Consider the following 135,221-nt stretch of genomic DNA (forward strand, 5'->3'; position numbering starts at 1 on the left):
GGGTAATTTCTCCATGATTGTGGCTAATTGGCAGGTGAAGTTTCCACTCTGATGCATGGCTAGCAGGTTTGGCTCTGCCTCCTCAGCAGTTAGTCCTTCTCAGCTGTCAGCTCTGTCTCCCCGCTACACCCCGCCCTACCCATTCCAGCGATCTGGTTAAGTCAAGTGGGAACCAGGCACATGCTATTTGACACTAACGAGGCTTTTCTGATGAATCTCCGTCCTTCAGAAGCATCTGAGACGCATGCTCCTCTAGGGACTGTAGTTGTGCTTTGATTCTGCAGGACGTGCTCAGAGCACCTGTTCTAGTCACACTGTTGCCCACAACTGCACAGATATAAAGGAGTCAGACTCTCAGCACTGTGAAACGGCACCCAAAGGGTCACTGATCATAATGCTGCTGTATCGCTCACTCAAATGGACAAACCTCACAATTTTTCAGGAGGGAAAGTCTTAAAAACGATAAAAAAATGCAGGCAAGCTGCATCGGCGTCGGCGGTCAGGAACACTGGGCGAGACTCATCGACAGGAACAAATGCGGGATAGTCGCTAAACACCCAAAAAGTACGGTGTCAGAAACCACCAGGGCTCCTATCTGACCAAAAGCAGTATGTCGTGAGCTTCACAAAGAGGTCATTCATGGCAGGACCGTCATTCAGAGAGCCTCATACCCGAGGGCATAGCATAACTCGTATGCACTGTGCGCAGAATTATTAGGCAAGTACTATTTCCGGACATATTTTTTTTAGCAAAAGTTGGGCAGACTTATAAAAATAAATTCTGAAGTTTTCTTTTGCTCCAAGTAAATGTATTTAGAGAGAAAATGTTACATTAGACTTCCACAAACAAAAATAAAAGAAAATCACTTGATTTTCAGTGTGCAGAATTATTAGGAAAATCGGAAACTAAGTGTATTTTTCTCACTTCACCATCAACAAAAGTGTTGAAGGGTAAAGTGTCAAGAGGCCTCAGGATCGGGCAAAAGACAACAAAAACATTCAAAAAATTTGGGATCGGTGATTTATTTTCACATCATCTCATGTTCTGGCTCCTCCCATTAAGCACACCAAAACAAGAGGAAAAATAAAGAAAACAACAACAACAAAAAACTCAAAAGAGAACTAATACAAATAACTATCAAACAAAAGAAAGCACGTGCAACAGACTTAACTGTGGCCTCTAGTCCTCACACATCTGAAGATCTCCAACTCCTAGAGCACCCAAGTAGATGGGTCCAAAAAAAAGAACTAACCCTACCACCACATTATAAACCTTTGTCCCCACCCCTCTAATTGGAAACTACCATTCCCCTCTGGCTACAGGGGTAACATCCTACCACAAGGGACAAAAGGAAAATAAGATGAGGCTACAGAAATAAACACCTAGTCTCTTGCCCATGCCACCCATCCAAACAAACACCCAACAACCCCATTTACCCCTATTAATCCCCCCCAGGATAACATTCCTACCCTTACATACCCCCCCCCCACCTCCCTGTAGCCATCCGGGAATAGAGGCACCCTTTTCCTGTCAACCAGAACACTACCACAGAGGCAGGAACTAACAATTCAGAAAAAGGGCAGTAAATATAAATAAAGGCTCTGCGTAGTTTCCACATGTGTGCGCCCATCTGCTTCCACTCTTGCCGATCCTGCAAACGGAATATCTTGGGAGAAAGATACCAAAACAATAATTCACCATCGAGGTAAAAGGATGCTTCTGTCCCCTTAAGATAGTGAGGATGCTTCCATACGCCGCAACCTCACAAGAAACTTAATTAGTGACTGGGCTGACACCTGGCAGATGAAATTTAACATAGACAAATGTAAGGTACTCCATGTAGGGAGCAGAAATATAAAGTACAGGTATTTTATGGGACCTACTGAAATAAAGGTAGCTGATTATGAGAAAGACCTTGGTGTGTATGTTGATGCTTCCATGTCTCATTCTCGCCAGTGCAGGGAAGCAATAAAAAAGGCCAATAGGATGTTGGGGTATATCTCCAGGTGTGTGGAGTTTAAGTCAAGGGAGGTAATGCTAAGATTATACAATTCCTTGGTGAGACCTCACCTAGAATATTGTGTACAGGTTTGGTCACCATATCTTAAAAAGGACATAGCGGCCTTAGAAAAGGTGCAGCGTAGGGCCACAAGAATGATTCCTGGTCTTAGAGGAATGTCATACGAGGAAAGGTTATTTGAGCTAAATCTGTTCAGCCTCAAGCAAAGGAGACTGAGGGGGGACATGATCCAGGTCTATAAGATTCTAACAGGTTTGGATGCTGTTCAACCGAATAGTTACTTCAGCATTAGTTCCAATACAAGAACTCGTGGCCATAGGTGGAAATTAGCGGGAGAACATTTCAAACTGGATTTAAGGAAGCACTTCTTTACACAGCGTGTAGTCAGAGTATGGAATAGTCTTCCTGATAACGTAGTGCAAGCTGAATCCTTGGGTTCCTTTAAATCAGAGCTAGATAAGATTTTAACAACTCTGAGCTATTAGTTAAGATGGGCCGAATGGCCTCCTCTCGTTTGTATAGTTCTTATGTTCTTAAGAAGTAATAATAAAATAGTCTTATTCAGTCTATATAAGGAATAACAAACTTTACCAAGTTTATTGTCTTGTATAGCCACCTTTCTTCTGAATGACCATCATGAGCCTGTTCACCATTGAACCAGTCAAGTCTTTGCTTTTATCCTATCCTATATTAGCTATGTCAGCTAGAACCGCCTACCAGACGCTGCTCTGAGAAGTGTACTGCTTATCATCTTGGTAAATCTCATACTTTATTCTGGCCCTGTAGCTCTCAGTGGGCATTATGTCAGGTGATGCTGGTCACAATTCACTCACCTTTCTTAGCCAATCTATGGAATACTTTGATGCATAGGAAGGGGCACCGTTCTGCATGAATATCATGGGATGGGACACATGCATGCACATTTTTAAAGCTGCTGACTTCTTCCTGTACCAGTGTTTGAAGAAGGTATCATCTAGAAATTGGCATTAGATCTTGTGGTTAATTTTTATACCATCTGGAACCGTCTGAAAGATCCAACAAGTTCACTGATAACTGCAGCCCACACCGTCACTCCTCCACCACTCTGTTGGTGCTAGAAGAAGGTGACCATCCTTGGGCCCATCCATCTGCTCCATCAAGAGTCACTCTCATCTCATCTGTTCACTAAACCTTTATGAAATTACTCTTGAGGTGTGTCTGTGCGCATTCTTGACATTTTAGCTTGCATGCCTTATTAAGTGGAGGTTATGTTTCAGCCTTTGTGATCCTAGCAATGTCATGTAACACACTGCACATAGTGCTTCCAGAGATTCCATTCAGAATGCTGTTTCTTAAAATGGTGGCATTTGATTCTAAAGAGTTTCTATAAATCTCCCCTTTAAATACATAGCAGTTAATTTGTGTCTCGCTGCATGCTTCTTCTGTCCTCTTTGTCAGTTGGCCACAAAACACTAGATTGTACAGTAATCATGTTTTAAAGGTTTAGGAATTTTGATTGTTTTGCATCCCTCTGACTGGCACTTTTCAATTTTGTTTTTTCTGCTGTCTGCAAGGTCCTTTTCTGGCCCATTTTAATAGTCATAAAAATTTGCCTCAAACCTTGTACAAAGTATGTAATTGGTCATCTAAACTTTCTGTCATTTACCCAATGTGAAGACGTTCGGTCTGTTTAATCTGACGCTTAATTTGTCACAAGTTAAAGCCACCACTTTGCAAACTGATTTATTTATTTTTCTTGAGTATTACTTCTTCTCAAATTGGATATTGATTACAGACATTTCATGTTTTCTTTGTGTAATGGGTATATACTCTTTTCTTTCTAAATGAATCCTTGCTTGTCTTTTTGATTATTCTAATTTGAAATGTGTACCTTAAGGAATTGATGTCACAAAATTGATGCTGCTTATTGACATTCTGCTGAAAGAGGTGAATCGCAGTGTTGTCTGTAATCTAGGGCTGGGAGATATGGCAAAACCTTTTATCATGATCTTTATTTTCATATCAGTCGATATTGATAATTACATCGATATCATTTCTTTATTTCACGGCTCTGTTTTTGCTATTCCCTTTGGATTCAGAACATGAAAAATTACCACAATTTGAATGGACTACAAACTGAAATCTAGTTTTAATAAGCAAAACATACAAAAATAAACGTTTTTTTGTCGTAGGGCGTAACATTTGAAAACTATGACAGTACAGTTTGTTGCACGGTTTTCTCTCTGACTGCCTCACCGTTCGTTCCAGGAGACGGGTTTGACATTGCTGGTGTTTGTGACTGTAAGCTCTTCTGTATGTTCTACTGAATGGTAATGCTTCAGGTGGTGAAATAAGTTTGCAGTATTTCCAGTTTTAGTTGGCAGCCGTTTTCAACAGTTTTACAACTACTATACACTGCACTAGTCTGCTGCATGTCGGACATTAAATTGCCAAAGTACCGATACACCACTGAGGTATTAACCTCTCATTTTTAAAAAGATGTTGTGGCTGCTAAGCTGTGATCATTTTCTTCATTGACACTTTAAGTTTCCTCTTATTTTTTCCATGATATTACGAAACAGTAGCATGCGGCATGCTGCACTATCACAATCTACCTTGCTATATGTTTAATGTACGTATGTTGTACGTTCTTAAAAGACTACTATATTATTGATTTCTATGATGTGATAGGCTGGTGTTTATTTATTAAGCGATGTTCCTATCAACAGTTTATAGAAGTATGTCATTTTCTTATTGTTTACATTTCATGGGCATGAAGCAACTGGGAGAGTATTTTTTGGGGGAAGCAGATTTACTGCTTACCGCCATTGTTGAATCTGGTCTGCCTGTGTGCGCTGTTTCAGTAATTACTTACTGTGCATGGTGAAGCCGCGAATCAGGACCATGTGCAGGGCAGCATGGTCATAATACAGAAGCGAATTAGGTGCCAATTAGTAGAATAATTCTCCTTGTGTTTACCATTTAATCAGCAGCTGGTCAGACAGCTAAGTAACCTGCTAGCATACTGCCGTAGTGAGGTTTAATCAGCAGCTGCTACGGTGATATCTGATAGCAGAGTAACCTGCTAGCATACCAGGCTAGCGAGGTTTAATCAGCAGCTGCTACTGTGCTATCAGACAGCTAAGTAACCTGCTAGCATACTGCTATAGTGAGGTTTAATCAGCCGCCGCTACAGTGATATCTGATAGTAGAGTAACCTGCTAGCACACCACGCTAGCGAGGTTTAATCAGCAGCTGCTACTGTGCTATCAGAGATCAGAGTAACTTGCTAGCGTACCGCCATAGCAAGGTTTAATCAGTGGCCGCTATGCCGCTATCCAATAGCAGAGCAACCTGCTAGCATACCGCCATAGCAAGGTTTAATCAGCAGCCACTATGGCACTATCAGAGAGCAGAGTAACCTGCTGGTGTACCATGGTAACGAGGTTCTGGAGCACAGAGCAGGAAATCTAGGCCATTTTCAAACAATTACCCCAGATTTATGAGGCCCTCAGACTGTAAGCAGTTTGAGTCTGCTGTTTTGGAGGGCCATAAAAAGTACCATTAACTGAAAATATAAACAAAGCAAGATATCTCACAAGCTTTAAGATTGTATCACTTTAATTTATTTATATTAACGCTGTGAATCAATTAAAAATGAACTGATTGCATTTTTATTTGCCTTATTTATGCCTCCGAAATGAACCAAGTAACAGCGTTTCTTCACCCTTTCCCTTCATCAGCTTCCCCATGAGACACTAACTCAAGGGTCTCCAATGACAGTTAAAGGTGTCAGCCTCTTTTATCCCCTGCAAGAATGGAAGAGCGTAAGCTAACTTTTCTCTTCTAATTGCGAGTAACCATTCTGATTTTTCTTGTTCTTTTCCAAAAATTTCTTTGAATCACTTGCATCTTGCTACCAAGTTACTTTTCTGCAACCTCACCTATCAGGATATGAACAAAATAGTGCAGTTGAGTTAAGTAAAATCAGCGGGGTAATAATTAATAAAGTAATTACTCTTTATGTGACAGAGACTGGCTGTCCCAGGCAGCTGGGCGAATTGTGGTGAGATGCCCGAAATGATAAAGACAGGACGGCTAAGGGACGGGCCGGGTGCTTCATGTAGTGAGCGCTGACGCATGTTACTGGGGCTCTGGACCTCTGCGCCATAGCAGCCCGACACGTTTAATCCCCAGCAAGGTTAGAACAGACTCTGCTGGCATATACAACTCTCACTGCTCTTGTCCTCGAGTCCATGTTCAGCAGCTAGCTGGAAGCCGTTCACTGCACACTGCAAACAAGGTCGTCTTCTACATTTCTAAGTCCATCGTCCACATGTCAGAGTTCCTGTGATGCAGGGTTGGGGCCATTCCGGAATGCATTCATCAATTCCAGTCCAAATCAGGTAATGGAACTGGAGTTGGGATTGGAAAAAAAACTATGGAGAACAGAATTGGAATTGAATTCGAATTTCAGGGAGATTTAAATTCCAACTCCAGTTCCATTTTCTGATTTGGATTGTAATTGACTAATGCATTCCAGAATGGCCCCAACCCTGCTGTGATGCAAAGGCTGGTGAATGGTCTTCCCAAGCTGGGGAATTATGCAAATCCGAGACCTTGTTTGCAATTACGCAGCAGAGTTCTGGATCTGTGAGCAAGTTATGAGGTTTTTGAGAACGGATGCAACACCAAACAGGAACTAGTAGTGGAAACTTGTCTTGCAGACCAAGATTTATTTTTTCTGAGATGTTTTCATGGCTCATATCCACTGATGGATGGACTTAATTTCTCTCTTCAATTTTTTCCACTCAGCTCAGTAATATCTGTGATATAGGGAATGTTCTCTTTATGGCATTAGCTCCTGCTGTTCAGCTTGCATTTGATTTCCCTATTTTTGATCTCCTGTAATCTCCTTGCACACGTCATGTGAAAGATCTGGCTTTTAATGGTTTTGTTTGTTCCTCCTGTCAGATATCATCTATACTGGAACCCAACCCTGGAGATTTCAGTGAACATTTTAGGTAAAATGAAAACCAGACTCCTCAGTCCCTATTCAATAGAGAGCGAGCATCACAAAAGGGCACTTTTCTAAGTTTCTGTGAAACCCGGTTGCAATTCTGCCCTGGCACCATCTACTTATGGAAATTATGGAAGCTGAGAAAGGCCACGAAATATCATATTTTTTTTGTACTGTTTCCTCATGATAACAGAATAATTTTCATGAGAAAACATCGTAGCCGTATGATTTTCTTGATCAAGAGAAATCGAACGTTGTTTTCTCGTGACAGGCTACGTTTTTTAAAAGGAGTGTAGTCTCTATACCATCAGATAAATTTACATTGAAGAAGTAAAGTTAACATTTGATATCAGAGCCATTATTTCATTTCAGATACAAATTGCTGGAGTGCAGTGCATAAATATTAGGCTATATATTTATCCTTCCATTCCATTATCACAATAAAAAAATGTTCTCGAGATATAGAGAAAATTATTCTATTATCACAAGAAAAACAGCTTCATAATCTGAATGTTCTCTGTGGAGCAGTGTAGTGAAGTATATTAGTTTTTTTTGTATTTCAGGTCTTTGGTGAATTATGCTCTCTATCATAATTATCTCAATTTGTGGTTAAGAAGATTCGCCAGAAGAATGAAGTGCTTTAGCTCACTGGAACATCAGCAAAAAATACTTTCATAAATGAGATTTTTATAATGCTAGATACTGTTCCTTCAAAACAGATTGGAAGCTTCCCTTTCTGTTTTTTAAAGAGAAGCGATTACTCACATCCGGTACGTTAATCAATGAAGATTAACCACGTAGATAAACAGGAGGTTTTAGGAAGGGCAGCAGCTTAGCGTTGGCATGGTCTGACCTCAAATCGCTGCATCTCCTCCCCAGCAAACCACAGAGAGGCTCTGCCTGTAATCAGTGGGAAAATCACTGCTGTTTTGTCTTTCATGGGTTTTTTTCGCATCTCAAAATAGTCAAAGATAAAACCATAGCAAACAGGAAAATGAAGGAGTGCACTGTAGCACCCCATGTGGTGCAGTATGTCACAGCCAATGTGTAACACAGTGTACAGCTAATACAGTGCACTGTTAATACAGCGCACAGCTAATACAGTGCACGGTTAATACAGCGCACAGCCAATACAGTGCACAGTCAATGTTTTACTTTATTTTTCAAAGCGGACTCATCATTCCAGGCTTTTTCCTGGATTTAAATGTACAACCATAAAAACACAAGTTTAATGAAAATGTCTGAAGCACTGCTTCCCCAGTCTTGCACTGCTTGTAATTGTAAGTGTGAAAGTAGCTGGCTTTGCTGCACATGTACATGTTTGTGGTTCCTCTGTAGGGCACTGCAGAGTGTCCTGAAGACCTTAGAGCGGCCTGGGGATCTTAGAGTGGCCTGGGGGCCCCAGCAAACTTTCAAAGACCCATAATTAAACCTTTCAGACCTCCACAGTGTGCGCGTTAATGATTTTGTATCACCTTAGCATTAAATTACCCTGAATTAACAATCATGTATAAAATAGAAGTCATACAGCTTTGTACTCAGCAGATGTTATCGAGGCCCCTGGAGGCAAGAGGACATCCATTCTACACTGGCAACACAATGCAGCCTGGCCCCCACACAGCTGGCTGATAAGACGGGGCCCTGGCACAAAGTGAGGGCCCTCTATGGATCCCCTGCCAGGGAGGGCCCAGCCAGCTGGCCACCCCGTTGGGGTGTGACGCGTCACGCCCATTATTGCTGAGAGGCACTGGGTCTGCCTTCTGTATTCTCCCCTATTAGCACATGTAGCTCATCCACCTCTGATTATAATGTAAGGGCTATAGATTTGTCAAAAGCACAGAACCTTTTGGCTGTAAAAAAAAAACTGCCAATGCATTGAAGCTATGAGAAGCCATTTAGGGCAAAATTGAATACTTCACTTGCACATACATATATACTGGCACTAAGCTCTTGCACATACATGCATACTGTCATGCATATACATATATAGAGTCATGCATGTACCTACATACACACATGCACATACATATATATGCATACATAACATATATATGCTACATAACTTATGAGAGGTAAGCTGATGTCTTAAAATTACCGTTTGATTTTAAAAATATGAAGCGGAAACACATCCTAAAGGCCAATCTAATCCTTTCACGCTAGGCAAACCAGCCACTATTTATGAAAGAGGCAACAATAACTGGGCACCAACAGTGAACACAGGACACAGCAGGCTGTCATCATCACAGGCATTAAGAGAGGAAAGCAAATACAAACTAATGCTCAAACAGCCCCTTCTGCCAAATGAAAGCCACACAGATTCCACTGACAAATCAAACAAATACTTTAACAACGATGTCATCTACACTCCGGAGGATCCTGAAACAGGGGTGGATGCCAGACTGATCTGATGCTGCATGATTTGTTAGTAATGGAATCATGTACGGTGCTGTACCTTCTGAAATGCTGAATGTAAACAAGGAAGACGCAGAGGCTCAAGTAGACAAAATAGCAGGAATATGCTGTGCCGTAACAAATCTGTCACTTTGTTGTTCCATCTGAGTGAGAATTTCTGGAATTTGAAACATAAAGCAGCAAGTACTGACAAAGCAAATAATGACTTTTGTTCTTGCTTAAATCACAATCACTTTATTCACATGCATCATAGGACTCAGTTAAACAGTGAGGACAAAGGTGTCTGGGGGGGACAATGGGACAAAAAGAGTGCAATCAGGACAAAGTGCAATAAGAACAGGACAGTGCAACAAGAGACGAGAGTGCAATATGGGGAGTGGAACAAAAAACATGCAATAAATACAGTATATTCAGGGCAAATAAGTTTGTGTAGCTTCGGCAAAATGCTAAAAGAGCAAACACATATGTAAACAGTACACACAATTGTGTGAACTCCATTTTTTGGGAAGCAATCATGCAGGTACTTATGGGAATAATGAAGGCTCTCTGGGAGTGATTGACCAAATAAGTAGTTATAACTTATGTGCGATCAAACCAAATTTGCTGTAATAATGATGAAAACAGGCACAGCACTATAATGTCAACATTAAAACATAAAACAAAGTAATGGCTTAACGGTACTGTTACATAATGAAATCAAGATAACGATAAAATCCAATAATAAATGATGAATAATATGCAATCAGTTTATACTTGTGTTTACCCATGAATACAGACAAATATTTTGTCCATACCTTTTCCTCTTCAGTTCTTGCACCCAGCCAGAAATTACGAAATATATGTCTCCAGGCTTATAGTCGCTTTCATTTGCTTCAGTCAGGTCACCCAGTTTTCTCTTTGTGTCTTTTGCTTGCATCTGGTAGTAGCTGATTCGTGTACGCAGAGTACTCCATTACTATGACTAAGAAGTGCACCAAGATGGCGACAGGAGGCAGAGCTAAGCGATTGCACAATAAATTGAACACACATATGCTGTTTTCCACTTACCTCAGAGGTCAAAGCTGGGAATAATGTCACACTAGAGTTAATTAACTGCATTCCAGTACAAATTGGAAGGCTATTTATTAATACCAGGGACCTGTTTCAAAAAGCAGGATTTCTTGCTTAGCCGGTTAACTTGCTGGATTTAAGGTACCCCAGTTTAAATGAATTCCGACTTCAGTGGGTATACCAGTTGAAAATTACAACTAGGAACTTGGAAATTCCAACTTCCTTGTTCAAATGGGATGCACATGTACTGTAGCAATACATTCATACATGTATACACACATACATGCATTCTCACACTCATACACATAGATGCTGACATACACATGTGCAGGTATGCATTTTCACACTCATATACACTCATAGTCATACACACATATTCTCATGTTATGCATACATATGTATGCATGTGCATGTTTGTATGCATGTGCATGTTTGTATGCACACGCTGTTGTTTTTGTAGAGGCTGTTGTCTTCTGAAGCACAAGAGATAGCTGACTTTGCCCAGAGACACTGAATAAATTACAAAAAGAAAACTATCGCTGCTGAAAACTAAAGTTAAATATGGACTTGCTGTGCAATTGGCAATTTGTCAAGCTTTTCCCTTTGGGAAAATAATAACTAGTTTTCTAATTAAAATATATATGCTGAAATATATATAATTTGGCAACTTATTGATTTTTGAAACTGAAATTTTACAGCTACTGCTGCTTACTGCAGTGTCTGGAAGAGGCAGTAAGATGTAAAGACTGGAGAGTCCCGACTTTTATCAGGAAGGAGGATGTTCTGATCTGACAGATCAATACGGAGGTGAGAGTTATGTAGAGGGCAGCCTGCAGATGGGATTTGTGGGGCTGTTTAGGATATACAGTTCTGGGTGAGCCAGCGTTTGGGCCACTCCCTTGAGGCTTATGGAGGCTGGCTGAGAAATCTCCACCGACCACCGACCCACCTGATAAGGAAATGAATCAAGTGCAAAAGTGCTGATTGCGGCAGCGCTGCCATGGCAGGCTGCTCTGCTGGCATCGTGCCGCTGGGTCCCGTTTCGTCTTAATGGAAGAGAACGGGGGGGGGGGGTGGTGGCTCACATATGGCCTTTATTGGCTTCAGTTGGCTCGTTTCCATAAAGACTACCCCCACTAGCCCTGCACATTAGCACCCAGCAATGTAAACATTAATCATCTCCCCCCCCTCCACCCTCCGCTATGTACTGTAATGTGCTTGGTAAGTGCAGACTCTCTGGCCTTGATTGTTGTAGACCACTGGAGGAAGAGGGTCAGTAGCGTGGTCTACAGCGATCAAGGCCAGAGTCACCAGGGGCCAGAGGAAGAGAGCCAGCAGTGTGGACTACAACAGAGGTAGAGAACCTGTTCCATGGAGGGCCAGTGTGGGTGCAGGTTTTTGGGATGACCTACCAATCAGCCAATGACAGTGGGTCCCCAGGAATGGGGTTGAAAACCACTGTTTTATTATTGGGTGATTGAGAGATATCATATCAAAAACCCGCACTTTCACCAGTCCTCCATGGAACAGGTTCCACACCCTTGGTCTACAACAAAGAGCAGAGAGGCACCAAAGGAAGAGGGTCAGCATTCAGCGTGGTCTACAACGATCGAGGCCTGATAGTCACCAGGGGCTGGGGGAAGAGGGTCGGCAGTGACGTCTACAACAATCAAGGCCAAAGAGTCACCAGGGGTTGGACGAAGAGAGTCAGCAGCACGGCGTTCAACGATCACCACCAGAGAAGCACCAGGGGCCGAAGGAAGAGAGTCAGCAGTGAGGTCTACAACAATCAAGGCCAGAGAGTCGCCAGGGGCTGAAGGAAGAGAGTCAGTAGTGTGTTCTACAACAATCAAGACCAAAGAGTCACCAGGGACCAGAAGAAGAGAGTCAGCACTCAGCATGGTCTACAACGATCAAGGCCTGAGAATGGCCTGGAGCCAGTGTAATAGAGTCAGCAACGTGGTCTGCAATGCTCAGAGGAGATACACAAGGGGCTGGAGGAAGAGATTCAGCAGAATAATCTGCAAGAGTCAAGGTCAGAGAGTCACCAGGGCTCGGAATGATGTGCCCAGACGCATCACCGAGAAGGAACTACAGAGTACACAGCCATGGTCCGCAGAGCATGTAGCATGTCACACAGTGGAGAGCCATATTCACAGGCATGTTCAGTGGTGCTCAGGTGAGAGGTCATGGGAGTTCATTATGATTTCACACTGCGCAATAATGGAGATATCATGGCGGTACACTTGATATACAGGTGTGGTGGGATGGAGGAGTTACTAAGGTTTCAGCATATTTAATAGGCTGCCGAGGGGGATCCCTACCATTTGAGTTGGACGTGATGGTATAAATGACAGAATCTTATTACAGTACCGTGCAAAGGCTGAAAGGTGTTCAGCACCCTTATTTTGTTCCAAACTTCATTTTAAATTTGAAATAAAACCATCACATAGATGGAAAGTAGCACGCTTTGATAAGATTGTAGCAGCGTTATCCAGTTCCTCAATGGTGGCATCATTTGTGTCATTTGTGTATCTTTGTGTAGGAAATGAGTGGCAAGCCCAGATCTTAGTTCCCACATTGTTACTCTGAGTTAAACAGAGGACAGCTGCTGTGTGCTTTTGTTTATGGTCAGTGAAAAGTCAGATAAACTGATTCAAAGCTTAAAGGATGCTGGGCCTCCACGCATTGTGAGATCTTCATCTGCATGGCGCTGGCCTCTTCCGCTTCTCCCCAAATGACTGATCCCAGACACCCAAACTTCCAGAAGAAGAAAACCAGGGTGACAGGCCCAGCAGATGATGGAGTGGGTTCAGCAGATCTCCTGAACCCTGGACCATCCGAACTTACCAGCTGAAAGTTCATCCATTACAAGGGATTCTGTGTGTGCTGTTCAGCTTTATTATGGAGAAATATGAAAGATGAACAATGGTGCTGGGAAGAGGATCCCTGTACAACAGGAGCAGATAGATGTGTACTCAGTGACATCATCGAGGGACCTGCTTGAGTTTAGTAACAAAAGACAATAATCTCTTCAATCCATCTTCCTCTAGGTGACTTAAAACAAATATCAGCTGTGGACTTAACTCGGTGTGGTATTCTTTGCTTTCCCCTGAAAAATACCCATTAAAAATCTTCTGCGATTCAGTAATCATCCATGCATATTTCTCATTACTCTTATTTAATAGTGAATTCCCCCCAAAGGTGTTCTGCTCTCTCTGAGGATTGAAACTCTCCCTGTAAAACAAAGAGGAGCAGCCAGGAAGCTATCAAATGAACAGCTATTAACTAATGATAGAGTAGGAATATTAAAAAGCCTTTATAGACTGTTATGGGTAAGAAAAAGAACTGTATGGAGTGTGACCAGGTCTCAAAGCATAGGAGGATGATGCACACTCAGTCTGTACTTTGGAGGGTCCTTGCCTTGGGAAATCTGTGCTTCATGGGGTCTGTGCTTCCGGGAGTCTGTGATTTAGGGGATCTGTGCTTCAGGGAGTCTGTGATTTAGGGGATCTGTGTTTCAGGGAGTCTGTGATTTAGGGGATATGTGCTTTATGGGATCTGTGCTTCAGGGGATCTGTGCTTTGGGGAATCTATGCTTCATGGGGTCTGTGATTCAGGGAGTCTGTGCTTTATGGGATCTGTGCTTCAGGGGATCTGTGCTTTGGGGAATCTGTGCTTTATGGGATCTGTGCTTCAGGGAGTCTGTGCTTCATGGGGTCTGTGCTTCAGAGAGTCTGTGATTTAGGGGATATGTGCTTTATGGTATCTGTGCTTCAGGGGATCTGTGTTTCCGGGAGTCTGTGATTTAGGGGATCTGTGCTTCAGGGAGTCTGTGATTTAGGGGATCTGTGCTTCAGGGAGTCTGTGATTTAGGGGATCTGTGCTTCAGGGAGTCTGTGATTTAGGGGATATGTGCTTTATGGGATCTGTGCTTCAGGGGATCTGTGCTTTGGGGAATCTATGCTTCATGGGGTCTGTGCTTCAGGGAGTCTGTGCTTTATGGGATCTGTGCTTCAGGGGATCTGTGCTTTGGGGAATCTGTGCTTTATGGGATCTGTGCTTCAGGGAGTCTGTGCTTCATGGGGTCTGTGCTTCAGGGAGTCTGTGATTTAGGGGATATGTGCTTTATGGGATCTGTGCTTTGGGGAATCTGTGCTTCATGGGGTCTGTGCTTCATGGGATCTGTGCTACAGGGGGTCTGTGCTTTGGGGAATCTATGCTTCATGGGGTCTGTGCTTCCTGTTTCAGGATCCCATTCCCAAGAGCAGGCATGATGCTGAGTCCCCACAACCCCAGCCCTTTGTACCATCTTCTGGCCTTCCCAAATGTTCTGGCTTCTTCCCACTTCCTTCCAGACATCCAGGAATGGTGACAGAGCAAAGCTGACAGAACAGTACTAACAGGCCAAGGTCTGGAGAGTTCCTCATCACAGAAGACTTGCCTGGGCTGTTTAGGCCTTTAATGTAAACCCCCAGCCTCCCCTCCCCCCCACCAAGGGATATCTGCAGATGATTACATTGCTGAATGCTGCCCTGTGTCCCCCAACGGCGGGCGAGAGGTCAGGCAGTGAGACCCATCTGGGCCCGAGGCCTTGGGTCTGGATAGGCCTCTTAGCAGCTAGACGCCGCACAGCAGAGTTTGAGCTGCTCTCAGAGTTGATGGCAGCTTAGATTGTTATGTATGTTTCTCTGAGGCTGATCAAAATTCACTTCATGCATGAAACTGACACTATAGACTAATTTGGGGACATTGAAAATTTTGCATAGTTTACAAGTTCTGCTTTATTATTGTGTATTATGCACCATGCAGCTTACATTGGTAATAGTAATGCCCCAAGTTGTTTCTATCTCTAAGCACAACACTGGACACTTTAATACCAGCTAGAAGGGCTGTTTGTGCACCATTAAATGCCTCTTACTCATCCCTGAATTATGCCTGCAGTCTGTACCATACTTGCATATTAAAATATCTTTATATACGTCATATTCTCTCCTCTCATGTGTTACGGCCTCATTCTGTCAACTTGCCAGATTTCTGTGGACTTTTATTTGTGTCAATGAAGTGAGATACCCAAAAGAATGCTGATGACAGTGCTGAGTACCGGTTTATAATTAGAAGGGAAATATGAACATGTTCAAAGTTTACATTTTGAGCGTATAACAAAGGTCAGCCATCGAGCAGAAATGTAGCAGCCTGGAAAGATCTGACGTGCTGCGTTATGTTTTGTGATCTTTGTAAATTTCCCTCCTGTAAAGGCAAAGACGCTCCAGTAGCACACTCTGCTTCAGATACTTATGTAAATATGATGATGTGGTGGCTATTAAAGTATCAGCAGTGAAGGAACAGATTCTCATCCTGAAAATATGAGTAAGTAAGAGGCAAGCAGTGACTGGGTTCTAAGTATCACAAGGCATCTTTTCAGGAACAGAGCTCAGTCAGCCATGAAGAATCTGGAAAATATAAAACTCCACCTTGGGAATTCCACCATAAAACTTGTGTTATATTGGAGTTTTATAATAGAAAAAGGCTCTACTTACAGCTACATTTAAAGCTAATGTTCAGTAGAAAGGTGAAGCCATTGATCGGTCACAGTGCAGGGCAGTCAGGCTGCTCTTGCCAGGCGTCACACTACACCAGTAGTCAGAATGATAACTCAAACCACTTCAAAAAAATCTATCAAATATTTGAAAGTTGAAAGCTGCATGTGTAATTTTGTGCAATTTTTCTTTTTAAACACATGCTTGGACTGCCGGAACTGGCATGTTAAAATTGGGTCTAAATATTTATTTATACATTAGGGGCAATTAGGAAAATACCTTACCAGAAGATTACTGCATCTACTACTCTTATAAATTGGCTTAGGGCAAAGGTCAGTGTTTACTTCTATGTATATGTTTCTATGCATGCAGGTTGAGAGAGACCACATCAGCAGAGCGACTTAGCAGTCAGTGTCTCAAAAGATTTCTCCAATGTATTCTGACTTTTTCAGACTCTCTTGAAACGAGAGAAAAAAAAAAAAACTTCTCACTTTCTTCTCCCCTGAGCCATCTGGCAAATGGCAGACTCGACACTGTGAAGCATCACGTCTAATGGCTCACGGACAGAGCTCCAACCTCACATTTCCTCAAGCAGTATTATTTCTGGAGTCTTTCCACTGTGGTGTGGATGACTGAATCTGCAAAGATGACAGAACGGCGCTGCTTTTTAAATACATTTTGTAAAAACAACCCGGAATCCATGAATATCTTTTCACCACTTCTTTTATGAGAGAAAATGTAACTTCAACTCAATCATCCTCAGTTGCAGAAAAAACACTGCATTTCAATTGAATGGATTCAGAGCTCTTAGAAAAACAAAAATGCAAACTTATAAAAACAAGGAAGGATGTATGTGCATTTTTGCAAAAATACCCCCAAATAAGCATCGCATCTTCAGTTAAAACGGCATCTGCAGGCTCTTTGCACGCCATGTTTGCATTTAAGAGAGAATGAAACATGGTTTAGGTTAGTATAAACAGGCCTTGGGTTTATTTGATTTAAAAAGTATGGCAAGCAGAAACTAATGCACTTCTTAAACAGACGTCCATCAGCAGGAGGTCCAAAGGAAGCAGGAAGTCATGAGCACATCAGCCATGATGATCACTCACGCTAGATGTTCTGCTCCACACTTTTCCACCATGAGGGTGCTGGCTTAGGGTTCATGGCCATGCATGAGGAATGCAGCCTTTTTCCGCTGAGATACGCGAGATCCTTAATGGTCATTGTATTCTGTTCCTTGTTGCTGGGATGAAGAATGTGAATAGCCTGAACATTGTATGGGACCCTCCGCACCATGGCTTCAGACCCATTGGAGGCCCTTCAGGAATGTGGCCTCCCACTTGCTCACCATGTTCTTACATCACCATCACGGAGCCTCCTTGGTCCTTGATGTGTTGGATTATCTTTAGAGACATTTATGTAATGTCTTCATAGCTCAGAATCACTCTGTGATTACACACAAAACAAAACTCAATTACTGCAATGAGAAATCCATATGTCTATAGTTAATAGAGAAATTGAATTTTTGTCATTGAATGTAGGCTTTGTGTTGAGAATGAATGTTAGTGGGTAGCACTTTTCTTGAGTGGGGCACACATAATGTAGTAGTACACCCTTACTTAATGTATTAATTAACCAAAAAGTAAGTGTTCGTTGCGTACTGTTCCCATGTTCGTCCATCATTAATCAGTTCATCAACATCGGTTCATGTATTTCATGTAGTTACTATATTTGTTCATGATTTGTACTTCTGTAGTAAGTGATTTACTAAGTTCCTTGTGCCCCCTCAAGTAAAGTGTTGCTTTCAAGTGTTTCCCTCAAACATGACAGCCTAATCTGAGGGAAAGACATCAAAACCCTCTCCGTACTACTGACACCCATGTAAATGAGATTTATCTACAGAAGCTGACAATGATTGGCTCAGATTGTGTCTGTAAAACACGGAGGGGGGGAATCCAGATTCAGAGTGTTTAAATGGGTGTCAGAGCACATTACGCAAAAGTGTGATCGAGTTTATAAGCTGCAGCTAAAACAGTGTCTCTGGCCAGAGAAGGGAAACGCTAATGCTGTCTGCTGAATAATTGCTTCTGAACACCTTTGTGGTTAGAGCTTGTATTTGTATTTATTCACCAGAGCACAGTGAACTGTAGGAAACAGTGAGAGACAAATACACGGGCAGGCTTACCCATCATGCTTTCTTGAAAAAACAAATGAAATATCAAAACAGAAAAGAAGAAGCGAAAAGGAAATATATGATAATGGAACTGAAAACAAAAACTGACATGAAAATGAAAACAAACAGCTGTGAGAAATCCATGGATGAATGCATCAAATCTGGGTGTATATATCAAAGATATCAAATGTGTTCATATAATGAATACAAAGGAAAGTCAACGGTGGACTTTTAATTAGGTGGAAACAAAGAAAAGGGAAGCTAGAGGGAGTGAGATTAGGAATACTAGCATACTGTAGTGGTTAAGGACACTTACATGTTCAACAACATGGTACAGCAGTTAGTGCCTTGAATGAGACAAGAAAGCTGGCATGATGTAATAATTAAGGCCAATTAAGAAGACGGTCTGAACAGAGCAATGTGTGTAGTAAATGTGCATAAATACAGTGATGTAAATAAGCTGGGTGGATGGGTGGCATAAAAACACGTATCCCTGGAATGTGTTCAGGTTGCTCATGGACCAGTGAACATCATGAACCTCATGCACATGACGAAAACCGGGAACATCACACACATCCTGAACATCATGAACTCTGTGAACATCATGCATATCATGAACATCATGAACACTGTGAACATCATGCACATCCCGGACATAATTAACATCCTGAATATAATGAATACGTGAACGTCATGAACACAGTGAACATTGTGCACATCCGGAACACCATGTACAGCGTGAACATCATGAACATATGCATATATGATGCCTGCAAACAAGACTTATTCCCTAGCATTAAAAAATGAACCCCAGAACAACAGCCCCCAAAATTAAATAAATAACAAGAAGGTGACTAGGAAAAGGAGTCAAAAATAGGGACGGGGGATAATGTGGGGCAGTGATTAGGTTAAGATTGTCCAGATAGTTAGAGATGCAGGGAGCAGCAGCAGCATGGGGTACAACAAGATGGAGGACAGCAGAACAGAGAACAAGTGTGTGGGAACAGCAGCATGGGGAACAGCAGCATGGGGAACAGCAGCATGGGGGACAGTAACATGGGGGACAAGCAGGACAGCAAAATGTAGGATAGCAGCATAGGAGACAGCAGGACAGAGGACGGCGGCATGGGGGACAACAACATGGGGGACAAGCAGGACAGAGGACGGCAGAATGGGAGCAGATTGGAGGACAATATCGGTCCCTTGCAGCACTCCCATGACAGCGCCAGTGTTCCTCTAAAGTTTGTTCAACCTAGCAGCCCACTGCTGCATGCCAAGGAATTTTCAGGAGTAGCAGCTTCCTCTGTAGCCTCCATGTTGTCACACACGCCCAATCAGACCCTCAGGGAGACACTGAGGTACAACGCTGAAGCCTCTTCTCTCTTTGTCCTCAGACGTGACACCGGTCAGTGTCTGCCTGGTCCACCTGAAGTTCTCCACCAGCTCCTGTGTCTTTCCAGCAGTGAACTGCAGGTGGTCCTTTTTACACCACTCAGCAGGCCTCTCCACCAGACTTCCACACTCCCCCTCTCTTCCTCTCCACCAGACTTCCACACTCCCCCTCTCTTCCTCTCCACCAGTCTTCCACACTCCCCCTCTCTTCCTCTCCACCAGACTTCCACACTCCTCCTCTCCACCAGACTTCCACACTCCCCCTCTCTTCCTCTCCACCAGACTTCCACACTCCCCCTCTCTTCCTCTCCACCAAACTTCCACATTCCCCCTCTCTTCCTCTCCACCAGACTTCCACACTCCCCCTCTCTTCCTCTCCACCAGACTTCCACACTCCCCCTCTCTTCCTCTCCACCAGATTTCCATACTCCCCCTCTCTTCCTCTCCACCAGATTTCCATAACCCCCCCCCCCCCCATTGCTTCACAGATGTATCTCTGTCCACATAGTACTTTTTGGTCAATCAGAACTGACCACCATATACTTTACTCAACAGTTCCTTAAGCATTAAGGCATATATTCAGATTTGCTGAGTTTTAAGGCTGTATGATTGCTTCCTCACAAACCTAGAAAGGGCAAACTAAGTCCGGCCATAATTCCTCTCCTCCGAGCAAAGAGGTAGCAATTGCGACTTCAAAGTACAGTACAGTCAGTAACTCCGTGTTATTTGCAGTAAACTACCAAGTCAACATCTAGATCAGAGATATTTTTGCTTGTTGCGAAACAGCAGGATGCCAGATGTGTTCCTTCAAAACGCGTCATGGCTGGTAGAATATAACCACTTCCAGTCTGAGATGCCCATTTCCTGTGTGCAGCTGCCAAACGGTCCCAGTTCCCACTAAATCACAGTCTGGCTCCCAGAACAGCCGTGAGACACCCAGCAGTGTTTATGTCATTCTTACTGAGTCTTAGTGCTTTTAGTAATGAATAGGTCTCATTTCTACAGTAACAACTGCAACAAACTCTTCCTACATGTGAAACTCATAAGCTAAAATTGTAAACACAACCTCATTAAGTAATAAATTACATTTTATGTGCATTTTTTGGCTTTACTCTTGTGGGCCAGGGATTTAAGTAAGTGTGACAAAAAATGAAGTTTAATTCTGGGAAATTCCTTGAAGATTAACAAAGAATGTGAACAACGTAAAATTCATTGGCAGTTGTTTTAGTATTATCCCTTTATAATCCCCACCCCTCGCGTTATGAAATGACACTGTGAAAATGAACAGCAATGCTCACATGAGCCATCACTAACCAACCAGAAGGACGTCAGTAGCACCTTTAATGGGGAAAAAAAAGATAAATATGGAAAACAGAGAAAGAAAGATCTGGGAAGCAACAAGCAGCAGGAACGGCCGAGCAGAGAGGCGAGCGGGTTGCTGCGAGCCCAGCCGGGCTGCCCTTCTTCTTGAGCGTTCGCACCCTCATCCCCGCCTGTCAGGGGCCCCAGCTCTCCGCGCTCATCCTCCCCTCCTCATTGCCCGTGTATTTATTCATGTGCAGCCAGAAATAAATTGGAAATATGTGCCCAAAGTCACGGCAGAAGCACCATGCTGCAGATCGGATGCAGAGGTAATAATACGTGAGATTACAGCAACACTTCAGTGTTTATCGATTTGTTCTCGTCTCTTTCCTGTGTATTAGTAGGACCAGGGGCTTTACATGACATCGTGTCAGGTACCCCGTTTCCCAAATCTACAATTCTGAAGTGGAGACTCTATATATTGCTAAAAATTAGGTTCTGTAAAAATCTTAAGAAAGCATTTCTTGTCAGTGCATGTAAGGAAAAGACATTTTCATCATGTCATAAAAACTACTGGTATTACAGCTGTTTCCTGGCCATCTGGTATATCAGGCATTTTCCTGGTGGGCTGATGGGTTTCTGGGCCAGTGAAATGTGTAGCTTGGCAAACCTTATCATGGGGACCCCCCAGGTCAGCAAAATTTACCATGAAGCCGTAGGGGACCCTTAAATCCAGGGCCGAATTTTAATCCTGCCCTGGATTGTATCCATTATGTTTCATAATAAGATTCATACATGTTCAATTTTATATGGCCCTTTTTATGTTGAAGAGCAATTGCACTTAATTTACTTTCATGTACCCGCTTCCTTTCAAGCAAGCACCTGTTACTTTATAACAAACTATTGGAACAGTGAAATGAGAAACATTAAATGTCTGTTTTTGCTATAAGGTGTAACTGTTACTTAAAATATTTTTTTTGAATGTTTATAACTTAAAAAGTATTTCAGGGAGTGGAAGAATTAGTGAAGACCCAATGCAGACTGCAGAAGAGATGTGTTTGACTGCCAGGAAAGTGTAGTGTCACATGCCCTCATGACCCAGTGCAAGCAGATGCTGGGGATTACTCAGGCAGGCTGAAATGAGGACAGATGGGAAAAAGACTGTGAAAGATCAACAGGCGGACCAGTAACAAATACTATATCTGCTTCTGTGGGTGTGTATGTGTGTGTAATTATTATGTTGTGGGGTCCAGATTTCCCCACAATGTGATTAAAACTGGATACTTTTTACCTCGTGGGGACATTTTTCCAGTCCCCGCAAGGGGAAACTCAATTCTATAAAAATCTGCGACTGCAATCAAAACACTAAAAATGCCAAAAGTCTTGTATTTTGTTTGGTTACTTATGGTTAACATTAGGGCTGGGTAGGGCTTAAGGTTGTCATAGTTGGGACTAGGGTTATGCTCATAGGAATGAATGGAGAGTTCTTATAAAGATATTAATACATGGACCCTGTGTCTGTGTGTGTGTGTGTGTGTGTGAGAGAGAGAGAGAGAGAGACAGAGAGAGAGAGCAAGAGAGTGAGAAAGAGAGATGCATTCTGGGAATGGACCATTGATGTGAGTGTCAGAATGAAAGATCCCACCTGCTGTGCTGACACAACCGGGCTTCGTGGTGTAGCCAGAAAAATAACCAAGGCAAAAACCTGGAAATGTCAGGAGAAGGCAAAAAAACAGCAATTCATGGTGAATCTACCTTTCAGTGGTCTGTATTTCCAAAACTGTCCTAATGAAAACAGTCCTGATCGTGAATCAGAAGTGCAATTTCAGTCATTTTTGCAAATGATAAATATCCCTAAATGAAACCCCCTACAACAGAGAAGCCAGTACAATGAATTACATCTAGCATATCAAAACACTGTCCAATAATAAACTACAAAACCTTTCACCATTAAGGTAATGGAAGTGTAGGTATATATGAGGTCACCATGACCCTGTACAGGACAAGCTGTATGGAAAATGAAGAGATGTTGTTGTGTTAAATTACTGTGATGTTGCCAATGAGGGGAAGCAGGCAAAGCGCATGTCCAGATGAACAATGTGTTCCCGTTAATAAGCATAAGGTGGCGAAACGCTTACGTAAGTGGGATGCCTGACCAAATCCACCCTCCTACTGTGATAGCCTAGTCATCAGCAACCACACGCATAAAATCACATCAGTTTCTTTTCACGGTTAAATCTAACGTGGCCCTTCAGGTAAACAAAACTGCCACATAAAAGATTTTCAACAAGCAACATTATGCTTCTAGTTAATTAGTAAGTTTTAAGGACAAAACCTAAAATTTGCGGCTTCATACCAATGGGTTAATGTTTCGTTATTTCATAGACCGTTAATTCAACAAAGCTGGGATAGGCCTACAAATATCTAAAATTACATTGAAGAGAAAATAAATCCCTTAAATGGTAAAGTTAAAATAAAGCACAAGATAAAGATAAACCGACTAATTAGCTTTAGTCACGTAAAATAAGATTAGCTGAATTACATGCTTATTGCCAGCGAGCGACTGCTCTTTGAGGAAATTTTAATACCGCACTTATATTTAAATATTGCATAAGTTGTAAGGTCAACCAAGGCGTTTTTAAACAATTTAATTCAAAAGGAGCTTACTTTATATATGTATGCCAGTCAAACGGAACAGATTTAGACTTATTTATTTTTGTCATTATTATTATTATTATGTATTGATTCGCTTGCTCCGTCGATCGGTACTCCGTAATAAGCCCATGCTGGTCGTTTGGACACCCTGAAAGCTGCCTCAGTATCTAGGCATCGTAAGTATATCCGTTGCTGGTGGACCAGCAAGCAAAGGCTGATAGATGTAGGCTATTTAAAACCACGAGAAAACTTAACTGGACACTAACTTATATCGGTTTGTGTAGATCATGATGTAGTAAGTACAATATTTAGAATGGTTCATTTTAAAGAAGTCTACGAATATATAGCTCACACGTCGCAACTCCCATATCCTTGTATGAGAGTGCTCAAAAGCAGACAGGGAAAGTTTGAACACAAACGTGGGATTTAACTGAAAATATTGCTAGGTAGTATATATGACTGTCGGCGTTAAGTTAGTGTTTCGTATATAAAGCCGAACTAGACAATTTCTAGAGAAGTATTGAAATATACCGAAGTAGTGAGCATCCTATAGTCATAAATGAAAACGGAGCAGTAGCCTAAGTTGCGAACAACGAAGCGATATGCATGTTTTAATAAACGAGGTCCGTAGTATTATAACCAAGATCCATATAGCATTATTAACCAGGATCAACAAGGGTATTATAATTATAGCCAAGATCCGGAGTATTATTAATCAAGATATGAAGTAGTATTATTAAACCGATATCCATGGTAATAGGCTATTAATCGAGATCCGTGGTATCATTAACTAAGATTAATAGTATTATTAACCTAGTTAAAGAGTATTGTTAACCAAGGTCTGTGGTATTATTAAATGAGATCAACAGCATTAGCCTATTAACCAAGATCCGTAGTATTATTAACCAAGATCCGTATGTTTCTCTGAGCAACTGTTAGGAATCAGGGCTGTGCAAACATCTGAGTCTAAAGCAAGACTCGGCAATCACGGCAGCTCCTGGTGGGAATGTCCACGCTTTGTTAAAGTCTGTTGGCACATTTCAGCCAGTATAGTTCAGCCCCTGCCTGGATGTCTGGGAGACAGACAACGGCGTTTCCCTCCCCTATCTTTCCCTGTGAATTGCTCTGTTAAGTAAACATCATCAGAGCCGTGCGATCCTCCGGGCTGGGAGTGCTGGGTCTCACATCCGCATGGCTTTATGTTCTCGGTAGATGAGACCGTCTTTTCACAAGCAAAGGGAGGGCGCTCCGAGAAATTGACAAGTTTGGTCAATTTCTGGAGTTGTGGGAAGGATTTCCCTGCTCCGTTCGTCCGTTTTCTCTTTCTCTCGCATTGACTGCCTGGATAGATCTGCCGATATACATTGCCCAGGATGGGAATACAGCCGCACGTACTGCTGCTGCAGTGTCTCATCTCCACTTTTGCATGCAATGTCTTCGCTTATTCCGAGGAAGGTGCAGATAAAACGGCCAAATCGGACGGATATTGCAGCAGGATCTTAAGGGCTCAAGGCACCAGGAGAGAGGGCTATAATGAGTTTCGGCTCAGAGTGGAGGGGGACCCCGAAAATTACCAGCCTGGGAGCACTTATAGAGGTACAGTATGTCATTATACCGCTTATTCATTTGATACGGCATCTATTATATACGTACCTGTGGTCGTGTTATCTCTTACCCAGACCATGATGTCATTGCTAGATTAGGTTAGAGTGTATGAAGTGTGGGACACATACAGTACAAAATGTCGCAGCATTTCGGTAGCTTCCAGCTTGGCAGCATGTGAAACTTTTGCCATGTGCTTTAATGTTTCACTGTTAGGTGGTATGCCGCAATCTTAACCGAAATACACATGTCAGTTTTGAGGCTGCCGGGCCATTACGGGTAAAACTTATTTACATCGACCTAAAACGGTTTGCGTTAATCTTTGCCAAGCTAAAAATATTATCAGTGCAGAAAAAAAACAATAAAGCATGTTCTTCATGCTCGTTATAACGACATGAACTTTATACGTTGCATTTTGATTGTAACACAAACTGGTAATGCCTTTTGGTGAAAAAATCATAAAATGAACAGCCAAAGAGCGAATGTCCTTAACAATGCAATTTTTAAATAGACCCAGTTCTTATTTAAAGCTTCGTTACCTTTGTTTATTAACAGGAATTATTCGGTATTTTAATCTAGAATTTTAATTATACGCTATTAATAATTAAAAGATCGCACAACAGTAATAAAAAAGCAGCTTCAACATCATCAACAACAACAATAATAACGATAATGATCTTAATGGATTAATTACAGGCATTTTTTTCGCGTTCTAATATTTGTCAATAAGGTTTATAATGAAATTCAGAAATTAAGATGAAAGCATCTTTACCAGATAGGGGCCGCAGTTCCAAACGGAAAGCCTTTAATAGTGCTTGTTTTGAATGTCGCTGTTATGTCAGTAAATTATGCAGGCGAGTTCACAGGCACCGGCTCAATGTGTGAGCTTCATACGGAGCTCGCGATAATCACTGCTTAAAAACCTTTTTATTAATTACACAGTTACTGCGAATGACCCGAATTTTACCATAATCCACCTTTCTTATGGTTTTCAACGGAAAATATGAATAATTTATTAGATTGCCGTTAACCTGAAAGGTATTCTTCTCAACTGTCCCTGCTGATGAGTCAAAGTTTTGGTTGTAAATATTTTTTTTTTCTGGAATATCTAAGTTAAAGCCTGTTTTCTCAGACATTGCAGACAGATTTGCATCCTGTTCTTCATTTCAGGAGTATCACTATACCTCATTGTATTCTCTCTTGATCTGCAGTAATTGCCATTTTGATTTGTTTTCAATTATTATAACATACCTTACAGTAAGGATTGGGCAAATACAATCATCCAGAAAACGTGGTCGTATTCTGTATTCAGGAAAACATTGTGTAAGAAAATTAAAACCAAACGACGCTGTATGTCTGACATTGTCCACTTTCTATTTTCAGTGACTCTGTACGCGTCCAGCCCTTCCTATTTCCGAGGCTTTACACTCATCGCTTTGAAGGAGGGAAAGGATGGCGACAAAGATGAAGATTATGCTGGAAATTTTCAGGTAAGACTCAGGAAATCAAGCATAAATGGACAATGCTGTAGCGATATGAACTGGAATTGTACTCGATGTGGTGACACACAGACGGATAACATCTTCAGGATCCTCACATAAACTTCACTTACTGGAACTTTTTTTTAAATCATCATCTGTGGTATTTGGAACATCACCGGTCGCTCCTGACCCTTATGGCGGTCATGTAGGTACCTAGAGGGTATGTCGGTGGCGACTGGGGCAAGCAGGTCAGTGGTGATGCCGCAATTCTCACGGCGGCCTGCGGGCATGCATTTCCACCTGCCACTGTTTACAATAACACTATATGCGCTGCTGCAAAGGGCTCCTTTACTGCCCTGCCCCCCCCCCCCCCATCCCTCTGCCCCCACCCTCCACCAAGGAGTGAATGCAGAAACATCTTCACAAGCTGTAATCCTGCGTCCTCTTCAGCTGAAGGCTGCTGACGGCTGTGGTGTGCTCACGCTGCTTCCCATCCCTGGTTCTGCATGGCGTGGTGCTGGCTAGACTTGGCTTCAGCTGATTCAGAAAGTGAACTGCAGCGTTTCGGAGACACTCGAAAAATTCATCCAGCAAAATGCGTCGTGGCTGTGCTGAAGGCCTCATACTTTTACACGAGGAACCTTCAAAACGTTTTGACGGTCCATTTTTCATTTTTAAGGAGATACAGTGCATAAAGTGATATTTATAAATGTGCTTGCATTCTAAAATACACGTAATATTTTTATTTTGAATGGCCTATATACCGATAGATGAGTAGGAAACTCTGACTCCACTTTCACACTCCTAACTGACAGGCTCCCTGTCTGGCACCAAAGCCCCATTTATAAGCATTTATAAATCTGCTACATCACCGCTTTTTCTGCCTCTTCCTCTGGAGACATAAAGGCGCGAATCAGTCTGAGCCAAAACAAGCGCACTGACTCTGATTTCGCTATAAAATGTGGAATATTAACAATATCACTGAAGCCACATGCACCTCTCAGCCAAACATGTTGATCTTTAATGGGTTGATTAGTTTGTTTTTTTATATGCATGAATTGTGAGGCGCATTAGTCTTTAATGCAGATTACAGAATCCCTTGTAGACATTCCATGGTGTGCAGCACCATTCCGCCAGTTACACAGAATAATAGTTTCCAGGTGTCTTCAAGTTGAGACAAGTGAAAAGTGGATGAGGGCTGGTTCCCAGGGCAAGCTGCTATGTGGCTGATGTCACCTCAGAGAAGCTCTCTCAGCAGATCTGCTGCGGTGGCAGCCTAGCTGTTAACCTGTGTCTGACTCCACAAATTACTGCGCCGTGCTAAAGCCGAGTGATTCTATTAACAGACAACCTCTAAACCTTATGCTCTTTCACATTTGAAAGTTTGCACCTTTTGCTGAGGCCGGCAAAATGACATCCTAATGATTTTCTGCCGGCTTTATTTTACGAAAGCATAGCATTTATGAGAATTTGTAGGAACGGTGCAGCTGAGCTTAAATAATTCACGTAGCACAACTCTGTGGGGGTTTATTTCTAATGCTAATGAAAAATAATACACAGAAACCAATTTCTGTACACAATGGAACCCTGAGCAGCCCTTTTAAAGATCAATAGCTGACTTCAGAATTACATGGGAGTTAATTAAAAAGTATGTTGTAGACTCAGGCACTAATAAACCCATCAAAAATTGGATCAGAAATGTGCTCTTATCCACAACGAAAAATCTAAACAATCTCTTTGTCTAATTATGTTCAGACTTTGCAACAGAAATGCATTGTAACCCTGTAACAGTTATATAAATACACGTGCAACCTCGGAACATACTGAACTATATCTAACAGCGTTACTCTTACTTATTTGTGGGTTTACATATCAAAGTGAATTCAGAGTAAAATGTGTTTTTAATTTACTGAAGCATTTTTCGAGTCTTTAGAAAAGGGCAAGTGCAGCAAGTCATAATCAGTTTAGATGGGACACCTGATAGCAAATGATGAAGTCAGTCATTTTTATTGGTGTAGCTCCGTCAGCTGACCACAGGAAGTCTAATCAAGTGACCACAGGATGCCTGGTCAGCTGACCACAGGAAGTGAGAACGGGATTGTTGCTCTTTTCCATAGCTGCCCCTCTCCCATGAAATAGAAGATGGTTATCTTTATTCTTTTGGCTATTTCCTGGCTCTCATCAGCTTCCTATGCCGAGTGCGGTCCGCTGACATTCTGTATTTCCCTGCTGTTGCGAGCTGTTGATATTTAGCAGAAGGCTTGGGCGCCCATCTCAGAGTGACTCGCCGCTTCATGACAGACCAAATTAAATGTCAGGGGTGAAGAAGGGAAACCTCTTTGTGAAGCAGGTCATGTGAAGCATCACCTCACCCAGCATTATTATTATTAATATTATTATTATTATTATTATTATTATTCTGTAGGAAGCCTGCACCTTAAGCGGTTCTGAGTGCTGTTCTCAGCTTGAGGGCTTCATTTTAGTGGATGCATTGGTGCTGTAGAAAAATGGAAGCGGCTGTTCCTTCTTCCTTTGCGGCCTGTGACTGATCTGTGCCCCACGGCTTCGCCTGTGTAGTTGAGGTGTTGTGGCTTCAGTCTCCTCCCTATAATACAGGCAGACGGCTCGTCAAATTGGAGCCCAGTCCACAGGCAGTGACAGCGACAGGTCACTGCTGCCAGGTTGTGTGTAGCTGACAGCAGAGCAGGCCTCTTGTCTCCCACACGCTGACTCCTGAAGTGTGGGCTGGGTGTGCAGGATTGCGGAAGACGTCCTCTGTCCTGCAGGCCTCGCTCAGACACGCCAAGCTCCACACGGGGTACTCAGCAGGTCCCCCAAGCCTCTGCCTGATCGCATCTCCTGGGTCCGCTCCAGTACTCCCGAGTCATGCTCCCAGGGAGGATAACTGGCAGTGAGGCTTCCCCCAAGGTGTAGCCCAGTGCTGCTGGGCAGAAAAATACCTCTGGCAGAGCAATAGATGAAGTGCATTTTTTTTTTGCAGGTCTGCTGGGAAAGTCTCGTGGCTGCAACAAATTTTCTTTGCCTCTCGATGTCTCTTGGTGTACTTTTTCTGAACCCTTGGTTGTTCACGCACGTTAAGCGATTCAGAATACATAAAGAAAACATCCCCACTGGATTGGCTTGCAGCATTCGATGGACAGGACTTTTGGAACAGTGTGAACACACTGCCACAGAAACTCGGAGGCGACGGCGGCCTGGGGAGTGTGGGCTCTGCTGAAGTGCAATGCTGAAGTATTCTCCCCTTTGTACAACTAGGCACGGAGGCACACCTTCTATTTCCGTAGCCTGGATAGCAGTGTTACAGTGCGGCTAGTTCTGCCCCTGCAAGCTGCTGTTCATCACAGCTGGATGCCATTGTGCTCCCATGGCACTGTCATGGAGGAGAGGAGGACTGGACATGTGAGAAATCCAGAAGCTATTATTAGATGCCTTGGGAACCCGGACTGCTGCTTTATGACGTTTGTGCTGCTGCGCGTTGGACCTTAGATTGAGAAGTGGATTCCATGGTGGACTTGACTGCGATTTAAATCCAATTTATACTTCACTCTGAATGCAGAGCTGAAAAATTAAACACATGTTTTTATTATGTCTGGAGCACTTAGAAGTATATGACACATGAGTGCAATGTTTCTGAGGAAAGGACAGACTGTCGACTGGTAATAAATAACTGACGGTTGTCCCTCCTTCGGCTGGCAGAGCTGCAGTAGGAGCGATCAGCAGTTCCTGTGGTCACTCGTGCCAGGGCACGTTTGACACGGCAGCAGGGCTTTGGGCGTCGGGAAGCTCGCCGTCGTTCTGCTCTCGGGAGGAGCTCACATGGCAGCAGGGGCATTAGCGGGGAACAGCGGGCACAGATGTAGGTCTCATCCCTGACATAGGGCCTGCTTTTCCTCATACGGCGCAAAGATAAACGGGAAAATAATGTAGAGAAACACAGCAGATCTCACATAGCCATTTGCGAATGATCCACTGCGTGGCTTACAGCAAGCTGTCCCCTGAGGAAAAGACAGGAACGATTATGGAGGATGTATTCTGGCAAGGGGGCGGGGCTCAGCAAGCCTTTAGAAGCCCAGAGGATGCTGGGATTTCAGGCGACAGCTTCCAATGGCCTCCCCTTTTGCGGGGAGATTACCAGCATCCCCTGTAGGCCCCTCTTGATACAAACATCTTCTGCCTTCGCTACGAGCTGCAGTGCCTCATGATGCGGGCCTGATACGTGGCGTGATGTGTCATCGCTTAGGCTGCTCAATGATCTCCTTAGTTTTTGTTAAAATCCAGCACAGATTCTGCATCCGTTAATAGTTGGGTGGCGTCACACTTTTTATTATAATAGAATGTTGTCAGCTGAGACGTAAAGCTGTCGGTTTTCGGTTCAGTTCCTGAATCATGCCTGTAATTATATCGAAGTGTGTGTGCGTGACCGTAAATATCACACACTCTGTAAACATTGTAAATATTCAAACAGTTTCACTGCGCTCGTAATTAACATATTGAAGTGAAGTGATACATGTTTGCATTTATTTCATTGAAATGGCAGAAATGTAGCTGTCAATTTGTCTTAATTCTTTTAGATCATAGATGAAGAGGACACTCAGTTCATGACAAACTGTCCACCCGCTGTGACAGAGAGCACCCCGAGGAGAAGGACGAGAATACAAGTGTTCTGGATGGCGCCCCCCGCTGGCAGTGGCTGTGTCATCCTGAAGTGAGTATTGTCTCTGTTTGTTTTCCCAGGAGATGGGAAAGGGTGCGGAAGACATTAGTCTGACATCCAGCTGGAAAGGGGAGATAGCGATGAGGGAGGGAGGTGTGATCCTTTACTTACCCCACTAAGCCATTAAAGGGACAGTTCTTGTCCTGAGGTGAGTGACATAGTAATAGTAACACTAAGTATAGTATAATCTGTCCGCCATAGGCAGTGTTTCTGATGTGGTCCGAACCCAGGCCTGGCTGGATGGGCAGTTTGCAGGAAGTTGGGAACAGCGCTTAACCAAAGCTGGTATTTCAATGCAGTAGGATCTGTGCCCACCATCTCGCCCTGGCAGGACCCTTGGGGCCAGTTGGTGGGGCCCTAGGTGCTGGCAAGGTCCTCAGGGCCGACGCTGTCCTAGGGCCCAGCTGATTGGGGCCGTTGGTGCTGGAGGGGACTTTGGGAACACTGGGGTCCCAGGGGCCACCTTGCGACCCCCTTGGTGTTGGCAGGGTCCTAGGGGCAGCCAGCAGGGACCTCAGTGTTGGTGGGGTCCTCGGGGCCAAGAGGACCCTCGATGTCAGTGGGGGAGAACATTGGGGTGTGTCAGGGATATCAGAGATCTTCCTTGGTGTGATTAGGGCCATCATTTCATGGAGTTTATTATCTCAACTTGGCCCTTGGTGTTGGTGGGGCCCTTGGGGCCAACTGGGCCCTCAGTGTCTGCAGTGCCCTAGGGCCAACAGGATACTTGGGGCCATTGATGCCCACGGAGCTGATGTTTAGATACGGTGTCCATCACGTATGGATACAGAGGTCTGGTCTTGCATGTCATTGCCACGACTGCATTACTACATACCTTAATTCAGACATCAGCGCACACTGGCCATTTCAGATCATAAATGCATATATATTTCACAGTAACACACTTTACTATATGCTCGTCAAGTCGAGTGACAGCTGTCCAGAGAAACCGAACTTCCCGTCTCTTCCTCCGCATTTTCTGCATCACCGCAGTGTCCAGTTCCTCAAGCCAGAATCTCGTGCTGCTCCATGGACCATCATTCCCAGATTGCCCACGATGAGTCAGACGTGAATCTCTGTGCTCTGCCTCTGTGCCGCTGGCATCGTAGACTTTGGGATACTCTCCCCAGCAGGAGAATGCAGAGGGTAAATGGAGGAGAGAAAAGGGAGGAGATCCGGGGAGTGGGGGGGGTGGAGGGGGGGTGGGGGCACCAGAGTTTGCAACGTAAAGTTGAGGGACTCAATTAAATTGCTGTTAGATGGTGCCACTGGAGCAGAGCGGGTCCATTTTCAGGATGGTACTTGATTGCATGGAACTGGATGGCAAAGAGAGACCCTCTCATGAAGAGGCACATCACAGTGCTCCTTATAAAAGCCGCTGAGGAGACCTGGCCAGCGAAGTCTGGAGCTGGAGCTGGTTTGCTTGAAAATGCCTTACAGACACCGTGGTCTGTCAGGGATATCAGAACTACCTCAGGATTGTTCTTGGTGTGATTAGGGCCATCCTCACTTACAGGTTAGCATGGACCAGTCATGAGTGCCACAGCAGTACAGTAGACTGGCTTCTCCAGAGATTTTAGCGTTACGTACAGCACACGGAATCACACACTAGCTTGAGGGCTCCGAAGGCCTTGAAGCAGTTTTATGGCTACTTAAATTACACTTCCCAAGTGGAAAACGTAACAGGACTGTAATTAATACAAATGAGCATTTATATGTGCAGTGTTCGCTTTTATTATTCAGCTTGCGAAGGAGAGCAACATGAAGTGAGGCTGAATGGCTTTATAAATGCTATATTACAAACATTAAGCCCCCTTAGCTATGGTAGGGAACTCCGTGAAGACACATCATCTACCTGAATTATAATAGATAGACACTGCATCACCCCGGGCATTTTAGTATGAGAAATAATAATACCATCTAAGCAGGATGTTCTGTTAAACGAAGACTATGACCATCTCTCTGGTATGGACACTTCACGCTTCATGTGGCTTTCCTGGGGGACACAGCTCCACGCTTGTGATGGCGACTAATTAGCGTTTAATGTGCTGTTTCCCTGAGATCTCCAAGGCAAAGTTCCTCTGTAAATTCCAACAACGAATACAATTCACCTAATTCTTTATACATATGGAGATGTTTTGAATGATCGGTCTTTATTAGGCAACAACAAAACTGATGTAAAAGTTGCGCACCTGTCGTACATACACACACACACACACGCACACACACACACACACACAGACTCGCTTTAAATGGCAGGCATTAAGCACTGAGGCAGAGAAGTGAGTGTGGCCGTAATAATGCCTCGTTGATAGGATTTAGATTGGATGTTAAGTAACCATCAGCACGACTGACTGCCTGAAGTGCCTGCAGGCCATCCTGTGCTAAGAAATGTGAAACTGAGGTGCGACTGGATTAAATCATGAACAATTAAAGGTCTGCTGCTGCTGCTGTTGCCGCTGCTGCTGCGGTCGGTGAGGCCTTTCAGAGTCACTCGTATCTGCTCACCTGTAAGGATGATTCTGCCCCACAGTTGTCACAACCACCTCACGAAACAAAATACACCACAGTGCAAAAGGCTGCCACGCGAAAATGAAGATTAAAAGATTTTCACGTCAGTGTAAAACCATGATAGTGCTAGTTTAGCCATTTCAAAGCCTCTCCTAAAGTCAATCCAGTATTTGCAGTAACCATGTAAAATCCCAGCTAACAGGGAACGTTATCTGAGATTCTTCTCAAAGCAGGCAGAGAACGTCCTTACTGTTACATTAATGGAACGTTATTTTCACAATTTACATTTTAACAGCACGATAACCCACACACCTGGGCATCGTTTTAACACAATTAATGTTGGAACATATAAAAAAATATTGCGTTATAATAGTGCTGAATTTGTATACAATAAACACGCTGCCCAACCTTGAACCCATGACCTTTGAGGTGCAACACAGCCAGGTTGGGACAATTCCGGAATGCATTCATCAATTCCAAACCTTAAGAAATGGAACTGGGGTTCGGACTGGAAAAAAAGCTATGGGGAACAGATCTGGAATTGAATGTGAATTTCAGGGAGATTTAAATTCCAACCCCAGATCTATTTCCTGATTTGGATTGGAATTGTTGAATGCATCCCGGAATGGCCCCAACTCTGCACAACAATGTATTTCACTGCTCTGCTGTGCCATTCAACTGGCTGCATTATTAGTCACAGTTGTAGCAGTGGTATAGCGTTCTAGGAACCCTGGGAAAACTGGACACTTTGAACGTTTCCATTCCATAATCAATGTTTAGTAAACGTTCCTAAAAGGAAAAATTGTTAGCGGGGAATATACTGAGGTGCCGTATTATGGGTGTTCTAGTCATCCAAAAAGATATCACTGGGAAGACAATTTTTTATTGTTACTGCTCATTTGCATATATACTAATGTGAAGTTTTTTTGAGCTTATACACACTTTAAATATTTCCTTTGACAGCCTACGACTTTTGTGCAGTTCTGTATGTGCCAGTTACTTTATTACTCACTAAGAACACAGATATTTTGTTGCACTCATCCCTCTCCCATAATCAGGCAGGGCAGAGTCACACCCTGGGTTATACATACCATGCATAATAAAGGCCATACAGGGACAGCAATTCACCTTAAACTCATGCGTGTGGGGAGGCCATAACCTACATCATCTAACCATGCTCTCGTACACATTGCACGCTGTGGAGCATTTTACTATTCATGTGTGCATTTGAGATTGACTTTTCCTACTTTGATAATAACATTTGGTCTGGCAGTGCAGGATTGCTGCTTCTTCTGCATGCTGTCTGTCTGCTTGCACCCCTGCTCTCCGGTCTTGGGTTTGCATGTGTCGGCTGCAGTGGTACCATGTCAGCACGGCCCTCGGGAGTCCGGCATGTTCCGCTGGGCTGCCCGCCGCCACAGGCTCGGGTTTCCCCCCCGGGGGCCCTCTGGATGATGCCCATTCTCACTGGACTCCCAGGGCCCAGGCTACTGTACAGAACCTGATTCATGAGCAGCTCTGAATGGTTGTCCTCAAGTGACTTCATCAGCCAGATAATTCCGGGTCAGTGGAACCACTGTAGCTTTCGAAGTTTTACTTTTACAAAGTGTGCCACAATGAAGAACAAGGCTGTCTGCTCTCAGCAATGTAATTCTGTTTATAGAAAACATATCGTCCATCATCCATGGCTTTCAGTTGTTAAATACCCCTTAATATACATGCATCCGTTCATCTTCCAAATGCTTATGCTGCTCAGGGGTTTGGGCAGAGCAGAGTTACAGCCGGAAAGGATGCACACACACACACACACACACACAACAATGCGTGTACACAGAAATACGCACACGCTCTGATAAACATACTCTTTGGCCAATTTAGACATGCCAATTAGCGGAGATCAGAGTACCAGACAGCGCAACTGAATAGAAATATGAGAATATGTACACAGTATGCTTCCCAAGAGATGTGGATGCACCAAATGGCATGTGACTGATTTGATGATTGCACAAAGGAATTCTCCTTTACTACAAATTTCCAGCGATACTGAAAATGCACTTGGCTAAAACACATTTCATGTATTGTGTTTGGCAGAAATTTCTGTCTGTATTTTACGGTACTTGAGTGCCAAAAAGGCAAGTGAAACACAATTGATGAAACAAACACCATATGCAAAACTGTGAGAACAGCAATATGGCAGAGATGTGTGCTGGTGCCGACGGACACGGACTGCTGGAGAGGCTCTTTACCGTCCTGCAGCGTGCAGAGAACGTCTCGCCCATGCCAACTCCCCCTGCAGAAGAGAGAGCTGCCATTTACACACTTCACCAGCAGACTGTTTTCTGTGCTGGAAATGGGCCGCTGTTATCTCAGAATCTCAACAGGAAAATGGGTCTAGCTCTTACTGCAGTGAATTGTGGTGTGTAGCTGAGGGACCCATCGCCCGTACGTACATATGTGGGCCCTGTGATGTTAATTGTCTGGCGTGGAGGGCGGGTGACGCCACCTGCCTGATAATGGTGGTGTGACTGGCTGCGGCCCCCACGCGTGTGCGGGAAGCTGGCTGGCCACTTCCTTTTAGTATGAGGGTGTGATAGGAGCCACTCGTTTACAGATTTAGATTTAGATTGCTTGATTCGACTGGTGTGTAAGAGCTGTGTTTTATTTTAAGCTGTATTTCTTTGATAGCAGTAGGGTAAGGAGGAATTGATTTTTAAAAATTGAGTCAGGTTGAGCACAGAGTTACAGATGATCTGTCTGGCCTGGTGGAGGCTGAGCATTTATTCCATATTTTTATTTATGTTGTTTTCCCATATGCTTTCGATTTGTGTTGAATAACAGGAACCCAAAAATACATGCAGATCACCACAATTGAAGTTCATGGTAAAGACTGATGGATGGAGGAGCCAATTAGCATGATCGGGCCTGATCATATGACAGCAGCCCCATCCGAAGAGCCAGGCTGCCCCCCCTCTCCACAATCGCATTGTTTTGCACATGCAGACAGCTAGAAATCTGACATAGCGTGACGGTCTGTGGGCTGCATGGCGCCTTCAGGGGACATGCAGAGATATCTATGTGTAATCGGTGCTTCACCTGTCAGAAGGTCACACTGTAAAGACTTTATGGCACTGCAGATGACTTTGCTGCTGTTTTGTCTTATGGACTTTAATAATGCTGCAAATTGCAATCACTGCCAACCCCAGTGTTGCACATGGCTTATAAAATAACAAAGCTGACGTTATGGGAGCTGATTGGCTGATGTGGTTCACACCATTTCTCCATCCTGCCTTTCCGTCTATGGCCTCATTGACGGCTCCCAAGCGAGATGGTGCTGGAGATCTCCTTGCAGTGGTGACCTTTGATTGTTTCCTGAACTCTGATTCCTGCTTTACAGGGCCAGCATTGTGCAGAAGAGGATTATCTACTTCCAGGATGAAGGTTCTCTCACAAAGAGGATGTGTGAGAAAGGTACGCCGCTCATTACCACTGCAGAATTGAGCCAACCCCAGACTCAGTTTAGTTTCAATCCAGTTTAAACACGTAATTACAGGAGGAGCCGCCGAAGGGCGACTCCACAAGATTTCAAAGCCTGACGAATTCCGTCACCCGGGCCGCCGTTTGCCCGTTAATATCCACACTGCCTGCGGAGTGAGCATCCTCTCCCGCCCGCCTGCCCGCCTACTCACCAGGCACCGTTGTGTCACTTTGCAGAGTCGCTCCTTGGCGAGGCGACGGAAAAGCCCATCCTGGAGTGCTGTGCCTGTGGCACGGCCAAGTACAGGCTGACATTCTACGGGAACTGGTCCGAGAAGATGCACCCCAAGGACTACCCCCGTGAGTAACATCCTCGTCCTGCCTGCTATTCACATAACCTTGAAGCTGATTTAACGAGTGTAGATTAATCCCGGGTATTAGTGCTGAAGAGCTGCTTCCCCACTGTGATCAATAACGATTGGAGGACAGTACTGGGAAAAACCAGACTAAGACCCAGAAGCCTTAAACGGTATAGTCGTCATAGTCTCTATTCCCCCTCCAGCCGCTCCCTCAATGCCCCCCCCCCCCCATCATAACCTCCCTCCTCATGGCCCCCCTGTCATGGAACACTTTCCTCATGGCCCCCCATCTACACCCTCCCCTCATGCCCCCACCCCCCGTCATGGAACCACTTCCTCATGCCCTCCCTCCCATCACGACCAACTCCCCCATTTCGCAGCATAAAAATCCATAAAAAATTTCCTTTATTGTTTCTTGCCAAATGGTGCATAGGGGATGAGAGTCCAAATAAAGACCTAAAGCATCATTTGTGTGCGATAAAGAGCAAAAGCATCAATTGTGTGGAAGCACTTCACATTAAAAGCGAATAAAAATACAGTCGTCTGTCAGTATTTAAAGCAGAACTTAAATATCTGCAATGCAAATACATCTTAAAAGAAGACAGGTTTGACAGACTCATCCAGTAATGCATGATTAGCCATAGATATGTGACATTTAGCCTTTAGCCTAATTTACTTTCTACGATTCCTGTATGTCAAAATAATTGCTGCTAAAACGAAGGTTAGCCTGTCACTTATCCACATCATCTTACATAATACAGTACATAATAACCATATTATTTTTTAAAAACATATTGTGTGTGTTATGGCTGAACGATACTGGAAAAAGTTCACATTGTGACATTTGAAGTTTTTGCGATATTTAGGAGTAGAAAACCAACTATACAGTACAGCTATATAGAACTTATTTACCAAGAGTTTGTCAAATAAGTTGATGGTGTTGCCGTGAGTTGTGTCAGCAGACACAAAGCAGTGCTGACAAATCACTTGCTCAGTATCGACTCCAAGGAATATAAAATATTTCCATTCAGAGAAAGACGAATATCTTTTCGTGAGCAGTTCTTGTTCACTTTTCTCCTCTTTTCTTATTTTTGTTTAATTTCTCACAAACAGGCCACACGTTCTGTGACTGAATCACTTAGCAAGGACCAGAAAAATTATGACTGTCTCAGAGTGCGCATGCAGAGATCATGCTAAAGCAACACCGGTAAATTGTAGACTGATTTTTTTAAAACTAGATAACGTTGAGAAGAATCCATCATTAAAACTGCAAAACTTTTAAACTTTTTGCCAAGTTTAGCTTCTTGTGACTGAGTAAAAATGTTTTAGCACTTATTGATGGTTTCAACCCAGCAGACTATTGTGGTCCTTGCAGTGTGACAATTGCATGAGTACGGTTATCAGAGTATAATCGCACTTGGACATTTGACATCAGCTGTATCACTCCGCTTTACAGGTGTATCTAAAGACCGTTACATACGTCTCATCTCCACCAACACAGAGCCAGTGCTGGGCTGGTTCTTGCTTGGTGCCTTTTGAGAACCTGCCCGCGTTTCCACCTGTTCCAAAATGAATGTAGGCAGAAGTGAGAGTAAAGTAAGGGTTCATATATATTCCGTTTTGTTGGATTTATTTTGATCTATTTTGGATCTTAAATTTTTATAAGCTGTTGAACCGAAAAAAAAAAGTTTTCAGAGTATGACTCCTTGTGCCCTGTCTCTATTGCCTGTATGCACTTTTGTCTCTTTAAAGGCTCCCCATCTGTGTGAGTAAGTGAGTTTATTTTTTACTCACTTGTTGTTTTGTCTTTTTTAATAAAAGAGTGCTAAAAACCAAACTTTGCTGTCCGCCTTATGATCTCTTCACCATTCGAGCGCCACAGTATTTTATTTATTAGACCTACGGCATGGTTTTAATTTACAATACAAAGTGATTCCGCTAATAAGCTGGCTAGTTGTTTCACTGCTGGCATCGGCGATATTAGACAACACGATGCTGGTTACAGACTGAATTTTCCGGGTATGCAGAAGGTTAGGAGCGATAGCCCTCCCCACTTTCGCTGACGTTACAGGAACTATTTTTCTTTGCAGAGGCCTGTAAATGTTAAAGTAAATAAACAAAGTGTTGTATCTTATTACTGTTGCCTTATAAATGCTACTCAATGAACTGTTGTATAAAAGCAATAACATACTCGATGTCGAGCGGTTGCACTCCAATATATCACAGCCTGCAGCCTCGTGCCTACGACTGATTCACAGCTGTGATATATTGGAGTACAACCACATTCCTTCTCGTATATTATTGCTTAATTATATTATATTGGTTCTCTGCTATGGGCTGGCACCCCGTCCTGGGCCGTTCCCTTCTCTGTGCCTGTAGCATCCGGAATAGGCCCCCCCACCCTCGTCAAAGTCCCCCTCATCATGGCCGTCTCTTTTTGTTTAAGTGGAGTTGTACGATGTCACTGACGCTGGACGCGGCTGTAACTCACCACCGTCAGCGCAGCCATCAGCGTGTTCAGGCTTTCATTATTACCTTTGTGATGGTATAATTTAGTCCTCTCCACAGAACATTGTGCAGCTTGAGTAATTATTTAGCTTTGAATCTATGACATTTATAGTTAATTGGTGGAAAATCTCCTGATTTCCCCCTAACTAGCATGTAATCATCATCTACTCACAATCACACTTGTCCTGTTTGGTTTCAGCTGGTCGTTGCTCCGTTCAGCCCTGGAAGGCAGGATGTTGGATTCATTGATGGAGGATTGAAGGTTTTTTAAAAAGCATGGGATTGGCCTTAATGACCCCTCCCCAGGGAATTTTAGATTGTGATGTGTTGTGGTAGCGTCCTGTGTTCCTGGGACCTGTTCTTGGGGAACACATGGACGCACAAGTGGAACGTATTGTGATCAGGAGTGACGCTCTGCGGTGTTCATATGTACAGCAATGGCCAGTCGACCCCTGTGCTGCCATCTACTGGCCGCCACTCAGCGCCATGGGCGTGTGCTAAATAGGCTTTGTTGGGATGGTGATGACCTGATCACATGACAGGTTGCAAAGCTGCCCCTCCATGGGGACTTCAGCTGTAAACCCACACAGCTAAGTATCAAATGACACAATTAGGACTTGACAGGAGGTCTACTCTAATACTGAAAAGCAGGAAGCGGGCGATCAGCACTGGTACAACAGGGCTGAGCCTCAATGCAGGCCTGCTGGATGTAGAGGGATTGACCTTACATTGTGTGCGGTAAGCATTCCTGTGACGATGTGCATATGGTTTGTCACGCTGTAAATTGCACAGGAAAATGGAATGCTGAGGTGTTGTGGTAGCCCAGTGCACTGGAAAGCCTCCTGTTACTGTTCTCATATGCATTACATTTGTTTTGTTTTCAAAGGGAAGGCAGTGCATCGATTTCTTAGAACGCCTGAATGTCTGCGTCGCTGCTTTCCGTCTCTTATAAGCAGAGCTATGGATTTTGCACAGATGGAAACAACATTACATCATTCGACTGGCAAATTTATTTGCTATTATGCATAATAGCAGTGGGCATTTTCATGGAATAATTTCCAAGATTAAAGTAGCTGTATCAAAGGGAGATTTTGTACAGCACAAAGCGCAGGCTGGTTATCATGGTTGTATCTCCTTCTCCTTTGGGTACGAGATACACTCCCATCGTTAGATTTGATCTCCTTCAAAGACCACGCTTAGGTGAAGAGGGGAACTCTCTCCCACACAAAAGGTTTTTCCATAGGGTGCAGTTTCTGATGTTGTACTGAGGGTCAGAAGAAAACGGATCAGAGAAGGAAGACAAATAAGCTAGAACCAGTTATATGTGTATATACTGACGCATTTTATATATTAATTTCTATGAAGAAATTGCAAAGTGCTATAGAGTTCTTGGTGGGTGTCTGCATTTATACCCATATCAGTTGATGGAGCTGTTCATGGGATGCATTTTACAGTGAAATGCTGGTCAAACTGAAGAACACAGAGACTTTATGGAGGTGACCGCTGGTCAAGGCAGGCTGTTCCCCAAAGACTTTACAGGACAGGACACCAGCCTTTCCAGGCCAGCAACATCTGGGGATGTTATTTAGCTGTATAAGATTACATGAGGGGGTAAATTAGCCTGCCAGCACTCTGTGGCTAATATCAATGGCTTTTATCATTGCTTGTTGCTGCAAGGGTACTTTAGTGTACAGGTACAGTAGGTTGTGCTGGCTTTCGGGGCATTTATCTTCCAGAACCAAAGCTGGGTGAGATGAATGCAGTCAAGGTTTGTCTGTTGAAACGTACCAGGAATGTGAATGAGGTTCCAAAATATTTATAGGGAAGAAAAATATAAATACAACACTCTTAATTTTGCTCCCATTTTGCAGCAGTTTGGAAACAAGAAATCTGGGATTTTTGTAGGCACACAAAACCTATTTCTTTGGCAAATAAAAAAGGCTTTTGTTACTATTTAATGTATTGTGTTTCAAGGCACAAAGACATGGACAGAGAGCTGGGTTGAGGTCTCAAAGTGGCATGATTATTTTAAAATGCGAAACTACAGCAAGCCAGAGGGGAACAAATATGGAACCAAAAAACAAAACCCAGTAACAGTGGCACAGAGGGTCGGCACAAAGAAACTTGCAAGGGAGCAGGTGTCCAGTGGCGACGGTGTCCTCATGTGTTAGCGGTCTTTCCTGGACTGAGAGAATGGAGGAGAGAGAGAGTGTGAGTGGGTGGCTGGGGGGGTGACCGGTGAGGTAGGAGAAAAGCAAAAACCTCAACCCAGCGATACAGGCAAGGGTGGGCGAGGAAAAGCTCCACCCAGGACCCAGAAAACAAGTCATGGGGCAAGTCCAGGATTGGGTTCAGTCTGCTATTGTCAGGCAACGGCATGCAGTCGGACCCCCGGCACTCTGGATCAGCACACCGATGTCAGGCAGCATCACGCAGAAGCTGAAGAGTGGATGATTCCACAGGCCACAGTCAACCGGCTGATGGGCTCTATGGAGACGAATGGTGCTCGCCCCAGATACAAATACAGGAATTCTTTGCCATGAGCTGCCTTGTGTTTTGGGGTGTCTGCAACAAAGAGAGCCATGAATCCATTTCCCTTCTCAGATTTCCATTGATTAATTTACTTTCAATAAAATCTTTGAGTTTAAGTTGGGTGTTGTGTTAATTTTTTTGTTCAGTATATACACTCACTGGCCACTTAATTTGGTAGGCCTGTTCAACTGCTTGTTGAATCAAATATCTAATCAGCCAATCATTGGACAATGAAAGATTGGAAAAATGTTGCCTGGTCAGATGAATCTTGATTTCTGCTGCTATATTCAGGTGATAGGATCAGAATTTTCAGTAAACAACATGAAAGCATGGATCCATCCTGCATTGTAACAGCAATTTATACTGCTGCTGCAGTGTGATGGGGTGGGGGGGGGGTATTTTCGTAGTGCACTATGGCCTTTTAGTACCAACTGAGCATCAGTGCCACAGCTTACCGGAGTCTTGTTGCTGACCATGTCCATCCCTTTATGACCACACTGTACCCAGCCTGTAATGACTACTTCCAGCAAGATGATGCTCCATGCCACAAAGCTCATATCATCCCAGACTTTTGAACAATGAGTTCATGTACTCCACTGGCCTCCACAGTCACCAGATCTCAATCCAATAGAGAACCTATGGGATGTGGTTTAATGGGAGATTCACATCATGAAGGTGCAGATGACAAAACTGATGCTGTCATGGCAGCATGGACCAAAGTCTCTGAGGAATGTTTCAAGCACCTTGCTGAATGTATGCTGGCCAGAATTAAAGCGGTTCCGAAAGCAAAAGGGGGGTCCAACCTGGTACTAGCAAGAGAACCTAATAACATGGCCAGTCAGTGTTTGTGTGTGTGTGTGTGAGTGGGGCCAGCTTACCTTATGGGGACACAATGTGATGAATACCCGTTTTTTTCCCTTATGAGGACCAGTTTCCAGGACCCAGAAAGTCACGGGGCACAAAAAATATATAAATATATATAAATAATAAAAAATGATATATATATATATATGTCACGCCCCGCTCCGTCCGCTCCCGATGTGTGCCACGCCCACCTCGTTACCTCGTGTTCAGCCCTAATTGTGATCGCCTGTGTCCTGTTAAGTCTAGCTTGTCTTGTGTATTTAGTCCTCGTCTGAGTCAGTCTTCCCCAGACTTGTCATTGTATTGTCCGTCGATGTCCGTACCTGTCAGTCCGTTCGTGCAATTAAACCCAGTTTCCCTGACTTCCTGGCTCCGATCGCCTATTTCCCTGCTCGCCCGAGCCCGAACGTGACAATATATATATATATATATATATATATATATATATATTTATATATTTATATATTTTGTTAACATTCCATACAAATCAACTTCATGTTCCTTCAGGAATATGTAAAGCAGACTAAAATGTATTGTTCTCCATTAATTCTTTAAAAATAAGGTTTAATTTTGTTTGTTTGTTTGTTTTTACAAGGACTACAAGTGTGAAAGTTTTTGTCTCTTCCTCATGCTAAATATGAAGTCTTTCATATCACTGTATTTCCTTGGTATTTATTTCCTATGTTTGTTCTTATAGCGTTCTTAGCATATTTATACATGATTATTCCAGAGTAACTTGTGAGAAAAACAAGTAATATATGACCTTCAAAAACGAGAGCTACATTTTTTTCCAGCTTTGTACCCAGTTATCGAAAGTAGTGGTGTTGAAGTAAACACAGTTTGGTAGATATTTATGCTTTGTTGGGATTAACTCCAATATTCAACAACAATGCATGGTGTGGGCTGTTCTCAATTGATTTCTGCAGCATTAAAAGATAAACAGACATCAGCTTGTCCACACTTGCTGCTTATTTCAGGCAGTATTTAGCTGCGTGTTCTGTAGATTCTCCCGCGGCTCCAGTCATGCTGTTACGATGTGTCACTCAGAGAGTACGAGATGCGCAAGATCAGGTATCCATGCTGTGTCCTCATGTTTACAGGACGTGCCAACCACTGGTCAGCCATAATCGGGGCATCCCACTCGAAGAATTATGTCCTTTGGGAGTACGGGGGCTACGCCAGCGAGGGGGTCAAGCAGGTGGCCGAATTGGGCTCACCCGTCAAGATGGAGGAGGAGATCCGCCAGAAGGTAAGATTTCGAGGATGTGACCCGTCGGTGATAATGAGCTGCGTACTGTATGAGTGTGTGACTGTTTTTCACTGTCAGACTTTCACCGGGAAAAAGCAAGCAATGTCAGACAAACTCATGCTGGTCATAAAGACTTAGGCCTGGTTATCTGTTTTCTTTTAAAACTAATCTTCATGATTTCTTTTGGGTTGTTCCTCCGGTGCCTCAGCCTTGATTTAGTAGGATGTGCGTGTCAAAGGCTGATCAGTTAATGGAGGGGCTTCTGGCATCTTAATTAGACACATTAGTCAGTATCGGCTCATCTCAGCTCTGCTGCAATTTAATGTTCATTTTCTGTGTTTGAATGGGAGGGGATGACAATGTGCAAAGTGGCAGAGAGGCACAGACCAGACAGACACAAGCAGGAGGTCATCAGTGTGCAGAGTGCAGGAGGCACAGTCCAGGTAGACCGACAAGCAGGAGGTCATCGGTGTGCAGAGTGCAGGAGGCACAGACCAGGCAGATGATGAGCAGGAGGTCATCGGTGTGCAGAGTGCAGGAAGGACAGACCAGACAGATGATGAGCAGGAGGTCATCGGTGTGCAGAGTGCAGGAGGGACAGACCAGGCAGATGATGAGCAGGAGGTCATCGGTGTGCAGAGTGCAGGAGGCACAGTCCAGGTAGACCGACAAGCAGGAGGTCATCGGTGTGCAGAGTGCAGGAGGCACAGACCAGGCAGATGATGAGCAGGAGGTCATCGGTGTGCAGAGTGCAGGAGGGACAGACCAGACAGATGATGAGCAGGAGGTCATCGGTGTGCAGAGTGCAGGAAGCACAGACCAGGCAGACCACAGAGCGCAGAGGTCTTAAGTGCGGCAGTGTCACAGGTCAGGGAAGGTGGTGCCAGACGGCTATGTTATGCAAGTATCTGTTCGTGTTTCCCACAGTGCTACGAGCAACAGCTGCTAATCGAGGCATGTTTCAGCCCACGGGCAGATCCGTCCTGCGACATGGCCTCACCTTTGTGGTCAGCCAGAATATTAACGGCAAATATGAATGTCAGACAGCAGCAACGTGGGTAGCACCACAGGCTCATACCCGGGGTTGGAGGTTTTGAATTGTACCTCCGCGCTGTGTGTGTGTGTGTGTGTGTGTGTGGTCCAGGTATACATTACATTGTGGAGACACTTGGTCCTTGTATTTTGTTTGGATACTTATTGTTAAGGTTAGGGCTGGGTAGTGGTAAGGTCATCGTTTTTGAGATTAGGGTTTTACCCATAGAAATGAATAGACGGTCCCCACAAAGACATAAGTACAGGTCTGTATGTATGTCTGTGTGTGTGTGCATGAGTACCGGTCTGTGTGTGTGTGGTTGTGTGTGTGTGCATGCTGGGGGTGGGTTGCATGTTCTCCATTTCCCTCATCCAGCTATACAGAGACCTGTGGTTAGGTGAAGCTGTCTTCGTGTGGCCATGTGAGCATGTGCCCTGTGAAGGCCTGCACTATCCTGTGATGGCCTATGCTGCCCTGTCCTGTGATGGCCTATCCTGCCCTGTCCTGTGATGGCCTATCCTGCCCTGTCCTGTGATGGCCTATCCTGCCCTGTCCTGTGATGGCCTATCTTGCCCTGTCCTGTGAGGGCCTGCCCTATGCAGTCCTGCCCTGTGCTGCCAGTGTCATGGTGACCCTGCTGCTATTCTAAAAGGCCCAGTAGCATGACACACAGAACCTGCTCTGTCAGGCAGGGGCCAGTGTGCTGTGGATGAGAAGTCGGCCAGCTGCATTCTCTCTCACGCCTGTGACATGGCATCAGAGTCATGGACGTGCCTCATGTCCATCCTCCATCAGCATGGCTGCCTGTTAGTCAGATGCACTCATACTCTCTTTGGTCATAGCCCCCATATTGTTTCGTAACCCTCTCAGTAACTTTGTAAGGATTTACCCTCTCACATTGTGACAGTCCGTGGTTCTCTCCTGCACTCCTGCAGGGTGTGACTGTCACCTTTTTGTCCTCCCAGAGTCAGCCTGTCCAGTCACTCATGCAGATGTTCAGCACTTAGTAGTTCATGGTCACTGCTAATGTGGAGCAGAATGATGTGTGTGATGTGTAAAAATACGAAGCGAAAGGTATAATATATCCACTCTGGCAGTGCAGTAGTTAGGAGTGTTATCTCACACCTCTAGGACTAGGGTTCGAGTCTCTGCTGTGGCTCTGTGAGTTTGCATGTTCTCCTCATGTCGTCGGGGGTTTCATCCTGCTCCTGTTTACCCACACAGTCCAAAAACATGCCGAGGCTAATTGGAATTGCCAAATTGTCTATAGTTGTGAATGGTGCGTGAGAGTGGCCTGCATTGGGTTGAAGCCCCATCCTGGGTTGTTCCCTGCCTTGCGCTTGTAGGCTCAACACCCCTCCAATGACCCTGAATAGGACAAGTGGCTTCAGAAAATAGGTGGTAGCTTGTGTGTTTCAATGAGCTAGCTGTTAGTGTGACTCAGTTGTGTCTCTGTGCTATCATATGCAGCGCAAACGTGCTTGTGGGCCAAGCGTGATCACGGTCTCCTTACACGTTTCACCAGAACCTCGGCACCTCCCGCCTTTCCAAATGGCACGCTGACTCAGTTGTTCGGCACAAATGAAGCTATGATTTATCCCAGCGACCTCTGTAAAAAGGCTAACTTCCCCGTTTCCTGCAGAAAGTAAGCATTTTTGAATTCCGTGCATGGTTTCAGACGAAGAGGGTTCAGGGTAGCTTTCTGTAGCTGAGGTTCAAATTAGCAGCTTGGGAATTCTTCGTGTTGGGGGGGGGGGGGTGTGGTCTGATAAAATAACACATGTTAGAAATGAGATAGAAATAGTCACCTCACAGTGCAGGAGCGATGTACTGCGGTGGTAACCAGTGGTGGATATTGCTCTCTCAGCTTGTTTAATGATATTGTGAGGTGACGTCACGACAGTGATGAAATCTCAGTGCCTGAATAGCTCCGTTACTATCGGATCAATAAGAGCCCAGATTACCTCACTGGAAATAAAGCAGTACATCCGTTATAAATGTCCAGGAGACTTGCAGCTAAAAGAGGATTAAGAGTGTGCAGGGGTGTGTGTGCAGAAGGCACAATAGATGTGCATGTATGTGCGATAGAGACGTGTGTGGGGGTGTGTGTGAGAGGCTCGGGGGGACGTGCAGAAGGCGTGTGCGGGAGGCTTGTGTGGGAAGTGTTTGCAGGTGTGTGTGGGGGATGTGTGTGCTGGAGGCGTGTGTGTGGTGGGTGTGTGTGGTGGGTGTGCACGGGAGATGCATGTCACCAGGGTGTGTGTGATAACCAGTTCTTTCATTCACTGTTAATTAAGTTGTTGGGCTATCCGGTGCTTTCATAGTGTGCTCTTAGCCTTCTGCTATGTTTTAGAAGTTTTAGAAGTCTTCGGACTGCCGTGATAACAGAGATTCAGATGCCCTCAGTCTGCTGTGATAACAGACATTCAAACGCCCTCTGTCTACTGTGATATCAAAGATTCAAATACCCTCAGTCTGCTGTGGTAATAGAGATTCAGATGTCTTCAGTCTGCTGTGATAAAAGAGATTCAAACGCCCTTGGTCTGCTGTGGTAACAAAGGTTCAGCTGCCCTCTGTCTACTGTGATATCAAAGATTCAAATACCCTCAGTCTGCTGTGATAACAGACTCATATGACCTCAGTCTGCTGTGATTGCAGAGATTCAAATGCCCTCAGTCTCCTGTGATAACAGAGACTTAGACACATTTTGTCTGCTGTGATAGTTTCAGATGTCCTTAGTCTGCTGTGATAACAGATTCAGACACCATTTGTCTGCTGTCATAACAGAGTTTTAGAGGCCCTTGGTCTGCTGTGATAACAGAGATTCAGACACCCTCAGTCTGTTGAGAAAACAGAGATTCAGACACCCTCAGTCTGCAATGATAACAGAGATTCAGATGCCCTTGCTCTGCCATGATAGCAGAGACTCAGATGCATTCAGTCTGCTGTGATAACAGAGATTCAGATGCCCTCAGTCTGCTGTGATAATAGAGAACCAGACAACCTCAGTCTGCAGTGATAAGAGAGATTGAGATGCCCTTAGTCTGCGGTGATAACAGAGATTCACATGCCCTTGCTCTGCCATGATAGCAGAGACTCAGATGCCCTCAGTCTTTTGTGATAACAGAGATTTAGATGCCCTGCCCGTTTGCAACCTCCCATTCTGGGTAATTCTGAATCTGACCTTGGCTAAATCCACATAAAGGTGAAGACAGCAGTATGGATTCAAGGGCTGCCTGAAGACGCTCCGTGACTTTTTAAAGACACAAAGAGGTCTTTCCTCAGGGCAGGGTAGGAGAGCTGATTCATGAACAGAGTACCATCAACTGCAGGAACTGTGAAAACATTTCCAATATCGCTGTTCACACTTCTCCTCTCTGCTGATTGTAGAATATCTTTTTATAGGTTATTCAACTATATAAAGGGTTTATTCTCAAACACACCAAAACTAGGGTGACCAGATAATCCATGTCAGGGAGGACACTTTGAGCTACTTCAGGTTTTACAAACTACTTTCAAATTGAAAGGCTCCTGTGCTCGCCGAAATAGTTCAACTTTTCTTGTGCTTTGACTAGTTTGTTTCCTTGACTGAAAGACTCATCCAGCTGTTTCACATTAGCATTAGTGACACATGCATGATTATAGGAGACTGACCAATCAGCACACAGCAAGAACTCAGTGCTCAACCGAAATCGAGGTCCGTTTAATTGAAATGCTAATTTACAATTCCTGTCCTAGCTCAGAGTGTCCTCCCTGACATGGATTATCTGGTCATCCTACCAAAACTCATGAATACTATCTAATATTATGCCACTATAAATGATGTGCAGTTATTGACAATCTTACTTGCCAATAGCTGGATTATTTTATTGAAATGATTATTATCTAACTATTATTATTATTATTTTACTTCCTTAACATCCACCACAAGTGGAAGTATCTGTAACAAAATGATGGCCTTGGAATGTGTTATGTCTCTCTGGGTGCAGATAGAGAAGGCAGGGCAAGTAGCCATGTTTATCGTCATGCTGAGAAGTCAGAGAGCCCTGGAAAGACTGAGAAAAAGGGGCTTTGGCTCCAATTGAATCCACAAAAACTGTAATATCCCACAATGGTAGCGTCAATTATTAAGTACTTTACCACCACCGAGACACAGAAAACTTCTACCAAGAGCAGAATGGAAGCTACCAGAGCTACTGTAACATGAGCGTTGACAGTGGAGATGGCAGCAGCAAGGCTCACTTCAGGTGCCATGTTTCACACACCAAGTCCAGAAGCTGCAACACATGGCATCAGTTGCATATGTGTGACACCATTGCCTGATATAAGGTGACAAAGTACAAAGCTGGTAGACCAGATTTGGCAAAATATACAGGAACATGCGGAAGGGAGTGCTGTGGTTTGGGATTACAGCCATTGTGAGATATACCAAATGGCCCATTTCGTATTTAGTATGTGGCTGTAATGACCTATGGACCCTGAAGTCTGTGTGAAGGAGTCATTAACTTAATTATCCGCTGAAACATTTTGACTAAAGCTAAAACTTTCTGGACAGAGAAGAAAAGAGGTATTTTTTATTCTCACTCTTCCCATACTTTTTGAAGACCTCTATTAAAGTTTCATTTGATTTTTCCCATTTGAAAAGAAGCGTTCTGACATTATTAGTTCTGTGCTGAGAATTATTCCGTCAAAGTAGGGGTGGGTGATTTTCACGATTACATCATTTAATTCAAGCTTGAGTTTTAACGTGATGTGCAAAATATCAAAATCAGGGTATTACATTAAAATGTGAGTGAATGTTGCAGTTTAACACGTTTTTCAAGCAATAAAGAACTCACCATTTGGCCTGACTAATGCCTCCACCCCAGAGCTCCACTGCACCCTCTGTCAGCTTCTCTGTGAACTTGCAGGCTGAAGTTCTTGTCTTAATGAGTTTGTAACATAACATGACTGTAATTCCACTACATCTCTGTGGAACTGGATTGGAGTGGCTTAACGCTCAGCACACCGATGTGCAGCATAAAGGTAGCAGATAAAAGTTGATCATGACAAAGTGGAACCACGATAAATTCATTGTCAGGGGCAGTGGGATAGGAGCCTTGTATGAGAGGGTGCAGGAAGCACAAATCGGGGCCCCACAAGAAAAAACACCCGGTGGGACAGGGGCCACGTGAAATTCCGCAGGAAGCCTATATCAGGATCCCCCCCCCGTAAGAAAAAACACCCAGTGGGACGGGAGCCACGTGTGGAATACTGCAGGAAGTCCAAATAGGGGACCCCCTTACGGCAATCAAAATAATAAAAATGTAGTCTCTTTTATCACATTGCCCTGTCCCATCTCAGAGTCCAAAAAATGAAAAAAAATTGAACCTCCCCCCCTTGGTGCCCTAAAGAACCTATATCACTCATTTACCATATTTAGACTACACTACTGGAATGCGTGTTCCACGACGCAATAAGGTGCCTTATTTATAAAGAGGTCAGGAGGGCTGATCTGTCCCAAGGGAGACCTAGTACTCGGTTTCTCTTTCTTTAAGGGAAGTTCTTAACCAGGTCCAGAATAGACCTCAGCCCACGAAGAACATGGATAACTCTGTTGTGAAAACAGAGATTCAGATGCCCTCGGTTGGGCTGAGCTGAGTCTGACTCACTAAGTGAAGCAATTTTGTTTTGTTTCTGCAGACATTTCAAAGGCTTGGTTCCTTGCTTCCTGCCTCCTGGTGATATATTATACTTTACACTTCACTTACTTTGGCCAGTATTGCCCTGATAATGAAGAACCTCAGTGTGGTATTCGTCTGCAGTGCTACTCGTTTTGCCTGGTAATTTGTATGTTTGGATAGCTAACAAAGGGCACAGTATGAACTTAATGAGAAACGTCCTGAAAGGCTGTCTGCAGAACTCGCTCGCCTGCATGAAGATGCGCAGCAAATTCACAGAGAGTCTTCCGGCTGATGCTGAAATCTCCATTTGCTCTAACTCTATGCGTCAGTTTTTATTTGGGTGCAGTCAATATCCCAAAGGTTTTGTCATACAGCAAAGACCATGCTGCCAGAGTTAGCAGTGAGAGAAAATAATCTTGCACAAATATTTACAGAAAAATGCTATGCATATTAATCTAAATGATGTTTCCATTTAAAATATAAGGATATCATTTTTCTCAGTAGGAATGGATGCACTGCCCCCTCCACGCAGGGTTCCCCTTACCATGTGCCCTGCACATCCTGGCACGACCTCCAGGTTCACCGTGCTTGCACGTGGTCACTTTGTGGTGACACACTCTGCCTGCGGTCACCCTGCCCAGTGAGACTCTAGTTACCAACTGAACCACAGAGACCTCAGATCTGTGCTCACCGCTTCGTTCTTTCCCTCCAGCGGCTCCTTTTGATGTCAAACATCTGCGGGCTCAGGGATGCTCAGCTTCTTTTAAGTGGTTTGTCTCCCACGGCAAAGTGCACCTTTTCTCCTCTGCTGGTTCCCCGCAAATCAAGCCTCAGCCTGGACGGGTTTTTAGTAACAAACGTTGCATTCTACCCCTCCTGATGCCATCCTGACAGCCTGGATCATCCGGAGTTTTAAGCTCTTTCACAAAGAATGACAAAAGGAAGGAGGCAAATGCTCCAGCAGACAGTAACTCCCCCTCCCCCCGGTTTTTTAAGCAGCTCCTACAGAACCAGAATCTATCTCTGCTGGCAGGCCGCATTGTAGCTGTTTGCCTGTCATTTAATGCAATAGCACAAGACATGATGACAGCATGTATATTGATTGGCCTCTGATGTTTCTGAAGCCTTAATTCTGGCTCTGACATGCAGAGGCAGACAGCAGCATTATTAATGTATTTGAGAACTTCATTAAAAACCACACAGTTCCATCTGCTCCGCGATGCTCCCCACACCATCACCTCATTTTGTTGTCGTGAGTCGCCCTGATTAGCCATCAAAAAAAGAAGCCTTAAAAGTATTAGCGGTGGACCTACCCTAGCTGCTAAATCTGCAGAGATGCTGCGAGAAAGGATGTAATATTGTGGCACCAGGGAGACATCATACACTGTTCCCACTCTTCAACGTGGGTGAAGTTCAGTGAGTAGGTCTAGTTGAAAATAAAATGATTTCTCTCACTAAAAATGGACGTGAGCTTTCTAGCGTAGAGAGTGAGTATGATTGCATCTTATCATGTCAGGCTGTAGCACTTAGGGAACAAATGTGTTTAAACAGCATCATTCAGTGTTGATTGGAATCAAACGCCTGCCCTGTGAGCTGGACTCTGGGAAATGCAATGAATATCAATCGGCCAACCTACTGTGAGCCTTTACTGCTGCGGCCTATAACCTGACAGATAGGCTCTCATTGGCCCTGGAGCCTGTCAGAAGGCTCTGATTAGCCCCGGAGCCTGTTGTGGAGGCTTTCATTGGCCCTGAAGCCTGTTGGGGAGGTTATCATTGGCCCTAGAGCCTTTTGAGGAGGCTCTCATTGGCTCTGGAGCCTGTTAGGGAGGTTGTCATTGGTCCCCGAGCCTGTCATAGGCACATCATTGGCCCCCAGAGGCTGATAGGGAGGCTCCCATTGGCCCCAGAGCCTGTCAGGGGGGCTCTCATTGGACACTGAGCCTGTTAGTGTGGATTATGCATCTGCTCCACTGGATAAGTGTGGGCTAGAATACAAGAGCATCAGGAAGAATCCCCACCTGTGCCTAGAGCTTTTGCTTACTGCAGCCAGGATGGTGAATTATTAGGATGTGTATGAGACGTAAGCCATTGTAGAAGCAGCAGATAGGATGTCTGTACCACCCCTTTTTCTGCCTTAAAGTGGTTTTTAATAGCTTGACCTGGGAGGAATTAAATAGGCAGCCATGGAGTAATTAATCAATTTAAAAAGCCATCAAAAGAGCTTGGCTCAGCTTAAAGGTCTTTCACGCTTGTCTTTTTGAAAAGACATGAACAGAGAAACAAATAAAGATGTGAAAATTCCCTGCTGTGGTGCATAGTACAGCAGTGAAACGTCAATAGATTATGACACAGACCACCGAAACCTCTAGCTGCGGCCCATGAGCATTGCAGAGTATTGGATTGTTTTTTGGAGGTTGGAGCCTTTCAGGTCACCTTTGAAACCAACCTTCAAGCCTACACACTTCTGGGGAGTGAGTTTATTAATAGACTTATGTGCTGTGTTATTGTTAGGTAATGTGCTGTCCCTGTACTTCAACTTCAAGACAATGCTATGTTTGGCAGATGGTATTTAGGTCGGTATTGGAAGTAGTGGCTGAAGAAAATCCCACATAGGCAGCTTCGGATAATTAAGATACTGCTTCAGTCCTAAGCCATACAACCTCCAGCTAAACACCTTCATGAAATGAGCCACACGTCACTGTGCATCTTGCGTAATTAATGCAATAGTTCTTTAATGAACGGCAAAGACTAGAAGATTTCTGCACCACTAATTACAAGGCTTCGAGTGTTTATCAGCGTTAAATAAATCATAATGTTTCTGCAGAAGCGGTCTCAGATTGTGGGAAAGTGGGGACATTATTTTGCATAAATTGCATGAGAACCTGGGAGTAAACATCATGCGGCTAATGCTGTCGGTTCAGTGATTGTTTTGTTTATTCGATGGTACCTCGATGCAATCAGTGAGAAAAGGTGGTCATGACTGGTTAAAGTGGTCTGCAAATGGATTTCTATGGTCAGAGGAGCACAGATGGTCTGGAAGGGAAGGAGGAATCTAATTTCAGATTTGTTCTGAGCCCTTAGATTTGCCTTAACTAGCTCTTATTTGCTTAAACAATTTTATCTCTCAGCCCAATTAGGAGCAATTAAAAAGACAGCCAGCATAAGAGGAATTTTTCCTACAATAGATGTGAGTGACATCTGTGCATTTTTTCCCATTGCTTCTTCCACTTTCTATAACACCCGTGCATGGAATTCATTTAGAAATAATTTTCTTGAAAAAGATGACATTATATATTTATAAATATTAGTAATGATAATTAGCCGTATTTCAAGCCTTGCTTTCCGTTATACAGATATAGGTACTAATGGGTAATAATAGGTGTTATGTTCTAATCACAGTATTATTTTGCATCGTTGTTACGTCCTGTGCTGTGATGAGGCCTGTGTAAGCAGAGTGTCAGGCGGCAGCTGTTGAGCTGTGGAGGTCACTGAGAGTACAGATGTTTGGAGAAGATGAGGCCCGGCATGTCGGAGCCCACAGTAACATGGTCTGCTGAGTACCTGCTGACACACTGCGACACGCTTCATGGTCTTCTACACGATCATGTACGCGGAAATGCATGACCTGTGATTTATCCATCCGACTTCCAAGCTTTTATGTGGGACAGAGTCGTGGGGGGCCTGGTGCCGTGCCAAGCAGCACAGGGCATATAGCTGGACTGAGCCTCGGCTGGGATTTCAGTCCATTACAGGGCTTACACACGGATATGTGCACACACACACACACGGATAAACGCACACAAACACACACACATGCACACACACATGCACACACACTTAGCCTTATTCCTATGGACATAATCCTAATCCCAACAATGACAAATCTTAACCCCTACCCAGCCCTAACTGTAACCATAAACAGCCAAACAAAATACAAAATATTTGGCACTTTTAGTTTTTTTAGACACAGATTTTTATAAAATTGAGTTACCCCTTATGGGAGCAGAAAATATGGTCCCCACAATGTCAAAATAACAGGATGCAATGTACATATAAGCCCACTCCCCCGATGATGGCCCCACGATGTAGGAGGACATGCAGCTTACACATGGGCTGCACAGATGCATTTAATGAACAGTGTCTGTTCACTGTGCGAGCATCCGGCCAGTGGAACACACTCCCCCCTCCTTTGGATGGGTAGACGTTGCTCTGGTCTGTAAAACTCCAGTTCCTGGACCAGCCAGTCTCCAGTTCCTCTCATTATCTAACCCCAGAAATGTTATCAGAATAGCTCCATTTTGCCATTGCTAAAGCTTAACTGTCTCCTTCATGCTTTTGTCACCAGTAATATCAGGGTATATTAAGAAAGGGGGGTATGGACATTCACAGCTCAGTGTGCTGGGGTCGGCAAGCAGGGGGAGGGATTAGCACGATGCCAAAATGGAAATGCATTAGAGAACATGGTGGTGGGAGGAGAGAAATGTTTCCAGGCTCTGTGTGACAAAGATGTAAAGGCCAGAGGCATCAGTTTCATATGAAGCCTATATCAGGGCAGTCGGTGTACTCTGCAGAGCACGGCCACACTCGATCACTCCAAATTAAGCAGTGCTGCTTCTGTACACAGCGGAAAAACACAATAATAAAAAAGGCATTAAGAGCAATATCAATCACACGCTTTCCTGTAGGCCAAGTGCTTTTTTAACAATGAAATTGCCATCCGGTGAAGTGTCATTGCAGGCTTTTCCCAATAAAACACTGTAACACTTGACGAAAGTAACACCTCACTGATTCTATGCAGAACATGTTTGTTGCCAGAAGTGAATTACTTGGGATTTGGATTTGGATTTGATGTAAAAGTTCGCCTTGTTGAAAAAAAGAGAATGTTTTCCCTATAGACCAGTACTTCCCAATCTGGTCCTCGGGGACCCACAGACAGTCCATGGTTTTTCTCCCTGGAGCTGGGAGGGAGCAAAAATGTGGGTTGTCTTGTAGGGAGCTGGGAGGGAGCAAAAATGTGAACCGACTGTGAGATCCGAGGAAATACTGCCTTAGACAATACTCCATGCACCATTTGGAGAGGATTTTTGCATAGGTTTGGACACTAGGTACATACATATCACTGATATCAGATTTTGTTTTGAAATAAGATCAAGATAAGCCATGTTAGAAAAGACAAATATGTTTCAGAGTTTTTCTCATAGCCTTATAGGCATTTTGTGAAAACTGATTTTTCCTTTGGCAGCCTTGATAAGTTCCAGTGTGTACTTACTGTAGGAAGATAGTATCTTTATTTTAGGTACCATCAAAAAGGCAAGAAAGTAAATGTGTGAGGTCGCGCCCAAAAGACTGAGCAGCAAACCTTGCAAAATGGCAAAATCGAATTGTTTCTAATTACAAAATGCAGGCTTTCCTGGAGCTTTGTGTTTTGGTTTAAGAATAAATGCAGCTGCATACTTCAGCACTAGGAAAGCTTTGGGTAAAACAGAAGAGCAAAGCACTATATTCTGAAGAAGCAGATGACAGCAGTCATACGAAGGAAATGTCCCCATGTCTGTCTTCAGGGAAGTCCGATCCATCATATCGTCTCTTTAAAGTTGTCACTTTCAGGTTCCACATCTCCGGCACATGATGAATGAGAACCAGACATGTTGTGGAGTCATCTAAGGTGGCTTTGCTGCCAGTTATACTGTACGTTCATCATAACATGCTGTTACTGTCCGCTATGAATGGCCTTCAGACGATCTCCAAATAAGCATATCCTCCTGGCCTTTCATGCATCATAGTCATAATTATCATATGCATATGTGCATTGAAGCGTTTACCTTGACTTGGCTGTACGTCTGAATTACCAAAAAACACGTTAATTTCTGCAATTTTTTTCATTCTACTATCGTACACCGCTGTTTTGGCCACAACGCAGATCTGCAACCTTGCAGAGAAGATTATTTATAACATAAAATAGTATTTACCTTATCTATGTAACATGCACCCAAAAAAGGCCAGATTTAGTGGCTGAGGAGCCAGGAAACCCAGCAGCTATAAACTGGTAGCTGCAACGAGAAACAGCATCTCTCTCCCCACCTGCGATTCTCATCAGTTCCCAGGGGAAAGCAGGGCTCCCTTCGTACGCCGTGGCAGCTGCAGGGGGGCCGGGAACAACAAGACGACAGGGGAAATATTTTGTAATTCCTGTTACAGGCAGTCCTAAGCTATGGGGACTTTGGAAAGCCTCCACCACACCCCCCTCCCCCCCCCGAGCCCCTACAAATCTCCGGCTCGTTTGGCCCTTTGTTCCGCCAGGAATCAGCCAGCCGCTGGATTGTTTGATAATCTGTTCCACTAGTTTCCTCAGGACAATTGTCTAATTTCAACTAACTGGCAGCTTTTTGGTTGCCTGTCAAGTCAGCTTTGGAAGCTGTGCTGAGATGTTTCGGTGTTTAAAAACAAGCTTAATGGCGCTTTTGTTTCCCAGGCCGCTTCTACCGTAGCCAGAGCAGAAAAGAACAGTTGAGCAGAGCGACAGTGGAGGCTGAAGGCAATGCATCCCTCTACTGGCCTGATAACCCCCAATTAAAATTAGCGTAGCCCACATTGTAATGTGCAGCCTCAAAATGAGGTACATTTTGGAAATAAATGTGACATACTGTATAAGCTCATGGGAGTTCTGCTTACACAAAAAAATGTTCAGAGGGCAGAAAGAAAAATGATTGGTTCCGAGAAATAACCAATCAGATTGTATATGACGTGGGTCCAAGCAACTAGAGGAGGTGGAACTAACCAATCAGATGTCTTAGTCCCTCCTCCTCTAGTTGCTTGGACCCACCTCCTCTACAATCAAATTTGTTCTGCCCTCAGAACATTTTGTTTAAGTAAAACTCCAGTGAGTGACATTTAAGTGCAAAACATCTTAATGTTAGTAAATGTGTTTCAATGTAGTTAATTGCACACAGTGAGCTAATTAGCCTTCACCTGTGTTCAGTAAAAGTGAATAAAACTGACCTGTGCAGGTCTCTTCTGCTGGAAAGTGCAGCTCCGAGCTGGCAAATGGCTGCCAACACAGTGCTGTGAAAGTCTGTGCTTTTGGAGTGTAGTCTGAAAGCTCACTTGGCCAGTGGTCAGGGCTATTATTAAACAGAGCTCAGGTTCTGACAGGTGATACGCAGGTGATGATACGCAGGGCAACTATTTGAGCAATGTTGCTGGGCAACTTCCAGCCAAGGAGACAAGGGGCAACTCATCTGGATCTAGATGATACAAAGTTGGCCACTGCCGATCAAAGAAACCAATAGAAATTTGTGGTCCGATATCAATGGGAAAGTGCCCGAGTAACATTAGTCAGCATGATTGCCCACCGGCATTGCTCTAAAAGTTGCCCCATGTATTGTCACCCTGACTATTACCCATACAAAATGAATGAGTGAGCGAAGGGGCAGAGCTCAGGCACTTGCGGGTCTGCAGGATGTACGTCTGCTGCTTCACTATAGGTAAGTGTGGGTGCAGTTATGGGTGAGGTTACAGACAACACTGCTTCCATCAGAAAAAGCATTTTCCATCAACAAAAGCATCCAGCTTTTTTCCTGGTTGTGTTTTACCAATCTCTGCTTTAGTATGTCTGTTAATCCACAAAATTGTAATGTTTGAATGAGGGCGTAGACTTTGTATAGACATCCTATAGGTTGGATAAACTCGGAATGCTGATTATGGAAGGTAATAGGCTTTTTATGGCACACTGTGATGATTTTAGTAACAACATATCAAATCTTTTTTTTTCTGAAATCTCTTTTGTTTGTTGTGTGACTATGTCCCCAGTTTTGGAGCTTGTTGCTTTGCATTTAGAAACAGTCTGTAGGAAATTACAGTGCTTGGGAACTGGCAGCCATTTTTAAACCTAGAAACCTTAATACTGCTGGTGAGTAATCTCAGGGCTGATACTTTCCAAGGTCAGTGCAGAATGTCTGGCAGAAAGTCCGATATTTCCAGCTACTATGAATGAAATCAGGAGCCTCCAGCACTGCATGGAGGTGGACATGTAATGGAAATATGGAAATGTCAAGCCCTTTAATGGCTGGAAATATTTAAAATCATATTTGAAATGAATATAGCTTTGACTTACAAATGCTGTAAAATACGTCCTGCTAGGTTCCCTGCCATAAAAGATACTTTGGGGAGAATAGTGTAGGAATTAATAGCTCAAATAAATTTTAATATTCTCCACCAATATGTTTGAATTAATTAAAGTTTAATTAATTATTATTTAATGCTGATTATTAATCAATTGTTATGCCGAATGGTCGGCTCCTCCAAACTCAATTGCGGTATCCCTGTGAGTCTGTTAATGTGAGACCTAAATGGGATTCACTAATTACCAGTATCGCTTAGTAACCTGGGTTAGAAGGCTCGTCCAGCGAGCTGCATCACCAGGTAATGTACACGATTGGTAGCGAAGCTCCCCTCACGGCCAATGAGAGAGAGAATCGCGATGTTTCAGGCGAGTTTGAGGTTCAGAGCGTGTAGCAAGATCGCACAATGGCAGGAACTTATTATGAGACACACAATGACGGAGGCTAAAGTTGTGTAAAAGACATGCATTTATTCCTAGCTAACACTACAACTGACATAAGACAGACATTACACCTAACACAAACAACAAACACGAAATAACGGAATAAACAAACAATGTAATTATGAAAATGCAATGACCGGATTTAAATGAGTAACCTGAAATGGGAAATACTGTTCTGCAAAGCAAGCATAGTTTGTGGAAACACGACCCTAAAGTCTTATAGCAGGTTAAACAGAACAGCTTAAGTTGTTAGAATGAAAGGAAGTTGGTTTACTTGGTTGAAGAGTGGGGGGGGGGGGTCTTGGCAGTTGATGGCAGAGCTGCTGAGCTGATGGCACTCAGGAAGGCGCGGCGTTTGGAGCAGTGGAGTGGAGTCCCTTTAGATTCTCTCTCCTGGTGAAGCTTTGTCTTGGGTGCTGTTCTCTGTTCAGCTGGGCCTTCACCGGAGGGCTTCTTGTGGGTTTCTCTTCTCCCGGGCTGATGTTCTCCTTCGGGCGGATGGTTTTCTCTGCGCCGGCTGGCGGTTGTTCTGCTCTGGTTGGCGGTTGTTCTGCTCCCCTTTGTTCTGAGGTGCTAGATTTTTATGGTCTAAAGTTCATGAATAGGGATGACCAGGAATTCGACTCCTGGCCCAATGGCTGGCCATCCATTTGGCGGGCTTTCGGAAGGGGGTCTGTATCAGTCCTTTTGTGATTTATGGCCCGCCTGATTCTACCTTTACTGATGATTTTCATTAAGCTGTTATAACTTTTGATACATCCACTTTTATGGTAATCACTGACCAGATTTGGAATCAGGGGTGATTAACAATCAGATTGATACCAAACATGCCATACCAGCTTCACAGGTACATACCTCATACCATCTGCATTAATTGATTAAACAATTAATTATTGTATCTATGTGACTGATTCACATCAGTATAGGATACAGGTGTTTTGGGTTGCACCTCAACAGATGTTACACTTTGTGCGGATATTACATCAAATATTCATATTACAAACAGCACATCTTATCCATAGATAGGCGTGGCCGTTAGTTTGTGGTAATATCAATATAAGTTGCACATCTGGAAAGAACATATTTTGTTTGGTGTGGCTTATGCCAATTCATCTTCTCCAGAATGGATAAAATACACCTTAATTCAGTTCTTTTAACATAGCATGGTAGAAACAAAGAAACTTGGTGAGGTCCACCAAGATCAGATAAGGACCACAAAGGAATGTTGGAAGAGAAGGGGGGGTTTTAACACAGAAGACTCTCTAAAAGTTAGGACACATACAAACATAACGTATCTGTATATTGAGACTAGTAGTCGTGAGTAAATCAATATACAGGGTATACAAAAGCCAAACTTAAATGAAATTTCCTTTAGGGTGTTTGTCTGTTGGGTGAGTGAAATGTAAGGCAGAGTGTATGTGGAGGGGGTTGGGTGCCAAGTCGAGGGACCCCTGTCCGTGAAGTCCACTCTGCTTGTCTGTAGGTCCCTAAATCTTTGGGCAATAAAAGTTGGAGTGCTAGCCTCCCTGGTTATCTGTGTGTGTGTGTTTGTGTGTGTAACCCCCCTTTGGTGCCTCTCGTACCAGGCTCGGCCTTGTCTCAGGCCACCTGGAATTTAAGCCCTGTGATATGTGCATGTGTGATCCTACATATCCCCCCTTTCGGCTGATGATGGCATTGCCATCATTCAGGCGACGGAAGTTGAAACAGGATCACCACCATGCAACGAGGCATTGTTGACATCCCATTGTTTGGCACTCTGGGTGGCACAGTGACAGGATGGACAGGGAGGAGGCGCAGGGGCTGGCGCCTGGCTTCTGGGACCGCGAGGAGTGGTGAATCTTATGTCGAACAGGTTGCCAACGGCTGCTGCAGCTCCCAGCAGGGTGCTCAGGAGCCTCTTGGGCCGTCGATTGGACTCAGCTTGGGTCACGGTCGTTGGGTTACTGCTCCAACCTGTGGGTAGTGTCAGCGGCAGCATGATGCAGGGCATCCTGAGTCCATCTGACACCTGTCCCACTAGTTTGGGGTCTCTCGTGCAGGTAATGGCTCAGTTGACATCGTCCGACGAATACTCTCTGTGTGGGTACAACAGTTGGTAATCAAGAGACCGGGCTGTTCCCGGAAGACGATGCTGGGCGGAGGTCCAGGGAACGCCGTGTCAGACTGGAGCCTCAGCCTCCTAGGCAGAGTAATGCTAATAGCGGGGGCAGCATCACCCTAGTAATAGGGGGTAGAAAATAAAGACCAGATTAGGATTGAGGGGGTGAGTCGAGACTCTGAATGTTGTGCACACCGGTGCAAAGGGAAAGGGAGAAAGAAATAGTGGGCAACAATTCTCGGCCAGAGAACGATTGCAAAGAAACAAACGGGACAAAGAAAATTGCAAAACCGGATCCTCTTCAGTAATTTCCCGGGCACGCGTGAGCCACCCCAGGTCCTTACCAAAAACAACAACCAAAATAAAATGAAAAGCTATCAAAAGAAAGAAACAGATAAGTACGGCAAAAACTGAAAAGGTCACCCAGATATCAGTAGTCAGGCCCACCACCTTAATCTACCCTATCTGTGACCATCTTTCCTCCCCTTTCTCTTTGGTCTTTCTCCTTGGGAGTTTGGGGAGATTTCAGACTGAAAAGATGTCTTTCTTTTGGTTGGAATGTGGTTTATTCCAAGCTGCTGGCTTCGTCTTGAGAAGACTGGTTGGTGGGTGTTTCAGGCTTTCTCTGGGCTTGGTGTTTCTTGATTTGATTCCGATGAACCCACTTGAGGCATGTTTCGTGGGTGCCTTTGTCGGTTCGGATTCAGTAAGCCACAGGTGACAGTTTGTCCACGATCTCATGTGGTCCCGACCAGCGTGGTAGAAGCTTCCTGGAAAGTCTTTGTGCTGAGTTTGGTTGCACAAACCTATAGTACCAGATTTTGTCTCCCACTTGGAGTTCATCTTGTGAGGTTTTCTGGTCATAGTAGGCTTTCCTGCCCTCTGCGGTTCTTTGCAGGTTTTGTTGGGCGAATGCAAAGGAAGCTCTCAAATGCTGGTGCAGGCTGTCCAGATATTGTTGTGTGGTGTAGGCTGTGACGAGATTGTTGTCACCAGGTTGGTAGAGCAGGTGGAGAGGGAGTGTCATTTGTCGTCCTGTCATCAGTTCGAAGGGGGACACTCCTGTGGACTTGTGGGGTGTGGCTCTGATTGCCATGAGCACCAGAGGCAATTTCACATCCCAATCTTTCTGATTGGATGCCACATATTTCTTGAGCATACCGACGACGGTTCGGTTGGTCCGTTCTACTTGGCCGGATGCCATAGGATGGTGGCTGATGTGGAACTGGGCTTTGATCCCCAACAGTTTCCAAATGTCCTGCATCACTTCGGCTGTGAAGTGGGTGCCTCGGTCTGAGTTGACTTTCAGTGGGAGGCCAAACCTGGAAAACACATGGTTCGTGAGCAGATATGCCGTTGTCCGGGCTGTGTCGTCGGGTGCCGGGAGGCATTCTACCCACTTAGTGAACTGACAGGTGACTGTGAGGAAGTATTTGTTTCCGCGAGCTGATCTCGTCAGGGGTCCTACCCAGTCAATCTGTAGATCTGACCATGGGAAATTGATACCCCGTCGCTGCAGAGGTGCCTTGTAGGTTGTTTTGGCATTGCGGTGTCCTGCACAGGGTGCGTCGTGGGCGTACAGTAGCATGACCCCCCTTTGTGCCTGAGGGACCACGAGCTGTGGTGAAGTGTGGGCATCAGGGACACCAAGAGGTACGCCCTCGGCAAAATGAAGAAAAGGTAAAGCCATGATCAGGTGATGGATGTCAGGAAGGGATGCCTGATCAGTTGTGGAGATCGAGTTAGCAGAGAGGTCGCGGAGGTGATCACAGACCTTGCCGAGCACAGCATCAGTGGGCTGGAGGGAGACGATGTCAGAGTTGGAGACCTGAAGGGAAAGTTCCAGAAGTGAGGCCTCTGGCATCGAGGTAGGTGCTCGGCTGTGGCTGCAGGTGACGACCTGGACAGCATGGGTGGGTGGGAGGAGACAGTCACCATGCAGTGCTCCTGCTTTAGCGAGTGCATCCGTGTGGTCATTGTATGTCTTGTCCAGTCCTGGGAGTCTGGAATGACCACAAACCTTCTTCCAGTAAATCTGCGTGTTTCGTGCGGTAATCAGAGCATCGCACGTGTGCAGGAGGTCTTGGTGTTTGACTGGCTTGTTCCCTGATGTCTTGAAGCCATTCCGTGTCCAGTGAGGGAGATGGCACATGAAGTTGAGATGTGCATAGCTGAAGTCTTTGCAGATCAGCAGGTTCTTTACTTCACGTTCGGAGGCCATCTCCAGGGTGACTAAGATTGCTGCCAGCTCTGCGTACTGCGATGTGTGAGGACCAAGCACAGGGTCGTCATTGAGCCACAGAATGCTAGTTCTAGCTTTCAGGGTCCTCTGATGGTTGAATACGCACCCATCTACATAAATGGTGATCATGTCTTGACAGACATTTTCCTCAAAGTAGTGGTGTCGCGACAGTTCCATTGGTGTGGGCGTGTCCACAATGTTGGGTGCTGCTGGTCCCTCCTGAGAATAGCTGTGGCAGCTGGGTGCCTGTACTGCGTCAGGCTGGGCAGTTATGGCATGGATTGTCAGGTGCTGGTCGTCAGCAAGCTCCACGTGACATACAGTTCCTTTTGTCACTGGTGACTCTTCTACTTCCATGGTCATTACCACATCTGTGACTTCCATGCCTTGGAGCCACATGCATTTCCCGATCTTGGGGCAGAAGGATCCCAGGGTAGGGTCCTGCCTGCACAGGAAGGAGTCATGATGCTGGCATGGGTCTCTTGCGTCAAGACACTGATCTCCAGCTGCGTTCTCTCCATGGTGTGGAGTGAGGTCTGAGGAGACAGCCAGGTTTTGACATTCCCATGTGGCTGTGTCAGGTGTCCACAGTGGCAGCGGTTCTCTAACTTGAGCCCAAATTTTCTGACGTTGGAAGTCTAACAATGGCTCGAACCGGTTCAGCAAATCTTTCCCAATGAGGAATGGAATGGACTCAAGTTGGGAAATGTATACAGGGTGCATTACATTCATGGGGCCGATGGACAAATTGAAGGGGATCATGTGATCCATCCTGGTGCCCACTGGTGAATATGCCTGCACGTCCAAAGAGCATTTCCTCGGCTGGAGGGTTTTGTTCTTCTGGGCGGCTAGGTGCTGCACCTGGTAGAAGAGACTGGCTGACATGAGGGTGATGTCTGCTGCAGTGTCCATGAGGGCCTCGAGGGTGAGAACATCTTCCAGGGTGATGGAGAGGTAGAATTTCTTGGCTACCCCCCTTTCCATCAGGTCACCCAGAAGCTGTGGCACAGGGGCCTGGCCAGGAAATGGTGAGGCGTCGCCACAGTCAGATTGGTGCTCTGAGTCAAGGCACACAACCAGGACAGTGCTGCCGGGCACCAGCGGGGGCTCATCCCCTTGATCAAGCTCTGTGTTGGTGACGGCAACATCAGGTGCTCTTACTGGGCATGAGTCAGTAGCACTTTCTAATTGAGGTGGGACTTCTTCAGTTGTTCCAATATCTCTGGTAGGGAAGGTCAATGACTGTTGAGTGTCATTTGGGGCTGACCTCTGAGGGAGTTTGTAGGCATTGTCTGGCGTGGGTTCAGGTGAGGGTTGTGGGGTCCTGCGTGATTTGTGCATCCGTCCTAGTCATTTTGGATCTTTCTTCCAAAAGTCCTCTTGACCCTTGAGGGGATGCTGAGTAAAGAAATCACGCAGCAACTGTAGTAGATTAGACTCCTCTTCTTCCTTGGTTTGTCCAGGCCTCGAGTCTGGATCGTAACCTCTCCTTCTGTCTTGCCAGTTCCGTGGTGGATTCCGTCGGGAACTTGGGGGAGAGCTTAGCTTAGGAAACTGGTTTCCCTGTCGGTCTCTCCACTTGTTCCATGGCTCCATTGGTCTTAGCTTACCCTTGTTAGGATAGCGCCGTGTCTCCCACCAGTCTGGCTGAGTCTTTGACTGCTGTGGGGGCGCACCAGAGTAATGCTCACCGTGGCTTGCTGCTCTTTGTTTGTGGTACGCCTTGATCACCAGGTCTCGCAGTTGTTGACTTGTCATGGTACGGGGACAAGCCATGAGCCCCAGGTAGTGGTTAATGGTTGGGTGGAGGTTCCGAAGGAAGAGAGCCTTGAAGTTCGCATCTTCTTCCATGTCTGGCTCATTTCTGGACCCAAAATATGCCCGACGAAGGCGATTGTAGTAGGCTTGGGGAGCTTCTTGTCTGCTCTGTTTAACATCGAAGGCGACGGCGATACCTTGTTCTGACTCAGGATCAGCAAACTCCCGAGTCAGTGCTTCGTGTAGCAGCGTGGCGTTGGCTTTGATTCGATTAGGTTGTCGATCCAAGAAGCTGCGGACCTCCAGGCTAGATGTGATCCTGATGAGGTAGACTCTGTCCTCATTGGTCACATTGTCCAGTCTTTGGAGGTGGAAGTCAATGTCTTGGAGGTAGGCATGAATGTCGTGGCCTCCTCTGGGATTTGGGGTGAACGTGTTGATATTCCGAGCTACTTTGTCAAGCTCCTTTGTGGTAGCACGGTGCTGGTGTAACGTTCGCTTTGGTAGGCCTGTTCCATCCGTGGTGTCTTCTCCGAGAGGGACCTTCTGGGTTCTTTGTTCCTCAAGGTCTGGTGAGGGGCAGGGAGTTACCTCGTCCCGATGAGAGATCCCCGTGTGCCTTGGGAGCGACCGCACTGTTAGAGATGACGTCGGTCCCATTGCTGATTCGTAGGGTGCCTCGAATTCCAACTTCATCTCATATGCTTGCTTCAATTCCTGTCTCAGCTGGTCAATCTCTTCTGCGTCAGCCCAATGTTTCGTTCTGGCCTCGGTGAGCTGTTCTTGGGAGCTGATCAGTTGGTGATTCATCTTGTGCAGACGTCTCTGTGCCTCGTCCAGATGGTTTTCCAGGGCCTGGATCCGACCATCCTTTTTCTTGAGCTCCGCGTGGGCTCTGTCCAGCAGGGTGTCGGCCTGGTCCAGTCTGGCTTTGAGGTTTTCTCTGGTGGCTCTGGCTTGCTGTTCTTGCTGGTCAGCTTCAGCTCTGAGCTCTTCCAGGGCGTGTTGAAGCTTTTTGCTGGTGTGAGGCATTTCGCCTTCTTCTGTCTCCTCCTCCTCATGGGGTGGAGAGCTTCTCTTTTGGAGTTCTTGCTCCAGGTTCCCAATGTGATGTTGGGCCTGGGCGGCATCTCTCTGTGTCTCTGCCAGTAGTCGTTGGGTGTTTTCCTCCTGCTGTTGGAGTGCTTGCACCCTTTGCTGGAGACGGGACGTTCCCTCTTCATTCATCTTCAGCCTGGCTAGTAGTTTGTGTGCGAGGGAGCCGAGAATTTTGGTTAGCTCTTTACTGCCGCATTTCTGAGTGGGTGGCATGTCCATAAGTTCGGCAATGTCGTCCTCAATTTGGTCAGCTTCTTTGGACCATGTGAGATCGACATGACCAGGCGGCAAGTTGGGAGTCACATCTTCAGGCCAGATACCAAAGTCTTTCCACTGGTCCAGTGGGCTTTCGATGTGGGTCATTGTGACTCGGTCAACAGGAGGGTGGCTGCAGAAATCTGTTACTCAGGTTGGGTGTTGCCTAGGTGGGAGGCCTAACACCTAAATCTGGGCGAACAAATTAAACCAACAAAATAAAATAAAGTAGAACTGGGGCCTGTCAATGGGTAACTGGAAGGGTGTAGTGAACCACGGGAATAGTTACCCACGACAAAATAAACAAACAAAAATTGTTCCCTGGGAGAAGTTGTTGCAGGTTAGAACAGTGTGAGTTACTCTAGGGCCTGAGAGATGCCCTAGTGAGGGGGAAAGGATAAAGCCTTATCCTGGAAATTGCAGATCTGTGGCTATTGACAGTGTCAGAAGACCACAGGAGAAGTTGGGAACAGGAAATGAGAAATAACAGCTTCAAACCAATGGGACTGCATTCAAACGTAGCTTGCTGTTGCAGATCAGATTACCCCTGGGTTGGGCTCTGTTGTACAACTCCGCTTTGACCAGACGGGGGACCACTAGCAGGTTCTGCTTTATTTGTCCCTATATGAGGTGTTGCGGTGTTAAGCTAGTCATGCAGTTAGAGAGGCTTGAACGCTGTCAGGTGTCCCTCCTGAGTAGGGCACGTCCCACAAGCTCAATCCCAGCCAAGCAGGCCCAAGTCCAGCTCCCACTCCCCCGATCCCCAGCACTGTCAACTTGGAAGGGGATGTTCTGTACGCACAACTGAAACAACCCAGGTGGGGCTCAGCTTATCGGGCGCACTTTTGGCCCTGACTCGAACAAGAGACGGCGCAACGGCACTCGGGTGTCACCCAACCGATTGAGAGTCCAAGCTAGGGCTGTTCTCCTGAACTTCGCCCTAGACGAGGTCCTGCTCAAACTTGTAATGACCTCCCGAGATACCTGCCAACCTTGCCCTTAATGAGTCAGCGGGTGCAGCCCAGCTGGCGCGCTTTTGGGCGTCCAATTGCTGAGAACTTCCCTTCGGTTCTGACAAACTGTACGATCGTAAGCAGTGACAGCAGAGCCACAGGCAAAGCTCAACCAACAGAGAGCGAATGGTAAGCACCCAGCACAGGAAAAGCTCAACTGATCACGTCCAAAACCTCAATGCCTCCCTGATGTGTAACTGGTTTACTGTTATTAATAATGGTTGAACTTCTATGCAAGTCTCCTTGTTGGGGGAGAGAGAGTGAATGAAAGCATAAATTGAAATAAAACCTAAAATAAATCAAAAAGGTAAAACAGAAATCAAACCAAATTAATTGTTTCTTATTGTTTAATTGTAAACATCAATTAGTTATGCAGCAATAACCTAATTAGATGTTAATGTGTTGTGATCTAATCGATTTGGTCTGTGAAGTTGATTCCTGCTTTCAGGCAAGAACCTGTGTGTCCAATTATGTGTGTTGGTATTACCGGTGTTGACCACTAGAGACCCAACTCAGATGTTGTTACACTACTATGGCTGACCACTAGAGACGCAATTTCGAAATGGAGTGGTAGTTCTATGCCTAACCACTAGAGGCGCAATTTCGAAATGGAGTGGTAGTCCAACGCCTGACCACTAGAGGCGCAATTTCGAAATGGAGTGGTAGTTCAATGCCTGACCACTAGAGGCTCAATGGGACGTTGCTCCCTTTGGGGGGGGGGGGGTCCCAGGTACGTAAGCCTAAGGGGTGGGGTCACTGGTGACCCAGGAGAAAAAAAACAAATGGCGTCAGGCAGGCCTTCAGGGCTCTGACCTTTAAGTGGTTAGAGTGGCGTTCGCTGACTGCACTCGTAACCAAGACGGTTGCTAGGCGATTGCCGACGCTAGATGAGTGACATGCACTTTTAACGTATGCACACGCCGCTTGCGGCTAACTTCTGTGTCTTGCGCAGTTTAAAACCCCTTAAAACAATTGCTGAAGCGAGACAGCGCTCGCGTTACGGCGACAGATCTAAATAGCGAGTGCACTATATCTCGTCGCAAATGGTGCTTAACCACGGCGGGTCTCAAGCACTGGAGACTCCCAAATTCTAAATAACACACACACTTGGCTCACAGTGCAAAGTGTTGTTAAACTTGCTTTGTCTAAAGCAGGCACACACATACGAGAAAGATCCTGATAGGTAGCTAAGCTATCGGTCTTATCTCAGGGAGTACAAACGCAACAGAATTCAGGTTAGATCCTCTTAACAAGAATTGCTGTTCGCCAATAGAAAGAGAGATCTCTGCCAGGATTTATAGAAACGGAGAAACTCGTCCGAATCGTCCTGGAAACAACGCGCTATACCTGAGAATCTCGTCAGATATAGGGTTTAAATTTACTGCAGTTTAAAACGAATGAAACCTAAAATAAAATAACCGAAAATAAAACAAAAGAAAATAACTACTAATAATAGAAATAAAAATAATAAGCCCGTATAATCCCGCTTAAATGCCTTCGGACTGCCGTGAGTGCAATTAATCCTCAACTTTGGAACCCGTTCACAGTAGCGCTTATTCAACTGCACGTTCGGTCATAAAAAGTTTAAATTGTGTGCTCACAAAAAGTTTGAACCTTGTGCCCGCGTTCTTCCACCATTAATGTAGGAATTAATAGCTCAAATAAATTTTAATATTCTCCACCAATATGTTTGAATTAATTAAAGTTTAATTAATTATTATTTAATGCTGATTATTAATCAATTGTTATGCCGAATGGTCGGCTCCTCCAAACTCAATTGCGGTATCCCTGTGAGTCTGTTAATGTGAGACCTAAATGGGATTCACTAATTACCAGTATCGCTTAGTAACCTGGGTTAAAAGGCTCGTCCAGCGAGCTGCATCACCAGGTAATGTACACGATTGGTAGCGAAGCTCCCCTCACGGCCAATGAGAGAGAGAATCGCGATGTTTCAGGCGAGTTTGAGGTTCAGAGCGTGTAGCAAGATCGCACAATGGCAGGAACTTATTATGAGACACACAATGACGGAGGCTAAAGTTGTGTAAAAGACATGCATTTATTCCTAGCTAACACTACAACTGACATAAGACAGACATTACACCTAACACAAACAACAAACACGAAATAACGGAATAAACAAACAATGTAATTATGAAAATGCAATGACCGGATTTAAATGAGTAACCTGAAATGGGAAATACTGTTCTGCAAAGCAAGCATAGTTTGTGGAAACACGACCCTAAAGTCTTATAGCAGGTTAAACAGAACAGCTTAAGTTGTTAGAATGAAAGGAAGTTGGTTTACTTGGTTGAAGAGTGGGGGGGGGGGTCTTGGCAGTTGATGGCAGAGCTGCTGAGCTGATGGCACTCAGGAAGGCGCGGCGTTTGGAGCAGTGGAGTGGAGTCCCTTTAGATTCTCTCTCCTGGTGAAGCTTTGTCTTGGGTGCTGTTCTCTGTTCAGCTGGGCCTTCACCGGAGGGCTTCTTGTGGGTTTCTCTTCTCCCGGGCTGATGTTCTCCTTCGGGCGGATGGTTTTCTCTGCGCCGGCTGGCGGTTGTTCTGCTCTGGTTGGCGGTTGTTCTGCTCCCCTTTGTTCTGAGGTGCTAGATTTTTATGGTCTAAAGTTCATGAATAGGGATGACCAGGAATTCGACTCCTGGCCCAATGGCTGGCCATCCATTTGGCGGGCTTTCGGAAGGGGGTCTGTATCAGTCCTTTTGTGATTTATGGCCCGCCTGATTCTACCTTTACTGATGATTTTCATTAAGCTGTTATAACTTTTGATACATCCACTTTTATGGTAATCACTGACCAGATTTGGAATCAGGGGTGATTAACAATCAGATTGATACCAAACATGCCATACCAGCTTCACAGGTACATACCTCATACCATCTGCATTAATTGATTAAACAATTAATTATTGTATCTATGTGACTGATTCACATCAGTATAGGATACAGGTGTTTTGGGTTGCACCTCAACAGATGTTACACTTTGTGCGGATATTACATCAAATATTCATATTACAAACAGCACATCTTATCCATAGATAGGCGTGGCCGTTAGTTTGTGGTAATATCAATATAAGTTGCACATCTGGAAAGAACATATTTTGTTTGGTGTGGCTTATGCCAATTCATCTTCTCCAGAATGGATAAAATACACCTTAATTCAGTTCTTTTAACATAGCATGGTAGAAACAAAGAAACTTGGTGAGGTCCACCAAGATCAGATAAGGACCACAAAGGAATGTTGGAAGAGAAGGGGGGGTTTTAACACAGAAGACTCTCTAAAAGTTAGGACACATACAAACATAACGTATCTGTATATTGAGACTAGTAGTCGTGAGTAAATCAATATACAGGGTATACAAAAGCCAAACTTAAATGAAATTTCCTTTAGGGTGTTTGTCTGTTGGGTGAGTGAAATGTAAGGCAGAGTGTATGTGGAGGGGGTTGGGTGCCAAGTCGAGGGACCCCTGTCCGTGAAGTCCACTCTGCTTGTCTGTAGGTCCCTAAATCTTTGGGCAATAAAAGTTGGAGTGCTAGCCTCCCTGGTTATCTGTGTGTGTGTGTTTGTGTGTGTAACCCCCCTTTGGTGCCTCTCGTACCAGGCTCGGCCTTGTCTCAGGCCACCTGGAATTTAAGCCCTGTGATATGTGCATGTGTGATCCTACAATAGATACACATGATGAAATTTAAATATCTAAATGTGGAAAAGTCAGTATTCTTTCCATGAATTGCAGTTAGTAACAGTGATTGTCCTCGACGCACAGAGAGAGCGAGCACATGGTTTCCTGTATGCAGCCTGAAGAATCATCTCTGGATCAATTCTTTCTGGAGTGTCCTCTCTGGATTGTCCTCTCTGGAGTGTCCTCTCTGGATTGTCCTCTCTGGAGTGTCCTCTCTGGATTGTCCTCTCTGGATTGTCCTCTCTGCATCAGTTCTCTATAATGTATCCATTGTACATCAGTTCTCTCTGGAGTACTTTCTCTGCATCAGTTCTTTCTGGATTGTCTTTCTGGAGTTTCCTCTTTGGATCAATCATTTGAGTCCTGAAAGATCCACATTAAACTCTTGGTTGCATATACATTCATATGCAATTCATTGATGTTGGCTGTAGTTCATGATGTACACATTGCAGGGACAGGAAACCCCACGTGATCATGGCGATTTAGCTTGTGTGGGCTGTCCTTCCATTCCCCCCCCCCCCCCTCAGAGACACAGCAGAAATACTCCAGCTGACAGGTAATTTGTGCCTGTGAGGTCACATGTTTCCACAGAGGAGCAAGAAACAAAGTCCATTTCTTCTGAAAGAAGCAAGTCCAGGTGACAGTGCCTGACACATTGAGCACAAAAACATGTTTGTGGGCCTAAACTCAAAGCAAGATGGATTGAAATGGTATGAAGAGGAGGAAGAAAGATGCTCAGTGCTGCCCTCTGCAGGGCTGTCTTCTCCTCCTCAAATGTCAATGATTGTGACTTTCTTGGCAGATTCTCAGGTGTAGCCCTGTCTCCTCAAAAAGGGTCTCAGAATAAAAACTCACTTAAAGTGCCTGCTGGCTTCAGCAAGTGTTACACTGATTTGCCTCGCCTCTGTGGGCATTGCCGCATAACACATCAGACACAGCAGATCTCATTTTCTTCAAGCTGAAGTCCAACCACTGAAATCTGTCCTAATGACAAAGCACTGATACTGTGAGCACATCCTCATTCTTCTATGTCCTGCTCTGCGCAAAGGATTCTGGGAATTACAGCAGACTATCAAATCAGCTCTGCTGAAACAGACGGTCCTATTTTGCTTGCATTCGTAACAGAATTCCTTACTAACACATTCATTTCATGAAATCTCCTCAGGGGCTGTCCTGGGTATCTCTTGGTGCTCAGATGAGACTCATATTCAAAGTGACCTGATCTGCTGTCTGTCCTTCAAAAATCTGGAAGGCCTTTGCTCACCCTAGTCAGTATTACGTTTATGAAGAAAACACTTTGGGTCATGTGAGTTACCGATGTGCAGCAGTTGAGTTTGGTTCTGAGACACATTCCCATGCCCTGTGAAAACAGGGATGTAGAGACGTGAGAATGAAAACAGTGCAGTGGTCACATGTGTATATAAATGTTCATTGTTTGTTTAAAATAAATATAGGTGCACTTATGACATGTTTGAGGAAGCCATTAGGAAGCTGTAAGGATGGATGTTAAAGCGAGTGCTGCCTGTTCCACTCATAAGGGAAGCCAGTCATGTGAAGGGCTGCACCGAATACAGTTACAGTATGTGACACTGAAATATAGAAGTCATTTAGAATGAAAGTTTTTGCTACAGTAGGAGGTAACATGCAGACAGAAGGAAACCCCAACAAAAAGCAGCATCCTGAGTGGCATCAGGAGAACCTCTACCTGGACCTCCTTCAGAACCTCCATCTGGACCACCATGAGAACCTCCGGCACTGCTTCAGTGCTGATCAGAGGCGTCATGAATATGTTCTACAGTAGTCAGGAGCTATCCTGAAAGAACACAGCTGTGTCCTGTTAATGTTTACATTGGTATTTATTTAGCAGATGCTTTATTGTGGTGGAAAACGCTGGCAGTTACAGGAACTTCTCAGGAACCTTTGCTCACTGCTGCTGTCTGGGTTGATATCTGCTAACCAGAATGCCCATGGCTTGCGACCGATCATATGTCGTGGATTGACGCATTGTTGTCCTTGGCGATTCTGCTCCCATTTGGAACCGAGATGCTCCCCACAGGATGAAGGTGATAGTTTTAAATGACCTTCCGTTTATCAGAAACCAGCTGAAGGGGCCACACCTTAGAAATGCAGCCGCCCTTTATCCAGCTCATTAGCATGTGGGAAACAGAGACCCCAGCCCGCAGCTTCCTGTGGCTTGTGTCTGACATGAAGATGCCTCATCTGACCATGATCACGATGCTACCTGCTCAGCAGGACACAGTCTGGGCTCTTTGCATCGCTACACTCACAGAAGTGTGTCTTTGGTGTAATTCGGACCTAATACGCAATACACTAGCAGTCTTAATTGTCTCTGTGAAGGTCTTCATGGCCTGTACTCAATTCAGTTGCTGCCTTAGACTGACATTTTCCATGAGATGACTGAGTTCCTTTGTCTCACATCTTGAACCAAACCACAGACTTCTTGGATCCCTGTCCACGATTGTCCCTCCCTCACTCAGACATTCCTGGCACCATCGTGAAAGTAGAGAAAGGTCATCAAGTTCAAAGCAGCTGCCAAACCTGCCCCAAAAGTGACACCACTCTGAAGCTGCTCAAAAAAATCCACAGAGCCCATCCTTCTTCTTTACCTGCATATTTTTATTGGGGCTGAATTGCAGTAATAAAATAAACTCTCTTATATTTCTCCCTTACTTTTATTAGCTGTCTAGGGAGGACATTAGCTGAAGTTTCGCTGTTGTTTTCCATAAGGATGGTGTGTCATTCAGTATGGTAGGGATCCATGCATCTGCATGGAAGGTTGTTGGTTCAAATCCCACGGCCGGCCCCTATGGGCCCTTACCTCCAGCTGTTGCAGGGATGCTGGACGCTGGCTTGCTCTGCTCTTTGACCCTGAGCTTTTCCCACATTGCTTTGGGCAAGAGCATCTGCTAAATAAATTAAATTACCTTCTGAGATCTTTTATGTAGGATATTCCTTGTTTTATGCGTGTTTCTACATTCTATTTTATTTTGTTTTATTTTTTAAACTTGGTACAGTTTTTAAAGTGCTTCATGAAAAAAGTGTACTTACTTACTTACTTACTAATTTCTCTCCACCCAATGACAGTGCCAGAGGAAATTAATGGTAAAAACTGCATATTTGAGTGTGTAAAGTGGACAGGTGGCTAAAACGATTTAATAAACGATCTATGGAGCCAGGAGCTGCTCCTTGGCACTCAGGAATAGACACAGCTTGAAGGTGACGACTGTTCATTCCGGTGAAGCTGTGCTGCCTACTGCCATGTGACTTGGTTACATATTTATTTCCCTATTTTTCCTGTTTACTGTTTGTGAGTCTGAATAGAGCCATTTTTCCCCCGGAAGCTGACACAGGGTGGGTCGGCCTCGCGGTTGCCGGACACCCCCTCCCGCTGACACACCCCCTCACTGTCAGCGCTGTGCTTTTTCCTCCGTTTATGGAGCTGCATCCTAGTCCTTTTGCATGGCCAGCACCAGAGGAGCTGAATTCTCTGGTTGGCCTCGGCTCCTCTTTGCATGTTACCTGCGATGGGTTTGTTCTTTATTTCTATTGTGCTCTGTCTACTGTAACATGCCGGTAAGCATTATGTTTTGTGTGTGGCCAGCAATTACAGATCTTGAAACCTGTATGTTTATGAGCCTACGGTCAGAAATACCATTGCATAGCACCAGGTGTTTTCCAGAGGAATATAGGAGAAGCATTACCTGGGATTTTAAATCCTGGGCATGCAGTTCGATGTTCGGATGTAGGGCTGCGAGTCATTTCTGGCCATAAATGCTACGTCCTTCTCCTTTGACCCGAACAGACTCCCACACCATCTTTTGCTCCATAAACTCCAGGTTAACGTGTCAGGGGATGCTGCCTCCTTCCAGAGTTTATGGGCTCCAGACCCACATTCAGCGAGAGCCACGGCATCTCTGACGTCGCCAAAACAATAAAGCCGTGTGATGTTCACCGCTGCTTCCCTCTCTTTTATTCATGAGGCATCTTTCATAAATCTGTTCCCAATAAAGGCTGGTGCCTGGCATGTTTCTCTATGTAAATGAGAGCTGAGCTCTGAAGGGCTGCTTGACTGTAATGTGCATACAGCCAGGCTGGATCTGCCAGCCCAAGCGAATGAGGGCCGCACTGTGACATCACATTCACACGTGCTCCGAGGATGGCTGCTTTAAATGATTCTCTATTTGCTATTTATACAAGTACAGGTACATTGGAATGCTTCAATCCGCATATCCCATCATGCTCTTTTTTGAAGCACACATAATTTAATTTCTTCCTTGACGTCACTGTTTGTCCGGAAACGCGAACTCAGCAGCGTGCACCACAAGTCCAGCTATCTCATTGTTCTAATTGTACATTCAGAAAATACAAATTCATAACAGATGAGACTTGGGGCAAATTATACATTGGCATGTCCTTTTGGGGTTTTCTAGCAAATTAGTTTTGCTTTTCATTAAAATAAATATTCTTTCATTATTTATGTATTATGAAGATTTTATTTATCCTCACGAGTCTCTGTCTGTTCCTTTTTTATTATGCGTACAGGCCTGTTTTATATTATACCAGAAATTATTATAGTTATTCATCTTTTATGTTTGTCGGTCGTACATTGTTTATCTTGAGAAGTAACTAAATTGGAGTTTATCTATCACTATCAAATTATATCATGTGGGATCATTATTCTTCCACACACTTTATATGCAATGCAAGAGAAGTAATCATTTTGGGTATTGACTGTATTTTTCAAACTGGCCACCCAACAGCAAGTAACCACAGAATGACCAGAAGAAGATGTGGCTTCTCATCAAGAGTGATCTCATCAGGCTTCTGACAAGATGGGAAAAAGGAAAATACACGTGTCATTATGTTCCTTTGACATCATAACCTGACATATCAGGTGATCACCAGCCTTATGCTTGAGGTGACATCCGTGCATCATTAGTCTGCAAATCCAACCATGACACAGGTCATTATTTCACTGTCAGATGTTGATTGCCTTTTAATGAGCTGTCAGGAACTATAGAAGAAACAGCACGCCTGATATATTTGTGTACCTATTCACACGGCGTGACTGATTCCCCCACCGTATGGTGAAAAAATCAGGCTTCATTTGCACCGTCATTTGCATGTCTTGGTCTGGTGCTGGTTGGCACTATCAGTAAAGGGGAGGTGGATGTCAGCTGCTTTTCCTTCTGACGCGTTTTATTCCTGATCATAAAGAAGCTGTTAGAGACTCTGCCAGTTGCTGCCCTGCAGAGCACACACATAAATTTAAGTGCTATTATATTGATTCTTCTGTGCATGTAATGGGTGGACTGAGGGGCCAGTGTTGAGTGTTTTATTGTGCGTTTGGGTACTGCACTCTGTTTTACAGCCGACATCCTGAAAGCAGACCCCAGTTTCACTGGCAGTTTGTCTTGAGTGTTTTGAGAAAAGCACCTAAGCTATGAAGTCCCAGTCCAATAGTGACGAATGGACATTAATCCATTGTGTGCCTTGACAGTCATTCATAGCAGACATTTAAACACCAAGGGAGACTGGAAAAGATGTTTCTTCAGTATAAGCCCGTGATGCACCGGAACCCCGTGAATAATTAGTCCCTTCTTTGATAATGGCTGTGTTGTCTGTCTGTCTCTCTCCTCTTTATCCCTGTATGCTCAGCTTCCTGTTCATCTCTTTCCTCTTAATCTCTGTGTGCTCAGCTTCCTGTCTGTCTCTCTTCTTTTTCCCTGTGTGCTCGGCTTCCTGTTCATCTCTTTCCTCTTAATCTCTGTGTGCTCAGCTTCCTGTTCATCTCTTTCCTCTTCTTCTCTGTGTGCTCGGCCTCCCGTCTGTCTTCCTCCTCTTTTTCCCTGTGTGCTCGGCCTCCCGTCTGTCTCTCCTCTTTTTCCCTGTGTGCTCGGCCTCCCGTCTGTCTCTCCTCTTCTTCTCTGTGTGCTCAGCTTCCTGTTTGTCTCTTTCCTCTTCTTCTCTGTGTGCTCAGCTTCCTGTCTGTCTCTCCTCGTTTTCCCTGTGTGCTCAGCTTCCTGTCTGTCTCTCCTCTTTTTTCCTGTGTGCTCAGCTTCCTGTCTGTCTCTCCTCTTTTTCCCTGTGTGCTCGGCCTCCCGCCCATATCTCTCCTGATTCATGTGTGCTATAGCAGGTGTGTGACAGGCTCATGGACTTAATGAGTCTTACTCAGCAGTCACCCTGAGCAGTGTCTCTCTTAAGGACCCTCCAGAACAGGAACAGGACGGGCGGGTTGCTAGTCTGTCTCCTCCTCCTCCTGAACAGATGGCCCAGCACCTATGGAGTCAGATTGACATTATGTGGGTGAAGTAGCTCCACCTGTAGGCAAGTGCAAATGTAAGCAAATCTAGGAGAACAGATCAGTGGCTGTGCACCCACAGTGGGTTGGGCCCTGACAGATACAGAAATCCCACATGATTGGACTAGATGAATCAGCGGCCAGGCACCAGCAGCAGGGCAGACCCTGACAGATACAGAAAGATCACCTGATTGGGCCAGACAGACCAGCAGCTGGGCACCAGTAGAATGGTGGATCCTGACAGATAGAAAGAACTTACCTGATTGGGCCAGATGGGTCAACGGCGGGGCACTGGCAGCGGGGGAGACCCTGACTGATACAGAGTCCACCTGATTGGGCCAGTTGGATCTGTGGCCAGGTACTGGCAGCAGGAGAGACCCTGACAAAAACGTAGAGCTTACCTGATTGGGCCAATAAGGTGGAAAGTAAGTCATTGCCTGGAACTTTATTTCATATGCTAATAGCTTAGCTAATATGCAAAGTAGGCATATTTGTTGTAACTGCAAAGGGTGACTGGTGTCTTCAGGTGAAGCAGTGTTGGTTTGTACACATAACTGCTTCTATGGTATCATCAAAGCTGGAGCCAGAGCCTTAGCATGTATATACGCATGTATATCTGTATGTTCTTGAAATGGCAGCATGTGCAAACCTGCTCCACTAATGGGCAAGTGCTGAATGAACCAGAATGCCCCTCTCTGAAGATGGCAACACTTGCATTTAGTATGTTTGTGTACAAATGGGATCTTGTTATTTCAGCTTTGTAGAAGGCGGCTGATTCCCCCGGAAGAGTCTTCAAATTATAATTACCCTGACTGGTCACTTGGCACTGACTTCAAGTTTTTAATGCTGAACAGTGAAGGCTGTGCCTGGAAATTTGGATGAGGAATCAGTAATAGAGTCACTGTGAGTGAAGTTCTTCTCACCTTGAACATTGAACATGCAGAAGACCCTCTCCCAAGCAGACACTGTTACTGGTCGATTGAAATATTTGCTGAGATGACTCAGTCTCTTGGAGAAATCCTTCTGTCTGGTGTTCAAAGCATCTGATAGCTCCCTTTGTAGTGGGATTTGGTTTCAGATCAAGGCGCAATGCCTGCTGGAGAGGCTCTTAATGCGACGTTTCTGTTGACGCTTTGATGTGCCGATGGAGTGAGTGACTTCACAGCACGTGGCGGCGGGATTTCTCTTAAAAAAATTTTGGAATGCACTTTCAGTACCTTCTGAGCAAAGGCAACATTAGCCACGCATAGGCCTTGTTTTCCATGACTTTTATTGTTATCGTTGTTTGCTTTTAGTGTGCATCAAAGCCAAAATACAAAAATTGCTAAGAATTAGGGGCAAATGACATTGACTCAAAGGACCTTTGTCTGTGTAGCTCTTCGGGAATTATAGCTCTATGGCTCAATACTGACTGAATGATGTGAGTGTGTGCTAGTTTGCGGCAGGGGTGTTGGGTGAGTACCAAGGTTCTCAGATGGCCATTTGTCAACAGAACCTGTCTTGTGCTGAAAACATCTCTGCATTACAAGGCTCAGCTAGAACAAAACATCTGAGAAGACAGAGTTTCCCAAATTGGGTCAACACAACACTGTTTATGATGTCTGTTCACTGTCGAGAACCACTCCCCTTTTGCCATTGTGACCACCCTGATGATCATCTGTACTGTTCTACTTGAGGCATTCTCTTGTGCACCTGGTCCAGTATTTCATCTCTCTGGGTGTGTTTGGCTTAGACTCCAGCTAGAAAAAGTATTTTGCTATTATTCCTTTGAAATGAAAACCCTTGTTTGTCAGCATGAAACCCACGTCATTTTTCTGCAAGATTTATGAACCATGGTACACATATCTGAAGAATTGCTTTTCCTGTAGGAAGGAAATGTCAATGGAAATGTAATGAACACCTAAAGGCTATGTGCAGCTAGCAGTGAACTGACTCCCTCTGCAATTCCACTGTCTATTAATAGTTTCTTTGACAGGCTAGCAGAAAAGAAAAATTGTGAATTGTTGAGTATGCTTTGATTACAAAAAGAGACAGATGCTTACTCTGGTTTAGAGGTTCCTCCAGTTACTTCCTGTGCAGGACATCTTCTACTCTTGGCAGAAGATGTTACTGTCCAGTTTGAGTAGCACCCCAAAGAAACATTTTTTGGCAGAAAAATTTTCCTCACCAGGAAAAACTATGAAAATCCCAAGAAACTATAGTAGAGATTTGAACACTTACTGTGCAGTGTACCATGTTTGCTATACAAACTTTTTAGCAATATCACCTGATGACAGTGTTAGGATGTAAGATGAGAATAGGCTGAACATGTTTTTAGGACAAGCTGGACAGTGTGACCTCCTTTACAGTTGTAACTGTAAAACTGCAATTCCTGATAATTGTATTATTCATTTTCTTCACCAATGTATTTATCAAAGTCTTATTTATGCAGTTGCATAAAGGATGCATCATAATCATGACCCTTGTTAATGAACCATCTGCATAGTGGCCACCAACAAGAACCTAATCTGTAAACCAAACCGATGCATGTAATTTGGGAAGTGAAAGTGGCATGTGTCTCTGTGATTGCTGGGAACACAATGGAAAAGAACAGAATATATAATCAGAAATGTGAGCTGAGGAGCTCTTTGCCACCATAATGACTGATGCAGAGCAAGCAGCTGGAGGAGTTTAGGACCCCAGTCCTTGGGGGGACCCGACACTCTCCTACCCTAAATTGACATGAAATAAAGATGTAGAAATGGGTCAAATATAAACATATAAATTATAATATGAATATAGTGTATAACCATGATTAGTAATCATATGAGTGATTGATCAGTAATATCCTGGCCACTACAGTCACTGTCGATGTGGCCCGCTTGGTCCTCCATGGTTACCCAGGTGACATCACAAGTCCTGACTGAATGCCTGACATTAGGAGCTGACTGGCTGATTATTTGGCCTTGCTGGAGTTTGCCTCATGAGGAAGATACGCAAACCTCAGGCTGCTCACCCAGGAGCTAAGAAACTCACCAAAGTCCCGTACTGACAGCAGGGATTTTTTCTTATTGTATGCATAATGTTTGTATATGAATGTGCTATTAATGAGTGTGAAATTCAGTAAAAAACATGAAAATTAATAATAGCATTAAGCATTAATGTAGCAAACTTTATTCAATCGGTTTTATCCTGTTGTGAAATTGATGTCTCTTGCAATTTGTTATTAAAGTCATGAATACAGTGTGATATGAGGGCCCATTATATTAGAGAGCAGTGTCTGGCATCATTGTTGTTTAGGGAATCTGTTTGATTTGTGAGGCCAAGTGGGGTTTGACTCACCCAGACTAAGGGAAGGCTTAGGGTTAGGGTTAGGCTTAGGGAAGCGACACAGGCCCTGGCACAGTAAGGCACAGTTTCCTGTGGCAAAACAAACAGGACTGATGGCATTTAGACCAAACTACTGATAGATGCATTCAAGTGAAATCAAGCTGCAATCCTCTAAAAACATGATGCCTGGGTACAGTGAATTGAAAATGGACCAGTCTTGATGTAGTAATTACAAACCCCAAATGACCGGGCTGTGTTCGGAGGTGGACCGAGATGCTAATGTGGGCGGCTGCTTCATGGAAATGGGCCAATTTATCAGTCACCTCAAGTAACGTCCATATTCCTGGCAAATGGCAGAGGGAAACAGCACAATCATTGGTCACCTCTTTGACACGGGTGGGGGGGGGGGTCCGTAGGTGTTGAGTTCCTTTGCCAGACAGAAGAACAGCAGAATATCGGGTGCAAAAACATACATTTGGCTCAAATTATGAAAGTCTTTGATTGCCATTGAAATTCACGCAGACTAGGTGACCCATGTGATGTCCACACACAAGCACAGGGTTGGTCCTGCTGTCCCGCTGAATCATAGACCCGCATTAATACCCACATGGCCTCGTGTAGGAGGTGAGGCCCCTTAGAGACCACACTTGACTTTCAGCAGCTGCCCCTATATTCCAGGCAGTAACAGAGCAACCTGCCTGTAGTTATTTCAGACAGTCAGGTCACATGCAGAGAGCTGCCCCTGTTCACTTCTGGGGCATTAATATGGGCATGGGGTCGGGGGTGTGGTTTTGGGATGAAGCTGTGACCCCTTCCGTGGTCCTTACATTTTTAGCTGCCAGTTCTTAGTGAAATTACAGCGACTCTGCGTGCTGCTCTCTCTCTGTATGCAGCTCTCCTGCTCTCCTTACAGAATGAAGCCAAGGGACAGGCCTGGTTATTGTATCACACCACTGCTGTTCCCATCCTCTAATCTTCACATTTCTTAAAGGTACTGGAGACTTAATGCAATCAGCAGCGCTGGTTTCATTTCGTGCTGATTGTCTCCACTGCCCAATGTCTTCTGAAGCAGAGTATTATGGGAAAAGTGGCTATTTTAGTAATGAGATATGCAGAGTGTTCCGTATCCCACCACTCGCAATACCTGACGAGCTATCAGTAGGAATTTCTCCCACATGGCCTCGCTCCCAAACCTACAGTCATTAGATAAACCCCCATCCCCCTCCACACCAGTAAGAACCATTAAAAAAAATTACAGCAGGAACCCAGTGTACTGCAATTTCATGGCATGTTTTTTTCAGTCTGACGGTGAAAAATGACCATGTGGGAGACAGAGACTAATGATTTGATTAGCTGTCTGGGCTAGGCAGTGATTGCGTGCAAAGGGATTACGTTCCTAATGAGATTAAAATAATGAATATGTATCATGTGGCCTGTAAAGTGATTAATATAAATGCTTTGGGAAGTTAGGCATTTATTTTAATAAACTGGTTTGGAATGTCAAGGATGGCAAGATGCAATGTCACACCTGTCTGGCATGTAGTGACATCATAGTACACAGTAAATCACTCAACACGCTGTATTAGTTGAAATAATCACTAACATTAGTGCGTATTCATTGCCAAGAGGGAAGAGGCCAGTGGCCTTTAAAATAAAGCCGGATCTGCTGGCATGTTGACGCCCTGGCGATGGTGGGGAACCCATCCTGAAGCAGCGTCTATACTGTCTCCAGACAGACGTGTGTCAACAGGGGTTAACAGAGGTTGTGTGTTAACAGGGATTAATGTCTCATCGGTGCCAGTAGCAGATACGTTTCAAGAGATGCTCCTGCTCAAGGGATGGGCAAGAATATGGTGCAGGTATTGCCGAACACCTTAGTGCTTAAATAGCTCAGCATGAAGACACTGCTGAGGTCTCCAGACCAAAGGTAGCATAACAGTCTCACAGTACAGATTAAAAAGGACGTGGAAGTGCTTTGGCAAAGTTTGGCCCTCAAGCTGATTTCTGGCAGAGCTCACTATGACGATGACTCCCCTGTTTATTTTCACATCATCTGTGGAGCTCTCACGCATGGTAACAGCGAAGCCGCACTGTGTGTTTACATCTTGTAGGCTGTGAGAAACGGAGATGTTCTGACCCCTGTGCGCATACTGACAGCGCCGTTAGAAGGCCGATCATCGCAGAATTTCCATTACTGGAAACAGTCTTTCTTTCTGAAGTATTTCTCTTTCTACGGTTATTTATAGAGTGTAATAATCATGTTTAGCTTTGAGTTTAGTTGATGACGTGGATGCAACGTAGATTACAGAACATGCAAAGTCAGCAAGAATATTAGGAAATAAGAAACAGTACAGCCTGACAAGAGCAGGAATCTGACTTTAGCAATAAATTCTTAACCGAGCTTCCTGTGTAACGAAGCAGGAAATACCTAGCATATTTATCGACTGTGTTATGGTTTGATGCTCTAGCTTTTGTGCACTTCTGCATGTATAATAATGCAGCAAAAATAGATTTCAAGCTGATGTGCTTAGAGCGGCTGAGCAGAGAGCGGATCCCTGTGCTGCTGTGGAAAACATGGAAATGCGCTTTGAGCATCTGAGGGCCTTGGCTGCCCCAAACAGCATCTTTCCTTTTCGGGTTATTTGGGGAGACAATCAACTAACTAGATAAAAAGCTAAAATAACAAGCAGCTAAAGCTGGAAGCAGAAAAGGTTTCATCCTGGTCTCCCCCAACCATGACAGGACAGGTCAGCAGGTGACCCTTTTCCACTGGCCTTTTTAACAGTGTTGTGTTTATGTTTATGTTGGGCCAGCAAGCAATTAAACAGCTGTCTTTGTATTAATTGGGCTTGGTTTGGCAAGGTGTTCAGCTGAACACTAATGAAGGCACAAAAGCAAGCAGGGCATCGGCATTTAAGGCAATTTGTGGATGAAGTATGTTCGATGGACGGGGGGCAGGATTTGTCCTGCTTCTTTTTAGCCGCTCAGCTGCGTTATCTTTGATGTCACTCTCTGTTAGGCAGATACATGTACAAAGTTCCCATCAGGACAAGAAAAGATAATTGCAGCTGGATGATGGACGGTGTAAATGATCTGTAGAGCTCCATAGGGTTCTAGCTTTAGATGTTCTGTAAGCCTTCATAGGGTTCTAGCTTTAGATGTTCTGTTGGGCTCCATAGGGTTCTAGCTGAAGATGTTCTGTAAGTCTTCATAGGGTTCTAGCTTTAGATGTTCTGTAAGCCTTCATAGGGTTCTAGCTTTAGAGGTTCTGTTGGGCTCCATAGGGTTCTAGCTGAAGATGTTCTGTAAGTCTTCATAGGGTTCTAGCTTTAGATGTTCTGTTGGGCTCCATAGGTTTCGAGCTGTAAATTTTGTGTAGAGCTGCATAGGGTTCTTGCTGCAAATGATCTATAGGGTGTCATAGGGTTATGTAGGGCTCCATTGGATTTTAGCTGTAAATGTTCTGTAGGGCTCCATGGAATTCTAGCTGTGAATGATCTGTAGGTCTCCATGGGGTTCTGTAAGGCTCCATGGGATTTGAACTGTAAATGATTTGTACAGTAGGGCTCATGGGGATGTTGTCCAATTCTGAACCTGGCATAGAAAATATTTTCTTCACCCTAAAATTATGAAAATAGACCTGCAATGCTTATATTTTATTTAAGACATAATTGTTGATAAGTGTGTTGATAAAAGTTGATAAATGAGCTAGATGTTTCTGCCTCTCCTGCACAGCTACTGTAGGGTTCCTCTCATACTCACCTAGGAATCTTCTCACACACAACTAGGGTTTTTCTCCTCTATTTCTCTAACACGAGGATGACAGAGAAGAAAACCTGCAACCCTTCTTCAGAGCTTTACTAGCCTCCTGCTTGCCTGGACCTTCCCAGTGTAGTTCAAACACATTTCCGTTATTTGCCCTTATTACAGTCACTCTGCCTATCCAATTTTTCTCACTTTAACCTTTAAGTTTGAGTCAGTACAGTCATGGCTGAGCTTGTACTTCCGGCCTGGACCTTTCTCCAGTGGCCCTGCTCACTGGGTCAGTGTCAGGTTATCCTGACAAAGCAAGGGTCCGAAACTAATTATGAAGCATCAGCTGTTGACAGAAAAATCACCTAAAGGTCAGGTTCATTATCATACTTTCTTTCCGGCTTCTTCTGTTCCCCCCCCCCGGCCATTGAGTTAGAATTTGCGGCACAAATGACTGACACGTGCTGCTTTTGTTGCTCTGAGTTTCTTGCAAATGGCTTCTGGTCTGGCTGTGCAGCTCTTCCTGTTCATTCGTTCGCTAATTGCTTGACGCGAAAAAGAAATTAAAAAATTCTGCTGAGCACAGAATTATCCGCTTGCTCTGCTACATGGCAGTACGCAAACAGTATGCTCGCAGTGGGCCCACACTGGAGCCTCCAGCTCGTTACGGAGAGCAGGCGGGAGATTGCGTCCCATGCTCCCGTGCAGTGCTGCACCATCTGCAATCATTCACATTTCATCGCCAAATCTAATTGGTTTAAATCTGAGCTCATTAATGCAGAGATGACAATTATTGGAAAATATACGCTTGTGTGTTGCGGTTGGGGCTAAGTTAACAAATTCAGTCATCAAATACAGCTTGATTTCTTACTGTGACTTAACATTATAGATTATATGTTTATGGAAAAACAGAAATCATGATAGAAAACCATGAAGGTATTTTTCACATTTCGTGTCTCCTTCCTCTTTCATTTGGGGTGACGCACTAAGTGAGATGCAAATGAACACTCCTGTCATGGGTGGGTTAGCGGGGGATCATTAAGTGTCCAGAAGGTGCACATATGTTTAACAAGGTTAAACAGAGTACAAACAGGGGGGGCGTGTTTAGGGCGCCTTCATCACCTGCTCTTGAAGACGCAGGGCAGGTTCCTGGCAAAAATGGCACTGCTTGTATCTGGCCTGGGTCAGTTTGTTTAGGCAGAACACTGCAGTGTTTTCTGACAGATATATTAAATCATCAGGTGAGCTCACAGGCTACACAACGGCAGGAGATCAATCTGGCTATTTGTCGAACAAATTCCCTTTAAATAACCAACTACCTCAAGTTCATATCACAGGGGAATATATTAGCATGGGTTAGATATTTCAGTCAATACGGTGGCTATGCTTCACACGCATCTCTGCATGCGCTTGGGTATGCATCACCCCTGTTTAATACATATTGCAGATTATCTTCAAATGCTGAGTGATCTTTATTCCATTATGGATAAAATGTGACATCCCACCTATTTAAGTCAAGTCAACATATGCTTGCAGAGCCCACTGAGAAACTTTGGATTAGAAACAGGCGTTTGACAGTGACATATCGGTGGCTTTGCATGTGCATTCTGGGACACATTCAGATCATAATTTACACCCATTATGTTACTGAATGTCGTTTCTAATCATCAACAGATTTTGTCCCAAAGGGAAACATTGTTAATTTCTTGTTAGTAATAGCGTACTCTTGTGTCACTGTGCTGTGATTAACGAGGCATAATGAGCTATACATCGCATTTAAATTCCAGACTACCAAAGATTTAAGACAGACAAGCAGATCTCGCAAGTCACAGGTTCCAATAAGCAGCATGATCATGCATTTACCTCAATACTGGGACTGGGATTTGTGTCATTTTTAGGGAAATGTTGTTTTACTCAAACCACACAACTACTGTTTTTCTTGTAATAAATCAAGTCATTGTTGTCATTTTCTATAATAGAAGTATAATGATTATGAAATTTCATATTGTTGCCTGTATTTGAAAAAGAAAAAATGTGTCTCTTTCCATTGTCTTCTGAATTTGATCCAAGCACCTGTAAGTGGAGTTTAGTGTTTTAAGAGAAGATTTTAAGATTAAATAATCAACACTGCTTTCAGAGAGTTCAAGAAGTAACAAGTGAAATTACCGGCCAGCTTGTAGGAAGGTGACTCCTGACAGTGTGTATTTTGTAATTGGTGTAATTGGTCTCTAATGGTATTTGTAATTGAGTCCTGCTCGCGAGCTCCTCAGCCAGCCACTTGCCGCTTAGTCACCTCCCTGACCTCCTGCAGCATCAGGCTGCGCTGCTGCTCTTCGGCTGTGGGCCTCTCCGTGCCGCGAGCCATTTGCTCTGCAGTCGCTCTTTCGACTTCTTGTAAAACACATACTTTAGTGTAAACAGACAGACAACATGGACTTGACCAAAATTAGTCATTCAGATTTCAATAAAAAGCCATAAAAGCCAACTTTTTTCAACAGTGTGTAATTTGGCTGTTGTGAGGTTATTGTTTTGGCCACATAGGCATTGAAACATTTGGGTCATTCTGCCAGAATGACCAGGGTAAGAGATCTATAATGAGGTCAGTGAATTCTTTAACTTTAGTAAAGAATCTAAAGACAGAATTTAAAAATAGCAACGTGCATAAGAATATACAATGCTGAAAAGAACAGCATGATAACCTCTGCAAATGGCCGCTCTTGGAGGAAGGCCCGCTGTCACTGCCTGTCACATGGTGCCCCTATGTTCCTTTCAGAATCGCCATCATGAGGAACAGGGTGAATATTCATCCTGTGGACCTCATCCTAGGACTCTATCACAGTCGATTTGCTGTATATAAGACATAAAAAGGAAGTTTCCAACTGGTCTGTCACTGTTGTTCTTAGAAACTTAGCATTGAGAAGCATTTCTGAGACGCATTGCCTTAATTGGAACTCATTGGATGTATGAGAGCTCCGGTGAGGGATGGAATGGCCAGGGAACAATCTTTATTTGAAGGTGTCTTCAGCAGAAGCCTCTGTGCTGCTTTTTGTCAGTCAGTGGAACGCATTATTCCATAACGATCTCTGCATGCCATTAAGACGGCTCTTTGTTGCCAAGTAACCCTTCGTTGTTACTTTGCAATACCGAAGAGGCAGAGAAATGCCGGCTGACGAGATTGAGAAAAAAAAGAACAAATAAAGAATGAAATGAGGAGCAAAGGTTCAGTACCTTCATGATGCAAACAGTAATAACCATGCAGAATCATCTACAAGGTCGTTTAGTTATGTTTGGTTTATGTTTCTGAAGGTTTTGGTAAAAGTAGCTTTTAAATACACTCCCGCCTGGCCTTCTGATACACATATAAACTGTTAAGGATTGTTGAGGTCTTCAAAATATTTATTTTACATTCCAAAAAATATATATATTTTTTTTTCAATTATGATCGTTCAGTGTGGCAAAGTAAAGAAAAAAATCAGTAGTAGAGAAAAAAATTGCCGGAGTAACAGTATAGATCATTATTATCCTGACAAGATGGAGAACTTTGAAATGACCATCTGGAACATTACACAAGAAACAGAGAGAGCACAGATGAGGAGCCTGGTGGGTTTCGCTGATGTTTGTAACCCTCTGGCTGGTTGTCTGCATTCCACCGATTACATAACACAACGTCTGACATCGTTTTAACATTTTTCAGGTGAATCCTAGAATAAGCAGGTACATTTAATGTCGATTCTAATATTGTTGTTTTGAAATATGTCTTTAAAAGTACAATTTGAATTGCATTCTATTAAATATCTTAATGTCATACTACAAATATATACAAGACAGCAAATACATATTTAATGCATTTATTCCATAGACGTAAAATCTAATGTAATGTATTCATTAGGTCTCAAGCAAACAAATGAAGAGAAGCGGCATTCTGTTCTGTGCCGGGCGACGTGGACACAGTGCCTGTGATTCACCACACTGAGCTAATGATCTGTAGCTCGTTTCATCATTAAGTCAATTAAAAGTGACGCTGCTGATCTCTACTGCTCATGCTACACTCATGTGATGATCTGATACGATATGATACAATACGGTAGAACTTTATCCCATGGGAAACTGTTGATTTACGTTGGCTGTGGAGTCTGTGGAGAATCTCTTGAGCTGCAGCTTCTGTGCTAATAGAGGATGATAGTGTGAAAAGACAGTATGTCGCACTGAATCATTATAATGTCCACAAGCTTGTACAATAGATTTACAAGAGCATGTCACATGTTGGGTTGGCCCCGTAGCTCCTGGGATCAGCTCCAGACCCCTGTGGCCCAGCGTACGACACACGGTGTAGAAAATGGATGGATGCATTTTGGTTTGGCTGTGAAATCAGTCTTTGACTCTGGATTATGTTGTTGATTTGTTATGTTGTGTCTGTTCCTCTTTGTTTATCATTTTCCTGCTCTGAATATTTGACGTGTTTCCCAATAATGAAGTATTGCGTTATCCATTGTGCATGTATGAAGCCAGTCAGCAGTGGAAACTGTGAGTGAATATAAAGCATTTTGTACATCCTGCCTCTTTCTCAATCCCATTTAACATGTGCAAAGACCATCTGTGTGCATAGGCGTGGTGAACCATTGCTGTTATAATACATGCTTTTTCCAGCCTCTGGCTTTATTATTATGAAAAACAGCTTGCCGTTAACTACCCAGCAACCAAAATGCCACAAGCCGTATGTTTCATCTTTTTCCTCCCACAGAAAGCACTGGGTTGAATTCGGTAATTCGTATAGCAAAAGCACAGGTCACATGATGCACTTTCCACATTCTTTATGATTCTGCTTGTTTGCTGCAAACTGTATAAACAGCATTGTAAGTGTTTTTGTTTTCAGTCGGAATGTTTCCTGCATCTGACTCTGCTTCTTAGGTAATATATGTGCAGTGTTTTCTTTAAAATCACATCTAATGCTCCACATCACACACACAGACAGCGAAACACCCTGCAAATTACCTCGATTTCCTTCCTTGAAACGCTAATGAGCTGTTTGTCTCCCAAAGCCAGTTACGCAGCATCCCAGATGGTGCTGATTTCTCCTTCGCTCTTCCTGATGCTGAATGTGGGGAACAAAGGCTGTTCCACAGGCTAGCAGCTCGCCAGAATCTGGTCACTGGGCTGTTTCATTCAACAAGCTCAATTCTTCTTCTGTAAATTGAAGGATATGCGTTTGTTCAGCTGTATGAAGGCTCCTTCCTTCATCTCTCCCAGCAACCACAGGGCACATTATCAGCTGGTGGCCAGGACCTCATCATGCTGGAAACTCTCCTGGCTGGTGAGAGAATGGACTTTGTTCGAGTGAAGGGAACCTAGCAAGCTACTCTAGGCTAATACAGGCTAATCCTGGCCAAAACAGGCTAATACAAGCTAATAAAGGCTAATGCAGGCTAACACCGGCCAATAAGGTTCAGTACAGGTTTATACAGACTGTACATTAAGGAACACCTGAGCACCTGACTTGTGGAGAGCAGGAGAGAGGGACAGAAGCCCCCTGCAGGACACCAGTGGAACTGTCTAAATGAAATGATGCCTGTAACATTTACGTTATAATACCGTCAAGTTGAGTATGGATTTGCTGGAATATCCATCATTTTAATTGGCGTGAAATCAGCAGGCTCCAGCCGCCCTAATATGGGATTATGAATTAGGGAGCTGAAAACAGGGTAGTATGACTGAAATAGCGGAGGCTAAGGCTACGGAATCACTTTCCAGGAAGCGTGACCAATTAGAAGCATTTTCTACTAAGTCCTTCCTATCAAAATTCCCTTTTAGTTATTAAAACCATGCTACAGTCGATATATAAAAACGGTATATGGATGCGGTTGTGAGAGCAGCGTGCCAGGGGACAAATTCCCCACTGTTTCTAATTAAAAGGGTGCATTTCAAAACCTCTAATATCTACGGGGGCTTAGATGTGAGAGTAGATATGTCCTGGCCTTCAGGAAACGTAGGGGGCTGCGCTGTGCTGGGAGGGGGGGCTCCGGTAGGCTCTCCTGCTGGGGCTCCGGAGGCTTCCGGATGATCCCATCCCACCTTCCAGACTGCCGATATTCCGAAGGACGAGAAAGATGTGGAGCGATCAGGAATCAGCTTCCCTGCCACACTGGACCAGCCGCATCGCTAAGGGCTTAGTGAACAGTTTAAGGTCTCAGTCAGCAGTGAGTTAGGCCTCATTCTCCCATATTCAGAGTAGGTTCAGTATCGGTATGGCAGGGCCCGTGCAAGGTGTTTCTAGAAACTCACCAGGGACAAATCTGCTTTGCTGAAAATGTAGTGTTAATAATTTATCATTAAATCCTTTGGATAAGGATGGAGCTCGTTCAGCATTACCACCATACACACTGTATGTTTACAACGCTATCAGCCAACATCCACTGTAATGTTACAGATATTTCACCAAAGAGGTGCTGCTGTTCTGTACATGTATACAAATGTATTTTCTATGAGTACGGCGAGTCTGGGGCCTGTCCAGTCAGCAGGGGGCGCCAGGCTGGCAACGCCCTGGGCGGGAGTCCAGTCAGTCGCAGGGGACATACACCCACACACTAGTGACAGTTTACAGGCCCCTAACACCACATCTTTGGACGAGTGGAGACTGGAAACACAGCAAAAAGCTGCAGTCGCAGAGGTGACGCCCCTGTGTTGCTCTGCAGAGCAGCCTCACATATATGCACCATTACTGCTCTTTATGTGCGTCACTGCTGAGGGCCTTAATGCTGGAGATGCGATCTGCCACAGAGTTAACGCAGAGCTAGGATCAGTATCAGCTGGCATCCCACTTCATCAGCGTGCTCTGATGCAAAGTGACAGCGCTGTTGTTTCATTACGCGAATCGCCCAGAGGCTCTGCTTTCATTCGCCATTATTAAGTTCTGCCTTCAAGACAATATTTCCCCCTTTCATAGCAGATCCCCCGACAAACATAATGTGATTATTGTTTGGCACGGGAGCGAGCGTGCCGCGGGAACTGGGTGGGCGGGAACTGTCTGTGGGAAGGGGGGGGTCCTCACAGTCTATTTAGGCGTCCCTAGCATTTGCCAGGGGGGAGTGCTGATGTTTATGTGAAGGCTAATCAGTTATCAATGTGGAATACGGAGCATGGTTGGAGGAGTCCTGGGTGGGTGGCACTGTCTGTGTGGGTGGGGGGAACACGAGGGTCCTCACAGTCTGCTTAGGCGTCCCTAGCGTTTGCCAGGGGGAGTGCTGACATTTCTGTGAAGGCTAATCAGTTATCAATGTGGAATACGGAGCATGGTTGGAGGGGTCCTGGTTGGGTGGCACTGTCTGTGTGGGTGGGGGGGAAACGAGGGGTCCTCGCAGTCTGCTTAGGCATCCCTAGCATTTGCCAGGGGGGAGTGCTGATGTTTATGTGAAGGCTGATCAGTTATCAATGTGGAAATATGGAGCGTAGTTGGAGGGGTCCCGAGTGGGTGGCACTGTCTGTGTGGGTGGGGGGGACACAGGGGGTCCTCAGAGTCTGCTTAGGCATCCCTAGCATTTGCCAGAGGGGAGTAGTGATGTTTATGTGAGGGCTGATCAGTTATCATTGTGGTAAACGGAGCATGAATGCAGGAGCCCCGGGGGGTGAAACTCTCTGTGGGCAGCGGGTCCTCGCAGCCTGCTTAGCCGTCCTTAGCATTTGCCAGGGGAGCACGTGCCCTGGCTGACATCTCTGTGAAGGCTGATCAGTTATCAGTGTGGAATACGGAATGTGGATGGAGGGGCCCTGGGGGGGAGAGTGTCTGACAGTGTGGGTGTGTGAAAAGTGCTTCTTCTCAAAAGTAAAAAGGATGCAGTTGGTGGGGGCATCAAGGACAGAAGGCCACCACATTCTGTACCCAGAACTGCAGTGAGAAACATGTTACCATCGCACATGTGGGTGTCCGAGGACAGTTTGGGGGGGGGGGTCCCACTGAGCATTTGTTTATGCCACTGATACAGGCAACGATGCATGTCTGCAGCAGCAGCCAGAAAAGCAGCCTGATGTCTAGAAGGCTGAATGCAGGCATGAATCACGGGGGCCTGACACAATGCGGGGAATCCGAGGGTGCCAGCAAGAGCTGCGGGCCACGCAGGGTTAAACCTTCATCAGCCTTTACAGTGCAGAAGATCCTCCGTCACTAAGACAGGTTATCCAGCACAGACCAGCTGCAGCTAGCCACAATTTCTATGTCTGCGTAGCAGACAAGTGAAATATCCAGAATAGGAACAAAAGGCAGGATAAATCAGTCCCTCCTGGCTGCAATAGGACTCAATTTAACTTGAATTTGTTCTGAAGTTTTCTGTTTGTAAGTCCCTGATAGAAAGTGGGCGGACCCGTTACCTGTCTTATAATAGGAGTAATGACTCTATCTCTTTGTCAGTGTATGGCTGAAACCTGCTTAAGGTCGTTAAAAAAATTTAAGAAGTGACAAAGAGCCCATCAGAGCTGTGCATGGAAAGCTGGCTTTAATGCTAGTGGGAATGCAGAGAATTATTTGTATCGTGAATAATTTAGCACACATGCCAGGTTGGTGTGTCTGAATGTGTGAAGATGCGAGTGACTCGACATCCTGACTGCGCTTCGATTTTCATCTCACCAGCATGACAAAAGAAAAATGTCGTCCCTCCTGCAGGAAGCACTTGCTTGTCTATTTGGAGCCGCACTGACTGTATTGCATTGTATTGCAGCTTTTTATCTTTGTTCATTGTGTCGACACAGAATGTGCATCCTGTCAGTCAAAAAGTGTACATTCCTTCTATGCGGAAGATCATGCCCTATCACAGCTCCTGTGGTGATCATGTGACCAGTTAACACAAAGACTAAATGGTTCATCACCTGTTACCTTTCAGCTTGGACCAGCTCTAATCATGAACTGTTTCTAATAAAAAATATGAATGTTTAAAATATGTTTTGTTTCAATAGGCCATTAGTGCTTAAAATCAGCTTTGCATTGTTATCTGGGTCCATTTTGGTCCATTTATTTTTTTCCCGTGTGAAACGACCGGCGAGTGCGTTTCTGCGGTATTTGTGCGCGTCGGTATCTGTGAGAAGCAGTCTTACAGGCGCAAATTGCATCTGACTCAATTACATTAATGGAATTTCAGATGGCTAAGCACCATGCAGGAATACATCAGAACACAATGCCTAGCACTGGATTCAGGTCAGCTGTATAAATCCAATCTGCCTCCATAAGTGATTTGAAAGCGGCTCTGGGGTCCATCTGCTTGGGGGGGGCATCCGGTGATCACCCCCGTTACTCTGAATGGACCACGTGCTGTGCAAACCTTCCTTTTTGCAGGCCTCTTGATTACGTCCTCATCCTGAATCTGGCACTAAGATCCTGGCGATGAGCGAGCAGGAAATCGCCTCTATGCTGCATGTATGTAAAATCCCAGAGATGCCCCCCCACCCCCACAAACAGTCCATTTCCCTGATTTTGCAACTGGCATTTCTAATACATTGGAAAAATAGGATCATGCCAACCTTCCTGCGAGAGGAAAACATGTCCTGTTTAACATATATGGGTAGGAAGGAGAATGTTGTGTCAGTTGGAGCTGGCAAACATAGTGATGAGTATAGAAGTGAGTACAGACGTGAGTGTAGAAGTGAGTATAGAGGTGAGTATAGCCATCTGGCTGTAACTGAAGAACGCTTCTGCTTCATGGCTGGTGATGAATTTGGGACGGTGTGACACCTTGCTGGTGTGTCACACAGCGGCTTCCTGTGGATGAGCTGCAGCTAACCTTTAACGGAGAGACACAAAGTTACACGAGAAGGTAATAAATGACCTTATCATTCTGGTCCAAAGCAGACACAGACAAACTCGCACTCTTTTGCAGGTGTCCGGGAATGTGGGAGGAGACACCAGCCTGTGGTAGCACAGTGATTCCATGCAGTGACATTGCCCTGTGGGCACAGAGTGATTCCATGCAGTGACATTGCCCTGTGGGCACAGAGTGTGCGTAACAGGGACCTCCTGGTCATTCCCGGTGACCCCAGCAGCCTCCTGGTCACTTACTGGCTGCTGTGTCAATCGAACACGCCTACGCTCTTTAGCATGTGCTACCTTCATACCAGAAACATACATCACATGGGCCAGCAAGTGAAGGGGGTGCAAATTCAACACCGAAATGTATGCAGTGTGACATGCCTTATGGTCAGTCTGAAGCCTGTTATATCCCACAATGCATCTGCATCCAGTGCTGTCAGGATGTGAAGTTTCAGTGCTGAAGGTCACCCTCTGAACGTTCTGTCACAGTCACGGTTTTGGTCTGATAAACCCCAGAGTCCCTTAAAAACTCCCGGCAAACCTGAGCAGATCAGGGTCATTGGAGGACCTACAGGGGTCTGCCCCAGGTTCCAGCCCGCAGGTCTTGAGCAGCCATTTCTTACCTTTCTGAATATAGTATTTTCCTGGTTATGTACAAGAACAGCCTGCTGCATATCTGAGTGATATTCGCCTGAAATGTATGCATGGAGCATGTTGGCAGTGCTCTCGTGTAAACGTTTACCCATTAACATACCGACAGCGTGTGCCTTAATCAGTGCGCAGCACACGCTTTCTGTCATCTTCAGGTATGCACCTCCACTTAATTGCTGCATTCAAGCAATACCAGAGATCACACACAGAAATTGAGGCAAAGACAATATTTAGCAACTAAGATTAAGGATTTGCTGTGATGTTGCTGTAATTAAATGTGCTGAATCAGCTACCTGTTCTTTAGATGCATGGCTACTATCGGAGAGCTTGCATTAGACAGAGCAGCAGGGGCAGCTGCTGACTGAGGGTCCAAACATCAGCACCTGATGCTGAAATATCTGCAGATATCCTGAAGCGCTAAACTGTCAGTGCACTGCTGCAGACACCCCCCCCCCATCCTTCTGAACAAGCCCTGGTCAGCAGAAGTTTCTCCTCTTCTTTCAGAGTGAAATGTGGTAATTGCTCAAGCTGCTCAAGCCTCTTCCTCGGATCAGTGACACGCTTCTCCTCCTAATGGCTGCGTTTTGTTCTCTCCCCCCCACCCCCCCCCCCCGCTTATCCTCTGCAGGGTGACGAGGTTCTAACTGTCATCAAAGCGAAGGCACAGTGGCCAGCCTGGCAGCCCCTCAATGTGTAAGTAGCTGCGACCAAAGTCCATCCTTATCTGCCAGCGATTGCTTCTGCCTGCCGCCCCATCAGAATGGCGCCAGAGAGGCTGGCAACCAGTGCCCTACTGAAAATGACCCTTGCAGTGTGTTCTGTAACCCTTGGCTCTTGGGGGGCTCTGCCCCCCCTTACTCCTTACCATTACTGGCACAAAGGGGAGCTGGGAGAGTTGAGACAGATCCTTGCTAATCAGCACAATATAGATACCAGCAGGAGGAGACAGGTTCATGTTCAGCCCCCACACCCTCCTGATTGGCCAGCGGGGAATCCCCCTGGTGACTGGACACAGGCCTTACTGTCTATGGCTGCTAAACTGCATGTTAACATTGTAAAACGGAGAAACGCCTAAGTACTGCGATACTGAGGGATCTCTTGAGTGCTACACAGATGATCTGCGTTTACGTGCTTGCTGAACATAATTAGTTAACAATGAAACATTAAATGCATGTAAAGCCTTCTGGAACGGCGTGTCCAAAGCATCAAATGGAACATCAGTGACTGCCCAAAGCCAGAAGGCCACACATGATTAGCGCTCGTTCAATCACCGGTGGGATCTCCTCATTTTCCTGCATCTGCAAACACCTGAAGGCGCCGAGAGGCCTGCCGGCATACAGCTGCGCCCTACTACAGGCTGGTCTGTATCTGCAAACCTTGACGGGCCTTCGCTCTGCCGGCAGCAGGAGGGACATGGTGACACCAGCACCTGAGTGACCCCAGTAGTCGCTGCTCTTCGTCGTTAATGATGCTGCTCGTTATTCATCAGCTGTTTTGTTTGAGTAGCGCAGGCTTCTATTTCGATGAGTGATGTCTCTGATCTTTTTTTTTGGGGGGGGGGGGGTTTGCAAATCAGGTTAATGACCCCCCTCCAGCTCCTGTGTATAAAGACATCACTTTGACCTACTTTAACAGCAGGATTTCAAATAAGGCTCAGCTCTCTTTCCTAAATAAGGCAGCTTTGAAAGGGCCTCAGTAAAAAGTGCTTGAAAAATGGTCTCTAGCCACTTCTAGCTGGCTAATTTCGGTGGTGCCATTAGAAAGTGGCGTAACTGAGAGTGACATGTGTGTCCCTGGCTGAGGTGAGCCCCGTTGACTCTGTCCATCGCTTTGGTACAGGTCATGTGCACTTTCTGAACCACCGCCTGATTAAATCGTTCAGGGCGTGTCTGCATTTGCGTGGAGGATCGCAGCTTTCAGCGCCATGTGACGGCCCTCTTCTTAATGTTCCCTCTGGGCCTGTTTACCGGCGTGTGAACAGCCCTCCCGCTCTCTCTTTCTCTCTCTCTCTTAAATCTCTGGTCCATCTTTCACCAACACAGCTGCGCTGCAGTACAGATTTATTGTGCTGAAATGGACCCACGTGAGACGCTGTGAAATGTGCTCAGAATGGGGAGTTTACATACCTGCCTCCACCTCTGCTTTCAGTAACTACAGCACTTTTCCAAGACACAATAAATTCAGCCTCTTGCTTTGAAAGTTTAATATATATAAACTGGACAAAATCAAGCCAGGCATCAGTGAGCCTGGGAAGCAGTTTTCCTCAGATGTACTTGTGCTTCCTCCAGGGAAGTGTGCTTCACGCCTGGCCCATTGTCATGAAGGGCTTTGACTTCAGGCAGATTCTGCTGCCAATCTGCACTCCTTTTTCCATAATTAGGAATAAAACAACTGAAAATACATTTTTATCCAAGGGGAAATCTACTGCTGTTTTGACACTTGGCAAGAGATTCCTTCTCCTCTTCCAGGTCCAACTTCTTTTGCTCCGGTTCCTCCTCCTCCTGCTCCTCCTTCTGCTCCCCATGCCCCTCCTTCTCCTCCTCCTGCTTCTCCTCCCCCTTCTCCTGCATGGGTAAATGGAGCTGCCCTTCAATAGAGTCCAGAGGGTCTAAGGTTAGGGTTTGGGGTTACGGTTAGGGTTAGGGTTAGGGTTGGGGTTAATGCCATGTGTTCTGGCCAAGCCCTGGACCCTGTCTGGTCCTGTTGTGGGTCATTGTAGCTTAATCTTTACCCGGCTATGTAAACGTGTATAATCTGTAAGGTGCTGTGAGAGTCGGTTGATTAGCAGAGGTTGTCAGTGGGATCAAACACTTGTTCAGTTGATTTGTCCTCTTCGTTACAATACAGAAGTGGCATCTTTGAAGAGGAAATTAATGTAAAACAAGTCAAAGGCTTGAAATTAATTAGAACAGTTGTTCATTGTAGCTAACAGGCCAAAAACAGCCGCAAAGCTTTGTCAGAGAGTGGGTAGTAATAACCTGCTAATCCCACTGTGAAATCGGGGTTGTGAATTACAGGGAATATGTGTGGCATTAGTTTCCCCAGATATGTGTTTATAGGAAATCGGACAGGATTGCATGTCTGGCTGCCAAACCAGACAGCTTAATTATGACGGTCACCCGAGGGGTTGCCTAGGGAGGCAGTGTGTAGTGGCGGTGTTAGAGCATGCCATCACACAGTGTGGTGTGTTACCGTGGACACAGCACAGTACTGAACATGGCCGCCGTGTTTCTGCCCTTCCTGTCCGCTAAATAGTGTCAATGGGAAGGCACAGCAGCTCATCGTGTGTGTGATCCATCATGGCGTTTGCATTGCACATCAGTAAATGAAAATGATTGTTTATTAAAATATATATTCTAGTAAACATGAACCCCTGAACTACATGGGCGTAGAAGTTGATCTTTTGTGTAAGTTACGTAAATAGTAGTTTTATACAACTGGAAGATGTGCTTTCTGGATGCGAAAGTCATTTAAAAGGTAACAGAAGAATTACTGAGTAAAGTCAACTAACGTGTCTTTGATGTGGCCCCAAAGGGCTGCCTTCAGCCATTTTTGCTAAGCCTGCACTAAGGCTAACAGTCTTAGTTTCACAGCATGATGGACTGCTGTTTTTCTCAGGAAGCTATTGCTTGTGCTTTTCTTAACTAAAATTCTTTGGTCTGTTGTCACTTCCAAAGCTGTCACTAACAGTGCTGTCAATGTTTATGATGTCACTCCCAAAGGTGTCACTGCCTGTGCAGACACTCCCAAAGGTGTCAATGTCTGTGCTGTCACTGCCTGTGCAATCACTCCCAAAGGTGTCAATGTCTGTGCTGTCACTGCCTGTGCAATCACTCCCAAAGGTGTCAATGTCTGTGCTGTCACTGCCTGTGCAATCACTCCCAAAGGTGTCAATGTCTGTGCTGTCACTGCCTGTGCAATCACTCCCAAAGCTGTCACTGTCTGTGCTGCCATTCTCAAAGCTGTCAATGTCTGTGCTGTCACTGCCTGTGCAATCACTCCCAAAGGTGTCAATGTCTGTGCTGTCACTGCCTGTGCAATCACTCCCAAAGCTGTCACTGTCTGTGCTGCCATTCTCAAAGCTGTCAATGTCTGTGCTGTCACTGCCTGTGCAATCACTCCCAAAGCTGTCACTGTCTGTGCTGTCATTCTCAAATCTATCAATGTCTGTGCTGTCACTGCCTGTGCAATCACTCCCAAAGCTGTCAATGTCTGTGCTGTCACTGCCTGTGCTATCACTCCCAAAGCTGTCACTGACTGTGCTGTCACTGCCTGTGCGATCACTCCCAAAGCTGTCATTGACTGTGCTGTCACTCCCAAAGCTGTCACTGACTGTGCTATCTCTCCCAAAGCTGTCAATGTCTGTGCTGTCATTCCCAAAGCTGTCACTGACTGTGCTGTCACTCCCAAAGCTGTCACTGACTGTGCTGTCACTCCCAAAGCTGTCACTGTCTGTGCTGTCACTCCCAAAGCTATTACTGTCTATACTGTCACTGTCTGTGCTGTCACTCCCAAAGCTGTCATTTTCTATGCTGTCACTGACTGTGCTGTTACTACCAAAGCTGTCACTGGCTGTGCTGACAATGTTTGTGCTGTAATTCGCAAAGCTGTCACTTTATATGCTGTTGTTGACTGTACTGTCACAGACTGTTCTGTCACTGGCTGTGCTGTTACATTCCAAAGCTGTCACTGTGACATCACATTGTGTCTCTTGCAGTTTTGCCTGATGGTGGCTGCACGCTATCTCATGCTATCTTCTTCATCCTGTGCTATGATGGGTGCGAGAAAAGCCAGAATGATTTTACCATCTGTTTTCATGTCATTGAAAAAATGCTAATGGGACAAAAAGCACTGCTGCATCTCCACAAGGACTCAGGCCATGCAGGACTGTTGTAAAATTACCAGCGCAAGTTACTCTGATAACAAGCATCTTCCTAAAATATGCTGTTACTATGCTTATGGAATTAGTCTATTTGTGGTAAAGAAATGTGTTTCCAATTTGGACTGGGAATGCAATGACAATGTGGCCTGCAAAAAATTGATACGTTCTCTTTTGTTACAGTAACTCTGTTTTGTTATAATTAGTCCCAGCTGAGTTGAGTATTGAATCAGATCAGGCTGCCATAAACTGAATTTATGCTTGGGACACTGAAAGCTTTGGTCATGGTTTTTGCACCAGCCTGATCTCATGCTTGAAATGTCCCAGAGAAAATGCAGCCTTGGCTGGCCACTGCACTCCTATCACAGTCTGTTCTCTGTTTGATTGGATAATGTGACGATGACACATGATCGGCTGTCAAAATGGCTGTAATCTTCATTCAGTCCCTGAACTCTGCACGACTTCTCAGTTGTGAAAGCAGTGTGGTTTTTACATATAGTTTGTGTTGTCAGCTGCACTTGCAGCCTTATGGATAAGTCCACATGCACTTCAGTCTCCTGCTGGTCAGCATTAGTGCTCCACCTCCTGACTTGGGGTCCTGGTGGTCTGCTACTGAGCACCATCCTGCCTCCCGTGTCATCCTCAGCGTGCTCAGTCTCCCTGTTAGCACACCGGGGACCATGTGTCCTGTGATGGCCCTCTGTCTGCCTGCTGGGGTCCATGTGGCCTGTGAAAGCCCCATGTCTGCCCCATGAATGCCACAGTCTGTGTGGCCTGTGAAAGCTCCGTGTCTGCCCTGTGAACCTCAGGGGCCCATGTGGCCTGTGAAACCTCTGTTTCTGCTCCATGAATACCAGGGGCCGCATGGCCTGTGAACGCCCTGTGTGTGCTCCATGAATGCCAGGCTCCATGTGGCCTGTGAATGCTCCGTGTCTGCCCTGTGAATGCCAGGATCCGTGAGGCCTGTGAAAGCCCTGTGTCTGCCCTGTGAATACCAGGGACCACGTGGCCTATGAAAGCCCTGTGTCTGCTCCAAGAATGCCAGGGGCTATATGGCCTGTGAACGCCCCGTGTCTGCTGCCGGGTGGGGGGGGGGGGGGCTGTCAAAACAGAAGCCTGAAGGTTATTGCTGTGGATCCCTTTTGTTTGAGTGCCTGTCTGCCCGCGTTGCAAGGCAGACACCCTCCAGACTGTGTCCACATTCTTCCTGAAGTGCTCACACCGTGTGTGAACCCCCCCCCCCCCACCCCCATGCAGGCGGGCCGCCCCCTCAGCTGAGTTCTCTGTGGACCGTTCCCGGCACCTCATGTCCTTCCTGACGATGCTCGGCCCGAGTCCGGACTGGAACGTAGGTCTGTCTGCCGAGGACCTTTGCACCAAGGAGTGCGGTTGGGTGCAGAAGGTGGTGCAGGATATGATCCCCTGGGATGCCGGCACCGACAGCGGCGTCTCCTACGAGGTGAGTGCAGCAGGTCCCCGGCCTGGCCTGTCCTCTGCTCACTGCCTGATGTCATTTCTTTACTGCCGTGGTGCTAAGAGGCCTCAGCATCCATTGATGAGGGACTTCTTACAGGACAATGCCATCTACTGGCCTGAAATGCCACGTCCACATAATAGAGCCCCAGCTTCAGGATCTTCCAGGATCCTCTGCCAGATAAGCAGTTATGGAAAACGGATGGATGGATTTTGCACATTGATTTGCAGTGATGTGTGGCATGGTTCTAGCCTGTGAGGCTCTCTTTGAAGTGCTGTGGGTGAAAAGCGTGTTGAGTGACTGAGGCACAGTGTTTTTACCTTGGGGCAATATTCCGTGCCATTTCATCACTGCGCATCCTCACTCAGGCAGCAAACAGGCAGCTTGTGCGTGGAAATAGCAGCTCTGGTGTTACACAGGTGAAACGCAAGCAAACGGCACATCTTATTGTTTCTGAAGTCAAATGAAGGCTTCCAATGCCAACCACCCGTGAACCAAATGAGACGCCCCGATATCAATAACGGCTGCCGCTCAGTTCAGTATGACTTTGCTTAAAAGGTGTTACAAAGAAAAGTTATAACCAAGATTAAAAGGTTATTTATGTTATATAGTTCTGTACTTTACTGTTATGCAATAACACACACACACGGCATTTTTATGAGTTTAATGAGCTTTTACCTTAAACCTAGCAAATAAAAGGGACCGTTTCATAAGCATGGTCATTTGCATTAAGTTTTATAATGACTGTCGTTATAGACAGGTTGTAGATGCGTTCACAGGATGCTGTGCTTTAAATACCAAACATTGCTTTTTTTTTTTATTACAGCCATTAAAGCCACGTTAACTAATTATGTTTTTCTGCATGGAAGCTGTTCCAGCAGCAGAGTAGAAGGTGATACACAGAGATGCCAGGAGGGAAGAATTCCATAAGTCGTCCGTAAAGGCGACATCACACAGGCTATGAATTATGCATATTGAAATGAATTTGAGAAGCTCCTAGCAGATGACCCCCCCCTGGGGTGCCTGATGATGGAGTTGGCCCCTCACCCCCTCTTCATGGCTGTTCCAGTCCCCCAACAAGCCCACGGTGCCCCAGGAGAAGATCCGGCCCCTCACCAGCCTGGACCACCCCCAGAGCCCCTTCTACGACCCTGAAGGGGGCCCCATAACACCCGTCGCCAGAGTGGTGGTGGAGAGGATCGCCAGAAAGGTACCCCTCATCTCCCGGCACCTGCCAGCGAGCTGTCAGAATGAGGAACACGCGGCGGCAGACTGTGACTAACCCGCTGCCCGCACTCAAGGACAGTTTGATTCCTGTCATCTGGGCCACGGTCAGAAATACCCATTGTCTCCGTATGGAAATCATCTGTAAGACCAACAAACCGGAAACCAAGTCTAGCACTGTGAACTTTGACTTTATCTGAGGTCAACACATGAAAACTGGAAACCGAAAAAGTATAAATCATTCAGAGCTGACGGGAAACGTTTAGTGAGATGCCTCTTTGGGGCGTGTGGCCTGTTATTAAGCAGAGTGACATGTTTCCAATGCTGTGAATGTCACCACACTGAATTTTCACAGTGAATTTGTTCACTGGCTGCTCCTTTGTTTCTCCAAAACAACCATACGCTTCCACTTACATACTAATTACAGACCACCAGCTGTGGGGGGTGGGGGAGGGCGGCTTTTCCCTTTATAATGCTGCCATGCATATCCGTACCTCTGTCTCTTTATCCCGCAGGGGGAGCAGTGCAACGTCGTTCCTGACAACGTGGACGACATCGTAGCGGACATTGCCCAGGAGGAGAAAGAAGAAGGTGCGCGTTTTGGTATCTTCCTATCTCCTTCATCCGTGCTGGAGCTGGAGAGGCGTATGACAATTTAATTAAAAAGTTAGAGGGTCCTCAGGAGAGATCACTATCTCTGAGGAGAAGTAATTAGCGAAATAGCAAAAAAAAATGAGCAACACTGCGGCAAAACTCGTACTCCTGTGAGGGTATTTTAGAAAGTTCACCCTCCATGGTGAGAAACATGACTCTTGGTCCAATGGGAGTGTCTTCTGCAGATGACACGCCAGAAACCTGCATATACTCCAACTGGTCGCCGTGGTCGGCCTGCAGCTCCTCGACCTGCGACAAGGGCAAGCGCATGCGGCAGAGGATGCTGAAGGCCCAGCTGGACCTTAGTGTGGCCTGCCCACACACCCAGGACTTCGAGCCCTGCATGGGACCCGGCTGCAGTGATGAGGGTGAGGCTCCCGGAGCTGCACGTGGTGCCCCCTGCTGTCCCCATTCCATCACTACTCACTCTCCTTATTTACCGATGACTGAGTAATAGGTGACGCTGGAGCTGTGAGTCTGCATCTTAACCAGGAGTGCTTCTAGGAGACAGCCGCCTGAAAGGACTGCTGCACTGAAGTGACACTTTATCAAACGACAGAATCAGGACACAGCGTTTAAGTGGCCGACCTATTGTGGTGGGTTAGGCGGTATTGATTCACATGTCCAGACACTAAATGTCAAAATACTTCCTGTAGCTCTTTCCTGGAGTCGGTGGGATCAATAAATCCTTCGCTCCCATTTGTACACAAGCCAATAGAAGTTCAGTGGGGATCAGTAACGGGCTGTTTTTATGAGCAGGAGGGATTTAAACCCGAAACAGTGTCACCCTCCCTTAAGCGCCCCCTGCGCTGCGTACTCTCTGTGCTGTAATAACCGCGACTCTGAGCTCTTCTGTGTGCCTGGTGATGCTGTAAGTGATGGCAGTGTCAGGTGAGACCTGTCCGGCCCAGTAGAGTTTACAGAAGGCGCTTTCCCACCAAAGTCCAGGAACTGAATTGTCGCTTTTGCACCGCACAACAGGAACTGTGACCCTACTTGCAGGATAAACCTCATATGAAACTACATCCCCACCGCCTAAAACAGGAGGATGAATGAGCCATTTTGTTAGTCATTGGGGCGATTTATTGCATGGTCCAAAAATATGAGACAAATACTATATTACTTACATTTTATTTATACAGCCCACAACATGTTTATAATTCACTATTAAACCTGGCCGGCAGATCGATCTTTCGCTTTCCACAGAATAAAAACACAATGTAATGTTATTCCACTAATAAGCTTTGGCACCAACGGCACCGGTGATATTAGACAGAAGTATATTGGTTAGCAATCAAAATTTCCGATGCAGAAATATGGCGATGCGAGATAAAAAGGTTTTCATTAATGCAACTAATGGGATGGAGATACAAAAATAATTCCATCTGCTTGATTTTTGCCCTGCTACTTCTATCTCTTTTCCCTGCTCTTTTCGTACCTGTGCTATTAGCCTCACCCAGTAGATTCTGGTCGAGTGAAAAGTACCTACTCCAGAGTAGTAACTAAAAAAAGGTTCAGGAACTACCTCCATGGAGCTACAATCGGGCGGAGTTGCTGTAATGGGAACACAACCGAAGTTCATGGTTCCTGCAGTGGGAAAGTGCCTAGAGACTTGAGCTAATAAGGTTTTATGCATGACTAAGGAGGGAAAAGGCAAAATGCGCCGTTTCCACACTCCTTTGTCTTTCTGTCATGGCCCCAAAGTAAACAGGCTGAATACCGCTGGCCTTTGGCTCTGGTGTATGAATGGCCAGCTGCCCGGCATGTTTTTCTGCCTCTCCAGGGGCTCCCAGCTCTGCCATGGGCTTGTCAGCTCGACTGGAGCATGCCAGCAGTACCACTTCGCCTGGCAACGCGTTATTAACCATCCAGTGCCTTTTATATTTCAACACTGAATCGCCTGTTTTTATTTCATGGGCTGCTAACATGCCTTGGTTGGTTAGGGAGCTGGTGGCCCGTGGATCTCACCGGGATCTCACCAGGATCTCACTGGGCCTTCCCCAGATATCAATGAAATTTCACCAGGATCCCTCCAGGCCTCCAGGCCCTCACCAGCTTTCACTGGGCCCTGATCGTGATCTCACTGGGCCCTCAATGGACCCTCACCAGCTTTCACTGGGCCCTTATCGTGACCTCACTGGGCCCTCAATGGACCCTCACCAGACCCTCCACTATTCAGGAAAAAGAGACATCTATTGCATGTTCCAAAAAGTTCTATTGCTCGGTGCTGTTGAGTGTGATGTTATGGGTTCTGCAGTCCACACATAGTGATGGTTAAAATGCAGCCCCTTCCAAAGCGATGTGTCACTGTGCTTCCTGGGTGAACGTCACATGTGAGGCATCGATACAGTGTTAATTTTGTTAACGAAAATTTTTTGTCATCATTATCGTCAACAACCTTTATTTTCAGACTAAAACGAGACGATAACTAAATAAAAATGATTTCGCAAGGCCTAAGACTATGACGAATTATATTGACACTTTCGTCAACGAATAAAAACAAGATGAAAATTTATTGCCAGAGATGAGATACAATCAGAAGTAATGTAGTTCGCGTAAGGCAGGGGTATTCAACTAAAATTTAAAGCGGTCCAGTTAGAGAAAGTTTCTTGAAGCAAATGTTCGGAAGATCATAATGTCTGTTTAGTGTGATATATATTTAAGTAGCCTATTAGTTGTATCAATTCAATTCAATTTATTTTTATATAGCACCTTTCACAACAGAGTTGTCCCAAAGCACTTTACAGGGTTGTGTTGTGATACGTACAACATAAGTAGAGGGTGAAACAGAACAGGAAAGAAGGAAGGAAAGAAATTGAATAAAGAAATTCAGAAGACAACAGAGGAGAGGAACCAAAAACTCCAAGTAGGGAGAAAAAAAACCTCTGGGGGTCCAATGTCACCTGGCTTTTGAAAAGATACAAAACATGACATGTTATGATTTTCTCATATTAGCTCTATATTTGCCTGAGTAACAATGCAAACGGAATGACGAGCCATTTCAGGCAAAAACAATTTAGATGACTAAATTATGACTGAAACTAAAATGCATTTTAGTCAAAAGACTATGACTAAAACTGAATTAAAATTTGCTGTCAAAATTAACACTGCATCCATAGCTGGGACACAGTCACTCACTTGCTGCTCCTGGGACGTGAGGAAAACATCCCAGGCGGTAACCATGGTCACTGTTTTGTGGTTGAGGGGAGAGCGGCCATTACAAGCTGTGCTGCTCTGATCCTCAGATGCCTCCACCTGCATGATGTCGGAGTGGATCACCTGGTCGCCGTGCTCTGCCTCCTGTGGCATGGGCATGCGCTCCCGCGAGCGCTACGTCAAGCAGTTCCCCGAGGACGGCTCCATCTGCAGCCTGCCCACTGAGGAGACGGAGAAGTGCGTCGTCAACAACGACTGCGGTGAGCGCAGCATTTGGTGGTGGGGGGGTCTGAGGTGTGCCCCCCCTCTCCTGGGGCCAGCAGGCCAGGGCACCACTACGGGCAGCGTGTCAGCTGCCAGGGTCTCTGATGCGGCGTGTCACCGACCGCTATTACAGCGTTCAACATCCATCTCCCACCCCACCAGGGCCGAGCAGCTGCCTGGTGACAGAGTGGGGCGAGTGGGACGCCTGCAGCGCCACCTGCGGGCTGGGCACGAAGAGGCGGGAGCGCATGGTGAAGATGCTCCCATCAGAGAGCTCCGAGTGCAACGCCCAGGTGGCCGAGGTTGAGAAGTGCTTGATGCCAGAGTGCCGTGAGTGTCTGCGTCAGGCCTTGGCGAAACCGCCATTTGGAGAGTGGTTAAGACTCATGGGAAGGCAGAGATGGCCTATGGTTCTGAAATAATATGTGGGTGACACATGACTGAATGATTGCTTCATGATGGGAGGGTAAACAGGAATTCATTCACGGTGTGCTTGTTCTCCGACGCCCCCCCTCCAGACACCATCCCCTGCATGCTGTCACCCTGGTCTGACTGGAGCGACTGCAGCGTGACATGTGGCAAGGGCATGCGCACACGCCAGCGCATGCTGAAGTCGCCCGTGGAGCTCGGCGAATGCAGCGAGGAACTGGAGCAAGTGGAGAAGTGCATGCTGCCCGAGTGCCGTGAGTGACCGACTCTGAGGGGGCCGTGCTAACGGCTAGTGATAGGCCGCTCGACCCTGTGAAACCGCAGCAGGCCATGCTAACAGCTAGTGATAGGCCGCTCGAACCTGTGAAACCGCAGCAGGCCGTGCTAACAGCTAGTGATAGGCCGCTCGACCCTGTGAAACCGCAGCAGGCCGTGCTAACAGCTAGTGATAGGCCGCTCGACCCTGTGAAACCGCAGCAGGCCGTGCTAACCGCTAGTGCTAGGCTGCTCGACCCTGTGAAACCGCAGCAGGCCGTGCTAACCGCTAGTGCTAGGCCCCTCAACCCTGTGAGACCACAGCAGGCCGTGCTAAGTGCTAACATTAGCCCGATCAACCCTATAACAACAGGCCGTGCTAACCGCTAGTGCTAGGCCCCTCAACCCTGTGAGACCACAGCAGGCCGTGCTAAGTGCTAACATTAGCCCGATCAACCCTATAACAACAGGCTGTGCTAACCGCTAATGCGGAGTTGTTCAGCCAGTGAGACTGCTGCAGGCTGGTCTACCAGCTAACACTGGGGCACTCAGTCCAGGACACCCTGTGAGCGCATGCTGGTCTGAACATGAACCTGGGTAAACGGGGGCTCAGCCATGCCCTAATGCAGGGGTCTCACCCTTCACAATCTACCCTGCGGCCCCATAATACATATACAACTTCGTAAGAATAAAAAACAGCTTGTGTGGATCTTTATTCAGTTGGCCTGCACCTTAAGGGCACTTGGGTGGATTGTTGTCCATCTATTCACGCCTGGCAGCAGTTCAGCCATCGCTGTGGGTAAAACATGCTGGCACAGCGCAAAAGCCAAGGCTGCACTAACATCTGTGCTGATTCTCCTCTGCCTTTCCTCAGTAAACAGCAGAGCCCAGCAGCAGAGATGAGACTTGCTGCCCAAGCTTGCGTTGCTCTGGCAGATTATCTCCGAGAATCTCACCAGAGGCTTATCTGGATCTAAAAGGCTGAGCTCTGCTGGGCCCTGTCTAATCGGGCCTCTGGCTGACTCAGCACATCTTGAGTTTAGATTACTGGAGAAGCTGCCTTTCTTTTGCTGACTTTCACTGATAATGCATAGTGTTAGTTTCTTAGAGACTTATGCCTGTTCTCCTTCCAATGACAATCTGACATCCCCTCCAGCGGTCTGACATCTCATGATTAACACTTCAGTCGGCTCATTCTTTCCTCTGTGGCTTTAAATCTGTTTGTGCTGTAATTTAGGTGCCGAACCTCCTTCCCCTGGCAGAACACAGATGCAGTTAGAAAGCATCACAGCGCAATCAGATTTACTGGGAAACAATATAATTTGTGGTGCATTTGCTGTAACTTTTCCTCCCTGCTGCTGTGGCCCCCACTGAGCTGACGCTCTCTCCTGCTCAGAGCCGAAGTCTGATCCGCGATTTATATTCCGATCTGGTTGCCAGCATTGTAACAAAAAAAAAAACGCAGAAAGACATTGTCATCTTTTGCTCACTGTTAGACGTAATTGAAGAATGGATTATAAAAAGGATTATAGAAAGGAAATTGGCTTCATGCTATTTTTAAGCCAGACAGGGAATTTTTTATCTTGTCCTGAGAATAACTGTGGATTTTATTTCACCTGAATGGAAATGATTACACAGCTAAGCCAAGCCAAAATATTTAACAAGATAACCATGTGTTGCCCGGAAGCCTGTCTCATCTTACAGTGACTCCTCGGGTTAGGTTTAGGGTTTAACGTTTTGGGATAGGATGAGGAGAGCTCTGTACTCACAGCCAGTTTATTTACTTTGGCTCTCATGAAAAAAGTCAGATAGGGAAGACAGGATCCAAATAATATCTAAAGACAAATCTGTGCTTGCCAGAGAGAGACAGTGCTCCTCAGACAACGTACAAGATGTTCTTGCATGTTGGCCATTCTGACCCCACTCCTCTATTCTCCCCCCATCCCCAGCCACAGACTGCATGGTGACCGAGTGGTCTGAGTGGTCTGAATGCAACAAGTCCTGTGGGAAGGGTCACATGATCCGAACGCGCATGATCAAGGTGGAGCCGCAGTTTGGGGGTGACCCCTGCCCTGAGACGGTGCAGAGGAAGAAGTGCAAGATTCGCAAGTGCAAACGCGGCCCAGGGGGCGGTGAGGAGCGCAAGCGGCGCAAAGAAGCCCGCGAGAAGAGGCGGAGCAAGCAGAGTCGCGAACCTGAGGCCGACGAACAGCCAGGTTAGTAGAGGGGGTGGAGCCTAACCCTCCCTTACCCTGAGGGAGGTGTCGGTGCTTTGGGTGGAGCCTAACCCTCCCTTACCCTGAGGGAGGTGTCGGTGCTTTGGGTGGAGCCTAACCCTCCCTTACCCTGAGGGAGGTGTCGGTGCTTTGGGTGGAGCCTAACCCTCCCTTACCCTGAGGGAGGTGTCGGTGCTTTGGGTGGGGCCAAGTCATCCCTCACCTTTTGCTTTTCCACTAATGCCGTGCTGGTGCCGGTACCAAACCAGTGCCTAATTTGGAACTGGTGCTGCGCTTTTCCACTGCCAATTACATTGCGCTGTGCCTAAAAAAAACTGGCTTTGGCACGGCACCACAGAAATGCTGGTCTTAAACTGCAAACCTATGCCGTCGGCACGTGGAGTTTGGCTACAATGCACTGCACAGTACAGCAGAGTCACATTTGTTATTTTCAGTGCTTTATGTTTTATTTGATTTTAGAGTTTGCTGAAAACATGCAGAACTGCAGAAATCAGGTTACATGTACAGTACAGAGCAAATTATAAATGAAAATAAAAAACTAAAAACAAAGTCTATCAAAAGTACTCTCACAAAGTGTTGTGGGATGGAAAAAGTTTGGAAATGCCCCACTGTTCAATATTCATTGTTGGTAACCAGCCTCCAAAATGCTATTGTAACAGGTTTCCTCATGGGAGCACACAATCGAAAATTGTTGCTTGCTCTCTGGAGTATATGCTTGAGACAGTGATATATGCAGTCAAATCACTTTCATGAAACTCAAGTTTTTGTTTAACTGTGTCGGATTGAATCTAGGGACTAGTGTGATCAATCAGTTGCTTGTTAGTGGATATGCGGCAAATAATTTGTTAGAAATATTAATTAGTAATACTTTGTAATGTTGTCAACTCATATTTCCTGAAAAAGAATATTTCAACTCACGTTAGCATAAGAACCAGCAGTTATGTTAGCATTAGCCTAAATATTCTCTGTCAAAAACTTGATTTTATTCATAAAGGTTACATGCCCATCATCATTGGGCTACTCGCCATCTGTTATACCTGTTATTTTTAACCGAAGGAAATGCAGGCCCCCCATACCATGGGGGGAAGAAACCCAGATCCAGAGTACTCCGTTTATAGAGGCCGGGTCTGGAGGTATCAGTGCTAATGGAATTGATGTTTCAATTAAGCCTCCTGCAGTGGCATGTCTGTCCAAGGCTATTAGCTCACAGGTGGTGGGACCCAAATAGAGTGTTGTGAGCAGAACCAGAGGCTTCAGTGGCACAATGACCTGTTTCGCTTTTTTCTAAAGAGCTTTCAACAGTGTTGGCAGATGTTTCCAGCTGTGAGGGATGTGGGGGAAAAGCCCATAGCGTTTCTGGAGTCCTTGTTTTCCTAATGTAGGGAAATATCACATAAAACACACCCCTCTACTTCCTCCCAGCAGGCTGCAAGATGAAGCCTTGGTCAGCCTGGATGGAATGCACCAAGCATTGCGGCGGGGGGATCCAGGAGCGCTACATGACGGTGAAGAAGCGCTTCGTGAGCATGCAGCTCGCCAGTTGCAAGGACAAGAAGGAGATCCGCGCCTGTAACGTGCAGCCCTGCTAGGGTGACCTAGCGGGGGGGGGGGGCAACTGTGACTGTGTCAGTGATATGATGATGCACTCTGTTTAGGGCTGTCATGGGGCAAAATCAGTCTTGTTTTAACCTGGGTGTCTGTTAACTGCAGGGTCTTCCTGGGGGGCCTGGGGCAGATCTGAGCAAGTCTTTGGTTTGCCCTCACCACCCCCATCCCCACCCCCCCCCCTCCCTGACAAGTTTGGGCACAGAGTAAGAAAGAATCAGAGGTTATGCCCAGTACCACTTACAGTACAGTGCTATAGCTGCCGGGTCCATAGGCTTATACTGAATACACGAATCATATAGAAGTAACAGTGTTATATGATATGTATCTCAGAACAGGGTCTGGGGGGGGGGGGGGGTTCGTATCCCAGGCACCATAAGGCACAAGCTGAGGCTACATCCTGGATGGAAGGGTTTCGCAACTTGTACTTTTCTTTTATATGAACTGTAACACCAATAACATTGGCTATTTTCCATGATCATCAGCCTTGTCTGAAGGAAAACCTTGGTCTTGGGCTTGGGATGAGGCTGCACCCTAGTGACACCATGTGCCTGTGAAGGACTGTGTCCAGTCCCCACCAATCCGGTGCCCTGTATTTCTGTCCGAGGCTCGCAACCCTACAAAACAGTCACTGTAAATGTAACCAAGGTGGGTCACTTACAATCAATACCCAGCTGACTGGCAAACAACACATCTGGTTAAAACAGATTGATTTTTCGCTGTGTGTACAAAAAACTCTGTTGCATATAGAATTTCTTGCAAGATTACTGTAAACTTGGTGTGGTATGTTATTCATAAATAATAAAAAAAACAATCAGTTAAGAAATAGAGCTGTTATATCCTGTGGTAACTTCTTCAATAGTATATGATATTCCCGAGACAAAAGCACAGGTAACCAACCATTCCAGCATTTTCTACTGGTCAGGATGCTGTTTTTAGCAAGAATCTGTTGTGACTTTTTATTCGACTGTAATACATATAGAGGCTCGACAACTTTTTTATTACTTTGTGCATCATTAGAAATTTTGTTGTGGAATTTTGATAAGAATGTCAACCGGCTTCTTACCAAAGTCGTGAGTAGATGTTTGCTAGATGTTTCTGACCTTTTCTCCAAACACACACACACGCTTTCACACACAAGACCTCTCTTTTCGTTCTCTCTCTCTAACATATTACTATTTTGGAATAATTCATCTTTACAATAAAAGTTAATGTGAGAAAAGTTCTGCGCCTGTCTTTTTGCCCTTCATCCCACAAACACTTGATTTAAAACATCACTGTGAAGTATCAAAATATATATGCTCTACTGTGTCTTCTCGATGAGTATCTCTTATTTAATATCTATTTTTCCTATGATAATTATAATTTTATGCTTTTGTTCCTTGTTACTGTCAGGCTGTTATATTCCCTTCATGGAAACAAATGTATGTTTTAGTGCAAAAACGCACCATTTGAAGCAGTACAGATTTTTAATTATAAAGATGCAAAACGCAAGGACACCAGCAGGTGGCGATATGTACTGTGTATTCGTTGGTTTCATTTATTTCTTCTCAGAGCACAGAGCAGCTCGTAGTTGTCATTAGAGAGAGACCTTGCTTGGGTGATTTACTTTAGTTTCATGTAGACATTTTTGCTTACCTGTACCTGTGTAATACTGACCGGTAAAATATGTTATTTTATTTACAATTCAGAGAACCTTCGAAGTATATAACTTATTTACAGTTTTAAAACTCCTGCTTTTGTTTTCTTGTCCAGAAATATACTATTACTCTGTTCCTAAATAGCAATTCTAAAACATGCCATATTAATCTGGATTTTTTTTTTTTTTGAAAAGCAATTATGTTTATCATATCGTCATAGTTTTTTTTCTCCCTTTTTCAGTAAATAAAAATTCCAGAGTTAATGTGTGCTGTATATGTCTCTTGTGCACATCTCTTGTAATTATTTAGACTCCGTGCAGTAACTGATGCCGGTGTTCTGACAAAACATCCTACCTATCGAGACGTGCTATCGAGCCTTTCTGCACATTTGCAGTTCCACCGTCTTGGGATTAGGGTTAGGTTTAGGGGTTAGGGTTAGGGTTAAGGTAAGGGTTTTAGGGGTTTTTGGGGGGTTATGGTTAGGGTTGGGGTTATGAATTGGGGTTAGGGCTATCGATTAGCACTACAGTAGGATGTTTTGATAAAGAAGGACGTTTTGTCAGAACACCGGCTCTGAGCTCTATGTTTACTCGTACATAGCAAATCGTAGAAATGACTACGTCATGTGAATGTTCTATAAAGCGCCACTGGGGGGCGGCAGAGGCCTGTTTATATTTAACTCATTTTGGCACTTGACAGAAGGCCTAAGGCAGGCGTCTCAAACTCGAGTCCTGGAGGGCCGGAGCCTTGCAGTTTTTGGGTTTCCCCTCATTTAACACACCTGATTCAACTCCTTGTGCTAATTACCACACAGCTCTTGAGCTGAATCATTTATGGTGGAACAGGGAAAGAACTAAGCTACACAGGGCTCCGGCCCCCCAGGAATGGAGTTTGAGACTCATGGCCTAAGGTCATACATTTTACCATAATTTTATGACTGAAGAAATACATTTCCTATGTTTTGGGCAGTTTGTGGATGTTCCTACGGTTTGACCTCCTGAACCCATGAGGAGCCAGGAGAATGAGGAAAACTCTGGTTTAGGGTAAGCAGAGGTAAACTAGGGAGCATGAAATGTGGTGGATCTAATAGAAAACACTAACTGTCCGGATATCAGACAAAAAGGCCACCATCTCCATGGATGTGTATGAAGCCAGTGTAGAGTGTCTTTAGATTTCACTGCTAACCGCTACATGGATACTGCTACACCCACTGCTGATTTAGAGATCCTTATTCCTCTATTGCAGTGTACAACTGGATGGTCTGGAGCAAAAACCTGGATGGGAAACACTGCACTACTGGGATAGCATGCCAAGGATATAGACAGAAAAGATTCTGAAGTCCCCTTTGGAGCACTCTACCCTCACAGACAAATGTGATGAGCTTGTTTTATTCCTGACACCCATTATTCCCCATGTGCCCTGCAGGGGGCCATCCCATATGAGTGAGCAGGATGCCCAAACAGTGACCAGCGGGTTTCCAGCGCAGGTCAGATATCTTCAAGGGAGCAAGCAGCACCACCTCAAAAATGTCCCTTTTCTGGTTTGCTCGACATTTCAGTGAGGGTGCTCTGAAATTGAAGGTTCCCCCGTAATGTGCCGGCTGCCACAGTTTAATTTCTACTGCAACACCCCCGACACACATACACAAACATGTGCACACACATACACACAACACCCGCTTCACAGCAGTCACAATGACATTCAGCGTTAGACACAAGGCAAGATATAAAAATATAGTATTCACACATTAAAAATAAACCATGGAAATTTCTTGGGGGTGCTAAGGGGGTGCTATGACTATCATAGGGAAAGCTACAGCACCACCAAGCCCCTCCTTGGCACCATCCCTGATCTTAAGGTACTGCACTGGATGGGACAATTCGATTAAAAAATCAGAAGATCCTTGTTTTCATGTCCTAATTTGTATATAAAGAAAACTTGTTGATTTATTAAAGTCATATTATATTACAGTATAGTCAAACCACTGAAACAATGATAAAACACAATTATTGTACTTTTTGACCTTTTGCAATTTTGCCGTAGCATCCTCCTTCTTGATTGGTTGTTGAGTTGCGCCCCTTCTGAGCCTCCTAGGCCAGCGTTCGGCTGCTTCTGAAACCTCCCAGAATAAAGGACAGTAGCAAACCAGAATATATGAACAGCTGCCCTGCATCCCTTATGTTTTATGCATGTATTTCCTCTTGTGTTGCCTGAATTTCATCCTTTCATTTCCCAACATTCATTCATCACCTCATTCTCAGCAGCTCACTGTGTCACGCTGATAGGCGTTTTTGCATATTTCATTTTAATGAGATAAGAAGCACGTTTTATAATTGTGTTTTTTTTCCATTATTGTTTTTATTGTTGTAAAGAATATTTTGTGTGTGGTGTTTTTACACTGAATGGCTGACTTTAATTAAGTGACAGGCTTTCATATTTATTGATATTCAGACCACACACTGGTGTGATTCTTGCATTTGATTCATTCAATAGAATAGAGGAATAATTTACATTGCAGGATGCTTTTTTCACTCAAGAATTCAGTTTCTCTGCATCAGCTATAAATGTATTTTTTTTTTACTTTTTATTTTCAGTATTAGTAACAGAAGACCCAGTACCTCAATGTGTACAATGCGCTCTGTGGCAGCTCTTTGTTAGACAACCAAAGACTTTGCTACACAAAACTCAAAGCAGTACATGGCCTGACAGGAAGGCTGAAGCTGTGCTCGTGAGTTACGGAGGAGCAGGTCGTGCTTGCAGAATTTGAATAATGAATCCTGGAATAAAATCTGGTCTTATGGCCTTGGGCAAGAATCAAATGTGGAGAAATGTGAGTGACTGACATCTCACTGAGTGCGCATGTTGATTTCATTCTGTTTTTACATGCAGTGCGTGTTTCTGAGCCAGTATGTAAACAACAACCAACAGGCTCCTGCAATGGGGGAAATCAGACGTAATGCTCAAAATAAATCATAGATAAGGTGTCAAAGTTTAGAAAGGACAGATCTGTCCTTTGTAAATAGCTGCGGCAGTCATCATGTGAAAAATGTCACGGTGATCCAGACTGGTAAGGAATGAGCAAAGATCAGCAGGTCATTCTGACTGGAACACAAGTCACCCCCAGGGGACAACAGGGGACAGGGGATAACAAGCAGACAGAGAGCAGGAAACGTGAGATTTTGGTAATTAATAAGAAGATCAAAAATAAATGTGATGTCCATGCGGAAAAAGCCAATTAGCTGGGCGTAGACAGGAAATATGCAGGGAGGGTGGGTTGGTGATGGGGCACAGTGTCCCGCCCCCAATCCCAGCTTGTGCGTGTGATTGGGCTTGATCTATATTCGTAAGAAAGCCCTCCCCAAAAAGGAAACTGGGTCATACATACATTTCAAGTGTGAAAGACATGCAAACTCTATCCATGTTCTGGTATTTTAAAAATGCTGAGATTTAAATATCACCAATTTTGCTGACCTGAAAATGCTGTTGCAAAAAAAAAAAACTGTTCCCAGTTCAGATTTTTTGTGAATTACACCACACATCTACTAACTGATATAGGGCCCAGTCTTGTAATTATAAAAGCGTAATCACTTAGAGTTCATTATTATTCCCAAACAAAATTAGTAGAGGCTGCCTCTGTTTCATATGTATTGGCACTAAAACTCATAATAGCAAATTATTTGCAGTGATTAGACTGGCTCTTCCTTCCTGCCAAGTTCCGCACCTACAGTTAATTTTAATAAGACATCCATGTATCTGGCCCAGGCGCGACCATGCTTTTCAGCAGTGCGGAGCTCATCTGAAATTGCCATTGCAGTGAGAGGACTGAGCTGCTAATTACTGAATGCAAACAGTTTACTGAGACATGTTGCTATTGCTTAATTAGCAGCCAATCATGGGTGACGGCACAAGGATCCCGAGATAATTGCTGGCCTCAGCACAGAACAGAAAAGCGGAATTCTCCCTTTCTTTGTAGATCATCCAGCTGTACGCTTTTTCTCACATATCTGAGCATTTACCTCTGTTTCCGGCTTTCTTGCCTTCATACCTGTAAGATTATGCCACCATCTTTCAATGGAACATTTTATAAGCCAGGTAGTACAGGCGGATCTCTTTGGGCTTTGTGGACTCAGCACACCACCAGGCCACAGAGTAGCAGGAGCGTGTACGTGTGGAGGGGGCAGTGTGCCTGAATCCCTGCCAGGGACCACACTCCAGATGGACTCACACACGGCGGACAGTCAGACACGGGAAGCTTCCTGAAAGCGGACAGCAGTACCTGCCCACATAAGGCACTATTCAGACTCAACCCATTGTGATTATGATATGAAATGTCATGTGGAATCACATTAATCCAGCGGCCCCTCTTCATAACTTCATCTCTTTGCAATGTCATTGTTTTTTAAAGCTCTGTGAGGCAGATATGATCTCTTAAAATATGAAGTAAAGCAGATGACTGATATCAGGAAATATTGTGACAAAATTTTGTCAATGTTGTGTTAACGTCAACCTACACATAGAGCTGCAATCTCGAATGATTTTCTCACGATATTTTGGCAGCTGGGTCATCGTAAATTGAAAATAAATATAATCTGAATAATATATGCGGTCCAATGTACCGAGAGGGAGACTTAAAAGCAAAGACGTCCCAGCAGAAGTCGAAACCTTGGGAGCTGGTTGATTTGCATCACACTGCGTTTCCATGGCAACAGCTGCCTCTGCCTGATATAGTAACCAAGCACTATCTGGGATGAGTATTGACTTTCATCCTCACATAATATTTATGCAGGCCTTTTCAGCACATGCTATTTTGACTCTTTCAAATCATACTTATTAAGTGTAGCATAGCCTTTCCTAACTAATATCAGTTACAGTACAGATGCTATATTGTGTTACATAAGTATACTCATTAACTTCCATTGGGGAGGGGGTTGATCCACAGCGCCCCCCCCATCAGGAGGAGTGCATAGTGGGGTGGGGGCTTCAGCAGTCCATCAGAGGCTGATTACAAACACATTCACACATTCAGAGAGTCTGAGAGTCAGCAAGTCACAGGATCAGCCATCTTTGGAAAATGAAATGACTGGAGTAGGCAGAGGAAAAGTCCCATACTGGAGAAAAGGTTGTACTTCAAAGGAACAGTCACACTCCAGAGGAAAAGCCCCACACTGGGTAAAAAGTCTCACACTAGAGGAAAAGGTGCACACCAAAGAAAAGCCCCAAACCAGAGGAAAAGCTACACAACAGAGGAAAATCTGCACAGCAGAGTAAAAGCTCCAAACTAGAGGAAAAGCTGCACACAGGAGGAAAAGCCCAACACCAAAGGAAAAGCCCAACACCAAAGGGAAAGCTGCACACAGGAGGAAAAGCCCAACACCAAAGGAAAAGCTGCACACAGGAGGAAAAGCCCAACACCAAAGGGAAAGCTGCACACAGGAGGAAAAGCCCAACACCAAAGGAAAAGCTGCACACAGGAGGAAAAGCCCAACACCAAAGGGAAAGCTGCACACAGGAGGAAAAGCCCAACACCAAAGGAAAAGCTGCACACAGGAGGAAAAGCCCAACACCAAAGGGAAAGCTGCACACAGGAGGAAAAGCCCAACACCAAAGGAAAAGCTGCACACAGGAGGAAAAGCCCAACACCAAAGGAAAAGCTGCACACAGGAGGAAAAGTTCCACACTGGAGGGAAAGCTGCACACAGGAGGAAAAGTTCCACACTGGAGGAAAAGCTGCACACAGGAGGAAAAGCTGCACACAGGAGGAAAAGCTGCACACAGGAGGAAAATCTGCACACTGGAGGAAAAGCCCAACACCAAAGGGAAAGCTGCACACAGGAGGAAAAGCCCAACACCAAAGGGAAAGCTGCACACAGGAGGAAAAGCCCAACACCAAAGGGAAAGCTGCACACAGGAGGAAAAGCCCAACACCAAAGGAAAAGCTGCACACAGGAGGAAAAGTTCCACACTGGAGGAAAAGCTGCACACAGGAGAATAAGTTCCACACTGGACGAAAAGCTGCACACAGGAGGAAAAGCTGCACACAGGAGGAAAAGCCCAACACCAAAGGGAAAGCTGCACACGGGAGGAAAAGTTCCACACTGGAGGAAAAGCTGCACACAGGAGGAAAAGTTCCACACTGGAGGAAAAGCTGCACACAGGAGGAAAATCTGCACACTGGAGGAAAAGCCCAACACCAAAGGGAAAGCTGCACACAGGAGGAAAAGCCCAACACCAAAGGGAAAGCTGCACACAGGAGGAAAAGCCCAACACCAAAGGGAAAGCTGCACACAGGAGGAAAAGCCCAACACCAAAGGAAAAGCTGCACACAGGAGGAAAAGCCCAACACCAAAGGAAAAGCTGCACACAGGAGGAAAAGTTCCACACTGGAGGAAAAGCTGCACACAGGAGAATAAGTTCCACACTGGACGAAAAGCTGCACACAGGAGGAAAAGCTGCACACAGGAGGAAAAGCCCAAGACCAAAGGGAAAGCTGCACACAGGAGGAAAAGCCCAACACCAAAGGGAAAGCTGCACACAGGAGGAAAAGCCCAACACCAAAGGGAAAGCTGCACACAGGAGGAAAAGTTCCACACTGGAGGAAAAGCTGCACACAGGAGGAAAAGTTCCACACTGGAGGAAAAGCTGCACACAGGAGGAAAATCTGCACACTGGAGGAAAAGCCCAACACCAACGGAAAAGCTGCACACAGGAGGTAAAGTTCCACACAGAAGCAAACTAGAGAACAATCCCCACATCAGAGGAAAATCTTCAGACTAGAGAACAATCCCCACATCAGAGGAAAAGCTGCATAGTGGAGGAAATGCCACACATTGGAGAAAACCTCACACCCTTGTTAATACCTTCTAAATAAATAGCTAATTAATTGATTTCCAGTCTAACTGAGCTGCCCTTAGAATGCAATGCAAAAATGAAATCATAGACAAGACGCAACCGGCATTTCTGTTCAAAACATGCAATTGTAGTTGGAATGACTGAAAGACCTTTTGAAACATGTGCACATTGGAACTCATCACGAGAATTTTGAATGAGCGCTGTGGACATGCCAGTAGCCCCTGCAGACTCAGTGACCAAACAGCACCTTTCAGCATAAGCATCCACAAACACTGCTCCTCTCCTTGTTAGCACTGCTTATTAGCATTAGCATCAACCAACGCTGCTCCTCTCCATTCTGGTACTACTTGGTAGCATTAGCGTCAGCATCCACAAACACTGCTCCTCTCCTTGTTAGCAATGCTTATTAGCATTAGCATCAACCATGCTGCTCCTCTCCATTCTGGTACTACTTGTTAGCATTAGCGTCAGCATCCACAAACACTGCTCCTCTCCTTGTTAGCACTGCTTATTAGCATTAGCATCAACCAACGCTGCTCCTCTCCATTCTGGTACTATACTTGTTAGCATTAGCATTAGCGTCAGCATCCACGATGCTGCTCCTCTCCTCACTCTCTCTGCTTGTTCTTCCTTCAGGTTTTCTAGTTGATTTCTGCGCTGCTTGAGTTCCAATGGCCTTGTTGCTTTGCCACAAAAATTCAAAATACAAACCTGTCTTTTTGACATTTTCTTTGACATGCCTCATCTATTTTATTAGCGAAAAAGTCTATTTTTCTGTGCGCACGTACTGCAGTTTTTTCCTTTCAAAGTCAGATTGTCAAAACATACCAATTTAGGTAGATGTATCTCAAAAATCTCCTACAACACATTAAACTTAATTTCGATTAAACCTTGGAATAAATGCAAATTGAACTAAAGATCTATAAAATCCAGGTGGCGGAGACTACTTGACACTTGGCAGAGGTCAGACTGCTCTGTGGTCCCGAAGCTGAGCTCCAGCACAAATTTAGCACTAACTGAGACTATTTATTGGTTAAAAGCAGCAAAAATGTGCGAGCCCTTAAGCAAAAACTCTGAGCTCTGAACCATCAACTATTTAACAGTCATTTGGATTTACATACTGTCAAGCAGCATAAAGAATAATTAACCCAGGCTGCTAATGGCACCTCATCCCATTCAGGGGTCCCCTGTCTCATATGGGCCCCAGCAGCACCTCAACACTTTACAAGATAAGCAATTTTGGAAGATGGACAGATTGATGGACACAGGTATAGCAGCCAAATGCAGGTAACACTCAAATATAATGTCTTAATAGGGCTTTGGGCACCATGAACCAAGAATAGCTTCAGAGTGGTTTAGCAGGGACTGGCCAAGTGGCCAGTAGCTCCTGCAGAGGCACCAGACTATGCTGAGAACTTCCATTATTTGGTGTTTTGTTGAATGTGGTAGAAAATGCACTTACCTGTAAGGATTTCAATGTAACCAGGCATGGATAAGGCCTACCACACCGTAAAAGAGGTACCCAAAGCCTTCAATGTAAATATATAAATTAATTCATCTCTCTACAACCCCTAGTCCAATAAAGGCTCACAGTGAATCAAGAGCCTGTCCCAGCAGACACAGGATATGAAGCAGGTAAACCTTCTGTGAGATACCCCTTACATACACAGTCGCCGTAGGAAGAGTTCAGCCAGACACATCCACATGTCCTCAGCAGTGACTTTATCAGTCAATAAGTTTTCCTTCATGTGTCCCTACACTTAGCATATTTTAGTCAGCGTCGCAGCATAATAGCACTGTTTAGCTAAACTTCATGATGATTCTTGCTGGACAAAACTTCCCAAAACTGACCACATTACTACACAGAAGACAGGCTCGCTTGTACCTGCAGGTGTTCAATCACGTATCACATGTGCTGAGATCACTAAGGAAAAATAATGGCCACTGCAGTACCCTGAAGGAATGTTCCTATTAGCGACGGTGGAGGAGATCACAATCCATCAAAGCATGAGTTCTATTCCTTATCCGCTTAACAATTACTCACCAAGGTGGCAAGGTTTTCTACTTCTGCTTTCCTTGGTGAATTTCACACAGTACACTTATGCACCAACCAGAACCATATTACTGCAAAGCCTTCAGCGGAGAAGGACTGTTGTTCGGAAAGACCTGCCTGTCCTGGCCTTGGCATTCTGAAGGATTGCTGGGGTGAAAGAGCACCTTCTTTGAAGCCCTCACTGTGAAATGCGTGGGAGGAACATTCCAGCAAAGCAGGCTGCTGGGGAGAGAAGCAATGGGCAGATTCATGCGTCTCCATTTGAATGATTTACGCTCAATATCGCCCCCTGCTTTTTCCTCCCTGGAGTACCGCCCAAATTTGCTTTGGGCCCAGGTCACATAGCAAGAATCTGGGAGGCATCGAAAGGCAGACTGGACACTACCAGTTTCCCACTTTATTCAGGAGATGAAGACACCCAGCATGGCAGAGATTTCTGAGCTGGGATACACCAGTGAGGGAACCTTAATTTTCACTGAAATTTAAATACAAGCTCACCCTCTTGCGGCGGCTGCAGCCTGGTCATCTTCCAGCAGGAGGGCGTCTTCCTGGGGTTCCTGTCTGCCTGAGTGACTGAGAGGCAGCTCATGCAGCCAAGGGGGAATAAGTTATTAAAGCAAGGAACCCAGCATCTGACAGCTACACACCTCTAATATCAATAACTCTCTAGTGTCCCCTAGTTAATGCTTTTTGTGGCGACTTAGTTAAATCTTTTAAATCCAATCCCATCTCCCGCTTTTAATTGCATAGATTTTCCCTATTAGCTTAATGTCAATGCCAGACTCTCAGTGGCGCCTGGTCTAGGAGGTGCCATGTTATCTCACGCAAATCTGGAAGGTCCAAGGCACTTCAATAATCCGGAGGTTATGGAATGTTAATAGACATTCTGTGTATGAGAAGCTTTGGGGACAGAAGGCGACTCGGAGGTCACTTGAGTCTGGCTGTGGCCTCATTGTGCACAGAGGTGCTTTACTTTTTTATGTAATAGGTGTGAAGTTTCGGAATTCTGAATCATCCGGATAACCAGCATGCTTACAAATAACACCGTTGGTGCTTACTGTATAATCGGCAACAACAACAGCATGAATCTGCATTTGTCTGAAAAGAATTTTAATTGAAGTACTCTGGTCTGCCAGCTGTTCTAGCATGTCAAGCACATTTCAAAGGCCTGAATGAGTGAATTGGCACACATCTATACAGTGTAGTAGACAAACGGCAGACCGGACTCTGACCTGACCCACTGGCATCACAGCAAAGTGAGAAACACTTGCCGGAAAATCTGGCAGAGTCATCTTTCATGCCTTACTGGCGCATTTGACAGGAAGATGATTACAAGCTGGTGTCTCATGTAAGGGGATTCATCAAAGTGCATGCAGTAGTGATTTAAAAATGACTGGTTACTGTGTTTAAAAAGAGTGATGACAGAAAGCAGCTCCCCCACTATGACAAGCATACGTTCAGTGAGCAGGAGTGTTTACACCGTTACATCCTATGTACTCAGTGACCGGGGGTGTTTACACTGTCACATCCTGTGAGTTCAGTTAAGGGGGTGTTTACATTGTCTTACATTGAGCAGGAGTGTTTACACCATTATATCCTGTGTGTTCAGTGAGCGGGGGTGTTTACATTGTCTTATCCTTTGTGTTCAGTGAGTGGGGGTGTTTACACCGTTACATCCTGCGTGTTCAGTGAGCGGGGGTGTTTACACTGTCACATCCTGTGAGTTCAGTTAAGGGGCTGTTTGCACTATTACATCCTGTGTGTTCAGTGAGCGGGGGTGTTTACACTGTCACATCCTGTGAGTTCAGTTAAGGGGCTGTTTGCACTATTACATCTTGTGTGTTCAGTGAGCGGGGGTTTTTACACCGTTACATCCTGTGTGCTCAGTGAGCGGGGGTGTTTACACTGTCACATCCTGTGAGTTCAGTTAAGGGGCTGTTTGCACTATTACATCCTGTGTGTTCAGTGAGCGGGGGTTTTTACACCGTTACATCCTGTGTGCTCAGTGAGCGGGGGTGTTTACACTGTCACATCCTGTGAGTTCAGTTAAGGGGCTGTTTGCACTATTACATCCTGTGTGTTCAGTGAGCGGGGGTTTTTACACCGTTACATCCTGTGTGTTCAGTGAGCGGGGGTGTTTACACTGTCACATCCTGTGTGTTCAGTGAGCAGGTGTGTTTACACCATTATATCCTGTGTGTTCAGTGAGCGGGGTGTTTACATTGTCTTATCCTGTGTGTTCAGTGAGTGGGGGTGTTTACACAGTTATATCCTGTGTGTTCAGTGAGCGGGGGTGTTTACACTGTCACATCCTATGAGTTCAGTTAAGGGGGTGTTTACACCATTATATCCTGTGTGTTCACTGAGTGGGGGTGTTTACACCATTATATCCTGTGTGTTCAGTGAGCAGGGGTGTTTACACTGTCACAACCTGTGAGTTTAGTTAAGGGAGTGTTTACACCGTTATATCCTGTGTGTTCAGTGAGTGGGGGTGTTTACACTGTCACATCCTGTGAGGTCAGTTAAGGGAGTGTTTACACTGTCACATCCTGTGTGTTCAGTGAGTGGGGATGTTTACAGCATTACATCTTGTGTGTACAGTGAGCAGAAGGTGCCCTGTCATGTTCAGTGAATGTGGTGTTTGCACAGTCACGTCCTGCGTGTTCAGTGAAAGGCGGTTGTTTACACCATCACATCCTGTGTTCAGTGAGCAATGGGTGTTTCCTCAGTTTCATCCTGTGTGTTCAGCCTCTTTGCTTAGCTCTCAGCTTATTTTAGACTTTGTATCTATTTTATCCGTAGCGGCTTGACAGTCACTGAAGCGAATTCTGCACCATCTTAAAGCTACACCCCTGTGGCACGACCGTCACTACATTTCTGTGAACAGCTGTGTGCCTCAAATTTATTAATATAATTTTATGCTGGTTTAATGTGTCATTTTATTAACTGAAAGCATGGCTATCTCTGCTAATCTGCATATAAAGTTCACAGTGATTTGTTTAACTCAACCCTGAAATTTTGTTCTGATATTACATTTGTATAAATGCTGACAAATTGTTTGCTGCGTGTAAAAGCTGTAGGATGTCCTGGTGAGGAAACTAGAACACGATGATGTTCCCGGTCTCCATCGAACACGAGGACAGAGACGAACACCTCCAGCCAGGTCCCACCATACCACTTAGCCCTCCCCCCAGGGTAGAGGGACTCGGGACGTGGAGCAGGACGAGGAGCCGGAGGAGGAGATGCTCCATAGGAGGCCAGGCTCCTGGCGGTAATTACTGCACCATGGTGGCAGGAGCGGCATGCTGACGCTCATTAACACCGCATCAGCACCATAACAACACAGCACTTCTGGCTCCCACTCAGGCTGCTTTGTACTACAGAGGACCAGTCTGCTTTTCAATAAATGATGAGACATTTATGAATAATAAATTAATTACTTCAATTAAAAATAGATATGTATCATACGCTCTCCTTCATTCCGGCCATCAGCTCCGGGATCCACCCAATTAGAACCCCTTACCCCTGATGGGACACTCCCTGATGCCCCACGATAATCGCAAGCTGACTCCCTCATGCTCAAACTAAATAATGATTTCCTTTCATCATCAGCCTGTTATTTTGAGACTCGCAGTTGTATTAGATTACGTATTTCCCAGTAAACCACATGGCTTATTGTGCATTTATTGCATATTTGGGAGGTTCCAGGAAAATAAACACCTTGTATATTTGCTTTATTGTGAGCTGTATATATATATCATAGTAATAATTTGTTTCAAGTTAAAGTAACATGTAACATGGGTCAGAAAACATCAAGATGTAATAAAACGGACTTGCTTGACGCCAGTGTTGCTGTGACAGGCGGGGACCTGCTATGCTGATCATTCGTCAGTTTGCATTAAGGACACATGCTATTAAAATACCCGTAAATTAAATTAAAACTAAATACATTTTCTGGCATTTGTTTTGGGGTGCTTTTCATACATCTAATTAAATGTAGGTCATTAGTGCCATTGTCATGCAATTCCATCATCCACAGTGGTGGGGCACCACTGAGCACTTTCACAGCAAAGGTCAGAGCGCCTTCCTGCTGTTTCTCAGGTCTGTTTGCTCACAGCGTGGTCCAAGGTGCTTCAGTGATTCCGCCACATATAAATCTTTAATGTCTGTGAGATGCAAAGGACAACCTGGTGCAGAGTATCACCACCATGACGCCATCAAAGACCAGCTATGACCGACGTACCTTTTAGTGTTTGCATCCACGTATCCTAGGAGAGTTTATCAAATGCAGGGTAATACTGAGCCTGGTGCTTATTCCAGAAACTACAGGACTAATGCTACATGGGTGCAACACACTCACACACAAACACGTTTGTATTCATATCTTTGTGGGGACCCTCCATTCATTTCTATGGGAAAATCCCTAATCCCATCAATGACAACCTTAACCCCTACCCAGCCCTAAGCTTAAGCATAAGTAACCAAACAAGATACAAGACTTTTGGTATTTTTAGTTTTTTGATCACATTCACAGATTTTTATAAAATTGAGTTTCCCCTTGTGGCCCCCACAATGTCAAAATAAGAGGTTTTTATCACATTGTGGCAACATTTGGTCCGCACAATGTTATATAAACATAACCTCATACACACACACACACACACACACACACACTGAGGCTTAAGGATTCACCCATATTCACCCAACACACATATGACGGGAAAGTGGAATACCCAGAAATTTTAGTATCATCCCTGTTTAATATTAATATGTATATTAATAATTGTGTTATTCTGCTCTGAAGTTCCTATGTTTAATGTTTAATTAATGATGATCAGCTCTTGATTAAGCCAGAATGTCATGTTTTAACAGCAAAGGCTTTTCTTGGCAATTATCTTCAGTACCACAGATTGTTCCAACATCAATCCACGCAGACCATAAGTCTCAAGTGTGCCGACAGCAGTGGGCATTTGAGGAAACACGTTTACACCTGAAACCTTGTTACCTGACCTGGGGGTAACCAAGTTGAATACTTGGGAAATACAGTTTGAGAACAGGATTGGACTTACACTACAGGTTGAAGGACAAAAAGCCCAAGAGGGGATTAGTCTGTATGCTGGATACTGTTATATTATATATTATTGGAGGATTCTCTGGATATGAAAAGCAATAAATAAGGAGAAAATAGTGTAATATATTTTATTCATTAATTTGCCTTTCCTGCATCACTTTTAACTGGCTTACTAAATGTACTGTAATATATGCATAGGGTGCATTACTTTTCAATATTACAAGCAATAACTAATTATTTATTGAAATAATCATTTATTTCAGAGAGTGGTGATTAAGAAAATTAATTAAATGTTGTGTCTTTCATAAATCATTTCTGTGTAGTTAAGGAATCACTCCCTTTCTAATGTTTGCATCCCTGAAGTTGCACTTTGCTGCCCTTGCAGGCCATGTCAGCTGTACTATTGCTGTAATACATCACCCAACTACACAATATTTAAGAGCTGAGGATTTTTCACTCCGGTGTTTGCATATTAAAGCTGCATATGCTTACAGAGTGGTGCTGGAATGGTGCACTTTTTCATTGTGGTGTAATAGTGAATGTGTGGTTACCCCAAGTGCACAAACAGTGACACTCTGACGTATATCCAAAAGCACACTGCACCCCCTGAATCAGCTACCGCTACCACGACCTCAGAGAGGTGTCCATCCTGAATTATTAAAGCGCAGCCAACTGGATGATATAAAAAGGCCTCCTGGAAGTAACATTACACGGAATTCTCTTCAAGGCCAGTGCTGAAAGTTATGCAGAAAAGGGCATCTTTCCTGGCATTAATCAGCAGCCGGAGATGAAGGAGAGACGGAGCGGAATATGGGCATGGGCACCCGGTAAAGCGAGACCAAGGGGATCTCCACACCCAAACAGCCTCAGCACCACACGCAGATCCTGGGGAAGCAGGCTGAGGGGGATGCACTTTCCTACCCAGAATGCACCTGTGCAGAGGTAGCATGCTGACCGCTCCCACTTTGTTCTGTCTCTAACTATTTTCTCCTCTCCTCCTGTCTCTGGGCATACAGCCGCGTCACCCCTTGACATTGCGCAGATGTTCTCCTCAAGCGCTTGAGGGTGCGACGTACATGAATCAGTTTGGTCATTAAAGCCCTACCGCTGCTGGGAGCTATGTCAGACTCCTCTGCGGCACAAACCAAAGCCTGAAGAGACGTCTTTGCTTCACAGACTTACCTGAGTCTTCGTTGTGTACTGACTGTTCGTTGCTTATTTCGAGACACTAAAAAATAGCACCTTGCACTTCTTTTAGGAGGTCAGCCTGCCCGTGGAGTCTGAGGTACACACTTCCAGACAAAAACCGCCATACAGACTAGGCAATTTAAGCACTGCTGCTTTGAGCTCATTCATTTCTAAGATGTTAACAGCTGAGATAGCCGTCGCTATAGCGGCCACATTCAAACACGGTCAAAGACATGTTCCTTCAGAATGATGTTATTAATTCCGCTTTATAGAATTACGGTGTTCTGCACACCGGAACGAGACCAGCCTGTATGCCAGTGTGCCAATGAACATCCCATGGGCAGACAGAGCCAGATCCGGAGATGTCATCTGTCTGGGACGTCCTTGCACCAGTGCTGAGTCCTTGTTTTCAGCTCCGTTCATATCTCTGTCCAAGGCGAGACTCGCCTGCGTGATCCTGCCTAATTAATCAAGCTTTTTATTATGGTGCTTCTTTAAATTTACAGTTGATATTTTTGATGAGTCTGGGTCTCACCTCACACCCCCTGCTGGCGGCAGGGCATTACCAGGACACCTGTTTTGGGGAGATTTCAGTTCTGGAGTCATCTTAAACTTCTTATTCACATCTTTGAAACCACACAAAACTATAATTGGAGTAAAATCCACTCCCAGCAAAAAAAAAAGGGCTGGTGTGATAAAAGAACCGTACCTAAGCAGAGCCTGAAATCCATCCCGGGTTTTTCCATGCTTATTCTGCCGAAACTATAATGAGGTGAAGCACATCTTCCACTCATGCTACCCATAGCAACAGCAAGTGCTTGACAGCAGCAGAGGGAAGATTTAGTGCGGGCTGTTTACTCCTAATACCAGATCATGTTAGTAAGTCAGGTGATTTATGAAGACACTGTAGGTCCAGATTAAGAGTGTGACACCTTCCTGACCAGCTAACCTACAGGGCAGCGTGTGCCAATCAGAGTGACTGTGGACATTTTGCAGTATGAAAACACCTTCCACAAGGTATGGACAATAGCCTTCAGCCAGAGATGCTGTCTAACGGTCTTCATACCATGAAGCCTCACGTGGCACATCAGCCTGGTGGCCAAACTGCACTTTGTAAAGCATGACAGCCGTGTGCTGCATAAGGATCCTTTATAAGATCTTCAGAGTGCATCAGGATCCAAAGCCAAAATGCCATTTTCCCAAATGTTTCCTCTGAGCTCATTCTGTAAATTGGGCAAAGCCAAAGGGGGGGGGGGGGCACATGACCAAAATGTCTTATCACGATATTTTACTTATTATATTACTTACAAACAAATCAAAATTGCAGTGCGTGTAGTGATGCTAATTAACCATTTAACCACTTAACCAGTAATATTGTCCTTACAAGAAACATTGCTTGTAGCTTTATGATCAGCGATTGACATAACTGGTGCTGAAGTGGGAATTCACCATGTAAATTAATATGTTCAGCATTTTCTTGTTTTAACAGTACAAATGTGTAGTTATTTTATGCGCTTTTGCGCTGTTATGACAAGAAATTACCACACATTTTAACCTTTAAACAGTGAATGAAGTAGCCTTGATATCTATATCTTGAAATGTCATTTATATTATCTGTATTCTTTATATGACTAAATATATTAATATTCTGTTTATTTCTCATTTGCACTATGACCAATGCTTCCCGTGACATAACAGTAAGAACCGCAACAGACACACCAGTAGTATAACTACAGTAACAAAAATGTAATGTCAGACAATGTCAAGATCAGTGCTCTTCTGTCCCAGTACCATGAGTCTTGCCCCTATTTGGCCAACAGGTGTCGCTGGTCATCCTGTTCTCCCCTCGGTAGCCCCTCAATCCCTAGTGTGTTTCCCTATGCCCAAAAACCACTGTGTGGCTGAACAGGCCGAGTGGTTGGCCATCATCCAGGCTCCCTTTTGTTGTGGGTTTGAGGCTGGCCAGATGCCAGCCCCAATTAGTTGTTTTTTTGTTTAACATTTGTTATTTTGCGTTCTTTTGATTTACTATGCGTTTGTATTCCCTTGTGTTTGCTCCCTGCTCCTTGGTTGTATTACGTTCTGTTCTCCTTGTTTTAGTTTCCCTTGGTGTTTTTACCTGCTGTATTCATCATTTGACCTCACCTGCTCCTTGTTGCCCCTAATTCCTCATAGCCCAGACCAGCCCCTTTTTAGTCCTTGTTATCTGTGTATTTAAGTGCCTGCCTTTGTTCAGTACAGTTTTACTGTGTTTCCTAGTGTTACTTTGTGATACATTAAGTTAGTTCTTATTATTCTGTTTCATTTTTAATTGCTCCTGATCCCTTTATTTTGTGGTTAGTGTTCTGTTTTGTTAATAAACTCCTCTGTTTGCTGTGAGCTGCTCCCTTTTCCCTCCTTCACCCTACCCTGTCGTAACAGACACATACAGACCCCACTGTGGTTTTCTTCTGAGATCGAATGTTACTGCTACCTAGATTGTTTATGACTGAAAACACACACAAGCTCCAGTTAGCTGGAAAAACCTGCCGCACGGGGTGTCCATAAAACCTGTGTAATATACCAGATCCCAAGCTTATGAACGCTAAACACTAGTAAATGAACAGAAACTTGTTATATTAGCAATTTTACTGTGGAAATAAACCCATATATTCATTATAAAGTTAGACTACTTAAGATGAGCATGCATACAAATGACAAAGAAGCTGACAAAAATGACGCAGATGTATTCCCTGGATGTCCTGGAAGCCCCCTCCCCCCTGTCTAATCACTACTCCTCCCAAACATCCTCAACCACAGTAAATCGGAAATTTTACCGGAATCTCACCCAAGCCTACTTTACACTCTCTCGCAAAAAATCTTTATCTTAAGCCCAATCTAATAGTCCTGCGTATGGGAATCTATGTGGTGATGCAGTGATGGTTATTGTGGGCCCAGCACAGCACATCACGGCATGCAGACCCTGTGTAGCCCCCAGGAATCTACATTAGCACTGGGAAAACTGAGCAGGTAAGTCCTTCTATCTATCCCAATGATGATTAATACTTTAAGCACAAGTGGCAATAGATGCAAATACTGTATATACTGAAGCTGTTTCCATGTTCATACATCACCTTGATTTATCTTTGCTCTTCTTGGCTAATTATAGCGTGGTGTGAAGCTCAGTGGGTTGGGCCATTGCCTCACGCCTCCAGAGCTGAGATTTGAACCCCATCCCTGCTCTCTGTGGGTGGGCAGTTTGCATGTTTGCATGTTCCTTCTCTGTCATGTGGGTATAGGCTGGGTTTCTCCTGCATGTCACTTTCATGCAGTTTTGTGTATTGGCGTCTCACAGTGTGTGACTACGGAATGGCCTGCGTCTTTGGGTAGATGGGTCTGTGTGGTCGTGTATATACTACATTGTGGGGACCAAATATCTCCACAATGTGATTAAAAACCTGTTTCTTGATGTTATGGGGACATTTTTTCAGTCCCCACAAGAAGAAACTCATTTGTATAGAAATCTGTCACTGCAATCAAAAAACTAAAAATGCTGAAAGTCTTGTATTTAGTTTGGTTACTTATGGTTAAGATTATTGTCATTGTTGAGATTACGATTTTGCCCATAGAATTGAATGGATGGTCCCCATAAACATGGATACAAACGTGTGTGTGTGTTTGGGTGGGTGTGTATGTGTGCACACTGTAATGCACTGGCATCCCATCCAGGATAAACAGCTGGAAGCTCGATGTATAGAGAAGCATGCCATTCAATCTGAGCCATTTGAAACTGGCCTTTTGGTTTTCTAATTCATTTTTGAACAGAGAACGCACTGCTTCTGACTGCAGTGCCTGCTGATACCAGCCTTATTGTTCCCATCATACCCACAATCTGCACAGCCGAATCGGAGGATATGGGACTCGCTCCTTACTGATGTAGGCCAGTGTTTTATGAACAGATGCTTAAAACAGCACCAATGATCAACACCAAGGGGTTCATCCCAACATCCTTCATGCAGGAAGATACGATGTGATGACCCTACTGCTGCATGAAAGCGGTGTACATAACCTGCTCTGTGGAGGCCTGCCACCAAACACCACAGTAATAATACAAAAAGTACCTATGCACAGTATACAAAATTATAACGTGTAAGTGAGAATATAGAAAAGTGTATATCTTACAGCTCCCTTATGCATAGCATGATGTGGTAAGTCTTCTCTGGATGCATTATTAATTTTAATCCTCGCACTTGCTGATTAGTCTAAGCAAATAAGTGGATTTCCTCCCTAGGGGGGCTGGCCTACATGCCGTTCTGGGGGTGATGTTCCCATATTGAAGATTTTAAGGCTTAACTGCGGGTTTAAAATTGTGACCCAGCAGCAGTGTCACAGCATTCATTAGCCATCACACAGGTTTGGGACATGAGGAGAACTCGGCCTGCATCTCACCATCCTCTCCAGCAGGCGGGTTTTATTCAGTCTGCTGGATCAGTATTAATTTCAGCTCCTCCTCCTTCCCATGAGTCTGCATAGAGACCAATCGTCCCTGGGCCCCAACCACGATAACCATTCTCGTGGCCTCTTAGATATCACTCCTGCCATTAAATCAGTCACTTTGTGGATGATGTCTCTGTTTCTCTTTTGTGATTCATGGTATTCTTTTAACCTGTGGTTTGTATTTTCTAAAAAGACCAGAGGTTTGAGATGGTAGTGTTGCTGTGATATTTCTTGTGCTCAATGGCTGTGTATTTTGAACAGCAGCTGAGATTAGTCTACAGTATGTGTGGAATCTGTAAGGCCACCCCTGCTTGCCTTGACCGACTATTCTGTACAAAGGAACCGTCTGCTCAGTACAAACAGGAAATAAACCAGACATTGTTACCTAATATTAAACCTTGCCTTGCAGAGGACGTTGCAGGCCTCGTCTGCTTTCCTCCCATTGGTCTGGCAATCCAGATAAGCCCCATCTCCTCTGTTTCTCCACCCTGAAAACCCACTCCCATGACTGCGTCATCACTGACTTCCTCTGTTTCCCTCCCATTGGTCCAATAATCAGCAATAAACCCCCACCCTCAAAATCCCCATCGCTGAAGTGTTTTCTTCACAGCACGGTTGCATTGGTCTGGGTCTGTCCCCCCCCACCCAGGACAGGTAAAGCTGATTATACCTCTGGGTCCCTCTATGGATGATGGACTGACTCAGAGACTGTGGCTCCTGTCCTGTTTCCCAGGGTCATTAGAGGTGCTAATTTGCAGCATTGATTGTTTTATTGCATCAGTGTCTGAAGCATTCTCTCAGCTGCATTTCTGAACTAGAATATTAAAAAAAATATTAGGTTACATCTTTGCTTATGTATTTATTTTGGGTGAAAATCATTGGTCTGGTTATTGCTGTAACTAATTAAGCACACACTAACAATTGAAAGTAAGCATGCTACACATCAACAAAAATGATACAGAATCGCGAGCGAGCAAATATTCATGCAACATATTGTATATTATTCTGTGTTTTTCTGTTTTGTCATCAAATGTTTTCCAGACATATAAATAACTATTGCCCCTAAAATGTGTTTATCAGGCCCTTTATCTTTACAGAGTTATAGCGATAGTGCTGATAAGCCAGACCAATGACAGGTGTTTTCATTTAAAAGACCATCTAGAAGTGTCAGAATCCACCACAAGATACCAGGATCTCCACAAGACACGTTTGAGACCCATTGCTTTATCATTATTACCATCGTGACAATAACCCACCGAAATGATACTTACAGATGCCTGAAATATTTCATTGTCCTGCCAGCACAATAGAAAACAAGCCCAATTTCAGTATTTGATTACATTTGCCGAAATGTACTTTGGTAAATACTACATCACCTTAATTATGCACCTTTATTCAATGCAAACATGTGATGAATATGCACCCTGCGTACCATGTGACCAGGATCAGTGTTAGAGAGGTAACGCAATGCACCCTGGGATTGAGACCCATGTGAAGCTAAATAAATCATCAGAAATCAGCCCCATGATATCTATTTACGATTTGAGCATACACCTGACTAACCCTGTAAGCTCCAGAGTGAGTCATTGAGCCTCAGAGGAAACCGCGACTGTCCCGTGTGTGAAACCAACGCATCTGCGCGGTTATTAATCACAAGCACAGT

At 44.9% G+C, this 135,221-nt stretch overlaps 1 protein-coding gene across 2 annotated transcripts; it reads left to right on the plus strand.

The window, feature by feature from the left end:
* The first annotated feature begins 24,567 nt into the window (after positions 1–24,567).
* Positions 24,568–114,184, plus strand: spon1b (spondin 1b). Of its 2 annotated transcripts, none has more exons than XM_023817916.2 (16): positions 24,568–25,139; positions 26,529–26,635; positions 31,219–31,352; positions 37,267–37,340; positions 37,584–37,706; positions 44,710–44,858; positions 96,733–96,797; positions 102,241–102,442; positions 103,527–103,667; positions 104,197–104,272; positions 104,521–104,703; positions 107,581–107,751; positions 107,918–108,085; positions 108,274–108,438; positions 110,389–110,655; positions 112,102–114,184. In XM_023817916.2, exons 1-16 carry the CDS (start codon positions 24,917–24,919, stop codon positions 112,263–112,265), a joined length of 2,412 nt encoding a protein of 803 aa, XP_023673684.1. In that variant the 5' UTR covers positions 24,568–24,916; the 3' UTR covers positions 112,266–114,184. The 2 variants fall into 2 exon arrangements, with proteins under 2 accessions (XP_023673684.1, XP_023673676.1); XM_023817908.2 differs by having other exon boundaries at positions 24,572–25,139; positions 112,099–114,184.
* The last annotated feature ends 21,037 nt before the right edge of the window (positions 114,185–135,221 follow it).

Source organism: Paramormyrops kingsleyae, chromosome 11 (assembly GCF_048594095.1).
Source record: "Paramormyrops kingsleyae isolate MSU_618 chromosome 11, PKINGS_0.4, whole genome shotgun sequence".
Classification (NCBI taxonomy): Eukaryota; Metazoa; Chordata; class Actinopteri; order Osteoglossiformes; family Mormyridae; genus Paramormyrops; species Paramormyrops kingsleyae.

What these genes read in the sequence shown, in the direction of transcription:
- spon1b (XM_023817908.2), top strand. Translation starts at nt 24,917, where the DNA reads ATGGGAATACAGCCGCACGTACTGCTGCTGCAGTGTCTCATCTCCACT. An exon ending in GCCTGGCAGCCCCTCAATGT is followed by an intron (nt 96,798 to 102,240) that starts GTAAGTAGCTGC and finishes ACCCCCATGCAG; the next exon opens with GCGGGCCGCCCCCTCAGCTG. An exon ending in GTGCATGCTGCCCGAGTGCC is followed by an intron (nt 108,439 to 110,388) that starts GTGAGTGACCGA and finishes CCCCATCCCCAG; the next exon opens with CCACAGACTGCATGGTGACC.